This window comes from Hypanus sabinus, chromosome 17 (assembly GCF_030144855.1).
Source record: "Hypanus sabinus isolate sHypSab1 chromosome 17, sHypSab1.hap1, whole genome shotgun sequence".
In the NCBI taxonomy this organism is placed as follows: domain Eukaryota; kingdom Metazoa; phylum Chordata; class Chondrichthyes; order Myliobatiformes; family Dasyatidae; genus Hypanus; species Hypanus sabinus.
Genome location: NC_082722.1, coordinates 52081670 through 52212569, shown reverse-complemented (window position 1 = coordinate 52212569; position 130900 = coordinate 52081670). Strand labels below are relative to the sequence as shown.

The window sequence follows — 130900 nt, the reverse complement described above, 5'->3', positions numbered from 1 at the left end:
ACCATACTTGCCAAGTCTTCTCAGAGAAAATAATAAGTCAAGCAAAACTGATAAATTTGCTCATGAGGAATTGCATTCAAAGAATGGATATTTGGGTAAGGTGCTTATCCATTTAGTCAAAGGAGCAATGCTGGGCGAATCTGTGGAATTCATTGCCAAAGATGACTGTGGCAGCCAAGGTATTGTCTTCCACATGTTTTATAAATTTCGCTGACACCAAACTAGTGTCTGAGGAATTAAATCGTATATTTTGTTAAATGAATATGATTTTATCCTTCTAGCGCTCTCAAATTAAAGTACATTTTAATTACTTTATGTTTGGAGCCATCTTTCACATAGATTATTCCTTAGGTATATCAGGGAGAATGAGAATAAAGTATGAGGCTGTTGATGTCTAGATTATATAGACATGACATGAGCGCCCTCTACTGGGGCTGATGAGTGATTCATGTTTCTGATCACATCATCCGTCTTTTACATATCCATTATGACATAGAAAATGCCTTTTGTCATATCAAGACTGTGATGGGCCTCAATTGTTTCCAAGCCTGTTTTCACCATTCAGTGAGGTTATGACTGACCATCGTGTAATTCTGAGTGGAATTTAAGCACATTGATTGTACAGTTCGGCATTAATTTTGCACTTTTATCAAGAATGTAGAAAGTACCAATTGCCATGGCAATATCTTTTAGTACCCCGAGTCTCTACAGATTCATTGAGTAGAACAATAGTGAGCAAACATCTTGCAAGGAAACCCCACTGAGCTATTTCACACAAACATATTAAAAGAGCCAGCTGTCAAAGAGTTTTGATGTATGAATGTGGTCATGTGAGACTGTTTTATTAACGGATTAGTGGCCACGTGTGCTGGTATAAAGTGCACTTACAAGTGTTTGGAAACAGGTGATTTGAGCAAATACTTTAGATGCCAGAAATCTGAAACGGAAGTTGGAAACACTCAGCGGGTGAGGCAGCAGCTGTGGAAAGGAATAGGGTCAATGCTTTTTGAAGTCAATGAGCCTTCATTGGGAAAAGTCTGAAAATGTGTGTGTACCAATATGCTGGTTCTTAAGGTTGTCATAGCTGGACATAAGCTCCCACTACCTATAAAGTGCTCCAAATGGCATGCGTCACGAACAACCTTTAACAACCAAGTCCAACTCTGGCCTTCATGTGTGGAACTGTTTCTACTGACAAGAGAAGGGGCAAAGGCAGACCACTGGCGCCTCAAAACCAGTTGCTTTGGCCAAGTGGGGCCCGTTAGCCTGCCTAGGAGAAGGAAAACTCATTTTAAACCTCTGCTGCCTTGTGGCCATACCCACCCATGGGAGAAGCTTCAGGAGTAAACCCTGAGGAAAAAATCCGGAGCCGGGGTTCCTAGGCAGTTTGAAGTTATTTACAACTTCACTCCGGCAACCTCTGTGACGACACTGGTGCCAGGCTGTATCGGTGCTTACCCTTCCCTTGGACTACATCAGTGACGTGGAGATGGGAACCCGCTGCATGGGTAACAGCTAGTTCTTCAAATCTTCCCACCCAGGCTTGCACCCTGGAGGGGACACAGACCACCAGGGACACAAACCCATGATCCCCTGGGATCGACTGCTGCCTACTAATCTAACACTGGTATTTTATTGGTCCACAAATCAAGCAGGTCATCAATGACAGCCAATTCAAAGAAATTCTAGAGGGTTCAAAGAAAATTGCATGGAAGGCATTTAAGGATGTTGTTGAAAATTTTCTTGGCTACTACAGAATACCAAACTACGTGCAGCCAGTTTCAAGCATACAAAACCATGAAGTACAAGATATGACTAAAGATTCATATTCTGCATTCCCAGCTAGACTTCCTCCCTGCAAATCTTGGAGAAATAGTATCAGGGCAATTGGAATCCATCAGTGCTGGCTGGTTATTGTTGGACACTTAAGCGAGAAGCTTCAGACACTGAGTACAAATGAAAATCATCAACAAAACATTTTTAGCTTACACCCTATCCTCGTTATATGCGGGGGATACATTTCTTGCAGTCGACGCATAATGTGAAATCGCATTATGTGAGTAATTGTTTAAATGGAGAAAATAGGGATGCGTTCCAGAGGGCTTCCTATATGTTTTGTCTGTAATTTATTCATATTTTCATACCAATACGACACAAAAGTAGTACCTCAAGGCAACATTTGTATTATATTTCATCAATTTAAAGTAATATTCAATGTAATAAATCATAGAAAGTTCACATACTAGGGTGTACAGTGCTCACCAACAGTGGCAGGTGTGTTCACTCCAGGAGATGAGTGGTTGTTGTGGTGTCGGGCAGCTTTACATTGACAAGGTGGACATCAAACACAGGAAGGGGTGAAGGAAGACTCACAGAACAGCAGCAGGAGATGACACCAGTTTGAAGAAAGTAGTGAGGGCTGTTTGCTTGGCAGCATTTTGCTTTTCAGCATAAGTTTGCTCGTAGGGAAGAAGGGTTGACGGCAGGGGATGACTGAAATGCTGACTCCGTTCTAAACTTGGGTCCGTGTCCATCGCCATTTGTGCCGAGTGTTCCGACTTCCACCATTCCCTCACCGTCGGTAAACTCCCGGGATTTTCAAAATCGCCTGTTGCTTGCAGCATCTGAGAGATAGTTCGCCGTAAAAAAAAAGCACCTTGAATGTGGATGACACCTCGGTCGAGTGGCTGAATCAGTGATGTTGTGTCAGGCAGCAGGAAGCGCACTGTTATGTCAGGATGAATGCTGTCCAAATGTTTAGGATGGGCTGGCACACTGTCAAGCAACAAAAGAACTTTAAAGGCATGACTCTGTTCCTGGCTGTAGCGTCCCAGAGCTCATAGGCGGCCTTAAGCATCTGGTGACCCGTTTCAAGAGTTAATGTGGGGCCCTACCCCGCTTCCCAAAAAAAAAGAAAGAAAAAAAGCGAATATTCAAGTTGGTTTGCACCAATAATGGTATAATTTCGGACTTAAAAGTTGATGCATTATATGCACTTTCAGCATAATGGACAGACAGCTCAACATAATCCAAACAACTTTCTTAATTAAAAACTGAAACAATGACATTTTTTGCTTTGGAGTGAGAAGCCTCGTCCTTTTCAGCAGCGAGTCTGCATTGAATGGCATTATGTGTTAGCTATCAGCTGACTTAAGAACAGCTTAAACAATTTCCCCCTAACTAAATTAATACCAACAGCAATGTCATATTTAATGAAAATTCACACTTTATTTATTCAATGAACAGTGTCTGAAAGTTAACTACTGGAAGTTTACAACAAACTGCGTCTCGCGCTTGAGTGCTGAGAATGCTTTAATGAGCTCATCTTTGCCCAGCGATCTTCTTATTTCATGCTCAATTGATATCTGAGCGAGGGCTGACAGACGCTCCTGGAGCATGGTTGTCCTCAGATGTATTTTGATGAACTTTAGCCTCGAAAAACTTCTCTCTCCACTCGCTACAGTCACAGGCACTGTCAGCATGAATGGTGAGGTTAGGATACAGTTCAACCAGATTGTTGCTGTAAATGTAGCTCAGAATCTGCAGGCCAGTGGTTTCTTTTGCAGGCACGGCACTGACAGCAGCCGACACCTCAGCATCCACATCACCAGGTGTGCTCTCCATGTTTAAGCAGCTGTCTTTCAGTGAGCGACTTTGGCTGGCTTTTTTCATTTCCTCTCTTCCATAAGTAAAGCCAAACAGACTGTAAAATGACTCCATCAGCTTGAAGCGCTCAGTAATGCCCGTGATGGCAGGGTCCGCTAGTGGAAGGAAAACTTCTCTCTTGTACCGTTCCTCGGGTGCCACTGTCAGGGAAGGATCTGCACTTTGGGACTCGGACTGGAACTGGCGTTTTGGTTTTCTGATTTGTGCTGTAGGAAAGACCGTTGGCATCCCTACCTCTTCAGCTATGTCTCTGGCCTCTGTTTGGGTGGATGAAAGGCCATTCTCTCTGTATTCCTTGAGAAATTTTGGAACACATTCCACCTCACGCTGTAGCACGTCGATTCCCACTTGTGGGCTCTGAAGCTGCTCGCTGACACGATTCACCTCATGGAAAACGTTGTACCAGTCAGCAGGAATTTCCATGACATGATCTCCTGTTCTAGGCCTCTGGCTGCAGACATGGTTTCACTGTCACCTTTCTGTGTGGCATGTTCAATCAGTGACAGGAGCGCATTGCCAACATCGGGAAGCTGGTAGCGCAGGGCTTTCACACTTCCCACTCCCATCGCGTGTTGGATACGGCCTTGAGGGTCATCTGTGGCACGTTCTCCTTTTAAAGCTCTCATCTCTGTGTCGATGAGCTGAATAGTGTGTATAGATGTTGCAGCATCCCAAAGAAGCTCACAGACTCCACTGTTGGCCGGCGCATGACATGAACAGTGCTTTTTTGTTAATATCTAGCACCCTCTTCTGCACCCTGCTATTTTTTCCCCGCATATTGCTCCTGTTATCATATGCCTGCCCCCTGCAGTTTGATATATCTAATCCTAACTTCTCCATCTGCGTTAAGAAAACGTCGGTTAGGCCTGCACCTGTTGTGTCAAGCGCTGGTGGGAAAAATGCTCACTAACAGTAGCTCCGACGTTTACCTGGCATGTGACAATACACAGTGTCACAGAGAGCTGCTCCATGTGTGCAGCGTCAGTGGCGCAGTCCCTTATCACCGAGTAGTAATGTGATTGTTTTACTCTCTCTGTTATCGCTTCCAGTGTCTTGTCTCCAATAAGTGTGATTAACTCATTTTGTATGGGTTTCCCCATGTAGTGGTCAGCAATCTCTTTTTTCTCTGCTTGTCTGACATGTTCGCTCATCACTGGGTCAAACTCGGCCAGCAGCTCCACCAGACCTAGAAAGTTCCCATTACTTGGTTCGTGAAGGGTGGAATTGTGGCCACGGAAAGCAAGGCTTCATTCTGCAACCTCTTCGTGACATCTTTCCAGTGTTTTTTTTCCAGCATTTGCATTTCTTGGTACGTGCTGTCAATGGCACTGTTTACAGCTCGCGCCAGCTATCCACGTTGGCATTTGACTTCTCACCATCCTGGACTATGACAGTGAGTCGCTCCCACACTCTGAAACCTCTGCAACTGAGACTGTGATCTCGCTTGCCAAATAGGATACAGCAGAAACAGAAGATTGAATCAGATGATTGTGAGTACACTAACCATGACCTACGAATGGTTTCTCTAATTTTCAACTTCATAAGATATCTGTCCTTGGCAAAACGACGGCGCGATTGGCTCTGTGGAATGTTAATGACCTCTAACGGAACGAGACCTCCCCTAACAACGTCGATCCGTTGGTCACTGGTAATATGCGTTGGCCAACGTGCCGGATCGGTCTCTGTGAACGTTAGTGGGGCTTGCTCTCTGTCTGGTGTGCTGGTGGCGGCATCTCCCTCACCTGCAGGACTGTCATTGTACTGTGGTGCTTGTTCATCAAACAAAGTTTGGCCATCATTGTCACCATCTGTTCGAGTAGAATTGTTCCTCTCATTTTCATTGCTCTGATTATCAACATCTCCTGTACCACTTACACTGTCACTTGGCACTGCAGCCCCATGTTGTGCCGATGGTGCAGCAGCAACTGCAGTCGGCGGGCCTTTTACAGATGCTGGACCAAAGAAAGATGTAACTTTTGGGAGACTATTTAGACGATTTGTTTTGTTGTCTGATATTTTCCGTTTTTCAGCACCACTAGGATAGGAGCGTTTCATTTTCCTCTCATTGAAAAGTAGCCTTCTCAGCTAGGAGCAATGTTTACAGTATTTTCTCAGATGCCAGTCAGCGAGCGCCCACTGGTGGTTCGGCTGACCTCCAGGAGAATATTCTGGCGTCTGGGTGCTGTGCGTTAAATTTTTGCCTGTCAGTTGGGGTCCCCTGGGAGGGCGGGGCCCGTTTCAGTTGAAATGGGTGAAACAAAGCTATGGTCACCTATGCCCTCGGTTATCCAGTCATCAACTCAAGCAGCCACATTAATCAGGTCATCCAGACAATCCCGGTCTTCACGAACAGCAATCTTGTTTCAGTAAACTTCACCCAGAACAGATTTATTTGCCTGAAGCTTGTCCCCTACCTGACCAATGAATCTCAGGGCCAAGGTCAGTTGTTCTCTCTCTGCTGGCTCCATCTTTGTGTGGCTGAGACTTGCTGTCACTATGTTCGGATATGGCCCAAGTATCAAGAGGTAGAGACACTGAAGTGGGTCGATAGTTCACAGATTTTAATGCAAACAGGATTTTAAGCGAAAGGAAAACAATAAACGCTAGGCCAAACAGGGTTGTTAACTAAACTCTCAAATGGAAAACTCGATGGCATCACCGCGGCTGAAAGGGGTATCGCTAGTGTCTAGCGTCAATCGATTCGATAGTCCACTTTCTCAGGCAAGGCCAAATACAAGCAGGCAGCATAACGTTGCTGTGCTTTGCTCAAATCTTAACAAGCACTACAATGAAAAGAAGGGAGTTAAGTACCGCCATTACAAAACAGTAACTCGGTGACACATCAATATGAGTGCAATTCCTGAATCTGTTGTACAGACCGCCTGCAGGAGGCGCATAGAGTCCATGGTTGTGACACATCTAGCATTTAATTTACAGCACTGTCTTTGTTTCAGTCTCGTGCTGTGTCTTGATTCTCATTTTGGATAATCCAGCACTGAGCCCTAACCATACTTGCCTTGGTCTCTTGTCACAGTACAATTAAGCCTAACATGGGGGCCTCTGGTCAGCTGCGGCCTGCCACAGTGAGAAAATTTCTAGACTCGTGACCTCCAGGTCTCCGTGCGCCAACCATTGCAAGACCTGGGCTGCTGCCGCAGATTCCTCGCTCGATGTTCTTTGGTGTTTGAACTCCAGCCGTCCTAGTTCCCTCAGGGAGCGCAAAAAGGTGGCCTTCATGATTTCTCTCGCCAGACTGGGAGAGCCTTGGCCTGGGCCATGGCGGTCAGAGCCGCAGGGGAGGGGTTCCTGGTCGATCGAGCCAGCCTCCGGGGTATAGATGCTCTAGCTCTCCAGAGTGTGGAGAGCTGGCGTGGCCCCTTTAAAAGTTCAGGCCTTCCCCGCTAACTGGCCACCATGTTTTGGCACCAAGATTTTAATATTTAAAGAGCGTCTGAACTGAGGTTTGCTGCTCAATCGACACCTCAACTTTGGATTCTCGTCCACAGTCTAGTTTAGAACCCTGTTCTCATCCCAGTCTGGTATCGTGCCTCGATTCCAATCCAGCACTTGGGTCCTAACTGTCCTTAAACCATCGTTTAAGATGGTGCTGGTGAACCGCAGCAGCTTCTGGCTGGCTAGTGGCTAACAAGACAAGGGAAACAACTAAATACTTTGTTAAGCTACTTTTCCTGGCAAGCAATCTTCGGAAGTAATAGTCTGCAAGTTCCCTGTGGAACTGAAGGCAATTTGATGTGGCAGAACTGATGCGAGGCGAGGCAGTGAGGAAGACCTGAGGTTCAAGCAACACAAACAAAATGCTGGTGGAAAGCAGCAGGCCAGGCAGCATCTGTAGGATGGGGGATACGAATGGACAAGGGATCCCTGCAGAAAGCAGAAGGGGGTGGGGAAGATGTGCTTGGTAGTGAAGTCCCATTGGAGGTGGCGGAAGTTACAGAGAATAATATGTTGGAGGCTGGTGGGGTGGTAGGTGAGGACAAGGGGAACCCTATCCCGACTGGGGTGGCGAGAGGATGGGGTGAGGGCAGATGTGTGGGAAATGGGAGAGATGCGTTTGAGAGCAGAGTTGATGGTGGAGGAAGGGAAGCCCCTTTGTTTAAAGAAGGAAGACACCTCCTTCGTTCCGGAATGAAAAGCCTCATCCTGAGAGCAGATGCGGCGGAGACAGAGGAATTGCGAGAAGGGGGCGATCATAAGCCTGAGGTTCCATTGCTTTAAGCGCCCTGTCGAAGGCCAAATCAAAGCAGGGGTGTCCAGGCCCCAAAGCATACCGATTATAGGCTGAATTGAGGCAACTGTGCTCATGCCTCTCAGTGGGTCGTGGCACCTGAACTTGATGTTTGGAAGGTGATTTAAGTGCCATGCTGAATCAGAGAGGTCAATTACAGGCCAAATCGAGGCGGTGCATGTTATTATGTGGATACATAATGAAGTGCTTCATTTCCCATTGTGCAATGCAGGCGGTTCACCTTAAACGATTCACACTGTCTCAACGTTCACCAAGAATTTGAGGTGAGAGCCCAGAAGTCCCCTCAGTCGATAAGCTAAATCCTCCTGTTGCTTTGCAGTTTACCAGCAATCTAACTGATAATTGGAAATGCTTCAAACAGCAATTCAATATATTGTGGCAAGCATTTGGTCCATAATGGCAGACAAGGAAGCTCGTTAAACTCGACAACTGTTTCATTGTAATGTGCACAGAACAGACCGGGCACCATGAGTGGGAGAGTGAACCCAACCAGTCACATAGAGACAGGGGAGGTGACCATTACAACCTAGTTACAATTAGGGTGACCTACAAGCAAATAACTGTACAACCCAAGCTAAAATTTAACAATAAGTGAACTGGAACTTCCCACCATAATCCCACAAAAGCATTTTAACACAAGAACAAACTGAGCTGGTCATTAGAAATGCAGCGGTGGACTGTCAACAAGCCCCCCCCACCAGCCCCTAGATTATCACACTGCCCCCACCCAAGCGGTTAGCTGTCCTCGGCAACCCCAGAATTCATAATCACGTCAAAGAGGCCTGGCGGGGGTAGACACTGCCGCCTAGGGCACTGGGGGGATCTGGAGTCCCCTCCCGGAGAGGCCCTTTTGTGTGAGGGAAGAGGCAGAGTGACACTTCTTCCCTCAGCTTTGCTGGGTTAGTGGTGGCCAAGACCGACATGATGCCAACCGGTCTCAGTGAAGCACGACTGCCGTCGGCTACTATGGCAACTGCAACCGATATACCACATTGGAGATGCGGTCAAGCACCTCATCCAGCCCCTCCCAGCCTGGGGGACAGTTCCTTCTTCCGGGAGGGGCGGTAGACCCCAGACTGGGATCTGCACTGGTGGCCCGGCCCCTTCTGGGATGCAGCAGTGCACGAACAGCTCCAGGTCCTGCCTGTACCCAGCTCAATATAAGTCTTCGGGCAGCCTGCCCAATGCTTTTGCAACTCGGAAAAGGCCCTCACCATAGTGCTGAGCCCGTGGGGGGCCACCAGGCGCAGGAGATGTCCGTCGCTGTTAGAAAGATGGAACAGCAACCCGTCGTGCACCTCCAGCGCTCCCCACTGCGAGTATAGGGCTTTGGTCTCTGGACCTAGGGTGGAGACCTCTGCCCCCTCCGGCCATCTCCTTACCTGGGGGCATCGCTCACCTGCCTGCTGTGCAGCTGCTGGTCCACAGTGGGGAGGTGGTCCCGGCTCTCACCTGAAGCGCTGTCGCCGTGGCTCGTCCCTGGTTCGGCCGTGCTGCGCGGCGGTGGGCCACTGTGAAACCCGTGGTGGTTGCTGCCCCCCGCTGCGTCCTCTTCACGGAGCTGCCCTGCCCGAGAGCAGCGAGGTAGAGTGTCGCCCCCGGCACATCCACGCGGGCCCCCCAGCAGTTCAGCAGGTCCAGGCCAATGATGTCGGCGTGCTCCACTGCGATGCGCAGCCTCGTCTTCCCTCACATCGCCGGTGACCGTCGCCAACTGGACCGCCGTTGCGATCCACCCAGGCGGGGATGGCTGCTCCGTGCTGGGGAGAACACCGGGACGGATGATAGCGATGGTTGGACCCCGTGTCTGCCAATGCACGGCAAATGATGCCCTCCTGCACGCAGTCCATGTCAACAGCCCACCCGGATTGGCGACAACGGAGGGATTCTGCTGGAGGACTGGGGCAGCCCCGGGCCAAATGACCTGCCTGACAGCACCGGTAGCAGAGATCATTTCGCGGCCCGCGGTCTTACAGGCTCCTCCTCCGGCCTGGTGTCACAACGAGTCCTCCATTACTACCCCTCCAGCATTGTTTTCCAATGGTCCGATATCCACTCTCTTCTCTTTTACACTTTTGTATCCAAAGAAACTTCTAGTATTTTCTTTAATATTATTGGCTACTTACTTTTGTATTCCATCTTTACCATCTTAATATATTTTTTAGTTGCCTTTTGTTGGTTTTTAAAAGTTCAGAATCAGAATCAGGTTTATTATCACCAGCACATGTTGCGAAATTTAATAACTTAGCAGCAACAGTTCAATACAATACATAAAATAGAAAAATCAATCAATTACAGTGTAAGTAAACTGAATAGATTAAAAATCGTGCAAAAACAGAAATAACATATTTAAAAAGTGAGGTTGTGTTCATGGTTTCAATGTCCATTTAGGAATCGGATGGCAGTGGGGAAGAAATTGTTCCTGAATCGCTGAGTGTGTGCCTTCAGGCTTCTGTACCTCCTACCTGATGGTAACAGTAAGAAAAGTGCATTCCCTGGGTGCTGGAGGTCCTTAATAATGGAAGCTGCCTTTCTGAGACACTGCTCCTTGAAGATGTCCTGGGTACTTTGTAGGCTGGTACCCAAGATGGAGCCAACTAAATTTACGACCCTCGGCAAGTTGTTTTGGTCCTGTGCAGTAGTCCCCACCCCTCTATACCGGACAGTGATGCAGCCTGTCAGAATGCTCTCATGATACATCTACAGAAGTTTTTGAGTGTTTTTGTTGACATACCAAATCTCTTCAAACTGCTAATGAAGTATAGTTGTTGTCTTGCCTTCTTTATAGCTGCATCAATATGTTGGGACCAGGTTAGATCCTCAGAGATTTTGTCACCCAGGAACTTGAAGCTGGTCACTCCCTCCACTTCTGATCCCTCTATGAGGATTGGGATGTGTTTGTTCATCTTACCCTTCCTGAAGTCCACAATCGGCACTTTTGGCTTACTAATGTTGAGTGCAAGGTTGTTGCTGCAACGCCATTCCACCAGTTGGTATATCTCGCTCCTGTATGCCTGCTCTTCTCCATCTGAGATTCTACCAACAATGCTTGTATCATCAGCAAATTTATAGATGGTATTTGAACTATGCCTAGCCACACAGTCATGTGTATATTGAGAGCACAGCAGTGGGCAAAGCACATGCTACTGAGGTTCACCAGTGTTGATTGTCAGCGAGGAGGAGATATTATCACCAATCCACACAGATTGTGGTCTTCCAGTTAGGAAGTCAAGGATCCAATTGCAGACAGAGGTACAGAGGCCCAGGTTCTGCAACTTCTCAATCAGGATTGTGGGAATGATAGTGTTAAATACTAAGTTATAGTCGATGAACAGCATCCTGACACAGGTGTTTGCATTGTCCCAGTAGTCTAAGGCTGTGTGGAAAGCCATTGAGATTGTGTCTGCCATTGACCTATTGTGGCGATAGGCAAATTGCTGTGGGTCCAGGTCCTTGCTGAGGCAGGAGTTCATTCTAGTCATGACCAACCTCTCAAAGCATTTCATCATTGTTGATGTGAATGCTACTGGGCAATAGTCATTACAGCAGCCCATATTATTCTTTTTAGGCACATGGTATAATTGTTGCCAATCCTCTAATTTTTGCTCTATTATATACCCTCTCTTTGGATTTTATGTTGGCTTTGACTTCTCTTGTCAGCCATGGTTGTGGCATCTTTCCTTTCGCAAACTTCTTCCTCTTTGGAATGTATATATTCTGTGCCTTCCAAATTGCTTCCAGAAATTCCAGCCATTCCTGCTCTGCCGTCATCCCTGCCAGTGTTCTTTTCCAATCAATTCTGGTCAACTCCTCTTTCATGCCTCTAAATCCCTTCACTCCACTGTAATACTGAAACATCTGACTTTAGCTTCTCCTTCTCAAATTTCAGGGTGAATTTGATCAATTTATGATCATTTTCCCCTAAGGGTTCTTTTACCTTAAGCTCTCTAATCAATTCTGGTTCATTGCACAGCACTCAATCCTCTAGTGGGCTTAACCATGAGCTGTTCTAAAAAGTCAACTTGTAGGCACTCTAGAAATTCCTTCTCCTGTAATCCAGTACCAATCTGATTTTCCCAATCTAGTCTTTTTACCCTTGCAGTTCCTTAGCTCTATCCCCAAAGCTTATAGAGGCGATTGAATCTGATATTTGGATGTTGCTGGGCCAGATTGAAAAGGTGTGTGGGCCCAAGGTGAAAGATGGGCCAGTTCAAGTTGCTAATCTATGACTTGGCTCAATGTTGAACATGGGACTATGGTATTCTCTTTGCGGACTTTAGTTTAGAATGCTATTTGCTTGCATGATGTATTTTTGTCTCTGTGCAATGGGTGTTCGATGGTCTTTTTTTATATACGGGTTCTTTTGAGTTTCTTTGATTCTTGGCTGCCTGTTAGGAAATGAATCTCAAGGTTGTATAATGTGTATAGACTTTGGTAATATATCTATTTTCCACTTTGATCCTTGCCTGGGTTTCTTGTCACACTCTCTAAGTAAATGCTAAGTAAATGCTAACTTCCCATTTGCCTTCCTCACCACCAACTCAACCTGCAAATTAACCTGGAGGGAAGCCTGCACGAGGTTTCTCAAGTCCCTTTGCACCTCAGATTTTTGGATTTTCTCCCTATTTAGGAAATAGTCTACCCTTTTATTTCTTCTTCAAAAGTGCATGACCAAGCACTTCCCGACATTGCCATTTCTTTGCCCAATCTCCTAATCGAAGTCTGATAGCCTCTCTACTTCCTCAAAACTACCTGCTCCTCCACCTATCTTTATATAGTCCACAAACTTGACCACAAAGCCATTAATCCTAAATTGTTGACATACAACATATAAAGAAGTAGTCCCAATGCAGACCCCTGTGCAACACCACTAGTCACCAGCAACCAATCTGAAAAGGATCCCTTTATTCATACGCTTTGCCTCCTGCCAATCAGCCATATTCTAACCATGCCGAGTTTTTCCCTGTAATACCTTGAGCTCGTAGTTTATTAAACAACCTCATGTATGGTACCTTGTCCAAGGCCTTCTGAAAATTTAACAACACAACATCCACCAATTCTCTTTTGTCTCTGTTTTTTACTTCTTTAAAGAATTCCAACAGATTTTCCAGGTAAGATTTATCCTTAAGGAAACCATGGTGACTACAGCATTTCCTTCCTTCTGTTTCCTTCCCTTCTTGAAGAGTGGAGTGACATTTGCAATTTTCCAGCCCTCTGGAACCATGCCAGAATCTATTGATTCTTTAAAGATCATTAATAATGTAATTTGGAGACACAAAAGACTGCAGAATCTGGAGCAAAACCTTCCTACCTCCCACACCTGATACCCTTCCGTCACCTCCCCTGTTCCACCTTGCAATCAGATTCCATCAGCTTCATCTCAATGTTAGATACAGCTATTCCCTCTCAGCTTCTGTTCCACTCTCCCCTCCTTCATCTGCCCATCGCCCTTCCTCACCTGAATCCACCTGTGACTTGCTACCTCTTGCTGCACTCTCACCTTTTTACCCTGGCCATTCATGTCTACTTCTCCACCTTAGTCCAGATGATGGTCTTGTCTCAAAATGTCAGCTGCCATATTTCTCCATGGATGCCACCTGACTCTCTGAGTTCATCTAGATTCTTGATTTTTGAGACATGTGCATTTAGTCCCTTTCTTAAAACAATAAGGCAGATTTGACAGCATTCTTTTAGCTTTTAATTGGATTGTGGGCTGCGCTGACAGCATTTAAACATGGGAAACCAGGTAAGGACAGCAGATTTCCTTCCCTGAAATACCATCGGTAATCTGGATTATTGCGATTAGTTTTAATTCCAGATTGATTTAATCAATTAAAGATTGATTACATCCAGCTGTAATGGTAGGATTCAAATACGCATATCTGGATCAATAGTCTCAAACTCTGGCAGGACGGTGGAAAACAGTTTGCATCAATTTCACTCCCAAGTCCACCTCACTTCTAATGGGTGGACAAGCACATCCATTCGGGGGACCTGGGAGGGAAGGGAGGCTCACACGTTATGGTATTGACTGAGTGCTGAGTGAAAGGCTGGACACTAAACTGTGACGTGTGCAGATCTGTGGAGGCAAAGCAGCAGAACGAGTCCATGTCGGCTCAGCTCTCAGGTGTAGGTCGTAGCACACTGCATTGCCCTTGAGTCCACAATCCACCTGATGACAGTGGATTATTTTAAACACTTCTGAGAGGTTGTCAGTTTGATTCAGCTGTGTCTTCGCCATCATTCACAAGCTGAAGATTCAGTTTACCAGTGTATATTCCAGATTAGTATCAGAGGAAGGAGCACCAATTGCTGCAGATGACGGAGGGTTTGCAGCTGTGTGAATACACACCCTGGATCGTCATCACCACACTGTCCACAGTAGAACAGGCCCTTCGGCCCACAATGTTGTACTGAACATTCTTTCCCTCCCCCATAGCCCTTCACTTTCCCTTCATTCATGTGCCAAATGTGAAAAGTCAAAAAATGATGTCAGAACTGCCCTGTTCCATGAAAGGCAGACAAAATGCACACTGATGTGGCTCACTGACCCTTGGCATATAGCAAAATATCGATAATTTTAACCCAACCTACAGATTGGATGAGCCGCTGAACCAGAACGTCACTGGCCACAGCTGCAAAGTTGCTGCAGCTTGAAGTTCCAGCCAGAGTAAGCAAACAGTAGCAGAGAAAAAAGAGAAAGCAACCTTCCTCCTACAACAGGACAGCCCGCGAGACGTCTTCAACCACAATTCACACAGCATCAATGACAAAGGAAGCGGAAAGTCACAGGCTGCAGAGTCTTGTTGCTGGTTACATTGAATGAGATGGAGACTGGGGAAGGTGCTGCACACCATTATACCGGGTGTCAGCTACGGAAAACTGCCTAAAAGCTTTCGGAGACACAAACCAGAGGTGAACCAACTGAACATGTGTCAAAATGCTTGCTGCAGAACAAGAAACTGATTGTAGACCTCAGGAGAGGGAAATCAGAGGTCCATGAGCCACTCCTCATCAGAAGATCAGAGGTGGAGAGGGCCTGCAACTTTAAATTTCAGGGTTTTACTATTGCAAAGGTCCTGTCCTGGATCCAGCACATAAATGCAATTGAGAAGAAAGCACAACAGCACCACTTCTTTCTTAGCAGTTTGCAGAGATTCAGCAGGTCATCAAAAACTTCTCTTGACGTGTAGTGGAGAGTGTATTGACTGACTGCATTGTGGACTGGTACAGAAACTCCAGTACCTTTGAACGGAAAATCTTACAAAATATAGTGGATTTGGCCCAGTACATCACAGTAAAGATTTCCCAACCATTGAGCATATCTACGTGAAATGTTGTCAGGGGAAAGCAGCATCCATCATCAGAGATCCTCACCTCCGAGGTCATGCTCTCTTCTTGCTGCTGCCATCGGACAAAGGTACAGATGCCTCAGGACATGCACCACCAGTTTCAGGAACAGTTACTACCCCTCAACCATCAGGATCTTGAACAAAAGGGAGATAACTTCACTCACTTGCCCAACCATTGAAATGTTCCCACAACCACTTTAAGGACTCTTTATTCAGTTATTTCATGTTTTCATTATTTATTGCTATTTATTTATATTTGCATTTGTGCAGTTTGTTGTCTTCTGCACTCTAGTTGATCTTTCTTTGATCGTTAAGGTTACTATTCTATAGGTTTGCTGAGTATGCCAGCAGGAAAATGAATCTCAGGTTTGTATGTGGTACTCTGATAATAAAATTTACTTTGAACTTTGAAGAACACCACAATCCATAATGAACAGCAGCCAGAGCCAACCAGACCTGTTCATCAACTAAAAGTTTTGGGCATTTTGTGCTAGAAATGATGGATTCATGTTGTTGGGTTGGAAGCTGGTTTTGAAATTGAATGCTTAAAGTGCAAGGACTTATGTTACAAGTTAATTTAAATTATATGTAAATTTATCTGATTTAATGTAATGCCAGCAATTCAGATTCTGCTGCATTGAACATCGACATCTGAGCAGTAACAAGTGGGGCTACAATGCAACCTGGTGTCATCTCCTGGTACTGCAGCAGGTTGAAGCATTGGCAGTGAGGTCAAAGTTCAGATGACATCTTCAGGATGGAGGAGACTTTTATAGAAATTGTCTCATTAAACATATAGAATGAAATAAATATTGTGTACTTAATATTTCAGTATTATTTGAGTAACATTGTAAATATACTGCATTGTTTGATTCAGAGTTCTTGTTTGTTTAAATAATTATTACAGGTTATATGTAAATGTATGTGAATGGCATACGTTATCATGCCACCACGTCATAAATGCATGCCTCTCTAAAAATCAAAACGAAACTCGGACTCACATTGTGGCCTCTCTGTGTTTACATTTCAATTACGTTTACGTTTTAGAGTTAAAACATGAAACAAAAAGGATTATTTTTTGTATAACAGAATAAATAATTGGGAGTAGTATAACACCACAGTACTTTCAGCTGTTCACTGTAATGTAAGCAAATGTACGACAAAAGTGCTGGAAAAATGCAGAACAGGCAGATTTAATGTTTCAGAGTGAAAATGCATTTTCAGAAATAATTACTGATTTTAGTAAAGGGTCTTCTGATGTGCAATATGCCTTGTTTCCTTTGAGATATTTCCACAACTGCATTAAGAAAGCAGAAAGCATTAAAATCAGGATGGCTTTCTAAACCAAGTAAAACCTACTTCTAGGAAGCTTTCCTAAACACCTAAAACACTCTAATTTCTATAGATGTACCGTGGAGAGCATTCTGACAGGCTGCATCACTGTCTGGTGTGGGGGTGGAGGCCACTGCAAGGGAATGAAAAAAGCTACAGGAAATTGTAAATTAGTCAGCTCTGTGTCAGGTACTAGCCTTCGTGCCAAGAAGGCTAGCCAAGACATCTTCAAGGAGCAGTGCCTCAGAAAGGAGGTGTCCATTATTAAGGACCTCCAATACTCAGGGCATGCCCTCTTCTTATTGTTGCCATCAGAGAGGAGGTACAGAAGCCTGAAGGCGATTCAGGAACAGCTTCTACCCCTCTGCTATCCAATTCCCAAATGGACATTGAACCCATGAACAGTACTACACACTTATTATTTCTGTTTTTCAACTATTTTTAATTTGACTATTCAATATACATATATACTTACTGTAATTAATTTACTTATTTTTTTCTTTCTATATTATCATGTATGGCAGCTGAGTTAACAAGTTTCACAACACATGCTGCAGATAATAAACCTGATTCTGATTCAAACATGAACTGGACACAAACTAATCAATCCTTGAAGTTAATCAAGCTCTGTGGCTGAGGAGGATTTTCTGAAATCTTTCCACCTTGCTGGTACTGTCAGTCACCATCAGGTTATAAGTGGAACAGGATCGTGGCTTTCAGTCCGTTTGAGGGCTCATTTATTTCCCATTTAAGAGAGAAAGAGACTGCGGATGTTCGAAACTGGGCAATAAACAATATGCCGGGGGAGCTCAATGGGTCAAATGGTATCTCTGAGAGACAAGAGATTGTCAATGTTACAGCTGGAAACCCTGCATCAGGATTAAAAGTGGAGAGGTGTGGTCGTCGGCGTAGGGAGTGGCAAGAAAGGAATCCGAGGCATTTGGTGATCTGACGAGGGGTGTAGGATGACAGGCAGGTGAAAGGGATGAGCAGAGGTCAAGCTGCGTCTAGTGGGTGAGTGATACACGGAGGCGGGAAAATAAAGATGGAGCAAGATGGGGAGGGGAGTGTGAGGTTGGGAGACAACTACTGGAGAGAGATAAACAGGGGCACTAAACGCTGACAGAGCAAGATTCGGATCTTCCTCCACAACCTCCATCCCGTCCCCCTCCTGGCTTCAGCCATCCATTTCTCATGTAGGTTCCCCCGTCCCCATTTTGTTCTAACCATCGTTCACCTCTCCCCAAATGGGTCCCATCCTCCCCTCCTTAACTTACCTAAATCCAGCACTGGTAGCATGTTGTGTTCCTGTTTAAATCCCTTAAGCAGCTGCCTCCCATCTTCACACTCCTCCCCCATTCCCATTTGTTTTTCTCTCCCTTTCTGTCTGCCTCTGAGTAGCTACTATAGTCGACCAACACCACCCCTTACTCTCCTCCCCTATCTGACATCATCTACCTACCATCTTACAGCATCACCTGACCCCCAGACCACCAGCTGTTTTGCAACCCTGTCTCACCACTCCCCCTCTCCTCTCTATTCCAGTTGTCTCGCCTCTCCACACACAGTCCTGTTGCAGCCATTCAACCCAAAACATTGACAAGTTCTTTCCTCTCACACACTGCCTGGCCACTGAGATCCTCTAGCACATTGCTTATTTCTCTTATTTCCTACGTAATGCTGGTATTCAGACCACATCTCTAAATCAGTTCTGTATGTTAGCACAATGTTGGTACAGAATAGGGTTAGCCATATGTCAATTAATAACCCCCCTGAACCATATCAGAAAGAAAAGGCTTGAAACGTTTTATCATGCTTGGTTCCGTTCCAGTTTCAGAAATTAAATAACTAGCCACTAAATAATGGTACTTATTGTATCAACAGAAATTAATGTACTTTTCCATTGTTCAGAGGGTAGGCAAGGGAATAGAAAATAACAGGCCTCAGGGTTCAATGAAACAGCAATGTGATTTATGACTTTACTGTTTGAAATGTTAATCACTGTGATATTTAACATGTGGTGCAGTTGCTCTTATTCCTAGCATTAATTGTTTATTGTCTTGAATAAACATTCTTTATTGGAGCCATGTTCTCTGATGGTTCAGCTAAATGCAGAGAGTGTCCCGCCAGAAGGACTTGGATTTGATCTTTCAGAGCTGCTCTGTTGATCTCTGCTGGTTATGAGCTACAGAAAACCAAATACCCAAGACCAGCCGTCTGAGGAGATTAAATCAGGCCTACAGCTTCTGATCCTCATCCAAGAGCCTCTGCTAGAAAGTATGCATGCTGTTGAGGTGTAACTCCTAATAAATATACTGATCTCTTGCTTGGCCAAACAAATATTTTGGCCAGACTATCTGCTCACTTTCTACACTCACACTTACATCAAAAGGAATGCTGTGTTTTATCAGGAGTTCATGGTGGTTAATGAGTGAATAGTGAACAACTTCATTTGTGAACCAAATTGCTGTGACTTAAAGGTTTTGTATTAGTGTAAGTTTACTGAAGGTGGAAGAGCAAAGTATTAAAGAAGGACAGTTGAGATTTGTAGCAATATTAGTTTTTAAACAAACTTTTGGAGGTTGATGAGCAAACAGAAGAAATTTCAGCCTTCAAATTCAACATGGAAGGTAGCAATGTGGTAGCCTTTATTGAGAAAGAATAGCAATGAATTTAACTGGTAGGCAGCCAAGATAGACAGACGATCTCTGAAGAGTATTGATAGTGGCTGTGGTCACCCATCTTGTAAAGATACAGTCCAGAAGAAGACAATGGCAAACCACTCCTGTAGAACAATTTGCCAAGATAATCATGGTCATGAAAAGACCATGATCGTGCATGTCATAAGACATGGCATGTGACGAACAAAGAAGAAAAATAAGGAAAGTGATAGATAAGAGGGAATCTCCTTGAGGATTACGTAGATTAAAGTCACATCAACAATTGGAGCCAACCAAGCAGTGAACAACTGATGGAAGGCATAGGTTTAAAGGTTGGCTCAACCTAGTGGGCCAATATAATACTCTATGTTCTGGGTCCCCATTTTACTCTTCCCTCACCACCTCTTTCCAACCCCGTGTGTCTCAGGCTCCACCGTCACTTCTTGGGTCCTCGCAGCCTCCACCTTCCTCTCATCCCACCTTCCCGGAACACCCAAGCCCTTCCCTGTCCTCTGACACCACCAACTCCGTTCCCCCCTCTGATCCCAGCTCTAATCCTTGCCGCATCTTCCCAATTCCCATTGACCTTCCCGTCTCTGAGGCAAAATGTTCTGTCCTCAGCAAGGGCCTCACCTTTGTCCTCCTTCACAGTGAGTTTCATGCCCGCCAAGACATCGAGCTCTTCTTCTGTCGCCTCCGTCTCTGAGCCCACTTCTTATACAAGAATTTCTCAGCCCATGCAGATGACCCCTTCTCCCACCTTCATCCCTCCTCCCCTTCTTGGACACCTCACTCAGTCTGTTCAGGATCTTTTCATCTCAAATTGCCGACGAGACAACAACCACCCTTCCTTCAGAGCTCCTCTCTCCTCTTTGAACCTTATCCCTTCTGAACGCACTACCCTCCACTCTCTCCACACCAATCCCAAACTTGCCATCAAACCCACGGACAAAGGGGGTGCTGTTGTAGAGAGGCAGACTGACCCCTACCTTACTGAGGTCAGACAGCAACTCTCAGACACCTGCTCATACCCACCCATTGAAGAGGATCCCAGTCTGAACCATCTGAAAATTATCTCCGACACCATCACTGTCATCATCAATTCTGAAGAAGTCCCATCCACTGCCACCAAATGCATAGTTCCCTTACCCCACACTGCTCACTTCTACCTCCTACTCAAGATCCACAAACCACCTTGTTTGGTAGGCCTCTTGTCTTTGCCTGCTCTTGCCCCACTGAACTCTGGTCCTCATATCTCAACTCCATTCTATCCCCTTGGTCCAATCCCTTCCCACGTACATCTATGACACTTCTGATGCCCTCGATCTCCTCAGTAACTTTCAATTCCCTGGCTCTGACCACTTCATTTTCACCATGGATGCCCAGTGCCTGTACACTTCTAGCACCATCAAGAAGGCCTCAAAACTCTCCTCTTCTTTCTTGGCAAAAGAACCAACCAATATCCCTCCACCACCACCCTTCTCCGTCAGGCAGAACTGGTCATCACCCTCAACAATTTTTCCCTCAGTGGTAGCCATGGGCACCCACATGGGCCAGGTTGGCTACATAGAACAGTGCATGTTCAAGGCTTTTCCCAGTAATACTTCCCAACTCTTCCTCCTCTGCATTAACAACTGCATTGGTGCTGCTTCGTGCACCCATGCTGAGCTTGTCAATTTCATAAACTTTGCCTCTAACTTCCACTTGCGCCATCTCTGACACCTCCCTCCTCTTTCTCCATCTCTGGAGACAAACTGTTAACTGACATCTTTTATAAACTACCGATTCACATGGTGACCTTGACTCTCCCTCTTCCCACCATCTCCTGTAGAAATGTTATTCCTTTTTCTCAGTTCCTTCCCCTCTGCCGCATCAATTCCCAGGTTGTGGCTATCCACTCCAGCACATTAGAGATGTCCTCCTTCTTCAAAGAATGGGGTTTCCCTCCCTCCACCATTGAAGCTGCACTCACCCACATCTCCTCCATTTCCCAGACATCTGTGTTCACCCCATTTTCCTGCCTCCTTAACAGCGATAGAGTTCCTCGTCCTTAACTACCACCCCACCAGCCTCTGCATCCAACACATCATCCTCCACAACTTCTGCCATCCCCAAAGGGATCCTACAACACCAAACATATCTCTACATTCCCCCCCTTTCCACAGTGATCACTCTGTCCATGATTCCCTTGTCCATTCATCCCTCCCCATTAATCTCCCTCCCAGCATTTACCCCTGCAAATGGCCCAAGTGCTACACTTGCCCATTCACTTCCTCCCTCACCTCCATTCAGGCCCCTAAACAGTCCTTCCAGGTGAGGCAACACTTCACCAGTGAATCTGCTGGGGTCGACTGTTGTGTCCAGTGCACCCGATACAGCCTCCGCTACATGGGTGAGACTCATCATAAGTTGGGGGACCGTTTTGTTGAGCACCTCCCCTCCACCCACCAAAAGTGGAACTTTCTGGTGGCCAAACATTTTATTTCTGATTCCCATTCCCGTTCCGGTACGTCAGTCCATGGCCTCCTCTTGTGCCAAGATGCAATCACCCTCAGGATGGAATATTCCATCTGGGGTAGCCTCCCAACCCCGGGTCCCCTCCTCCTCCAATTTCTCCCATGGTCCACTCTCCTCTCCTATCAGATACCTTCCTCTCCAGCCCTTTACCTTCCCACCCACCTGGTTTTGTCCATCACCTTCCAGCTAGCTCATTCCCCCCCCACCATCTTTTTATCCTGGTGTCTCTCCCCTTCCTATCCAGTCCTGAAGAAGGGTCTCAGCTTGAAACGTCGACTGTTTATTTATTTCCATAGATGCTGCCTGACCTGTTGAGTTTCTCTGCCATTTTGTGTGTGTTTCTATGTTCTATGTTCAGTTCAGAAGTAAGATGGGGGCACATTGTTGCAGAGCTAGAGCAGCAGAAATTCACAAATGGAAAGGTTAGATGAGCATTTTCAAAGCCAGAGTGGCTTTAATAAGGAATTGGAACTTTCCTATGTTGGATGAACAAAGTAGTTCGCACATAGCAAAGTCCATTCCTTGAGGATAATTATGTCCAAAAAAATGCAGTGGATAATTGATGTAATAACGATCAAGTTCAGTTAACAGCTTAAAGATGTGTTCATTTTATCTAATAACAATAATATCATCAAGTTCTGAACAATTTTTGGTACAGTCACAAAGATTGTAAATAAGATTCCGCATGACAATTTAATGGTTTATTCCTCTAAGGGCTAAAGCTTCACATTATCACAAACAAATCTAAAGAGCTAAAGAGAATACAAATCAAAAATGGAAAACTAAAGAGAAGTTACTAGCTCTCCCACAGCCTCACAAATAGAAGAGACGCAAAGGTTTTAACAGCCACAGACAGATTGCGTAAAAAAAACTAGAAAGGGTACCAAAATAAACACTGAAATAGTTTTATATTTATGTGAAAGGAAATAGGAACAATGTCAGATCCTTGAAAGCTGACAACTGCAAATGACCAGATATTGTCAATGCGGAAAAGGAGGGAGTGGACATTTGGAATGATGACCATGTGTGCTAGTTTTAAGTGGAGGAACAGGATGATGTGCTGGACATCTTAAGGAAACATCTTGAATCAAGGACAGGAGTTCATTAAAATTAACATCAGCAGAATTATAGGTCTGAAGGAAAATATGGCAGAATATCGCCAGGATCAGAACTTTCCCATTCACTGATTTTAAAAGATGGAATTGACAATGTTGCAAATGCTCAGATCCCAATCTACCCAAATTCCTTCATCTGGATATGGCCTGTACAGAATTAAATGCACACTAAACTCTAAGAGACACTCGGAAGTTCCGAATAGGTACTAATTCTATTAGTAGAACAAGTAACTACCCAGTTTGTTTTATAAAATATACAATTCCTTCACATACACTCAAGATTCATTCACATATTTAGATACTGCACAATAACTTCCCTCATTAAGAAAGTATTTCACATAGGTGATACAATTACCATTTCTGGGTTCATCACTGGCTTTCTCGCATTGCATTTGTGTATTTGGCTTCTTGTGACATTTTATTCTGAAGAATGTGTGTTTCAACTCAGTGGAGTGCCTCCTGGGTCCTGGACAGATTGTTGAGTTTCCTTCTGTAGGTGTGTCTACCCATGATAGAGCAATATGTGTTTCTGGTGTGTTTTGCCCTCTCAGTGCATGGTTTGAGAATTCATTGAAGTAACAAGGCCTTGATAAATTCTGTGGTGCCAGTGTATACCTGTGTGGTGAACTATGTGCCTGTCTGGACACGCCCCCTGCTGACTGCTCCTGTGGCTCCTCCCACAGGCCCCTGTATAAAGGCGATCGAGGTCTGATCCTCTGCCTCATTCTCCAGGATGTAGTATGATGGTCACTCACTGCTGGTTCCTTCTTCAGTCAATAAAAGCCGATATCTCGCCTTACGTCTCAGGGTGAGTTATTGATGGTGCATCAATTTTATTGACTGGAAGTTTTAAAACATGGAAACCGTTTTGCGTCCGGAAAGGTTGGATTTGGACCCTCAAGACCCTGAAGCAACTCTCGCTTTTGAACACTGGCTTGCATGCTTCCAATCATACTTGGCGGAGCTTCGTGCGACTGACCCTGCCGTTATGCACTGAATTCTCCTCTCGGGGGTCACCCCAAAAGTTTATTCCATTATCCGGGACCTGCCGATCTATGAAGGGGCACTGGACGCCCTCAAAAGACAGTACCTGCGGCCGGTGAACACCGTCTACGCAAGACATCGTTTAGCTACCCGGTGACAGCGGCCTGGAGAATCGAGCGCCGAGTTTCTCCGAGCACTACAGACACTCATCCGAGCTTGTGACTGCAAGACGCTCAGGGCAGAACAACATGCGGAGCTGCTAGTGCGAGACGCCTTTGTGACGGGACTGGGGTCAGTGTACATGCGCCAGCGACTGCTGGAACACTCAGATCTTACCTTACGCTCGGCGATCGAGACGGCCAATGCTCTGGAAGCTGCGCTGCACTACACCGACGCCGTCCAGTCGCGCGATTCCCCGCCGGTTCCGTGGACGCCTCAGACCCCGCCACCGCCGGCTCCCGCAAGCGAAATTGCCGCTGCCAGTCAAGATTCCACAAGCTCCCCGAACCCGACCACGGCGGTGGCCCGTCAGAAGCATGTGCTTTGTTATTTCTGTGGCCACAAAACGCACTCTCGAAAACGCTGCCCAGCGCGAGAAACGACCTGCTCCAGCTGTGGAAAGCGGGGCCATTTCGCCAAGGTCTGTAAGTCTAAACTGCGAGCGGAGTGCAGCGCTGCGGGTGAAACGTGGGGGCCGCCATCTTGCATGCCCGGATGTGGACGGCCACCTTTGTCGGCGTCAGCACGCCCCGCCCCCGACCCTCCGATGCTTACCAGGTACCCCGACGGCTCAACTCTGGCCACTGTAACCCTCGACCAAAGTGCCCCACACCAGCTTGCAAGGTCCATGATGGACATCCCAGTGGAGGGGCACAGGACTAGATGCCTATTTGACACGGGCAGCACTAAGAGTTTTATTCACCCAGACACAGTGCAACACTGCGGACTCGCAACACGGCCAGTAAGTCAGAAGATCCATTTGGTTTCTGGGTCACATTCCACAGACATCCGGGTGGGTTGTGTAGCGACATTGGTGGTGCAAGGCACAGAATATCGGAACTTTGCGCTACTGGTCATGCCTCAACTGTGCGCACCTGTGCTATTGGGGCTGGACTTCCAGAGCCACCTCGAAAGTGTGACTATGGCATATGACGGGCCCCTCCCACCACTCACTGTCAGGAATCCTCAGTTCTGTGGGACTTCATCACTATTGACCACACACACACACACACAGCGACACACACATCCCATCCAACACGACAGCTGCACTACCGACACCACTTGCAGTCTCTCCACTCTCAAGGTCCCTCCCCGCCGCTGTTCGCCAACCTGACCCCGACTGTAAACTGGTGGCGACTAAAAGCAGGAGGTACAGCGCGGGGGACAGGGCCTTCATTCAGTCAGAGGTGCAGCGGCTGCTCAGGGAGGGGATCATTGAGCCAAGCACAAGCCCTTGGAGGGCCCAGGTGGTCGGATGGTGGCCCCACCCCCCCCCCTCACGAACTCCTATTCTCTTTTCCCAGGAAGTCTGTCACTCTACCAGCTTGGCTAACGTCCCCGGGGCCAGTGCTGCTCCGGAAACATGTGAGGAGCAATAAATACTCCCCGCTGGTCGAGAGGGTTCACCTTCTACATGCGAACCCCCAGTATGCTTACGTGGTCTTACCTGATGGGCGGGAGGACACGGTCTCCATCCGTGACCTGGCACCCGCAGGTGCAGCAGACCACTACCCTGAAGGCTCTCCGGTAACTATGAACCCTGCACCAGAGGTGACACCGTGCTCACCAGGCCCTACATGGACTCCTCATGACACTTATATACCAGGTGCCTCGCACATGCATGAGCTGGAACCAGCACAACCTCCATCTCCTTTGCAATCACCAATGTTGCCGGCATCTATGCGGTCACAGCCGGTGCTACGTAGATCGCAGCGACAGATTCGACCACCTGATAGACTTGACCTGTAAGAAACTTCGCCACATGGGGACTCTTTCAAACAAAGGGGGGGTGAATGTGGTGAACTATGTGCCTGTCTGGACACGCCCCCTTCTGACTGCTCCTGTGGCTCCTCCCACAGGCCCCTGTATAAAGGCGAACGAGGTCTGATCCTCTGCCTCAGTCTCCAGGATGTGGTATGATGGTCACTCACTGCTGGTTCCTTCTTCAGTCAATAAAAGCCGATATCTCGCCTTACGTCTCAGTGTGAGTTATTGATGGTGCATCAACCTGCTGATATTTTTCTCTGCTCCCTGATCTGTTGTGTCAAGCTTGAAACTTTCTGCAACTTCAAATGGTTGTGTGTTGAACTATTTTTTCAATACCACTTTGTGAAGAAAACAGCTTTGGCTTTCTGTGGGCACGACTGGCTTAATACTCGTGATAGATCTCAGATCTAATTGCTGTCAAAAGAGTAACTTCATTGCTTGCCAGAACAGTGCTCTGTATTATAGAATTTTGAATAATATTCTTCTAACAAATTTTTTGTAGCAATGAATATTCCTGTTCTGTCCACATGCTGTGCTCAATTGTACAACGCTGCCTTATGCAATGTTTGAGCCACCATTTTGTCCTATAATCCCAATAAACAGAGGCACTGTTGTATTGCTGGACTGTTTAATTTTGTCTGTGCTATCTCTAATGTTGCTACTTTTCTCCCTCTCCCAGTGCTTTGATTTAAGGGCACAGTGGTAGAGTGGTTCAGTTACTGGACTAACACACAGAGTTCTAGTCCACTGACCTTGAAATCTAGCTGGGAAATGTTAATATCAAGCACTAGTGCACCATCTGGTTCATTAATGCCTTCAGAGAAGGAAGTTTACCATCCCATTGGACTCATTTATCTGTGTGTGACTATTTATGGTTGGCTCTTAACCGGCTTCTCTCTTCTCTGGCTGCAGGGATGCCTAGTATCTGGGAGGCTTTTAAATGTGTGATGTGGAGACTTTATGGACAGCATGTTCCTGTTAGAGTGCAGGGCAAGGCTGGCAGGAACCCAGGTTAACGAGTGATACTAGTCAGGCACCAGGTTTAGGCAGCTGGGATCATGAGTATCAGAGATGTAGGAGTACACCTACGAGGGGAACCAGAAGGACAAAAAGAGGACAATGAGATAGATTTAGCAGATAGATAAAAGAGAATCCTTGGAGTTCTACAAGGGTATTGACAACGTTGTGAGTTGAAGGGCCTGAACTGTTCTGTAGTGTTCTAAAAGGGTAACTAGGGAGAGGATCGCTTCCCTTAGGGACCAAAGTGGTCGCCTCTGTGTGGACACACAGAAGATGGATGAGTTAAATGAATATATCGCATCTGTATTTGCAACAGAGATTATCATGGAAGCTAAGGGACTAAGGGAAATGAATAGAGAGATATTGGATCATATTGACATTCCCAAAGAAAAGATGTTGGTGTTGTTAAGGCATATTAAAATGAATAAATACCTGTGGTCCGATCAGGTATATAAAGTTTGTAAATATAACGTTTGTAAACCCTATAGGATTTTCTCTATTTTGGTGAAATATGACCTAAAATGTGATCAGATCTTCACATAAGTCCTAAACTATATAAAGAGAACCCAAGTAAATAAATAACACGAAACATTACGCTTGTTCATTTATTTATTGAGAAAAATGATCCAATATTACATGTTTTTGTTGGAAAATGTATCTGGAAAATGCCTTCTACAAAAGCTGCTTGGAGTCAGGTGTTCCAATCAATGAGATGAGATTGGAGTGGTGGGTTGTAGAGGTGCCCTGCCCGTTTAAAAAGACAGCAAAGTCAGGTTACTGACAGAACCTGCTCTTCACAAAAAAAAAAGATTTGTTTATGTGCACTATGCCTCCATCAAAACAACTTTCAGAGGAACTTAGAAGAAGAATTGCAGTGATGCATGAAGCTGGAAAAGGCTACCAAAGCATTTCTAAAGATGTGTACGTTCATCAGTCCACAGTAAGAGAAATTGTCCACAAATGGAGGAAACTCAGTACTGTTGCTACACTCCCTAGGAGTGGGCGTCCTGCAAAAATCACACCAACAGCACAACATGCAATGCTGAAGGAGGTGAAAAAGAACCCAAGGGTAACAGCAAAGGACTTGCAGAAATTTCTAGAACTTGCTGAAGTCTCTGTTCACATGGTGTTCATGGAAGGACACCACAGAGGAAGCCAATGCTCTCCAAGTAAAACATTACTGCACGTTCCAAGTTAGCAAGAGATCGCCTGGATGTTCTACATCACTTTTGGGACAATGTTCTGTGGACAAATGAGACAAAAGTTTAACTTTTTGTAGAAATGTACTTTGCTATGTTTGGAGGAAAATGGGCACTGTACACCAACACCAAAACCCCATCCCAACTGTGAAGCCTGGTGGAAGGAGCATCACAGACTGGGGCTGCTTTGCTGCCCCAGGGTCTGGAAAGTTTGCAAGTGCTGGGGGAACAATGAGTTCTAATTTCTATCAAAACATTTACAGGAGAATGTCAGGGTAGCAGTCCTTCACCCGAAGCTTAATAGTAGTTGGGTAATGCAACAAGGCAAGAGTACATCAACAATAGAATGGTTTAAAAAGAAGAAAAATCATGTTTTTCTGGCTGAGTCAAAGTCCTGACCTTAACCCTATAGAAACGTTGTGGAAGGACCTGAAGCAAGCAGTTCATGCAAGGGAGTCCACCAAAATTCCAGTGTTGAAGCAATTTGTAAGGAGAAATGGTCTAAAATTCCCCCAAGCCGATGTACAGGATTGATCAACAGTTACCAGAAACGTTTGCTGTACAGGGGGTCACATCAATTACTGAAAGCAAAGGTTCACATACTTTTTCAAAAGTACAGGTAATATTGGACCATATTTCTCAATAAATAAATGAACAAGTATAACATTTTTGTGATATTTATTTAAGTGAGTTCTCTTTTTCTAGTTTTAGGACTTACATGAAAATCTGACCACATTTTAGGCCATATTTATGCAGAAATAGAGAAAATTCTACAGGGTTCACAAACTTTCTAGGACCACTGCATGAGAACTGTGGGACGCTGGGGAAGAAAATGCGGGGTCTAACAATATCTTCCTTCACTACAGGAAGACAGGGGCCTGGGTAATGTTAATTGGTCAATGTAAACAGTCTTACAATTAGATTAGGGTTAAATAGGGATTGTCAGGCTTGGTGTTCAGTGCAACTCAAAGGGCCCAGGTGTGTAGTGTATGTATGTGGGTGGTGTAGGTAGTGTGTGTAGTGTGGGTAGTATGTGTAGGTGGGAATGTGGGTAGTGTGGATACGTGGGTAGGTGGGTAGGTGGATAGTATGGTAATCTGTGTAGTGTCTGTAGTGTGGGTAGCGAGTGCAGTGTGGATAGGTGGGTAGTGTGTGTGGGTGGGTAATGTGTGCAGAGGGTCTAGTGTGTCTAACATGGGTGGTGTGGGTGGCGTTTGTAGCATGGGTAGCTTGTGTAGCATGAGCAGTGTGAGTAGTGTGGGTACTGTGAGTAGTGTGAGTAGTGTGGGCAGTGTGAGTAGTGTGGTTACTGTGGGTAGTGTGGGCAGTGTGAGTAGTGTGGTTACTGTGGGTAGTGTGGGCAGTGTGAGTAGTGTGGGTAGTGTGAGCAGTGTGGGTAGTGTGAGTAGTGTGAGCAGTGTGGGTAGTGTGAGTAGTGTGGGTAGCGTGTGTAGTGTGGGAAGTGTGGTTAATGTGGTTAGTGTGTGTAGTGTGGGTAGTGTGTGTAGTGTGGTTAATGTGAGCAGTGTGGGTAGTGTGGGTAGCGTGTGTAGTGTGGGAAGTGTGGTTAATGTGGTTAATGTGGGTAGTGTGAGTAGTGTGGTTTATGTGAGTAGTATGGGTAGTATTGGTAGTGTGGGTAGTGTGGTTAGTGTGGGTAGTGTGAGTAGTGTGGGTACTGTGGGTAGAGTGGGTAGTGTGGTTAATGTGGTTAATGTGGGTAGTGTGAGTAGTGTGGGTAGTGTGGTTAGTGTGCTTGATGTGGGTAGTATGGGTAGTGAGAGTAATGTGGGTAGTGTGAGTAGTGTGAGTAGTGTGGGTAGTGTGAGCAGTGTGGGTAGTGTGAGTAGTGTAGATAATGTGGGTAGTGTGGGTAGTGTGGGTAGTGTGAGCAGTGTGGGTAGTGTGAGTAGTGTAGATAATGTGGGTAGTGAGGGTAGTGTGGGTAGTGTGGTTAATGTGGTTAGTGTGTGTAGTGTGAGTAGTGTGAGTAGTGTGTGTAGTGTGGGAAGTGTGGTTAATGTGGGTAGTGTGGGTAGTGTGTGTAGTGTGGGTAGTGTGGGAAGTGTGGTTAATGTGTGTAGTGTGGGTAGTGTGAGTAGTGTGGGAAGTGTGGTTAATGTGGGTAGTGTGGGTAGCGTGTGTAGTATGGGAAGTGTGGTTAATGTGGATAGTGTGAGTAGTGTGGTTAATGTGGGTAGTGTGAGTAGTGTGTGTAGTGTGGGAAGTGTGGTTAATGTGGGTAGTGTGTGTAATGTGGGAAGTGTGGTTAATGTGGGTGGTGTGAGTAGTGTGGGTAGTGTGAGTAGTGTGAGCAGTGTGGGTAGTGTGAGTAGCGTGTGTAGTGTGGGAAGTGTGGTTAATGTGGGTGGTGTGAGTAGTGTGGGTAGTGTGAGTAGCGTGGTTAGTGTGAGTAGTGTGGTTGATGTGCGTAGTGTGTGTAGTGTGAGTAATGTGTGTAGTGTGGGAAGTGTGGTTAATGTGGTTAATGTGAGTAGTGTGAGTAGTGTAGTTAATGTGGGTAGTATGGGTAGTATGGGTAGTGTGGGTAGTGTGGTTAGTGTGGGTAGTGTGAGTAGTGTGGGTAGAGTGGGTAGTGTGGTTAATGTGGTTAATGTGGGTAGTGTGGTTAATGTGGGTAGTGTGGGTAGAGTGGGTAGTGTGGTTAATGTGGTTAATGTGGGTAGTGTGGTTAATGTGGGTAGTGTGGGCAGTGTGGGTAGTGTGGGTAGTGTGAGTAGTGTGGGTAGAGTGGGTAGTGTGGTTAATGTGGTTAATGTGGGTAGTGTGGTTAATGTGGGTAGTGTGGGCAGTGTGGGTAGTGTGGGTAGTGTGAGCAGTGTGGTTAATGTGAGCAGTGTGAGCAGTGTGGGTAGCGTGAGTAGTGTGGTTAATGTGAGTAGTATGGGTAGTATGGGTAGTGTGGTTAGTGTGGGTAGTGTGGTTAATGTGGTTAATGTGGGTAGTGTGAGTAGTGTGGTTAATGTGAGCAGTGTGGGTAGTGTGAGTAGTGTGTGTAGTGTGGGAAGTGTTGTTAATGTGGGTAGTGTGGGTAGTGTGGGTAGCGTGTGTAGTGTGGGAAGTGTGGTTAATGTGGTTAATGTGGGTAGTGTGGTTAATGTGGGTAGTGTGGGTAGTGTGAGTAGTGTGGTTAATGTGAGCAGTGTGAGCAGTGTGGGTAGTGTGAGTAGTGTGGTTAATGTGAGTAGTATGGGTAGTATGGGTAGTGTGGTTAGTGTGGGTAGTGTGGTTAATGTGGTTAATGTGGGTAGTGTGAGTAGTGTGGTTAGTGTGCTTGATGTGGGTAGTATGGGTAGTGTGAATAATGTGGGTAGTGTGAGCAGTGTGAGCTGTGTGGGTAGTGTGAGTAGTGTGGTTAATGTGAGTAGTATGGGTAGTATGGGTAGTGTGGGTAGTGTGGTTAGTGTGGGTAGTGTGGTTAATGTGGTTAATGTGGGTAGTGTGGTTAATGTGGGTAGTGTGGGCAGTGTGAGCAGTGTGGGTAGTGTGAGTAGTGTGAGCAGTGTGGGTAGTGTGAGTAGTGTGGGTAGTGTGAGTAGTGTGAGCAGTGTGGGTAGTGTGAGTAGTGTGGGTAGTGTGGTTACTGTGGTTAATGTGGGCAGTGTGAGCAGTGTGGGTAGTGTGGGTAGTGTGAGTAGTGTGGTTAATGTGAGTAGTATGGGTAGTATTGGTAGTGTGGGTAGTGTGGTTAGTGTGGGTAGTGTGAGTAGTGTGGGTACTGTGGGTAGAGTGGGTAGTGTGGTTAATGTGGTTAATGTGGGTAGTGTGGTTAATGTGGGTAGTGTGGGCAGTGTGGGTAGTGTGGGTAGTGTGAGCAGTGTGGTTAATGTGGTTAATGTGGGTAGTGTGGTTAATGTGGGTAGTGTGGGTAGTGTGGGTAGCGTGTGTAGTGTGGGAAGTGTGGTTAATGTGGTTAATGTGAGCAGTGTGAGCAGTGTGGGTAGCGTGAGTAGTGTGGTTAATGTGAGTAGTGTGTGTAGTGTGGTTAGTGTGCTTGATGTGGGTAGTATGGGTAGTGAGAGTAATGTGGGTAGTGTGAGTAGTGTGAGTAGTGTGGGTAGTGTGAGCAGTGTGGGTAGTGTGAGCAGTGTGGGTAGTGTGAGTAGTGTAGATAATGTGGGTAGTGAGGGTAGTGTGGGTAGTGTGGTTAATGTGGTTAGTGTGTGTAGTGTGAGTAGTGTGAGTAGTGTGTGTAGTGTGGGAAGTGTGGTTAATGTGGGTAGTGTGGGTAGTGTGTGTAGTGTGGGTAGTGTGGGAAGTGTGGTTAATGTGTGTAGTGTGGGTAGTGTGAGTAGTGTGGGAAGTGTGGTTAATGTGGGTAGTGTGGGTAGCGTGTGTAGTATGGGAAGTGTGGTTAATGTGGATAGTGTGAGTAGTGTGGTTAATGTGGGTAGTGTGAGTAGTGTGTGTAGTGTGGGAAGTGTGGTTAATGTGGGTAGTGTGTGTAATGTGGGAAGTGTGGTTAATGTGGGTGGTGTGAGTAGTGTGGGTAGTGTGAGTAGTGTGAGCAGTGTGGGTAGTGTGAGTAGCGTGTGTAGTGTGGGAAGTGTGGTTAATGTGGGTGGTGTGAGTAGTGTGGGTAGTGTGAGTAGCGTGGTTAGTGTGAGTAGTGTGGTTGATGTGCGTAGTGTGTGTAGTGTGAGTAATGTGTGTAGTGTGGGAAGTGTGGTTAATGTGGTTAATGTGAGTAGTGTGAGTAGTGTAGTTAATGTGGGTAGTGTGAGTAGTGTGGTTAATGTGAGTAGTATGGGTAGTGTGGGTAGTGTGGTTAGTGTGGGTAGTGTGAGTAGTGTGGGTACTGTGGGTAGAGTGGGTAGTGTGGTTAATGTGGTTAATGTGGGTAGTGTGGTTAATGTGGGTAGTGTGGGCAGTGTGGGTAGTGTGGGTAGTGTGAGCAGTGTGGTTAATGTGAGCAGTGTGAGCAGTGTGGGTAGCGTGAGTAGTGTGGTTAATGTGAGTAGTATGGGTAGTATGGGTAGTGTGGTTAGTGTGGGTAGTGTGGTTAATGTGGTTAATGTGGGTAGTGTGAGTAGTGTGGTTAATGTGAGCAGTGTGGGTAGTGTGAGTAGTGTGTGTAGTGTGGGAAGTGTTGTTAATGTGGGTAGTGTGGGTAGTGTGGGTAGCGTGTGTAGTGTGGGAAGTGTGGTTAATGTGGTTAATGTGGGTAGTGTGGTTAATGTGGGTAGTGTGGGTAGTGTGAGTAGTGTGGTTATTGTGAGCAGTGTGAGCAGTGTGGGTAGTGTGAGTAGTGTGGTTAATGTGAGTAGTATGGGTAGTATGGGTAGTGTGGTTAGTGTGGGTAGTGTGGTTAATGTGGTTAATGTGGGTAGTGTGAGTAGTGTGGTTAGTGTGCTTGATGTGGGTAGTATGGGTAGTGTGAATAATGTGGGTAGTGTGAGCAGTGTGAGCAGTGTGGGTAGTGTGAGTAGTGTGGTTAGTGTGGGTAGTATGGGTAGTGTGGGTAGTGTGGTTAGTGTGGGTAGTGTGGTTAATGTGGTTAATGTGGGTAGTGTGGTTAATGTGGGTAGTGTGGGCAGTGTGAGCAGTGTGGGTAGTGTGAGTAGAGTGAGCAGTGTGGGTAGTGTGAGTAGTGTGGGTAGTGTGAGTAGTGTGAGCAGTGTGGGTAGTGTGAGTAGTGTGGGTAGTGTGGTTACTGTGGTTAATGTGGGCAGTGTGAGCAGTGTGGGTAGTCTGGGTAGTGTGTGTAGTGTGAGCAGTGTGGGTAGTGTGAGTAGTGTGGGTAGTGTGGTTACTGTGGTTAATGTGGGCAGTGTGAGCAGTGTGGGTAGTGTGAGTAGTGTGGTTAGTGTGAGTAGTGTGGTTAATGTGAGCAGTGTGGGTAGTGTGAGTAGTGTGTGTAGTGTGGGAAGTGTGGTTAATGTGGGTAGTGTGGGTAGTATGGGTAGTGTGGGTAGTGTGAGTAGTGTGTGTAGTGTGGGTAGTGTGGTTAATGTGGGTAGTGTAGGTAGTGTGAGTAGTGTGGTTAATGTGGGTAGTGTGGGTAGTGTGAGTAGTGTGGTTAATGTGGGTAGTGTGAGCAGTGTGGGTAGTGTGAGCAGTGTGGGTAGTGTGAATAGTGTAGATAATGTGGGTACTGTGGGTAGTGTGGGAAGTGTGGTTAATGTGGGTAGTGTGTGTAGTGTGGGAAGTGTGGTTAATGTGGGTAGTGTGGGTAGTGTGTGTAGTCTGTGTAGTGTGGGAAGTGTGGTTAATGTGGGTAGTGTGGGTAGTATGGGAAGTGTGGGTAGTGTGGGTAGTGTGGGTAGTGTGTGTAGTGTGGGTAGTGTGGGAAGTGTGGTTAATGTGGGTAGTGTGGGTAGTGTGTGTAGTGTGGGTAGTGTGAGTAGTGTGTGTAGTGTGGGAAGTGTGGTTAATGTGGGTAGTGTGGTTAATGTGGGTAGTGTGGGCAGTGTGGGTAGTGTGAGTAGTGTGGGTAGTGTGAGTAGTGTGTGTAGTGTGGGAAGTGTGGTTAATGTGGGCAGTGTGAGTAGTGTGTGTAGTGTGGGAAGTGTGGTTAATGTGGGTAGTGTGGGTAGTGTGAGTAGTGTGTGTAGTGTGGGAAGTGTGGTTAATGTGGGCAGTGTGAGTAGTGTGTGTAGTGTGGGAAGTGTGGTTAATGTGGGTAGTGTGGGTAGTGTGAGTAGTGTGTGTAGTGTGGGAAGTGTGGTTAATGTGGGCAGTGTGAGCAGTGTGGGTAGTGTGAGCAGTGTGGGTAGTATGAGTAGTGTGAGCAGTGTGGGTAGTGTGAGTAGTGTGGGTAGCGTGTGTAGTGTGGGAAGTGTGGTTAATGTGTGTAGTGTGGGTAGTGTGAGCAGTGTGGGTAGTGTGGGTAGTGTGTGTAGTGTGGGAAGTGTGCTTAATGTGGTTAATGTGGGTAGTGTGAGTAGTGTGGTTAATGTGGGTAGTGTGAGTAGTGTGGTTAATGTGGGTAGTGTGGTTACTGTGGTTAATGTGGGCAGTGTGAGCAGTGTGGGTAGTGTGTGTAGTGTGGTTAGTGTGAGTAGTGTGGTTAGTGTGAGCAGTGTGGGTAGTGTGGTTAATGTGGGTAGTATGGGTAGTATGGGTAGTGTGGGTAGTGTGAGTAGTGTGGTTAATGTGGGTAGTGTGGTTAATGTGGGTAGTGTGGGTAGTGTGGGTAGCGTGTGTAGTGTGGGAAGTGTGGTTAATGTGGGTAGTGTGAGTAGTGTGGTTAATGTGAGTAGTATGGGTAGTGTGGGTAGTGTGGGTAGTGTGGTTACTGTGGTTAATGTGGGTAGTGTGGTTACTGTGGTTAATGTGGGCAGTGTGAGCAGTGTGGGTAGAGTGAGTAGTGTGGTTAATGTGAGTAGTATGGGTAGTATGGGTAGTGTGAGTAGTGTGAGTAGTGTGGGTAGTGTGGTTAATGTGGTTAATGTGGGTAGTGTGAGTAGTGTGGTTAGTGTGCTTGATGTGGGTAGTATGGGTAGTGTGAGTAATGTGGGTAGTGTGAGTAGTGTGAGCAGTGTGGGTAGTGTGGTTACTGTGGTTAATGTGGGTAGTGTGAGTAGTGTGGTTAATGTGAGCAGTGTGGGTAGTGTGAGTAGTGTGTGTAGTGTGGGAAGTGTGGTTAATGTGGGTAGTGTGAGTAGTGTGAGCAGTGTGGGTAGTGTGAGTAGTGTGGGTAGTGTGGTTACTGTGGTTAATGTGGGTAGTGTGGTTACTGTGGTTAATGTGGGCAGTGTGAGCAGTGTGGGTAGTGTGAGTAGTGTGGTTAATGTGAGTAGTATGGGTAGTATGGGTAGTGTGGGTAGTGTGGTTAGTGTGGTTAATGTGAGTAGTGTGGGTACTGTGGGTAGAGTGGGTAGTGTGGTTAATGTGGTTAATGTGGGTAGTGTGGTTAATGTGGGTAGTTTGGGCAGTGTGGGTAGTGTGAGCAGTGTGGGTAGTGTGAGTAGTGTGAGCAGTGTGGGTAGTGTGAGTAGTGTGGGTAGTGTGGTTACTGTGGTTAATGTGGGAAGTATGGTTAATGTGGTTAATGTGGGTAGTGTGAGTAGTGTGAGCAGTGTGGGTAGTGTGGTTACTGTGGTTAATGTGGGTAGTGTGAGTAGTGTGGTTAATGTGAGCAGTGTGGGTAGTGTGAGTAGTGTGGGAAGTGTGGTTAATGTGGGTAGTGTGGTTACTGTGGGTAGTGTGGGTAGTGTGGTTAATGTGGTTAATGTGGGTAGTGTGAGTAGTGTGAGCAGTGTGGGTAGTGTGAGTAGTGTGGTTAATGTGAGCAGTGTGAGCAGTGTGGGTAGTGTGAGTAGTGTGGTTAATGTGAGTAGTATGGGTAGTATGGGTAGTGTGGGTAGTGTGGTTAATGTGGTTAATGTGGGTAGTGTGAGTAGTGTGGTTAATGTGCTTGATGTGGGTAGTATGGGTAGTGTGAGTAATGTGGGTAGTGTGAGTAGTGTGGGTAGTGTGAGCAGTGTGGGTAGTGTGTGTAGTGTGGGAAGTGTGGTTAATGTGGTTAATGTGAGCAGTGTGAGCAGTGTGGGTAGTATGGTTAGTGTGGGTAGTGTGGTTAATGTGGGTAGTGTGGGTAGTGTGAGCAGTGTGGGTAGTGTGAGTAGTGTAGATAATGTGGGTAGTGAGGGTAGTGTGGGTAGTGTGGTTAATGTGGTTAGTGTGTGTAGTGTGGGTAGTGTGTGTAGTGTGGTTAATGTGAGCAGTGTGGGTAGTGTGGGTAGCGTGTGTAGTGTGGGAAGTGTGGTTAATGTGGTTAATGTGGGTAGTGTGGGTAGTGTGAGTAGTGTGGTTAATGTGAGTAGTATGGGTAGTGTGGGTAGTGTGGTTAGTGAGGGTAGTGTGGGTAGTGTGGTTAATGTGGTTAGTGTGTGTAGTGTGGGTAGTGTGAGTAGTGTGGTTAATGTGAGTAGTATGGGTAGTATGGGTAGTGTGGGTAGTGTGGTTAGTGTGGGTAGTGTGAGTAGTGTGGGTACTGTGGGTAGAGTGGGTAGTGTGGTTAATGTGGTTAATGTGGGTAGTGTGAGTAGTGTGGGTAGTGTGGTTAGTGTGCTTGATGTGGGTAGTATGGGTAGTGTGAGTAATGTGGGTAGTGTGAGCAGTGTGAGTAGTGTGAGTAGTGTAGTTAATGTGGGTAGTGTGAGTAGTGTGGGTAGTGTGAGCAGTGTGGGTAGTGTGAGTAGTGTAGATAATGTGGGTAGTGAGGGTAGTGTGGGTAGTGTGGTTAATGTGGTTAGTGTGTGTAGTGTGAGTAGTGTGAGTAGTGTGTGTAGTGTGGGAAGTGTGGTTAATGTGGGTAGTGTGTGTAGTGTGGGTAGTGTGGGAAGTGTGGTTAATGTGTGTAGTGTGGGTAGTGTGTGTAGTGTGGGTAGTGTGAGTAGTGTGGGAAGTGTGGTTAATGTGGGTAGTGTGGGTAGCGTGTGTAGTATGGGAAGTGTGGTTAATGTGGATAGTGTGAGTAGTGTGGTTAATGTGGGTAGTGTGAGTAGTGTGTGTAGTGTGGGAAGTGTGGTTAATGTGGGTAGTGTGTGTAATGTGGGAAGTGTGGTTAATGTGGGTGGTGTGAGTAGTGTGGGTAGTGTGAGTAGTGTGAGCAGTGTGGGTAGTGTGAGTAGCGTGTGTAGTGTGGGAAGTGTGGTTAATGTGGGTGGTGTGAGTAGTGTGGGTAGTGTGAGTAGCGTGGTTAGTGTGAGTAGTGTGGTTGATGTGCGTAGTGTGTGTAGTGTGAGTAATGTGTGTAGTGTGGGAAGTGTGGTTAATGTGGGTAGTGTGTGTAGTGTGGTTAATGTGAGCAGTGTGGGTAGTGTGGGTAGCGTGTGTAGTGTGGGAAGTGTGGTTAATGTGGTTAATGTGGGTAGTGTGAGTAGTGTGGTTAATGTGAGTAGTATGGGTAGTATTGGTAGTGTGGGTAGTGTGGTTAGTGTGCTTGATGTGGGTAGTATGGGTAGTGTGAGTAATGTGGGTAGTGTGGGTAGTGTGAGTAGTGTGTGTAGTGAGGGAAGTGTGGTTAATGTGGGTAGTGTGGGTAGTGTGTGTAGTGTGTGTAGTGTGGGAAGTGTGGTTAATGTGGGTAGTATGGGAAGTGTGGTTAATGTGGATAGTGTGGGTAGTGTGGTTAATGTGGGTAGTGTGAGTAGTGTGTGTAGTGTGGGAAGTGTGGTTAATGTGGGTAGTGTGTGTAGTGTGGGAAGTGTGGTTAATGTGGGTAGTGTGGGTAGTGTGTGTAGTGTGGGAAGTGTGCTTAATGTGGATAGTGTGAGTAGTGTGGTTAATGTGGGTAGTGTGAGTAGTGTGTGTAGTGTGGGAAGTGTGGTTAATGTGGGTAGTGTGGGTAGTGTGTGTAGTGTAGGTAGTGTGGGAAGTGTGGTTAATGTGGGTAGTGTGTATAGTGTGGGAAGTGTGGTTAATGTGGATAGTGTGAGTAGTGTGGTTAATGTGGGTAGTGTGAGTAGTGTGTGTAGTGTGGGAAGTGTGGTTAATGTGGGTAGTGTGTGTAGTGTGGGAAGTGTGGTTAATGTGGGTAGTGTGGGTAGCGTGTGTAGTGTGGGTAGTGTGGGAAGTGTGGTTAATGTGGGTAGTGTGTGTAGTGTGGGTAGTGTGGTTAATGTGGGTAGTGTGGGTAGAGTGGGTAGTGTGGTTAATGTGGTTAATGTGGGTAGTGTGAGTAGTGTGAGCAGTGTGGGTAGTGTGAGTAGTGTGGGTAGTGTGGTTACTGTGGTTAATGTGGGCAGTGTGAGCAGTGTGGGTAGTGTGAGTAGTGTGGTTAATGTGAGCAGTGTGAGCAGTGTGGGTAGTGTGAGTAGTGTGGTTAATGTGAGTAGTATGGGTAGTATGGGTAGTGTGGGTAGTGTGGTTAATGTGGTTAATGTGGGTAGTGTGAGTAGTGTGGTTAGTGTGCTTGATGTGGGTAGTATGGGTAGTGTGAGTAATGTGGGTAGTGTGGGTAGTGTGAGCAGTGTGGTTAATGTGAGCAGTGTGAGCAGTGTGGGTAGTGTGAGTAGTGTGGTTAATGTGAGCAGTGTGGGTAGTGTGAGTAGTGTGTGTAGTGTGGGAAGTGTGGTTAATGTGGGTAGTGTGAGTAGTGTGAGCAGTGTGGGTAGTGTGAGTAGTGTGGGTAGTGTGGTTACTGTGGTTAATGTGGGCAGTGTGAGCAGTGTGGGTAGTGTGAGTAGTGTGGTTAATGTGAGTAGTATGGGTAGTATGGGTAGTGTGGGTAGTGTGGTTAGTGTGGTTAATGTGAGTAGTGTGGGTACTGTGGGTAGAGTGGGTAGTGTGGTTAATGTGGTTAATGTGGGTAGTGTGGTTAATGTGGGTAGTTTGGGCAGTGTGGGTAGTGTGAGCAGTGTGGGTAGTGTGAGTAGTGTGGGTAGTGTGGTTACTGTGGTTAATGTGGGAAGTGTGGTTAATGTGGTTAATGTGGGTAGTGTGAGTAGTGTGAGCAGTGTGGGTAGTGTGGTTACTGTGGTTAATGTGGGTAGTGCGAGTAGTGTGGTTAATGTGAGCAGTGTGGGTAGTGTGAGTAGTGTGGGAAGTGTGAGTAGTGTGGGTAGTGTGGTTACTGTGGTTAATGTGGGAAGTGTGGTTAATGTGGTTAATGTGGGTAGTGTGAGTAGTGTGAGCAGTGTGGGTAGTGTGGTTACTGTGGTTAATGTGGGTAGTGCGAGTAGTGTGGTTAATGTGAGCAGTGTGGGTAGTGTGAGTAGTGTGGGAAGTGTGGGTAGTGTGAGTAGTGTGTGTAGTGTGGGAAGTGTGGTTAATGTGGGTAGTGTGGGTAGTGTGGGTAGCGTGTGTAGTGTGGGAAGTGTGGTTAATGTGGTTAATGTGGGTAGTGTGAGAAGTGTGGTTAATGTGAGTAGTATGGGTAGTGTGGGTTGTGTGGTTAGTGTGGGTAGTGTGGTTAATGTGGTTAATGTGGGTAGTGTGAGTAGTGTGGTTAATGTGAGTAGTATGGGTAGTATGGGTAGTGTGGGTAGTGTGGGTAGTGTGGTTAATGTGGGTAGTGTGAGTAGTGTGGGTAGTGTGGTTAGTGTGCTTGATGTGGGTAGTATGGGTAGTGTGAGTAATGTGGGTAGTGTGAGCAGTGTGAGTAGTGTGAGTAGTGTAGTTAATGTGGGTAGTGTGAGTAGTGTGGGTAGTGTGAGCAGTGTGGGTAGTGTGAGTAGTGTAGATAATGTGGGTAGTGAGGGTAGTGTGGGTAGTGTGGTTAATGTGGTTAGTGTGTGTAGTGTGAGTAGTGTGAGTAGTGTGTGTAGTGTGGGAAGTGTGGTTAATGTGGGTAGTGTGGGTAGTGTGGGTAGTGTGAGTAGTGTGTGTAGTGTGGGAAGTGTGGTTAATGTGGGTAGTGTGTGTAGTGTGTGTAGTGTGGGAAGTGTGGTTAATGTGGGTAGTGTGGGTAGCGTGTGTAGTATGGGAAGTGTGGTTAATGTGGATAGTGTGAGTAGTGTGGTTAATGTGAGTAGTGTGTGTAGTGTGGGAAGTGTGGTTAATGTGGGTGGTGTGAGTAGTGTGGGTAGTGTGAGTAGCGTGGTTAGTGTGAGTAGTGTGGTTGATGTGCGTAGTGTGTGTAGTGTGAGTAATGTGTGTAGTGTGGGAAGTGTGGTTAATGTGGGTAGTGTGGGTAGTGTGGTTAATGTGGGTAGTATGGGTAGTATGGTTAGTGTGGGTAGTGTGGTTAATGTGGTTAATGTGGGTAGTGTGAGCAGTGTGAGTAGTGTGAGTAGTGTAGTTAATGTGGGTAGTGTGAGTAGTGTGGGTAGTGTGAGCAGTGTGGGTAGTGTGAGTAGTGTAGATAATGTGGGTAGTGAGGGTAGTGTGGGTAGTGTGGTTAATGTGGTTAGTGTGTGTAGTGTGGGTAGTGTGGGTAGCGTGTGTAGTGTGGGAAGTGTGGTTAATGTGGTTAATGTGGGTAGTGTGAGTAGTGTGGTTAATGTGAGTAGTATGGGTAGTATTGGTAGTGTGGGTAGTGTGGTTAGTGTGGGTAGTGTGAGTAGTGTGGGTACTGTGGGTAGAGTGGGTAGTGTGGTTAATGTGGTTAATGTGGGTAGTGTGGTTAATGTGGGTAGTGTGGGCAGTGTGGGTAGTGTGAGCAGTGTGGGTAGTGTGAGTAGTGTGAGCAGTGTGGGTAGTGTGAGTAGTGTGGGTAGTGTGGTTACTGTGGTTAATGTGGGTAGTGTGAGCAGTGTGGGTAGTGTGAGTAGTGTGGTTAGTGTGTGTAGTGTGAGTAGTGTGGGTAGTGTGGTTACAGTGGTTAATGTGGGCAGTGTGAGCAGTGTGGGTAGTGTGAGTAGTGTGGTTAGTGTGTGTAGTGTGAGTAGTGTGGGTAGTGTGGTTACAGTGGTTAATGTGGGCAGTGTGAGCAGTGTGGGTAGTGTGAGTAGTGTGGTTAGTGTGTGTAGTGTGAGTAGTGTGGGTAGTGTGGGTAGTGTGAGCAGTGTGGGTAGTGTGAGTAGTGTGGTTAGTGTGCTTGATGTGGGTAGTATGGGTAGTGTGAGTAATGTGGGTAGTGTGGGTAGTGTGTGTAGTGTGTGTAGTGTGGGAAGTGTGGTTAATGTGGGTAGTATGGGAAGTGTGGTTAATGTGGATAGTGTGGGTAGTGTGGTTAATGTGGGTAGTGTGAGTAGTGTGTGTAGTGTGGGAAGTGTGGTTAATGTGGGTAGTGTGTGTAGTGTGGGAAGTGTGGTTAATGTGGGTAGTGTGGGTAGTGTGTGTAGTGTGGGAAGTGTGGTTAATGTGGATAGTGTGAGTAGTGTGGTTAATGTGGGTAGTGTGTGTAGTGTGGGTAGTGTGGGAAGTGTGGTTAATGTGGGTAGTGTGGGTAGTGTGTGTAGTGTGGGTAGTGTGAGTAGTGTGTGTAGTGTGGGAAGTGTGGTTAATGTGGGTAGTGTGTGTAGTGTGGGTAGTGTGAGTAGTGTGTGTAGTGTGGGAAGTGTGGTTAATGTGGTTAATGTGGGTAGTGTGGTTAATGTGGGTAGTGTGGGCAGTGTGGGTAGTGTGAGCAGTGTGGGTAGTGTGAGTAGTGTGAGCAGTGTGGGTAGTGTGAGTAGCGTGGTTAGTGTGAGTAGTGTGGTTGATGTGCGTAGTGTGTGTAGTGTGAGTAATGTGTGTAGTGTGGGAAGTGTGAGTAGTGTGGTTGATGTGCGTAGTGTGTGTAGTGTGAGTAATGTGTGTAGTGTGGGAAGTGTGAGTAGTGTGCGTAGTGTGTGTAGTGTGGGTAATGTGTGTAGTGTGGGTAGTGTGTGTAGTGTGAGTAATGTGTGTAGTGTGGGAAGTGTGAGTAGTGTGCGTAGTGAGGGTAGTGTGTGTAGTGTGGTTAGTGTGAGTAGTGTGGTTAATGTGGGTAGTGTGTGTAGTGTGAGTAGTGTGGGAAGTGTGGGAAGTGTGAGTAGTGTGGGAAGTGTGGGAAGTGTGGTTAGTGTGGGTAGTGTGAGTACGTAATGTGGGTAGTGTGAGTAGTGTGTGTAGTGTGTGTAGCAGGGGTAGTTTGCCAGTTGTGTATTTGGGTAGGTAGGTACCTTTAAGTATGACTGCAAGGATGAGCCAAGGAATGAGATGCTGGTGAGGTTAACATCAGTGGTGAGAACGTTACTGGGGGGCATTCTGAGAGATTGGTTGTAATTGCATTTTGAAAGGTAAGGACAGAATATGGATAATTGTGTCTTGAGTTTTTTTAAAAGAGGTGAGAAGAAAGACAGAGGGTAAGGCAGGATACATTGTCTACATGGTCATTGTCAAGTTCCTGCATTGAAGATTAATTTGGGAAGTTAAATCACAAGGGATGCAGGATGAGTTGGCCAATCAGATACAAGATTGTCCTGGTAGAAGGAGTGTGAGGGTGGTCATGAAGGGTTGTCTTTCAGATTGGAGGACTGGGACTAAAGGGTGCTACAGGGATCTGGGTTCACAGTTGTTTGTCATTTATATTTACAACTTGGATCACAATATAGGTGGTGTAGTTATTAAGTATGCAGACGGCACCAAGGTTGGTGGTCTGGTCTTAAGCTGGCAGTGAAGCAAGCATTCTAAGTTTGTAATAAAATCCTGATCAACTGTGGAAATGGGTCAGGGAATGAACTTGCACAGCAAATAGTACGACCCTGGACAGAGAGCTAGGGGTACTTGTAGATACATTTCTGAAAGTAGCAGCACAGATAGACAGGTTTACTTAGAGGCAACACAAACAAAATGCTGGAGGAACTCAGCAGGCCAGGCAGCATCTATGGAAAAGAGTAAACAGTCAATGTTTCGGGCCAGGACTGGAAAAAAAGGTGGGAAATCAGAGTAAGAAGGCGGGGAGAGGGGAGGAAAACGCACAAGGTGGTAGGTGATGTGTGAAACCGGGGGGGTGGGGGTAGTGAAGTAAAGAACTTGGAATAGATTGGTGAAAGAGATAGAGCTGGAGAAGGGGAATTCTGATAGGAGAGGGTAGAAGACCATGGAAGAAATAGAAGGAGCAGCACCACCGGAGGGAGGAGATGGAGGTGGGGTGAGAGAGGGTATTGTGAACAGGGAATGGTGATGGAGGGAGGGCATTAATAGAAATTTGAGAAATCAATATTCATGCCATCAGGTTGGAGGCTACCTTCAGAGCCTCCTCTACTACCACAATGAAGCCACACTCCGGTTGGAGGAGCAACACCTTATATTCCATCTGGGTAGCCTCCAACCTGATGAGAGGAGGGAGAAGGGAAAATGTCTGGGATGGGTGAGATTTTCGAGTATGCTGACTGTTTTACTGAGGCAGGGAAAAGTGTCAACAGACTCCATAGAGGGGAGGCTGGTTCCTGTGCTGTGCTGAGCTGTGTCCAAACTCTCTGCAGTTTCTTGCAGACACGTGCAGAGCAGTTGTCATACCAAGCCATTATGCATCCAGGCAGAACGCTTTCCATGATGCATTGTAAGAGTCAATGGGGACATGCTGAACTTCTTCAGCCTCATGAGGAAGTAGAGGCATTAGTGAGCTTTCTTGACCGTGACATCAATATCACTGGACCAGGACAGGCGATTGATCATATTCGCACCTAATAGGAACCTGAAGCCCCGAACCACAACACTGTTGATGTAGAGAGGAGGATGTGTACAGCCCCTTTCATGAGGTCAATGGCCAGCTCTTGTTTTGCTGTCTTTCTGATAAAGGTTGTCATAATACAATGTCATTAAACATTCTATCTCTTTTCTGCACTCTGACAATTTGTTATTTGAGATGCAGCCCATTTCTATGGTTTAATTTGCAAATTTGTAGATGGAGTTAGAGTTGTTGTTGTGTGATCACTTGAGTGGAGTTTGATGTTCTCCTGAGGGGTTGTCTACTGGTGGGTCCTCAAGCGGCTGTAGACGCTGATCTGGGATCCACACCTTCTGGGACAGTGCGGACATGAGTAAATGGTGGCTCTGGTTAGAGGTTGGGTCATTCGGATTTTCAATCCCTCTTCTCACTGTGGAGGTTGTTCTAATGTAGCCCAGCTCCCTCTTGAACAGATTTCCTCCCGATGTATCTATAGAGTGCAGAGTCTTCCCAATTTTTAAGATGTAATATTGAATTTCTTCAGGCTGATTTTGATGTTATATTCCTTTGCCCACCAGGGGCTCACGACAGCAGGGAGTAAAGGATCTGTTTGAGGAAATGTGAGTTAGACATCCGGATGGCATGAGCTATCCATGGGAGTTGGTGTTGCTTTATCGTGGTGGAGATGCTGTTCATGTCGGCCTCCTCCAGTGAGCTGGTGTTACTGCGTCTGTCCTTCCAGCTGATCCCGAACATCCGTCACAAGGATCCTTGGTGGGATTGTTCCAGGGCATCCAGGTACCTACTGTAGGTAGTCCATGATTCAGCTCCACACAGTCACGTAGGAAAGACAACTGCTCCTTAGACCAAGCACCACACACAAAATGTTGGAGGAATTCAGCAGGGCAGGCAGCATCTTTGGAAAAGAGTAAATAGTCGACATTTCAGGCAGATATTGTCCATTTTTATGGAAAGCCTGTTGTCCATTCGATGCACGATTGGGATTTCATGTGGCAGGTCTTGTCAGGTGAAGGGTGGCAGCAATAAAGATAGTAAATAGAGAGGGTGCAGTGATAGTCTGTGACCCCTGCCTCCACAGTGAAGGGTTCTGATTCAGTGCCGCTGTCACTGAGTATTGTGGCTGACATACCGTCATGCAGTAGCTTCAGTGTTCCCAAGTACTAAGGGCAGCCATGCCTTTATAGTACAGTATACGCCAGGGAGCTCGGCAGTCTACTGTATCAAATGTCTCTGTTAATTCTATGAAAGCCAAGTACAAGAATTGCCTTTGTCTGCAACATTTCTTCCTGTAATTGCTGTGCTCTGAAGATAATATCCTTTGCCAAGTTTAGAGTAGTATCTGGCCTTGCAGTCATGAGTGTACAGGAAGTAGAGTAGGGGCTGAGAATGCAGCCTTGTGGAGCATCAGTATTTAGAATAATGGTGGAGAATGTGTTGCTGATTGCAAACTGTTGGTCAGAAAGTCCAGGGTCCGGTTGCAGAGAGAGGTATTAACTCCCAGGGTTCAGTGTTTGGTGATGAGTTTGCTAATAGTACTGAATAGAACTCAGTTCTGATATAGTCCATTGTACAGGGGTGTCAAACTCATTTTAGGTCACGGGCCGGATTGGGCAACCGGATCAGTTGTGCACGCGCGCGCGCTCCCACGGCTTTCGTTGCCTGTTGTCATGTGTGTCAGTCTCCACTGTAACTACAAAGTGTTGCTCCTTCCCAATTTCGTTTCTTATGAAGAAGGTTGCCTAGTAAGCATTATTTTTATGATGGGTATTAACTTACAGTCGTAGGCCACAAGAAAGTTGTGATGAGAGAGAGAAAAAGACGATGATGCTATTTTGGCTTAAGCTTGTTTTGGGAGCCACGCCCTTTCCATTAATAAACCATTTGAAATCGAACATTAGCACACACAGATGTAGACCTAACGAAACAAATTGTAAATGTAGGCTACACAACTGCACCTAATTTTTATTAGCCTGCTTCCAGCAATCAAACTCAGACAATGAACACAGTCAGCCTCTAATTTTTATTGGAGATCACATTCACAATAATAGAATAGACAGAAAATGAATGAATCACAATATTATGACACCCAATATTTCATTTTGCCTGCATGTCGCAGTGCATCGAACTGCGTCACTCATTTTACACCTGCTGCTTCCAGACACCTGACATCTCTTGGCTTTAACCAGCCTGTCAACATCGGGGACCAGTTTCCGGGCAGTTGTGATTTTCACAATGTCACTTAGATGTCTGTGTGTCAGCTGCGAGCGCAGTTTGGATTTGTTAACGTTCATTATGGAGAACGCATACTCACAGAGGTATGTTGTCCCGAACATGCAAGGAGTCTTTGAGGCAAAGTCTGTCATCTTGGGGTACATCGGTCCCAGGCATTGATAGAATGAGTCCAGACCCACGGTCTCAAATCCGAGTTACACTGAATTTCAATTGGTTCCATTTGGAGTTCCTCCGGCACATCTGATGCTGCGTTGACGGCAAACGGCGAGCAAAATAGTGAGAATTCCTTCTCGAGCCGAGTGAAGGCTTGGAAACGATTCTGAAACTCACTTTTCAGCCGTGATATGTTATCCTTGTACCTGTCCATGTTGTCACTATTCCCACGAGCGACACCCACGGATAGCACAGAGGGGAAATGAGCTGAGTTGCTCCGGGATAGTTGCGTCTCCCACCGGCCTAATTTAACTTGAAAGACACGAACGCTGTCGTAGGATTCCGTAACAAGTTTGTTGCGGCCTTGCATGTCAACATTAAGCACATTTAAGTGCTCTGTTATATCCACCAAAAATGCAAGATCATGAAGCCAGTCTGGGCCATCCAACCCTGTCACTCGCTTGTCTTTCTCCTTCATGAATGGCCCAATTTCTGCACGTAATTGTGAAAAAAAGCGTTTGAGCACAACCCCTCTGCTCAAGCAGCGCACTCAGTGTGGTAGGGTAGGCCGTGCCCAATGTTACCTTTGGCAAAAGAGTGTCAAGTTGCCGATGGTTGAGTCTCTTGGCTCTAATAAAATTAACCGTTTTGATTACTACATCCACGACGTTGTCCATTTTCAGGCTCCTGCTACATAACGCCTCTTGATGTATAATACAATGAAACTTGCAGATTTCCTGCTCTGGATTCTCGGTCTGAACTTTCTCTCTGAGTTTCACCCCACCACCAGACATTTCTGTTGCCATGCTGACTCCGGTCAACCCCCAGTCTGTCCAAGGCCTCAACGAGGCTGGAGAAAACGCCGTTCGCCGGTGTGGTGTTTGTCTTGGGCACCATCTCCACAAACTCCTCGGTGACGGTCAAAGATGCATCAACACCACGAATAAATATTCCCAATCGAGCTACATCAGTCACGTCGGTGCTCTCATCAATTGCAACAGAGAAGGCAGTAAATGACTTCACTTTGTCTTTTAGCTGACTGTTCAAATCTCCTGCAAGGTCCCCGATTCTCTCTGCCATAGAATTTCTTGTCAAGCTGCTATTGCCAAAAGCCTGTCTCTTCTCAGGGCACAGCAGCTCAGCCGCCGTCCCATGCACGCTTTGATGAATTCCCCTTCTGACGCAGCCGGCCTTGGCGGCTCCATCAAGAGTCTCTCGACTTTTGGTGAACACTTCTGTTTTTTCACAGCTGCTTCAAGCTCGTTTACTTTTTGCGTTCTGAGTCGTCCTGCGTACTTGTCATATTTTATTCTGTGTGACGTCTCGGTGTCGTTTGATATTGTACCCTTTTGCCACAGCCACTTGTTGCGAGCATATCAGACACACAGGTTTGCCGTTGACCTCACAGAAGGAAAAACGATCTTTCCAATTATTGTTGAATATCCAGCCTTCGATGTCAACTTTTCTTCTCTTGGAAAGCATTTTGAACCACAACAGCAAACAGTCTCAGCCGTGCTACAGGTGTTACTGATCCGTGTACTCTGTATTTACACTGTGTCTGCCGACGTGAGTGGAGCAGTAGTGGTCTTCAGTGCCGGGTGGTCGTGCTTATGCACGGGTGGTTAACTGCCGCCTATTGTACGACTGTCGTACAGATACATAATAAATGCTCGTAAACATACTTTTTCCCCCCAGATTATCCCGCGGGCCGGTAGTTTGACTCCCGTGCTTTAATAGGTTTCCCCTCTATCCATTAAAGTGACTATCATGAATATTAAGTTAACTGTTCCATTCTCATACTAATCAATATGTACTCTTTGGAAAGTTCTGAGCCATTTTCTAATCAGTAAAGTTTGCAGCTGCAAACTTGATACAGTAAATATGTATATTAGCTCTTCAAGATCTTTATCTGACTGAGGCCAATCAACAAAATGTCTGACTTTTGGCAAAGTACTCACAATATCAGAATATTAAGTGTGAAACTCTTCTGAAAGTTAACTGCTCTGTAACTTCATGTCATATCAGTGATGTTGTTGAATGTCAATTCATTGCAAGTTACTGTAGAGCCTTATGTCCTCATCTAGGTAGTTTAATAATCTAGCCCATCCATCTTTTTAAATGATTCTAATGTTATTTTATAACAATTTTCCTTTTTTTCTATGTGCTTGTTTGTCTCCAGTCCTGTTAGCCTAATTGCTGGCAAGAATCTTGTGACCTACACAAGGAACAGCCCATTGTTAACTTCTTTGTTCAATAACACCTTGTAATCATCACATAACTGTACTGTCTTATCTGCTTTACACAAAATTGTTGTCATTCACTCCAATGTCTTTCCTAGAGAGCACTTCTTCTAATTTATCAAATGTTTCCTTCACCTGTTTCTTCAATGTGAAGGGAGCAATTCCAAGGTGAACATCTCTTTCCAGTCTTGCTTAAATTATATTGGTTGGTTAGTGTATTAAACCAGAACCATGGTAGATTTATTACTGGAGCATTGTGATCACTAAATATTATCTATTCTGGATCTGGATTTTACCTAGATATGCTTTAACGTTTACCATACTCAGTGTTGGTGATATTTGGATAAGCTTGCTTAGAGATGAATCCGTGTTGTAATTGAACAAATTCTTGCTATATTAGTCTTTGTTAGGAAATATCTGTCTTGATGTTGTTCTGTTTTCCACAACTACTGCTGGTAGAAATGCTGTAGATGCCCAGTTCTCCATTAGACCCATGGGAGCGAATGAAGGAACTGATGTCCCACCCTAGCAAAGGCTTTCCTAAAGTCCGTCTAGATATTATCAATCAACCTGCTATCACGAGAAGAATTATCCATTCCTTAAGACACTATTTTCCTACTTGCTAAGCCATGTTGACCATCCTTAATTGTTCCTTGCAGCTCTCAATAACACTTGCAACTAAAGAGAATGTACATATTTGCCTGAGATTCTACACATTCTTCCATTGCTTCTCACAATGACCTTGGTCAGGTCAACTCGATGCTGACATAAACACAGAAGAGGAAAATATCCATGACAATTAAGACGAGGAGGATATTCAAAAGGCAATTCATTTTCTTCATATCTTATATCAAAACACACAGTTTTAAAAGCACATTATTAAATACCACAATCAGACTGTCCAGGATCAGGGACAAACATTATTGCTAAAAACATTTATTAAAGCACATACATTTAAACAGTGAAAGCTCAATTAAATTTCAACAGCCAAATATGAAACTAATATAAAAAAATCAGAATTAGATAATTTACAGGCAACTTGAAATGCATAAAAATAGGCACTGCATTGGTTATCAAATTTTAAAAATGGAAACATAGACTGCCATTACTGACACAACCCCATCACCAGGAAAGTGCAACTAGCCTTCATTCAATATAATTTAAATGTCTGCATTTCAAATGAAATCAAACATTTTCTGTTCAACTAAAGACAAGTTAGCAATTATAAAATGTTGCAGTAGGGAAAAGCCTTTTGTAACTTAAGACAGTGCTAAACTATGATATTAAGCTCTTTCATGAATGTTGTCAACCAGACACCACATTTCACACACAGTGACAACTACAGGTACATGAGCCCAAATCCAGATTACCCAGACATGTGAGTGGAAGAGAAATGGAGAAATGAAAGGAGCACAGAAAGTGTCAAATGTTTGTATTTCTGTTATGATGCAAGTCTATTTATTTTCCTTACCAACTCTTTGCATGTATTGAACAATTCAGGTGTGAATTCCTGGCATTTTGGGATGTGTGGGATGGAATGAGAAGGGTCGTGAAAGATGATATACGTATTGTGATTGACAACATCATGAATTAATTTCTAGTTTTAGAAAACTTTGTCCACAGACCGTTATCCAATTCTACTGATTTTCTTTTTACCTCCACCATTATATTACAGTGGAACAAAGATGTAAGTGGATTCAGAAATCCCCACTTTAGGTTCTCTGACAAAGTCATTTTCAGTGACAAATTCAGAACATGCTACAAAAAAACCATAACCACTGCAATGATTTACAATCAATATAAATTTATATAACAGTTAATTTCATGAGATGCAAGGATCCTGTTATGTATTTAAAATATATCTGCCAATCATAAAACCAAGTTTCAAGCATATAGCAAATAACAAAAATATTTTATTTGCTCAGTCAGTAGTACATAGACAGGGAGATAATCCTATTTTTTAAATTGGATTTTCCATAAGAGCTCCCAAATAAGTATTTCCTGAGAATTGGTACATTGTCAATGTAAAGCAATTTTTGGCTAGTAGCTGTGAGAATTTTGATTACTTTAATGCCTTTAAAAGCATTACATATTAAACTCTGAAATTTTCAATTATTCAAAAGCAATACTACCTTATAAAACATTGCATACTTAAACCTTAACTTCACTAACATTCCCAATTTTACTCAAGGGCTACAGGCAACGGTTACTTGAGTAGTAGAATATTGCAACAAGAGCCTAGTAAGAAAAAATATAAAACTAAATAAACTTTGGCTCAATTAAACTTTGGAAAATTGAAAAGGCAAGTCATGGATAAATGAAAATAAAGCTCTGAGCAATGATTTATTGCAATTAGCTCAGGAAAACCTTGTTTTTCATCCAAACGATTTAGTAACTTCAAGTTCAAATGCCGGATCAACTGGAATGTAATTTCAATTCAACTTGTCACCTAATACTGCCATACACTCAGTTTGTCACTCACATTTTCAATCATTAGGTGGTTAAAAACACAAGTCTCTAAAATCTGTTTATTGTCAACTCCTCAGTCCTCGCCATCGCCGTACATTTCAGCAAGTTTCCGGAAGCGTGGGCCCCAATCGTTCAAGTGGTTGTAGTCCTGGTCTGCATCAGAGTTGTTGGATGAATTCACTGAACTTAAAGATTCTGCCTCTGAACCACCACCTTCATAATCAAACACCAAGAGGGAGTCATAGGGGGGAGCAGTGGGATCATTGTCAGCAGTCTTCAGGTTCTGTGGTGATAAAACAAAGGAAAAGTAAGTATAACTCTGCTAACTTGTGATGCTGATCATGACAGCAACAGCGCCAGTAGCAGGGCTGTTAATGATTCTGTAATAAGATGATAGCTGCTAATTAATTTAATTCAATTAGAGTTCCAGGGAGTTGGGACCCAGAGCACCAGGACAGAGTGGAGTGGTTGTGGGAAAAGATGTTAAGCCTGCATACAAAGACGAGGATCAAAATAGTTGGGTATGGTGGGAATAATGTTCAGAGTTGTGTCTATTTCTATGTAGGTTTAGCCAGAAAGATGGATGAGCTTAGAGCATGGATCAACATGTGGAATAATGACATTGCAGCTATAAGTGATTCTTGGTTGTAGGAGGGGCAGGACTGCCGGTTCAGTGTTCTGGGGTTCTGTTGTTTTAGACGTGATAGAGCAGGAGAGATGGCATTACTTGCCAGGGAAAATGTTGTGGCAGTACTGAGATAGAACAGACTGGAGAACTCATCTACTCAGGATACCCGAGTGGAACTGAGGGACAACAAAAGGATGATCAGATTAATGGGATTATATTACTGACCATCCAACAGTCAGCAGGAGTTAGAGAGGCAAATTTGAAGAAAAGTCACAGACAGTTGCAAGAAATATAAGTTTGTGACGGTAGGTAATTTTAACTACCCACATATTGTCTGGGGCTCCTATATTGTAAAAGGGCTGGATAGGGTAGAGTTTGTTAAATCTGTTGGGGAAAATTTCCTTAATTAATGTTCAGAGATCCCAAGTAGATAGCTCGTTGTTCTGTTGCTTAACAAGGGCTCTATGAATAAGTCAGAAAATTCTGGGCTGGTGAGACAGACTTATACATCAGGTCCCTTAGAATATCTTTTAGTAATTTACAAATCCAATGACCGGGTACGATATTGGAAAATACTCTAAGGGATTGGACTTGGATAGAGAAGAACTGATTAGGGATAATCAACATGGCTTTGTGCATGATACTGTCGGTCATATCTAACCAATATTGTAGTTTTTAAAGGAAGTATCCAGGAAAGTTGAAGAAGGAAAGACACTAATGTTGACCACATGAACCTTAGCAAGCCTGCTGATAAGGTCTCCATGGGGGGTTTGTTCATTTAGCATTCAGGATGAGGTAGTAAGTTGGATTAGACTCCGGCTTTGTGGGAGAAGCCAGAGAATAGTAGTAGATGGTTGCTTCTCTGGAGACTAGTGGTGTACTGCAGGGGTCAGCGCAGTGATGTTATTGTTTGTCTCTATATCAATGGTTTGAATGGTAATATGGTAAACTGGATCAGCAAATTTTTAGATGACACAAAGATTGGGGCATGACGGACAATGAAGAAGTCTATTAAAGTTTGCAGTGGGATCTGGACAAATTGGAAAATTGGGTTGAGAAATGGCAGAAGGGATTTTGTGCCGACAAGTGAGATGTTGTATTTTGGGAGGACAGACCGGGTAGGACATACACAGTGAATGCTAGGGATCCGAGGTGTGCGGTAGAACAGAAGGATTTGAGAAAACAGTCCATGAAAATGGCATCACAGGTAGACCAGATCATATATAGCTTTTTGCACGTTGTCCTTCATAAATCAAAGTATTGAGCACAGTAGTTGGGATGTTATGTTGATGTTGTATGAGATGCTGGTGAGGCATAATTCAAGTATTGTGGAATATGCACTCTCTCCATCTTACTGATATCTTTCCTATAGTTCTGGTCATCTGTGTACCCAGAAGAAAGATATCAATAAGATTGAAAGAGTGCAGAGCAAATTTACAAAGATTTTACTGGGACTTTAGGATCTGAATTATAGGGAAAAGTTGAATGACTCAGGGGTTTATTCCCGAGATAGTAGGGGAATGAGTCGAGATTTGATAGAGTTTTACTAAATTATAAGGGATACAGCTAGGGTAAATGTAAGCAGGGTTTTTTTACTGAGTTGGGTGAGGCTAGAACAAGAAGTCATGGTGGAACGAGATGCCAGTGGAAATGATATATGTGGGCCTGATTTCAACATTTAAGAGAAATCAGGATAGTTTCGCTGATGAGACAGGTATGGAGGGCTATGGATGCAGATCAGAAGAATAATTCACAGAATAATAGTTTAGCACCTACTAGATGGGCTGAAGGGCCTGTTTCTGTGAAGTAGTGTTCTATGATCCTATAACAATTTCAATAATCTGAACTTTTCAGTTTCCTGAATATATTGGGATATATCAATAATACAAACCAAACTTTGAATTTGGCTAATCGCTGACTTTTGCTGCTTAATATTCCCAAAGACCTCCGGAGTGACGAGTTCAGGTCACTTGTCTGAGCGCTGGTGGTACCATGTGACCCAGTACTACCTGCTGCATGATCGGGTGGTCAGCGACTAAACCAGCTCCCCCACAGGCTTGCCTGGTGAGGAGGGTGGCTAGACACCCTGCAGGTCAAAAAAGAAGACCTGTCAAAGGGCGGGTGAACTCTCTCGTAGGGTCAACAGCCATCTAGCAAACATGAGCCGTGAAGCATGGAAAGGGCATCCCTCACATCAAAGCTTGATCTGGCCATTCGCTGCAACAGAACATCCCCCAGCTGTTTTGGACCCCACCATGCCACTGGATCCGGGAGGGGATGTCGAGAGGGTAGGTCTGGACCTATTCAACCCCCTACTCACCTAAAATCCACTCACGCACACACTGTTCCTTTCTGAGGAGTGGGGTATCCTCAAACCCCACTAACTGACTGAGAGGAACCATCATCACCTTATGGGATGGATAGCCAGAGAGACAGAGAGAGAGAGACTCCCCAAGACCAAGGCTATTTCAGTAATGGTTGCTATCCTACCTCATCGATAAAGTTGCCGATCTCATCTGGGTTTGCAGGGCGTGGTCGATATTGTGGTGCTAAGAGTACAGGAGCCACATCATTACGTACAACTTCAGGTCTGGCATCCAGGCCCCGGTGCAGTTGACTGAGATCATAATCCTGTAAAATAAGAGTTACATCACAATATTGAGTGGAGGTGTTTCGGTACACTGATTTAATACGGGTTTCACTTCTCAATCTGCCAACTGCCCAGATGAATCAGTGAGACTCAAGCAATTGCTAGCAGACATCTTAGCAGAATGAAATATGCCTCCTGTTTCGTTACAGATGAACATACAGTATATACTGATTGCTCAGGGAGAACTGATGTGGGCCACAATTGGCTGGCCAGGTTGGGACTGAGAAGCGCCATCATGGCATCACGTCCAGCACTTGCAAAAATGGCTTAAAGCAGAATGTTGTTTGGTACCAGCAATAGCAGCTGGAAGCAAACACTTGTCACATGTATAGATACCATGCAGCTTTCAAATCCTCAGTAAGACTTGGATCCCACTGCAGCTGTGTGGGGAGGCCAAGAGATGGCAATGGAATCTAATCATGAGTAGTTATTCAGAATGGGATCTGGCTGGTTTTCAGATTGCTTCGAAGTCCATGGCAGTCATTAACTAGTTGTGAAACAAAATAACCCGCTGTCTTTCCACGCCTTGGTCACATTTCTGATGTACTCATAACAAGTTTGGATTTAAGATTCTATATCGTACAGATTTTACTCATTCTATGTACCATTGATATCAAATCTGTGGACAAATTTTCTTCACACTTCAAAATACATTCCCATGCACTAATGTTAATTTCAAAAATATGTATCTACATGTGGTATGTAATGCAAGGAATGTTTTCCAATTCATTTCACAGGAGCCCAAATTTTTGCAGCAAAAATGGATGTGAAAGTCGATAACGCAACAGATCCGAGTAAATGGATAGTAATTGGAGGAGAAAAATAGAGTTAAGGGAAACTTAAAACAACAAATTGACAATACTAGGAGCACTCAATGTATCAAGCAGAATCAGTAGGGAGAGAAAGTCAATGTTTGGTTCAGGGACTCTACATCAGAAATGGCAAAGTGAGGAAATGAGTATGCTTCTCAACCTATGAAGTGTTTTGGTAATTTAAACATTTTCTTAATCTTCCATCAATTCTTTCATGACTCATGATTAATGGTCTTCCACTGAATTAACATATGGATGATTAATTTAGATAATAAGGCATTTAGTAATTCCCCATATTACCATCTCCCATAGCAGAGCTCAAGCTGAACATTTCTACTTGGAGGACTGGTCAAGCTGGTAATGGCAGACTAGGTTTGGCTCTAACTGGCATAATGGCAGTAGGCTCAAACACCACTTTAGAACTCATGCTTAGCACGCTTTCCTGTGTAAAATACGGATCCCACGTAAGTAACAAGCAGCTTCTTGTGAATTCTACCGAAATGATCCTCAAAAAATCAAGTTTTAAACTGTGGCACCAGCACTGACCTGGTCTTCTTCACCACCACCCTCTTCATCATAATGGTAAACATTATCCCGAATGTCCTCTTCAGGCAATAATGGCTCCTTTTTGACACTTCGCTTCTTTCTTATGAAAAGTAGGAGCAGGAGGACCAAAACTGGAAGAAAATACAATTATTAAAAAAAGATACAGTACAACATTTTCCAAATCTGCAATTAGAAATGCAACTACTTTTTACAGACTTTTGTAGATATCAATGTACAACATTATACAAAGTACATGGATGCATCTCACAGCAAAATGGCCAGGCAGGAATGGAAAACTTAAGAAGGAGATCTGCAAACGAACCAAGAAGCTTACTATGGTGGAGGGTGCAGTGTTCGGTGGCTGTCACCAGATAAATGCCATGGAAATTTTAAGCAACTCATGTTGATCACAAGAGAAATAGGATGGAGGTATGAATGGAATAAAACTTGTGTGCAATCCTGGATTGCTTTCCTTCGAAGAATTAGAATTCAAAATCATGAAAGTATTAATAAAGTAAATAAGGGGCAACTGGACAATATTATGGAATTGACAGAAGAACCAGAGGAAATGAGATTTCAAAAAATAAATTTTCAATAAGTGATTGAAGTGTAGTCGATAATATCTTTTGAAAATGGCTTTGACTATATATTGTACAAAAACAAACGGGGCAAAGTTAAACAAACACACAAAAGAGAGACTAATTGTATAATTCTTAAAAAAAGTCAAAGCAAACACTGGGCACGTAACTTTCCATTCATTTTCATTCCCAAATCAAGTGGCATTTCCTCTATATTCAGTCTCATGTTCTTGAGGGAAAAATTCTTACATTGTGTGAGAATTGAATAGTAGGAGTATTCCTTAAACTTAGTTTACAACCTTATTTTCAGCAAAACTAAAGGGGATTAAGATTGATTGTTTTAAATTGTAAGCAAATGATACTCACTCAGCAAAGCCAAGATAGCACCCAGAATAGCCAAAATGCCAGGGAAGCCAAAGGCGGCACCAGCAATCCTCTGGCTACAAGCACCATTATCACAGTCGCACACTTCCACTTGCAATCCTGTAACCTGACTGAGTTGTGGTGTCCCACTATCTGTTATTCTGAGAGGGACCTCATACGTATTAGGTTCAATTTTATTCCTCAGCTTCAACAGCTTCACGTGAGCTAAATAAAAGAAAACACGTTGTTTTGTAAGTTCTACACAGGAAAGTATTGCTTAACTTGAAACATGTTTGGGCATCAGTTTGCAGACAGCAGGACAATCGCCCCTTGTGTTAGTTCTCATCAGCCGAGATTATTAGCCTCACTGCAATCTTCACTTTGATCTGGATCACCTTCTTAGTCCAATTTCCTTAATCCAATACCATTTGCCATTCTGCACCCAGTATACACTGGGCATACAGATCATAGTCCCATCAGCACTGACACACCAGCTGCAGCCCATTTTACCCATGCTATTAAAGAACTTCATATTGCACTTGATGGTGGGGGGGGGGGGGGGGAGGAGGTTACAGCAACAGAAACACATTCTCTAGGAATCTGGCTCCACAGGATTTCAAATCTTCACTTCCACCATCACCATGTCTTCCTCCCCAACCCCAAACACCATGACCATCTGTTCATGTTGCTGATCTATAGGTCTATCTGTTACACGAGACCATCTCTTCTCCAAGTTTCTTGCCTTGATGTTGGTTTCCTTGAATCCCTTTGACTAACACCTTGCAACGACATTGGAGGCATGTTGGGATGACAAGCAATGGCAGAATGTAAGTGCATCAAGGGAAAGTGGTATGAGGACAAAGTGAGAGTAAAGGAATATTCATTTACGATTCTCACGGCTGACTACTTCCAGTGTGCTATGTCCAGGAAGCAGGCATTAAATTCTAGGGAGAGAAAAATATTTACTAGGGAAGAATGGAGGTAGAAGAAAAAATAAATATATTTTTCAGGTTTGTAACCCTATTTAAAATGTAATAAGCTTACGATTCTCTGTTGATTCAATTGTCCAGTTTCTATTCGCTCCATGAACCAGTGTAACCACAAAAGGAGAAGTGTTGGGTGGGATGTCTTTGTCTACAATGGTCACATTCACAGGGACAGGATCTTCATTGCACACACGTTTCAAAAGTGAAGTAGCAATGGGCGGATTATCATTGATATCTTCAAGCTGCAGAAGAATGGTCCCAGTACCAGTGGCAGGTGGACTCCCTGCAGACACAAGAATGAAACTCTGAATCCAACAGCAAAACTTAGGGAGGAACAGTACATAAATGAATGGCTTTTTTTATATGAACACTTGGAAAAAAGTTCACAATGACCATTTTAATCCATTCATCCAGAGTTACATTAGAGTCCTATCGTCTTAACACTTCTTTCAAGGCATATTCATTCCAATTATAAAGCAGGTTTTCTTCAATCTTAAACTTTCATTGATTTTAAACCTCTATTCCTTTGACACCGTCTCATAACGAAAACATTCCAGTTTTATCTATTAAATTTGACGTACACACAGTGGCCACTTTATTAGGTACAGCTGCACACCTTTAATTGATGCATTTATCTAATCAGCCAATCATGTGGCAGCAAGCCAATGCATAAAAGCATGCAGACATGGTCAGGAGGTTCAGTTATTGTTCAAATTAAATTTCCAAATGAGGAAGAAATGTGATCTAAATGACTTTGCTCTGGAATGATTATTCGTGCCAGACAGGATGTTTGGATCATCCCAGAAACTACTGATGTCTTCATGTACAGCAGTCTCTAGAATGGGGTGATCCAGTGAGTGGCACTAGTGGTCAAAAGGGGGGTCAGGGGAGAATGACCAGACTGGGTCCAGTAATTCAAATAACCATGCGTTACAATAGTGGTGCGCAGAAGAACATCACTAAATGCACAACACGTTGAAAATTTAGGTGGATGGGCTACAGAAGCAGAAGATCATGGACATAAACACAGTGGCCACTTTATTAAGCAAAGGAGGTACAGTCAGATGGCCACTGAATTTATTTCCACATTTATAAGATTGCTCCTTTCCAAGTTGAAAACCTTTTCATTGAAAAATACAATTATCACCATGGAATTAACAAACTTAAACTTGTCCAATATACCATTTGCCATATGTTCTATGGTGCCCAATACAGACAAGGAACACTCTGATGTGGACCAGTAAGGTCCTCTCTATTTTAGTACTGGTGATATCATGGTAATAACAGATTCCACCCGGTTACCAACCAAATCAGTTAACCTGGATTGTAAATGTTGGGTACAAGTACACAACTGTCAGAGATAAACAATTTTTCTGAAGCACAAAGGTGCTTTTCTGATTGGTTCAGCTGACTAATTTAAACGATACGGATGAACTACATCATGGATTAAAGGAAACACAAACTATTTACAACAATACAGAACCAATCCTATTGCAACTCATTTTGAAATTGGTTTTAGTTACTTTTTATCATTTACAACTCAACTCACCAATACATTTTAAAACAACATGCACCAGGTTTTCTTGAACATCTGTCTTCACTAGTGGACTTGGGGTGGACAAGCGTAGCAATCAAAGGAGGCTCACTACATCCCTACCCATTAGAAGGTGGATCTGATGCCCAAGTCCCACCCATGTTACACCAATTTATAACAGGTTCCATGATCAATTCTGCCCTCAGGTGCCATCAATGTGGAGTGTATTTGTCCTCTCTTTGACCATGTGAGCTTCTGTTTGCTACTCCAGATATAGTAAGTCAGCACTGTGAATTACCCCTTAATGTAGCTGGCTGAAGTCATACCAGAGGGAAGTTGATGGGCTTCTGAGAGAGTCAATGGTAGGGTTATAGGGATATTGGAAAAGGGAATAGAACTGTTAAGATTGCCCCTTAGTGAGCTGGCATGGACTGAGGGGCTGAAAAGCCTCCTTCAGCACTGTAAACAAGGAAATAGGAAATACTGGTCCAAAATTACATCGCCTTCCCCACCACAAGACACTTTTAACAATGAAAGTTTTAATAAAATGTCTAATCTGAAGGTGTTTTCTTAGATTTGTCCCATTGCTAATGTGTATTGGCACTGAAGGAACATTTGAGATACACAAAGGGGATTTGAAGATTATGCTTGAAGGGCCACATCCAGTGGGTTCTGATAAAACCTATCAAAATGTATTCCCACTTTCATATTAAGAGACAAATTCACCAAAATTAATCACATTTATCTATCTATTGAGATCGAGTGCACAATAGGCCCTCCAGGACCTTTAAGCTGCCCAGCCATCCCCCAATTTAACCATAGCCTAATCATGAGACAAGTTACAATGACCAATTAACCTACTACCTGGAGCATCTGGAGGAAACACAGTCACGGGGAGAACGTACAAACCTACAGACAGCAGCGGGAATTGAACCCTGCTTGCTGGTACTGTAAAGATTTCTGCTAACCACTACGCTACTGTACCTTTTCCTGTTACCACTGGACTAAATAATTTTGAAACATATATCACTGATGAAGAAGGCCAAAATATTACCGCACGTGTCTTGTAGACCTATAGAGTCTCACCATTATCAGAAGCAAGGACCATTGCAGTATAAATGCTGTCTTTAACAAATTCTGACTCTCTATCCATAGGGTTGATGAGTTTAACGATGCCAGTCTCCGGCTCAATTTCAAACCAGTGTGCTGGGTCACTTCCCATCCGGTAGCTAGAATACATGAAGCAACACAAATATATTATTAGCCACAAATTCCAAAATCAAAGAAAATGAACTAAACTAGTTTCCATTTAAAATATAATGTATCTCTAAGTGCTGCCTTGATGGATTATCAAATGTTCCATCACTGGGTTAGTAACTTTATTAAGCTCCTTACCCAATGAAATTGTTGCATGGAGTTCTTTCAGGAAGTAAAGCAGAGACATCAGCTAATTTTAAAGCATTTTACATAGACCAAACATTTTGGTGATCTAGTCGTCCTTTAACGCACTAGTTTTATGTTCAAACGAATTGCTACAATGGGTAATATAAACTGTTCTAATGTCTCATTGCTACTCATTATTTGGCAGATGATGAATGGACAGAAACACTGTCACAACCACAATTAGTTGGTGTGGCTGTACAGCTATGCAAACTATTATTTTTAAGAAGGAAAAAGAGATAATAGCAAATGAGATCAAAGCCTTTTGTCCAGCACATAAATATGTTGAAGGCATGAATAAATGATGTCATTAGTGAGAGCAAGTCATACAAGGAAAGGAGCTGTGTGATATAGAAATGATTAAAAAAGAAAAATTATGGCAGCAGGAGATAATGAAACAGGTCATCTTCAAGCTAAGAAGTACAGGGGAAGAGAGTGAACGATAAATATATTTACAGCTTAATAAATACTATCAATATCAGCTTCCTTATAAAGAGAAGAGACAATGGAACGCGTTGCAAATAAGTCAAAAGCAATAGCTTAAAGTTTGCATTTGGTAAAGGAGAAGGATCACAACTGACCAAGAAAAAAGTGAAACAGAAAGATTTCCCCTTTCTTCCTCCTCCTTCAGGAATCATTGCTTCTCCCTGCTGATGGAGCCCTCCCATGCAATCCTTTCCTACCCTTCTCACTTGATCTCACCATCCAGGAGGGCAAGGGGGAGTTAATTTCCCTGGTCCTCACATTGCACCTCAGTAGCCTCAATAACAACCAAGTCATTCGCCATTTCTGAGAGCTCCAATGAGATTGCAATCCAACCACATCTTCTACTCTCCTCCTTCCACTTTCTGCAGAGGCCACTCTTGGTGACTGCCTGGTTTGCTCCTCCCTTCCCACCAAATCTTTGTTCTCCGTGCACCTTCCTTTGCAGCTGTAAGAGGTACAACACTTCTTCCTGCACGTCCTCCCAAACAGCCCTTCCACATGAGGCACCTTCTCCAAACTTGGTGCTCCCAATTTTTTTCCAGGATCTACTCAAGGCTCCAGCATTCCCAATCACATTCACTATTCCCAAATATGCCTCTTGCAGTTCTCAATTTATAGTTCTTCTTTGTAGGCAAAAATATCTTCTCTGTACACTTGAGGAGAGGAACATACTGCTAACTTAAAAGTGTTCCCACAAATCCATCTCATACCTGACAGTTTGCTCCTGAGCAGTGTCAGGGTCCTTTGCCTTACATGTAGTTACTGTACTCCCAACTGGTAGATTCTCAGGCTGCTTCTCTTTCTTGGTTTCTGGATGAAATATTGGAGCTTCGTTGACATCAAGCACGTTGATGGTTACTGTAGCTGAAGACAGTGGCATGGTATCGACAAATGGTATCTCATTCTTTACTTCAATTATCACCACATGTTGTTTGTTCTTCTCAAAATCCAAAGGCTGCAGTAAGAAGTTCAACATAATATCAATGAAGCATTTTCTTCATGAAAACACTAAGTATTAACCTGAGTGTACATGACACGTAGTATCACATTGGTAGTTTATTTAGAATAAAGAGAAGACAGCGTTTCCCTATTTTTAAGGGAAAAACTTAGCAAGATGTTCCTTTATTTCGCTAAATGAACCATTTCACCACACAATCAAATCCAAGTCAGTATCTTCACAATGACAAACATAGCCTCAATTATAGCAGTGTTCCACAGTTAAGTGCAAAGAAGTACCAACTCTTCCGTCTGTTGAGCTATGGCTAATTTTGTCTTAACTCTGAAAACATAGATTCTGTTTGCATCCCATGTCTTTGGCTTTTCCTTTCATATTGCATATCTAAAAGCAAGCTAAACATTTGTTAAAAATTCAAACTTGTGAGTTTTCAAGTTATCTTACATTTGAGTGCATTATCTTACAAACTATCTTTTTTCATTTCATAATGATACGCAATATTGATCCATGTGCACTACACAGCCAGGTACACTCCCATCAATAGATATCTGGCCTCATGAGAGGAATCAAATTCTCAGAGTAAATATCTGGTCCTTGTAACAACTGTTGTGGATCAAAGAGCCTGTTCTTGTTCTGTGCTGCTCTACGTTTGCATGACCAACAGAGAAATGAGAACCACGTTCACACATCTCTCCAGATTTTTCTTTATTTGAAGGATATGGGTATCATTGACAAAGTCAATGTTTATTGCCATCCCTGAAAGCCCGAGGAAAACATTGGTGAGCTCCTGCAGCCTTTCTAGTGAAGATATTCTCAGTGTTGTTTCAGGATTCTTAGATCCAGTGGGAATGGAGGAATGTTAATACACTTTTTCTAATCAGGATCCATGTAACTTGGAGGGGAACCTGCAGGTGGAAGGAGCTCTCAAGTGTTCGTTGTCCTTGTCTTCCCTGGTGGTAGAAGTTGTGGGTTTGGGAGGTAATTTTAGAGATGCTTTCGTGAGTAACAACACTGCATTTTGCAGGAAAAAAACTCAGCTAGTGGTGGAGGAAGTACATGTTTGGAGTGGCAGGCAGGGCACTAATCCAGTGAAATCGTTCTGTATCAGATCGTGTTTGACTGTTGTTTAAATTGTATGCGTGCAGGCAAGTGGGGGATCAAACTCTCAGCTGGAAATGAGATGATACAACCCTGAACTCAAATCATGATTGGTCCATTTAAGTTTCTGATAAGGGTGGTCCTGGGAGCTTTGCTGTCAAATCTGCAGAAATATCATGAGGTGCTAAGAGTTTCTTTTTAGTCACTGCTTTGCATGTATGCAAAGTTTCCAAATTTGCAGTCCATGTCCGAGTATTATCCAATTCCTGCAGCATGCAAGTTCAAACTGATCCATTTTATCTTGAGATGCTACAAAAAGAACTGAACATTCCTTGACAGGGAACCATAAATGATCCTTCCCATGTAAGCTTTTATTTGCAGCTCATAATGTCTGATCCCAGGGTACTACGCAATTTCTGCAGCACCCCAGGAGTGGTAAATGGGCATGGAAGGTGGGATTTCACCCATCAGCCATAACCATCTTCCTCAATGTGAATGAAGTACAACTTGTGCCAATGAAGAGGCTTCCCGTCAATTCTTATCAACTCTCTGATACCATTCTCCATCAAATTTCATGTGTAGTGATTCACACTTTGTCTGTCTGTCAAGTGATCTACTGATAAGTGCATTTACCTTCAGTAAGCAGCTTCTTGGCAAGTTATCAACACTGGATAATATTCATCCTTTACTCATTACTGAGGGCGGACCAACTGAGTAGTACATCTAGCCTCTTGTGGACAGCACATCTCTAGAAAATGTTCCATTATCATGTAGATGCCAAAGTTGTGGAAAAAGCCCAAATCATTTACTAGTAAATATTAAAATGACTACAAAAAGCTACTAGTGGATGCCATACCTTCACAATTCTAAGGACTCCATTATTCTGTGGGTCAGTAAAAATTGTAAACTGTTTTCTCTCATTTCCAAAGGTTATACTGAAATTCGCTTTCCAGGCCGGTGTGTAAATCAGGTCAGCATCAGTTACACTGTGTCTCGACACATCATAATCCACTTCATTTTCAGGAGCTTCGACAGTAACCTGCAATTAGAAATGCATACTAATTTACCTTTACAGAGTTGCAGACTTTCCTGATCAACACCCAAGCTCAAATGCAACTAGAGTTGATGCAGTATGAGTATTTGTATAGACAGGAACTGATCAGGGATAGTCAACATGACTTTGTGCATTGTAGGGCATGTCTAACAAATTTTACAGAGTTTTTCAAGGAAGTAACCAGGAATGTTGATGAAGCCAAGGCAGTGAATGTTGTCTTCGTGGACTTCTGCAAGGCATTTGACAAGGTCCTGCATGGGAGGTTAGTCCGGAAGGTTCAGTCACTTGGCTTTCAAGATGAGGTAGTAATTTGGATTAGACTTTGGCTGTGTGGGAGAAGCCAGGGAGTGGTAGTAGTTGGTTGCCCCTGACCGGAGACCTGTGGCTACTGGGGTGCTGCAGGGATCGGTTGTTCTTGTTCATCTATATCAATGACCTGGATGATAATGTGGTAAATTGGATCGGCAAATTTGCAATGATACCAAGACTGGCTTTGCAGTGGACAGCGAGAAAGACTATCAGTGTTTGCAGTGGCATCTGGATCAGCTGGAAAAACGGCTGAGGAGTGGCAGGTGGTATTTAATGTAGACAAGTGTGAGGTCGGACCAACCAGGGTAAGGCCTAACACAGTGAGCGGTCAGGAACAGAGGAGTGCAGTAGAACAAAGGGACCTGGGAAATGCTTTGGAAGTGGTGTCTCATGTGGATAGGTTCATTACAAAAGCTTTTGGCATGCTGGCATTCATAAATCAAAGTATTGAGCAAAGGAGGAGGGGTATTATGTTGAAGTTGTATAAGATATTGCTGAGGACTAATTTGGAGTATTGTGTGTAGTTTTGGTCACTGACATACAGAAAAAGCGTAAATAAAGTTGGAAGAGTACAGAGAAAATTTACAAGGATGTTGCTGGGATGGAGAACCTGAAGTATCAGGAAATATGAATAGGTTTGGATTTTATTCCCTAGAACATACCAGATTGAGAGAAGATTTCATAGAAGCATACAAAAATAAGAGGGGTATAGATAGGGTAACTGCAAGCAGGCGTTCTCCACTGAGGTTGGTGGGACTACAATGAGAGGTCATGGTTTAAGAGTGAAAGGTGAAACATTTAAGAGGAACATGAAGGGAAACTTCTTCACTCAGAGGGTGGTGAGAGTGCGGAATGAGCTGCCAGTGCAAGTGGTGAATACGAGCTTGATTCCAAAGTTTAAGTGAAGTCTGGGTAGGTACATGGGATGAGAGGGGTATGGAGGGCTATGGTCTGAGTGCAGCTCAATGGAACTAGGCATTTTAAATGGTTTGCATGGACTAGATGGGCTGGAGGCCCGTTTCCGTGTTGTACTTTTCTGTGACTAAATTCTTTCCCTTCTTCCAGCTACTGAATCCTAAACAAATCTATCCTCCTGAAGCTACTAACAAATTACTGTAGAATAGTTGCCAAAGCCCTCTGAAACTTTGTTTAGTGACCTTTCATCAAATAGAGGCAGTGGGAGCTTTTGTCTGAATCACAGCTGAATAATGCTGACCAGGGACCAAGCAATGGTGACCTGAGACTGCTGATTTTCTTAAGCATGCAAGATGTAGGCTCTTTATTCCCCAACAAATTCAAAAGACAACTTCTTCATCATGATGAAGATGAAAGTGAGCATGGTATACTTTTGATTACACAGTCCCTCAAATTCTTTTTCAAAACAATTAAAAGAAATAATTGCATTTTAAATTTAAGGATCAGTTTATTATATTCAGAAGGAAATGTTTAAATATGTTTAATGAAATCTTTACCGATGGAGTCTCAAATTGTGGGGCATTATCATTTGCGTCGACGACTGTGATTATTACTGTGGCACTGGTCAACATTCCTTCACCTTCCATATCTGCTGCCCGAACAATAAGTGTGTATTTATCCACTGTCTGAAACAAGATTAAAAGAATAAAATAACTTGTATGACATGTAGTTTTCACACAGTCAGAAACAGCACATTCTGTCTACCACGTTCATGTATACTGGTCAGAAAAGATCACAGTCACTTCTCATTTCTCAGTCCATGGTCTGTACGACCATCATCAAAGGTTTCTGAATATCTTGGGTAATAAGAGTTGTCGCTTTCTCTGTGTATCCAGGCCAGCCACTGCAGATTCCCACTTCTTAAAGTGCAACACTTTTTCCTCAACTTCCCTCTAATACTGGCCAACTTCAAACTACCGATAAAGTACCTTTTGTAAAAATGGCAATGAATGCCATCTCATAGGGCACTAACAGATAAGAGATTGTGTCTTCTACAACATGTATAGAAATTTGAGCAGGATTTTTCTTGGAATGATGAGTATAATTCAAATAAGATTTTTTTTTTGCAATGGAATAAATCATTTTTTAAAATAACTTCAATACCACCAGACATACTATTTATGTTCAATATGTATTTTATGGTACAATCTTTCCCAGTATCTGTAGTTGCAATTTGACAATGTTTCTGTCAATTTGTGTGTGTTTTCCATTTTTCTTTCTTTCCATCAAAAGTGCTTCTACGAATTAGTGAGTAACAAAGCATAGAGCAAATGTCGAGAATATTTACTTTATTGAACTGTAAGCAGGCGAGCACAGAAAATTCATCATGGGCACCCTCGAGCATGCTTCAATTGGAATGGAATTACATTTTAAAAGATATTTAACATTACATACTGTTATGAATGTACCACAGCTCTGAGGGGCTGAAGGAGCGGGAGCAGCCCCCTCCTTCCAGAGAATCGCGAGATCACTATTAATTCGGGGCTCGGAAGTGAGAGACAATGCAACGGTTTTGACCATTTGTTCTTAGAGGCACCTGTGTCACGTGCAAGTCCCGGCTACGTGACAACTACCATGGACATGAACACCCTCGGGCCATGTGGGGGTGGAGATTGCATCCCCCTACTTTGATGGACAGCTACAACTCTGCAAGTAAAGATAAAAGCGGACTGCAGGAGGCAGTACCCTAGCGATGCACCAGAGGAACTTGCTCGCTCAACGCTCCCGGGAGAGCTGGAAGCCACTCAACGCCACGTGCACTCCTAACTCCTTTGCCTGGGGAGCGGGTGGCTGATAATACCGAGAAGGACTTCGAACTAACAATGGGGAAAACAACGCTCCCCTGATTTTAACGGAGTGGTCAAAAAGATACGGGCAAGTCTTCTTTTCGTTCTCACCGATCCCTCTAAGACATGTGAAACCCAACAATTCCTCGAAAGACTTCTGAATGACTCTTTAGATTTCCAATGGACAAAAATATTTATCCCCTAGACAACAGCCGAGATTAATGATAATTATGACTATACCCGGGCTTTAGATTGCGTATTGGTGATGTGCATTATCTGAATGTTTGCATTAACCTTACTTTTGTGCCCCTTTATAAATAAAAACGTTTGACAATAGTGACATCAGACTTCAACAGACCTCTCTATCTTTGCTGGTAAGTTATCCAGTTATGGGATACGTAACAATACGAAAATAATTACTTAATCACTAAAGCAGGGGAAAGCAACATAGAAGATGCTACAAATAGGAATAAACATTTTAGCAACAAGCTTTTCAACTTTGTGCACTGACTGCCCACTTACCTCCCGGTCCAGACCTGGACGCAGCACACTGATCAGTCCACTTGTTGAACTGATTGTAAACATCTGTGAATCAGGAGTGACTGGATTTTGACTCTCAATGGAGTATTTGATTATAGAATTAGCATTATCTTCCTCATCTGCATCTGTGGCTGTCACATTCATGAATGCCGTACCTATCGACAAATGTACATTAAAATTACACCGACAGCTTCGTAAACATTCTCTTCTCCCAAATCCATGGAAAGTAATAGGTTTAATTGGATCAATTTCATCATATAACTTTGCATCTTCTGAGATGCAGCCAAGCCATTGTTTCTCATAAATCAGCACTACTGCAATATCAGTTTCAATATCAATATCGAAATACAAGTCTAACAGTATTTATTTTAGTGAGGTGCACACATATCACATGGTATGCAATTCACGTACATATACATTTAACTCATAATGATTATTTAAATGAACAAGAATGCTTAATCATAGATACAAGATTTCTCAAATATTAAATACACAACATCAACCTCCCCACTCTCATTAACTACACATTTTACCATTGAACAAACAATAGGCAATTTTAGCCATTTTACATGAAATAATACTCTATTAAAAGAGATTGCTTGTATTTTGAATGCATAAATATATAACACTGAATGAAACACTCAGATAGAACTGGATGGAGAAAGTAAAGAGCAGGACTTCATAAACCTCACTGCAGCCTCAGAAACTGCACGAGGAGGTCACATGACCTCGAGTCTGCTCCAGCATAAAATGTCATTTGATCATCAGCAATTCACTCGCCCACCAATACCCTCACTCCAGCTATCCTAAGAAAATTACCCAAGCTATGAGTGTGACTTAGTAACTCCCAGGAGTAAAGACTTGCAAAGATTCCCTCTCATCAGATCATAAGTGGCTGATTTCATATCCAGCACAGTTTGAGCACCCCTTATCCAAAATGCTTGGGGCTGGAAGTGTTTCACATTTTGGACCTTTTGGACTTTGGGATTTAATCTGAGACAGCTTGTGATCACCATCATTTCCAACTCTGAATTTACTGTATGTGCGAAAGGTAAGCAATCTTTGTCATACCCTTGTTCATCACACAAATGTGTGTAACAGTGAAAATTATTACATAACATCACTATAATGAAAATTTAATGTGTGCAAGGCAACAGAAGCAGTACGGACATATCGGGAGAGAAAACCAAATCAGCTGTTGAACAACAGCAACAGCAAGCTTTCAGACTCCACCTACGATGCTGACTTTTGATTAAAAGAACACTGTATTTGTATTTGATTATTTATTAGATTTTATGTAAGGTATAAAAACAATCAGCAGTGTTGACTTGTTCGGGTATTAGATTTTCAGCAGTGACGACCTTGGCAAACTCATCAGTAAATTTCTCTCCTGTTTTGTGTTCAGCAGACACTTAAACAATCTAATGCTGTGCCTTTTCTTGAATTTCTCTAACCAGCTTGCTGAATATTCACGACTACCTTCAATTTTCAGTTTGTCATGATAGATCTTTGCTTGTTTCATGATCAGCATAGTGTTAAGCGGCATACATTCACAAGATGCTGACTCTCTTTCAAATCATGATCAAGATCTTCATTTTTCACTTTATGCAGTGTTTTTCTATTTTTAACTAACTTCTGTTCATTACATTTCTCAGAGCTGTCTATGGTACAGAGAACAACTTGTTGCCTGGGATTTTCCTTGTGTCTTGAATAATTTTTTGATTTGAGACATCATGTCAGCACTCAAAAAATGTTTGGATTTTGGAGTTTTTGGATTTTGGATTTTTAGATAAGAGGTACTCAACCTGTAGTTCTTGAATGCCCACTAGTAGCAAAAGCATCTTTGCAAAAGTCCCTCATTCGTTTCCTGTGCAAATATGTTCTCACTCTGAATGAACACCGTAAAGCAAACTCTAGGCTGGGGAGTTCAAGACAAAGTACATTCTCCATATAGGACAAGAAAATAGGCTGTTTCTTTGTCAGAATTAGTAATGAAAGCCATCAGATGCAAGTATGGCATCTTTGGAAGAACCAGTCATGTGCCCTTTCCTTTGTAGCGTTCTGCACACAGTAGCACAAGTTAATTACAGTTTTAAGTTTTGTTAATTTATTTAGTCACCTTCCCGGCCAAAAGAACATTACCGGTAAGTGCATTTATTCCTGTGAATAGATGATATTGTGTAACTGATGAAAACGCAGTGGGAACTGTATTATTGGATGTAGAAACTTCTTCATTAGCCTGCTTGTCCAAATAAACCATTACAAAAATTAAACAATGTGGCTGCCTATTGAAATGGTTCTTGGGAGACAAGACCCTTCAGTGATCTTACAGAAAACACACAAATGCAAAAGATTCAGAGAAAACAAGTGAAACTTTTTAGCAGCAAGGCGCAATAGAATTGTAACATTTGATCCATCCAGACGCACTGGATCAACAAACATACATTAAGATTAGGAGTAATCTATTGAGGAAAAAAGTCAAGATTCACTGTCATTTAATTGTTGGCTCAATCTCAACTCAGAAGTAAGACCAAACAAAATGTTCCTCTTACCTGGTCTAGCTCCTTCTACCACCTTGCCATAGAAAGTTGGAAGAATAAATTGTGGCCTATTATCATTCATATCAATGACTTCGATGACAACTTCCACTGCTTCTTCAACCTCAACCCCATTTTCATCAAGTGCATGAGCTGTCAGCTATTTCAGTGAGATAAGAACATTTTTTTTTAGGGTACAATAGCTCCAAAAGTGCCGCAATAAGAAACATTCATTCAATATTGAACCAGAAACCCAGTGTTGGTTAATTGGTTCAAAGTGGATTGAAAGATCCATTTCACCTTGACTATTAACAAGTCAGTTACTATCACAAAGACATAGGTCAGGATTTTGCATTGTGTAGCACTTCCCTCTGATCGGTGAAAGATGATTACAAAAATACTTAATTCAGAAGCATGAATTTAGATCTTTTCTGATTGTGACTATGGGAAATCAGTTCTCCAACAACCAGCAATCATTAAAGTGTCCTCCCCGTGAGAAAATCAGAAAGAAAAACACACAAATTAATCTATAGTGGTGCAAAACTGAAATCATTATATGCTTCAGTTGAAATATAAACAGAAATATGCCATGAACAAATGTTTCTGTCTTAAAACCGATTACACTTTGGCATTTATGTGGAGGGAATCACCGGGAGTCAGGATTTACCAAATGCAGGAATGGTTAGTAAACTAATTCAAACTCACTTGTCTTTCACTCAACAACAGAATTTTGATGAAATTGTATAATGGACATATATCTCCAGTTTTTCCCTTGATTCTACTGGAGAAATCTGTCAACAGTTGGTTGTGGAGAATCTCACTGATTACCAACAGCAACTTGAGATAAACTGTGTATCCACTGAATTGCAAATACTGTGAGCTTTTCTGCAGTTATTACATCCATAAAATGCAGGCCAGTGATTTAACATGAAACCACTGAACCCAAAAGACTTTTGTAATCATTCAGTGCTACTCTAATGAATTATACGTTTCAAAAACAAAGTTAGGAGAGTTAAAGAAAATGGTATATGAACTACACATTATTGTATGTTGTTTTGCAAATATATTAATGCATTCATGTTTCTAAAGCTACCATTTTTACCCAATGCAACACACACAAAATTCTGGAGGAACTTGGCCGGTCAGGCAGCATCTACAGAGTTGAATTAACAGTCGATGTTTCAAGTCAAGACCCTTCTTCAGGACTGGATAGTGTGGGGGAAGTTGACAAAATAAAAAGTTAGGGGAAGGAGGGCAAGCTAGAAGGGAGTAGGTGAAGCCAGCTGGGTGGGAAAGGTACAGGGCTGGAGAAGGAATCTGACAGGAGAGGAGTGGACCATGGTAGAAAGGGAAGGAGAGCCATCGGAGGAGATGATAGGCAGGTAAGGAGAAGAGGTAAAAAGCCCGAGTGGGAAAAGGAGAGGGCAAAAGAAAAATTACCAGAAGGAGATATCGATGTTCATGCCATCAGGTTGGAGGCTACCTAGATGGAATATGAGGTGTTGCCTCTCCACCCTGAGAGTTGCCTCATTGTGGTAGAAGAGGGGGCCATGGACTGAAATATCAGAACGGGAATAGGATAGGAGTAAAAGCATTTCGAACAAAGTTGCTTTCCAAAGTGGAACCCCTACTTATATCAGTTCTCACCATTGTACAGGAGACCGCATTGGGAACCCCAGATGCAATAGATGACTCCAACAGATTTACAGGTGATGTGTGCCATCACCTGAAAGGACTGTTTGGGGTCCTGAACGGAGGTGAGGGAGGAGGTGAATGGGTAGGTGTAACATTATTATCCAATATGCAATGATAGAGCTGATGAATTAGCATGGGAAAGGGCAAGGAGGTTGTGATAACAAATTACAGCAATGATCATTTGATACTGTGGACTGTCCAAACAAGTGTCGTTCCTCAAATTCTAAGGTCAGTTATTTGAGTAATATTATACTAACAGTGTGTGAACCAAGAATCTGTCTTGTCCAGAGAAATAATTGAGAACAAAGTTAACTTTCTACTATAAATCACTGTGGGAATTTTATAATTAATGAAACTCACCCTGTATTTGTCTCTTTCTTCTCTGTCTAAAGGTTTATGCACAACAATTTTACCGTCGTTTTTGTTTATAGTAAAAACACCGATAGGTGGCTGATCAGCTCCTGGGCCTTTTATAGAGTAATATACTTTCGTTTCTCTTTGCCGATCGGACTTGATCTGTTCAGAGGAAAAAGAAATGTCAGCATAATGTTCACAAGCACATTGTGACAAGTCAGAATAAAATACCCACTAATGTATCGACAAACAAGAGAAAATCTGCAGATGTTAGAAATCCAAACAACACACATAAAATGCTGAGGATCTCAGCAGGCCAGGCAGCATCTATGGAAAAGAGTACAGTTGTCCTTTCGGTAGGACCAATTAATGTAATGTGAATTGCCTCGAGGCATCACAGTAAAGGCTAAGAAGCAAAAGTCCCATATTTAATTCACAGTCTTTTCTAAATTGCCTGAATTAGGTTGAGAAAGTCAGGTGAAGGAAGTATGCACAGTATCATCTCCTCATAAATATTCCAACAACCCTGGCTGAAAATCAGGGGATCCAAGTCGAGAGGATGCAAACTGGGGAGAACAAAGAGGTGATGGGTTTCCTGGTGAGAAGAAGAAATAGAAAAAGTTCAGGATTTGGGGGCAGGGGTAAAGCTGACAGTTGTGACAGCATGTGAGGGCAGGATTAAATGGAGAGATTAGAACATCTGCTAATTTTAGCTCCAGGAGAATAACTTCTGTTCTTTATTGCTGGACACCCCCAAGCACCAGCTGGCTAATAACAAACTCATTTTGGAACCAGGATTTCAAACATTACATCACTCATTTGTAGATCCAACATGTGTTCTGTACAAGTGTTGTTTTAAAAGGTAGGTGGAAGAGACAGAAAGAAAGACGAAGGGATAAAGTAAGTTTAACAAGAGTGAAACCTGGTCAATTAAAACACTTCACAAAGAGCTTTTCTTAATATTTACAAAAAAACAGCTTATTTTATAAATATACAGGATGAGCTAAAACAGAACTTTCAAGATTCTCCCAAATGTAATTTTAAGAAAGAAGAATTGTTAGTAATGCAAAATATATGAATACATAAAACTAACAAATGTGACTTTCGAAGGATGATCACCTGCACCTCAGTTTTCTAACCAATACTTCCCTGAAGTTTTTAAACAGAATTTTAAAAATGACACTTGAATCAAAAAGGCTTGATTAACATACATTAAGATGTTTCCCAATTATTTGTAAGACACCCAGTAAATCTATGTCATTGATAATTTCATTTCAAATATAACGAACTGATTTTTGTGTGAAGAATTTACTCTGAACACAATGATCGGGTTCACTACACTTGTGAGGAAATTTACTATCGCCCTTATGGCACTTCACACTGCACCACCCAGCTACCCAATTTTAACTCTAGCCTAATCTCGGGACAATTTACAATGACCAATTAACCTACCAAACCAGTATGACTTTTGACTGAGGGAGAAAACCGGAGTACCCGGAGGAAACCCATGCTGTCACAGGAAGAACATACAAACTCCTTACAGACAACAGCAGGAATCGAACCCAGGTCACTGGTAAAGCATTGTGCTAACCTCTACACTACCCTGCTGCCCCAAATGCAGCTTTACGATGAGTAGTAACAGACAGGTGTGCTGTAATTTCTTTCCACTCATTTGCAGAATATCTGAGGACTGGTTTAAATAATGTTGGGGCCTCACAAGTGAAAATAAATTGAAATACATGGCTTCAGCAAAATATGAAATTAAATAGCATGGAATTTGTGGTCAGCAGAGTGATGATCTTCATTGATATCCTTAAGGAAAGCAGTTTGTAAGGGATTAATGTGGGGCTCAGCAGGTCGGGCAGCATCCGTGGAAACGAGCAGTCAAAGTTTTGGGCCGAGACCCTTCATCAGGACTCCTGACACAGTCCTAACGAAGGGTCTCGGCCGGAAACTTTGACTGCTCGTTTCCATGGTTGCTGCCCGACCTGCTGAGTTCCACGAGCGTGTTGTACGTGTTGTTTTGACCACAGTGTCCGCAGTGTACTTTGTGTAAAGAATGAATGCCATCTCTGATATTGCTGTCCCTTTAACTAATGTCAATTGCTGTCAGATGTCACTTCTAGGAGATCTGACATCCAAAAACCATGTTAATTAACAGACTAAATCTTGTAGATAACAAGCCAGGAAATCAAAACAATTAAAACATATCATACACTTTTTATACACTTTACAGAGAAAAGAAGAATGGTCCTTGCAACATGAAGCCAAGGTTACAGAAAGGCCATACACTTTATTAAAAAGCACGAGAATTTGAGTGACAGCTAACACATCTGAATGACATTGACTGAGAACTGACATGTGCCACTCAGCACATCTCAGACTTGTGTGTTTGCTTAGTGAAAGGTAAAGCCTGAGGTAAGTCCAGGGCAGGATATGAGATATAGATATATATATCCCAAAACAGAATTCCACTACAATTTGAACCATAAAGACAAACCTGTACAAGATCCTTTGGGAAAGGGCCTCTCTGATTTTCTGGATGCTTGGTAACTGGAATCACCCAATCTCGCTTCCTTCGTCTCAACGCAGAATGAGAAAACCGTGAAGGGAACATGAACACTGGCACATCTGACTTGTCCCCTGCAGAACCTTGCACCTGTAACTCAAAATACAGAAGGTAGTTTACAATTAGTTTATTATTTGTCTACTCTAACAGGTCAGCAGTAAATGCCATTTCATTGGCTCTTCACTCAGTCCCGGAACATCTGCACAGCAAAGCTGCATACTACATCAGGATGCTCTTCATTGGCTACAGCTCGGCATTCAGTACTATCATCCCCTCAAAACTCATCAATAAGCTTCAGTTCCTAGGCCTCAATGCCTCCTTGTGCAATTGGATCCTCCATTTCCTCACTTGCAGACCCCAGTCAGTTTGGATTAGCAACAACATCTCCTCCACAATCTCCCTCAGGGCAAGTACTAATTGGCTGTGTGCTTACTCCACTGCTCTACTCACTTTACACTTAAGACTGTGAGGCTAAGCACAGCTCCAATGCCATACTTAAGTTTGCTGATAACACCACCGTCATAGACCAAATCAATGGTGGTGACAAATCAGCACATCAGAGGGAGATTGAAAATCTGGATGAGTGGCACCACAACCCCACAATCTCTCACTCAATGTCAACAAGACCAAGGAGATAATTATTGACTACAGGATGAGGAATTCACAGGTCCATGAGCCAGTCCTCATTAAAGGATCAGAAGTGGAAAGGGTAAGTAACTTTAAATCCTCGTTATCATTTCAGAAGATCTGTCCTGGGTCTAACATGCAAGTGCTATTATGAAGAAAGCATGACAGAGATTTTGCTTTCTTAGAAGTTTGTAAAGATCTGGCATGTCATCTAAAACTTTGACAAAGCTTCAACTGATGAGTGATGGAGAATATATTGACTGTTTGCATCACAACCAATGCCCTTGTACAGAAATGCCTACAAAAATTAGTGGATATGGCCCATTTCATCATGGGTAAAGCCCTCTCCACCACTAAGTACATCTACATGGAGCACTGTTGTTGGAAAGCAGCACCCATCATCAGGGACCCCCATCATCCAGGACATGTTCTCTTCTCACAGCTGCCATCAGGAAGGTGGTACAGAAACCTCAGGACCCACACCACCAGTTCTGGAGCAGTTATTGCCCTTCAACCATTAAGCTCTTGAACTGGGGGTAATTCCACTCACCCCATCAATGAGCTGTTCCCACTGAACTGAACCCACTTTCAAGTAGTCAGCATCTTATTTTCTCAATATTTATTGTATATTTATTATTTTTTTCCCCTCTGTCTTGGTATTTGCACAGTTTTTGCACATTAGTGATTGTCTGCTCTGTTGGGTGTGGTTTTTCAATAAGACTATTGTGTCTCTTCTATTTACTGTGATTGCCTACAAGAAGATGAATGTCAGGGTGGTATATGGCGATATTTTTGTACCCTGATAATAAATTTACTTTGAACTTTGAAATCATTCTACATTAAAAACCACGAATGCTGCATTTCACGATTTCACAACAACAATCATTCAAGCTGGAATGTTCCCATTCATCAATCATTTCATTAATTTATCGAACCCCATTAAAATAATTGTTTAACATTGCAATGCTTTGGCATTTACTTTGGTCATAACTATTCAACCATTCACTCCAAAATCTCTGATAAATTACCTTTACACCATTTATTAGGACAGTAACAGCTGTTTTCCATGTATCTTCTGCCTTGTTAAATGCAACGATGGTAAAGCTGGTTTGGTTTGTTGGTGGAATGTCACTAACAAGAACCCTTCCATCAGATTCCACGTCGAAAGAGGGATTATCTGTTTGGAATTCCAGGCCATTCTGTTCACTGCAATTGAAGTGAACTTCAAAAAGAAAAAGGAAAATAACACTTAAACAGATTATCATCTGAACACCATTCCTGACTGAATGTTTCTACAGAAGAAACACCTTCATGCAAACTACAGATGTTGAATTATAACAATGTACTTTGTGCTTGGATGTGACAGTCTTTTCACATCCTAACCACATGTCACAAGGGACAACGATTTACCTTCTGATCCCCCATATTTCACTGCGTGGCTCAATTCTCCCACAGCTTTCACTAGAAATAGTTCCACGTAGAAGTGATAGAAGTGACACTTTGCAACGTATTTCAGGATAATAGGAAACAGTGTCAGGAGGAGCAGTGCCTGGGCTGCAGGCCCGAGGTGTGGGAAGCAGTCAGCTGCAACAAGGGAGCACATACTCAATACAGGAGAAGATGGGCCTGGCCCGGCCTGCAACTCTGCATTAGTGCAGAATACCATGGGATAGTAAACATTTGTAACTCAAGTTTCAGGGACCAGTGACACAAATCACAGGCAACCCCTGTGAACCTTCACCTTTGCTTCCAGGCTGGTCTGAATTCATTCTCCTCAGCAACTGATAGGAAGGGAAGGAGAGGCTAATATTAGCAGCATGCTGGAACAGTGCATGGTGAACAAAATGGTGTAACTGGGTATTGGATTTGGCTCAGAACTCATTCGTTTAATAATACAACCACAGGATAAGTAACAGCAAAATAAGGCTATTTAATTCCTTGTGCCTGCTCCACCATTCAATACGATAATGGTTGTTCCTATCACCCCCATTCCCATCGACATCCAAAAAGTATCCATCTTTGTCATTGATACTGACTTTATTATTGTACTGAGATACAGTCAAAGTAGATACAGAAGATCTATTCTGTCCTTCCTGGTTCAGTCCTTTGCCACCTATGTCCATGCAACTTCTCATGTCCTTGATCTTCTCAGTAGCTTTCAACTCCCTGGCCCTGACTGCTTCATCTTCCCCATGGACGTTCAGTCCCTATATACATTTAACCCCAATCAGGAAGGCCTCAAAGCTCTGTGCTTCTTTCTGGACAAAAGAACCAACCACCACCACATTCCCTGTCTGAGAGAACTGGTCCTCACCCTGAACACTTTTTCCTTTGGCTCCTTCCACTTTCTTCAAACCTGAGGGCTATCCTTGGGCACACTCATGGGTCCCAGCTATGCCTGCCTCTTCATTGGTTACATAGAACACTCTATTTTGAAGCCTTGACCAGTATATTCCAACTCTTCCTCCACTATATTGACGACTGCATTGGTGCTGCTTCATGCACCCATACTGAGCTCATCAATTTCATCAACGTTTCCTCCAACTTCCATCCTGCCTTTAAATTCACTCGGTCTATTTCTGACACCTCCCTCCCTTTTCCCGCTCCCTCTGTCTCCATTTCTGGAAACAAACTGTCAACAGACCTCTTTTAAAAACCCGCGATTATCTCCACTATACCTCTTCCCACCCTATCTCCTGCAAACAATGCTATTCCCTTTTCTCAATTTCTTCTCCACTACCACATCAATTCCCGGCTCAAGGTTTTCCATTCCAGGACAGTAGGGGTGTCCTCCTCCTTTAAAGAATGGGGTTTCTCTCCCTCCACTATTAATTTTGCCCTCGCCCACATCTCCTCCATTTCCCAAACATCTGTGTTCACCCCATCTTCCCGTTGCCTGTGGTGGGGTTCCACTTGTCCATATCTACCACCCCATCAGCCTCCACATCCAACATATTATCCTCCGCAACTTACACCATTTCCAAATGAATCCCACCACTAAACATCTTTACCTCCCCTCCCCCCCAACAGGAATCAGCCCGTCTGTGATTCCTTTGTCCACTCATCCCTCCCCACTAATCTCCCTCATGGCACGTACCCCTGCAAGTGGCCTAATACCTACTCCTGCCCATTCACATCCTTCCTCACCTCAATTCAAGGTCCTAGGCTGTCCGTCCAGTTGAAACAATACTTCACCTGCAAATCTGCTGGGGTCATCCATCTCCCGATGTGGCCTATTAGTGAGACCCATCATAAACTGGGGGAACGAGCACCTCTGCCCTGTCCACCGTAAGTGGGACTTGTTGGTGGCCAAATATTTCAATTCTGATTCCCACTCCCTTTCCAACATGTTGGTCCACGGCCTCCTCTTGTACCAAGATGAGGCCAACCTCAGGGAGGGGCAACATGTTGTATTTTGTCTGGGTAGCCTCCAACTTGATGGCATGAATATCGATTTCTCCTTCCATTAAACAAATCTCTGCTCCCCTTCCTCTATTCCCCACTCTGACCTTATATCTCTTCTCCAAAGTTCTCTCCAAGGAGGGTGTGTTCTCACATACTTTGCTATTAGTACACAAAGGAATTCAAACTGTGCACAAATGGTTGTCACCCTCTACCTCGTTGGTATGTTAAGTATATTTCATGATCATACACCATCACATTTCCTTTTCCAGTTTCTCATATGAACGGTGTTGACAATGTGGAGTTTGTGATGATTTGTCTGCAGATTTTACAGCTGGCTTATTTATCCTGTTTTGATTCACTGTGTTAGATTCCAAAGAAGCAAAGAGCGTGGAATGCAAAAGAACTGCTTGTTCATTTAAAGCAAAATGGATTATTTTCCTTGGAATAGCTTCAGGCTTACTTTCACTTAAAAGTTCACTGCGCAAATGTTGTTGTCACTGGTTTTTCCATTGACCTTTTCCACCCACCTGGCTCTACCTATCAGCATCCAATTATCCTCTTTCCCCTACCCTCACTTTTTTTATTCTGGCAACTTCCACTTCCCTTCTCAGTCCTGAAAAAGGATCTTGGCCTGAAACGCCGACAGTTCATTCGTTTCCATGGATTCTGCCTGACCTGCTGCATACCTCCAGTGCTCTGTGTGTGTGTTGCTTTGGATTTCCAGCATCTGTGGGATCTTGTGTCTATGAAGGACCACGATGAGGTGGATTGTGAGATCAAGAGTGCATCTCTATCATGCAAGAATGCCTTTCAAGAGTCTTTTAACGGTGTGATAGCAGCTGTTTTTGGGGGGGGGGGGTGGCAAGTTTTTAAGATTTTGTATCTTCTAGCCAATGGAAGAGGGGAGAAGGGAGAATGAGAAGGGTAGGAGTGGTCTTTGATTACGCTGCTGCTTTCCTGAGGCAGTGGGAAGTATCGACAGAGACAATGTGGCTGGTTTTCATGATGGGCTGAGCTGTGTCCACAACTGCAATGACTTGTAGTCTTGGGCAGAGTGGTTGTCATTCCAACCTGTGATGCATCCTGGTAGGATGCTTCCTATGGTATATCTCTAACAACTGGTAAATGTCACAAACAAGAGAAAATCTGCAGGTGCTGGAAATCCGAGCAACACACACAAAATGCTGGAGGAACTCAGCAGGCCGGGCAGCATCTATGGAAAAAAGTACAGTTGATGTTTTGAGCTGAAACCCTTCAGCAGGACCAACAGGGCCATGCCAAATTTATTTAGCCCAGGGAGATATGCTTTCTTGGCCAGAGTGTTAATGTGATGGGACCAGGACAAGCCATGACCAAGATATTCAATCTCAATATGTCACTATATTCCATTCTCATGATTCACCCTTCCCTGAACTCCAACACCTTTCAATCTCTCAAACCTTAAAATCCAGTTTTTCTGTTTATTTTTCTGCCAAATTGAATGACCTCATTTTACCCCTTTTTATTCCATGTCCCTTAGTATCACCATTCTATCCCAATCATTTTCAGGGAAAGAGAGTCTCCAATTACCATTGGCAAAGGTTGGGAAAATATAGCCAGTGGTGTGCCAGCGACCTTCATGTTTTTCAGTTTATATACTTTATTTGAGCAAATGATGCCAAAGGAATGGTTGATGTATCATCATAAACTTGCTGTCTCAACCATCGAGGGCAGCAAGTGTGTGGGAACACCAGCCCACTTTCTCCCCACTATCACCACCAATCCTTCTTCACTGCTAAGTCCTGGAACTCCAAGCCCAATAACATTAGATCAAGATCAAGTCACTTTTATTATCATTTCAACCATAACTGCTGGTACAGGTCACAGTAAAAACGAAACAACATTCCTCCAGGACCATGGTGCTACATGAAACAATACAAAACTACACTAGACTAAGTGAAAAAAACACAAAACTACACTAGACTATGTGAATCAACTCAAAACTACACTAGACTAAGGGAAACAACACATTACATTACAAACAACTACATTAGACTTCGGACCTACATGGGACTATATAAAGTGCACAAAACAGTGCAAGAGAGTACAATGATGAATAAACAAGGTGATAGGCACAGTAAAGGGCAAGTTACAATATAATAACAAATGATGTAAATGTAAACAATGTAAGCAGAGTTTTAGCAGGAATTGAAAAAGAAATGAGCAAAAATTGCAAAGGGAGTGGTGTGTGTGTGTGTGTGTGTGTGTGTGTGTGTGTGTGTGTGTGTGTGGTTGGTGTCAGACTAGACTCTGGGAATTGAAGAGTCTGATGGCTTGGGGGAAGAAACTGTTACATAGTCTGGTTGTGAGAGCCCGAATGTTTCACTGTCTTTTGCCAGATGGCAGGAGGGAGAAGAGTTTGTGTGAGGGGTGCACGGGGTGCTTCATAATGCTGTTTGCTTTGCGGGTGCAGCGTGTGGTGTAAATCTCTGTAATGGCGGGAAGAGAGACCCCGATAATCCTTTCAGCTGACCTCACTATCCGTTGCAGGGTCTTGCAATCCGAACCAGGCATGATGCAGCTGCTCAGAATACAAACTTTGCTGGACCTTGCGGTGATGGCGCATCAGGGATCCCACTTTTTGAGGAGGGTGAGGCGTGCGAGGCTCCCCTACCCATTCTAACAACCTTCTACAGGCTGTCCTGACTGGCTGCATCACCGTGTGGTACAGAGACTGCAAGGCATCAGACCGCGATGCGACAGAGAGTAAAAGCTGCCAAGAGGATCACTGGGTTTTCCTAGGCCAAGGGCTCGAGGCATTGATGAGGTTCCCTACCACCATCCCACTACCATCAGGAAGAGGGTACAGAACCATCTTGAGTAGGATTGCCAGACTGAACACAACTCAAAGTGCACAGCACAGGTAAGCAGTAAACGGCACAGAAATCTGCTCATTGTCCTATTTGGTAACAGCTGCTTCCCTCAGGCCGCGAGGCTAACGAATACCATGCCACCACTGAGGTCTCGTCATTAGGACAGTGAGCTCTTTAATGCACAGCTCACATGTGCTGTGTACCACATATACTTTGAATTATTACAGTACTGTGCAACCATCTTACATACACAGTATATATATTGCTAGGGCTTTTGCACAACAGTGTATATTACGTCTTTCCAGTTACCAAATAACACTTAATACTGCTGAGCAAATACAAAGCTAAGTCCTTTTATTTCTGTTTTCCAGTCACCTCTATTTTAACCAATATACAGTATTGTCCACAGTCTTGGGCACCAGCTGTATACTTGCACCTAAGACTTTTGAACAGTACTGCATTTGAGGTAATATTTTGTTTTATGCGCTGTGTGTGATACACATTTTGTAGGTGTAGCATGGTCCAGTGGAATATTATTTCATTTGGTTGAAGACAGTCAGATGACAATAAACTTAAACTTGAACAAATGCTAACCTTGTCAGTGATGATCACCTCCAATAAGGAAACAATTTAGTTTGCTTTCAAGATAAACGCAAACCTGAAATAAAACCAAAGTGCTGGAAAAACTCAGCAAATTTGGGAGCACTGGTGCAGAAACAGCAAATATTTCAGCTTGCTGACTTTATCACCAGAACTGTTAGGGTAATTGTTAATTTTTTTTTTTGCCAGGCCTGCTGACCACTTTGAGCATTTTTGTTTTCATTTAAAAGTATATAAATAGAAAGAAGTTGGTGCTCTACCCCTTCACAAGCTCCACCACTCCAATACACAAATTATCCAGAGATGGCAGTGAAAAACATAAAGTTGCTTACCACATCCCTAGTCAGAAAGCACTACAACTGCTACATTCAAGTACAGTTTTGTTTCTGTTGTGAGCAGTCAGCTATTGTTCTGTCCCCAAACTGTGATTTAGTGTTTTTTTTCCCCACGAGTGTGGGAGCTAGCACGAACAGGAAGAGTGGCTAGCAGCTATCGTGTGAGCTCTGCGTTCCCAGCTTTGCATGAGTTTTTGGAGAGAAGGCATATGGAAATGCCTATTTCCACCTGGCAGAAGATGCCCTTAACCCTGTAGCAGCTGGTAAATCAGTTTCCATACATCCCACCGGTGTTCTAGGTATATGGGATGTCCACAAATTGAGTGCAACTCAGGGAGGACCTGTACTTACATTCTGAATGACCCACTGAAGTTTGTCTTTAATGTAAGTGGCAGATCGGCTTAAGAAACAGAGCATAAAGGAAGACAAAAACAGGATTTGTTTTCTAAACAAACAGGTTACAACATTAAGAACCACTTCAAAATGAGAAAATGTGATACACCTAGTCTTTGCAAACCAAACTAGGTTTTGGTATACTTATCTTTTTTTGCAGCGAATGGGAGGAGAGATTGAATAAACAAGGTTAAATTACTTAAAAGGTGGTTTTCAAGAGGTAGAGTGAAGAGGAAATGTTACAGGTGGACTGAGAAATAGCGAAGTATCTTTTTTATCAATATAAATATTGTACATGAATAAATTTAAAAGATGGCAATGCATGATTTTAAAAAGATAAAACAATAACTTCCACAAAATTATTACCCTGGAACCTATATTTATTATTACTAAGATAAATCAAAGAAACTATGGAAAGACCATAACTCCTAACTTTATGAACACTGATTTTTGAAATCTTACTTCATTCATTTTGAGGAGGTGACTCTTAAAGACAGGAGTGCAAAATGATGCACAAACTGTAATTCTCCCAGGGTGGGCTCTGGATTCTTCAGGAGTTCACTACATACACTGACGGGGTCTATCAAGGGGTGATAATTCTAACTCTAATAGTATGAAGCTCATAATTTCACACACTGATGTCAAAATTCCCCAATGTGTTTTATTTACTCAACAATACTCAAATACATCACAATGCACTTTCTCCTCAAAGGCAAGTTCTTGAACTCCAGGAACAAGTAGAATCTCAGTTCCATTTGGTGACTCAACAATAATTGAACAGAAACACCAGGATGAGATTGATCATATATTGCTGCAGCTCTGTCTCTTGCTATGATCATTTGATCTCCATGAACCGTCCAATAAAACAAAGTTGTTGGAAAACCTACCATTATTAATTGTAGATTGAAAACCGAACTTTCACTATCAATACCAGGCAGTTTATGGGGAAATCCAGAAAGAACACCACACTCACCACACTGACAACAAACACCTGTCAAATCAATTTTTCCATGTTGGAAACCAATTTTATTTGTCATTATTTCCATTATTTTCTTGCTAAAACAGAGTAAATGTTTTATTCTCCTGCACTTTTGCACTATAAGCTTTCTTTGCTACATGCAAACTTCTATTGCTTCACTCACTTTAACTGTACTCAGAGGAAGTGGTGGTGTGCCTTAAAGAATGACCTTTGCTGCTCCGCTGACAGAAGCAGTTGCCCAGATTTCTCTGTCCCTCTTTGATGCAAACCATAGGACCCTATAGCTCCAAGGGTAGTCATAGCCGGAGGGTGGTAGTGGGGATGACCGAGGGAGGCCACGTAGGACCCTAGTAAAATGGGCACTGATCCTTCATGTGGAAGAGTCAACCTTCGGGGCCCCTCAGCTATGTTCTGTACTTCGTCCCTCAACAGTTTGTGTAGCCCACAAGAACAATTCACTTAAAGGAGCAGAGCTGAATTTATATTACAACTTCCTGAAGTAATCTTTTTGATCTCAGTCACCATCTGGAAGGGCATAAGTTGGGATTCATATATGTTCAAATTGTGCTAACAGTTACAACCCTCTCCAATCAACATTAACCAGCTCCTCCCTCATGCCTCTGTAAATCCCTTTACCCAACTGTAATACTGATGCACTTGACTTTCTCGTCTCCCTCTCAAACTGCAGGGTGAATTCTATCATTATGATCACTGTCTCCCCAGTGTTCCATTATCTTAAGCTCCCTGATCATATCTAGTTTATTATACCACACCCTATCCAAAATTGCCTTTCAACTTGTGGGTTAAACCGCAAAATGATGCAAAAAAATCTTGAAGACATTCTACTGGTGTTCTCTGTTCTACGTTCTCTGTTGAGATCCAGCTTCAACCTGATTTTCCCAATCTACCCGTATACTGAAATATCCCATCACGATTGCAACATTGCCTTCTTTCACATGCTTTTTCTATCGCCCATTGGAACTTGTATCCCACATCCTGGCTTTCGTTCAGATGCCTGTAACTGCCATCAGGGTCTTTTTACCCCTTCAGTTCCTTAGCTCTACCAACAATGATCTTGTGATCCTATGTCACCTCTTTGTGGATTTGATTTCATTTTTTTACCAACGGAGTCACCTCACCTCTCCCCCGCCTGCCTACCTGCCCTTTGGACACAAGGTGTATCCTTGGATGCTAAGCTCCCAGTTATGGTCTTCTTTCAGCCACGACTCATTGATGCCCACAACATCATACCTGCCAATCTCTAACTGTGCTACAAGATCATCTATGTTATTCCATATATTGCGTGCATTCTGTCCTGTATTTGTCACCCTTTTCAATTTTACCTCCATGCTACACTTTAGCTCATTCCACTGACTGCAAATTTACTCTGTCATCTGCCTGTCCTTCCACAGAGGCTCACTACACAATGCATCAACGTGTCTGTCAACTGCCTGTCCTTCCACAGAGGCTCACTACACAATGCATCAATGTGTCTGTCAACTGCCTGTCCTTCCACAGAGGCTCACTACACAATGCATCAACGTGTCTGTCAACTGCCTGTCCTTCCACAGAGGCTCACTACACAATGCATCAACGTGTCTGTCAACTGCCTGTCCTTCCACAGAGGCTCACTACACAATGCATCAACGTGTCTGTCAACTGCCTGTCCTTCCACAGAGGCTCACTACACAATGCATCAACGTGTCTGTCAACTGCCCCATCCTCAGCCCTGTCACTCCACTTCCAATAACCATATAACCATCACAGCATGGAAACAGGCCATCTCGGCCCTCCTAGTCCGGGCCGAACTCTTAATCTCACCTAGTCCCACCTACCCACACTCAGCCCATAACCCTCCATTCCTTTCCTGTCCATATACCTATCCAATTTTACCCTAAATGACACAACTGAACTGGCCTCTACAACTTCTACCAATACTGTGAGCTTTTGGAAAAGCATAAGACCATTGGACAGAATTAGGCCATTAATCCTGCTCTACCATTCCATCATGGCTGATTTATTATCCCTCTCAAATCCATTCTCCCGTCTTCTCCCTTATCTTTGACACCCCTTTTAATCATGAATTTATCAAACCTCTGCTTTAAATATACCCAGTATCTTGGCCTCCACAGCCATCGATGGGAATGAATTCCACAGATTCACCACCATACAGTCTGATTTGTGATAGTCAGCATGACTTGTGAGGGGCAGGTAGTGCCTCACGAGCCTGATCAAACTTTTTTTTGGAAGAGACAAAACAAGTTGATGAAGGTAGAGCAGTGGATGTGGTGGCATTCATTTTAGTAAGGTGTTTGGCAGGTTCCCCGTGTCAGAAAGTTAAAGAGGCATGGGATCCAGGGAAACTTGGCTGTGTGCATTCTGAATTAGCTTTCCTACAGAGGCAGAGGGTGGTCCTGTATTCTCCCTAAATGTCCATGACTTATGGCATTCTGCAGTGAATTCTTCTGGGAGCCCCGCTCTTCTGATGTATTTTATAAATGACTTAAATGAGAAAGTGGAATGGTGAGTCAGCAAGTTTGCAGATGACACAAAGTATAAAAGGTTGTCATAGGTTACAACAGGACATTGATAGGATGCAGAGCTGGGCTGAGAAATGTCAGATGGAATTCAATCAGGAAGAGTGTAAAATTATCCACTTTGGAAGCGCGAACTGGAAGGCCGAGTCCCAGGTTAAAGCAGGATTCTTAGCAATATTGATGAATAGATGGATTTTGGTGTCCGGATAAGATTTCCCAGGAGGCTGTCTGGATTACAGAGCATGCCTTATGAGGAAAAGTTGAGTAAGTCAGGGCTTTTCTCTTTGGAATGAAGGATAACACCAGGTGAATCGATAGAGTGGTACAAGATGATAAGGGGTGCAGATAGAGTGGATAGCCAGTGCCTATCTTTCACAGGGTGGCAATGGTTAATATGAGAGGGCAAAATTTTAAGGTAATTGGAGGAAAGTACTGTGGAGAAGTGAGAGTGGTCTGTGTGAAAGCTTTTCTATTACCTTTGAAGGCCATACTACACCTGCCTTGGCCATTATTGCCGCAGATTCACCATCCTATGGCTACAGAAATTCCTCCTCATCTCTGTTCTAAAGGGACAACCCTCTATGTGAGGCTGTGTGCTCTAGTTCTAGAACTCCCCCGCTGCAAGAAACACCCTCTCCAAATCCACTCTATCCAGGCCTTTCAATATTCGGTAGGTTTCAATGAGATCCCCCTCTCTTTCTTCTAAACTCCAATGAATACAGATCCAGAGCCAGCAAACGCTCCTCGTGCATTAACCCTTTCATTCCCAGAATTATTTTTGTGAACCTCCTCAGGGTCCTCTCCAATGCCAGCACATCATTTCCTAGATAAGGAGCCCAAAACTGCTCACAACATCCCTTGCAGTCTGACCAAAGCCTCAGCATCACATCCCTGCTCTTATATTCTAGTCCACTTGAAATGAATGCTAACATTGCATTTGCCTTCCTCACCATCAACTCCTCCTGAAAGTTAACCTTTAGGGAATCAAAGTATGCATGCAGAATGCAACCCTGAGATTCGCCTTCTCAAAGACAGCCATGAAACAAAAAAAAGCACCATGGAGCCCATTCAAAGAAAGTATTAAATACACAACATGCTTTTTAAAAAAATAACAAAACTTGCAAAAGGCAAAAAAGTGAGCAAAAGACACACAGAATATTAAACATCAAACCACAGAGTCCCTGAAACTGTGGAGGAATGTTCAGTTTAGTTTAGTGCCATGTCGTTCATTGACAATCAAAATTGCACAAAGTAGCAATTTTAAAAGGAATAACCAGAAACATTGACCGCAGGCTGCAGACCCACAGTAAAAAACACACACAATAGCGATTTAAAAAAGGAATAACCAGAAACACATAACATGAACTGCAGAGTCCTCTAAAATGAGCCCAATCCACAAACCACGCCGACTAGACCCAGACTAGTGAGACCAGTCAAACACGGAGAGAGAGACTGACCAAATGCAGGCAGATGGCGCTAAACACCCACTCGCCTTCTGCTCTCATCAGCGTTGATTTTAATCTTGCTCACCACTCTAGTCAGCGAGAAATGGAGTCAATCATAGGTTGTGCTCTGTCTCCACTCCAAACCTCAACAAACTCCCTCGGAGACAGCAAAGCGCCAGAACCCTCATTAGGCTCAAAAAATTAATCACAGATTTCAGTCGCACACAGCTGAGTAGAAGGATCATATTTGAAGAAGTAAGAGAAATTGTTTTGTGAACTGTCTGAAGAATGTTGCTGTGGATGCGTTGTTCTCTGGCACCATTTTCAGTAGATTGTCAACATCCTGCACAAGGACTCCCACATTCCTTTGCACCTCTGATTTCTGAATTTTCTCCCTGTTTAGAAAACAGTCTATGCCTTTATTCCTTCCACCGAAGTGCATGACCCTACACTTCCCTACACTATATTCAATCTGCCACTTCTTTTCCCATTCTCATTATCTGTCTAAGTTCTTCTGCAAACTCTCTGCTTCCTCAGCACTATGTGCCACACCACTGATCCTTGTATTCTCTACAAATTTGGCCACAAAGCCATCAATTCCGTCATCCAAATCATTGACATAAGCAGTCACTGACATCTACAGAATACCACTAGACATTGGCAGCCATACAGAAAAGGCTGCCTTTTTTCCCACACTTTGGCTCCTGCCAGTCAACCAATCTTCTACCTATGCCCATATCTTTACTATCATACCATGGGCTCTTATTTAGCAGCTGTGTGCAGCACCTTATCAAGGGCCTTTGTAAAATCCAAGAAGACAACATCCATCAAAGAATTTTAGCAGATTTGTCAGGCAAGGTTTCTCCTGAAGGAAGCCATAGTAATTTAGGCCTAATTTATCATGCACCTGAAATCTCATCCTTAATTATGGACTCCAACAACTTCCTGACATTGAAGTCAGGCTAACTGGCCTATAATTTCCTTTCTTTAGCCTCCCTTCCTTCTTAAAGAGTGAACTGAATTTATTTTAAAGGGATTGGAGCAATGATTCATGTAACTGGTTCCTACAATGCAGGCTTGTGATACAGGTTGTAACTGAATGTAAAAGAATAGAGTTTAAAACAATGAATAAGGGATGACCCATTAATACCTAAATATCTAAATAATACCTAAATAATTCTTAGTGGACTTGACTGGGGTGGGGGGGGGGGGGGGAGAAATAATTCTCCTGTAAGAAGAGTCCAAAACTAGACTCAGAGAAATCTGGCACTAGAGGAATCATGTGGAGTAGAAGAGAAATGTACTCACTGAAAGAGAAAGTGTTTGGAATTTTCTACCCAGGGGACTGCATTCATTGATTGACTGTATTTGAGGAACTGAAGCACTAAAGTTAGTGCTAGAAGACAATGTTGAAGTAAGAGATCACCCAGTAACTTTTTCAAAACTGGAATCTGAATGGCCTCCACCTCTCTTGTACATGCACCATTCTATTCAATGCCCAAAGGGTTGCAGTCCCACACAATGTGTGGAACAAAGAGCACCAAGGAGATAGTTGTGAAAATCATTTGCTCAAGGATTTTCACTTCCTGATGTCAGGTGCAGCAATATTTGATTATCATAGCTCAATACCATATGCTTGCTTCAACTCTTTCTTAAACTGTTCCAGCACCACCTACTATTCCAGACAATGTTATACCATTAATGTATCAAGGTCAGAACGCTGGCATTTCTGTGTGAACTGTTCTGAATTATAACTATTCTAATAAGATGCTTGACACTATCTCAATGATCAAGTGCAGAGGCAAAGGTGAGGCCCTTCAACGTTTGAGTTTATACAAGGAGAGTAGCTGAGCCTCACTTCCAGGTTCATTGCTGCTTTGAACATGGTGCTACCGAACATGGTGTTACCAAACAAGTGCAACAGCTCAAAAGGCTCGAAATTTGACTAAAGCATTACTAATAACACCTCTTCTGAAATAAACTGTCTGCTAAAGTTCTGACGGTACAAGTACCCGCCGGTCTCCAAAATTAGCTAAGTAAGTATACAATGTGGTTAAGAGCACAATTTACTCCTAGGCAGGAATGTAGAAACGTCAGCAGTCAGCAACAACTATCAGAATGGACACTGCTCATGTTATGGCCACTGGAGGAAGCCACCAAAAGATAGATCCCTGGCACGGGATCAATGAATCAGAGGTACTCTGTATGACTTGGGAGGCCCAAGGATTCTTCTTAAGGTTCAGAAAGCACTCTGGCTTTCCCAGTATGCTGGACAACTTAATTTTAAAAACCTTCTATTCATTGGAGTTGAAGTGAAAAGGAATTGGGTGCTCAAAAGATTCAACACATACCCTTTGATATACCACCACTTACCCTTCAAAATCACTTCCTTCCTCAAATTGTCAGAAGCTACTCATCAAACTACTGGGTTCTCCCGATAGCAGCTGGATGTCATCATTAATGGTCAGTGACTCTCTTGGCTTCAAAATAATAATTTCGAGATCAGGTCGCATTGACATGATTAGCGTCCCCATCCTATTTCAGCTCTGTGGCGACCCCTCACCAAAAACTTCTCTGTCAGGTGTGGGTGAGACAAAGGGAAAGTAATGCTGCTTTGCTACTGACCAGATGGAAAGAGATGCGGAGCAAGTGAATTCTCCACTATAGGGCATCCATGCTAGGTATCTCTGCCACCACAGGGTGGGGGGAAAGAAGGTGAGAAACAGGTGTACATGCACATGTACGTACATAGCAAGTTGTGTATCAGAATCAGGCTTAATGTTTCCAGTATACGCCATGGAATTGTTAACTTAGTGGCAGCAGTAGTGATAACAGAGGAAAAGATGCTAAATTACAATAAATATATATATATACAGTATAGCAAAAAATATGCTAAAAGAGAACAATAAAAATGTGACACCCACAAAATGCTGGTGGAACACAACAGGTCAGGCAGCATCTATAGGAAGAAGCACTGTCGAGGTTTCAGGCCGAGACCCTTCGTCAGGGCTAACTGAAAGGAAAGATAGTAAGAGATTTGAAAGTAGGAGGGGAAGCGGAAAATATGAAATGATAGGAGAAGACCGGAGGGGGTGGGGTGAAGCTAAGAGCTGGAAAGGTGATTGGCAAAAGCGATACAGAACTGGAGAAGGGAAAGGATCATGGGACAGGAGGCCTCGGGAGAAAGAAAGTGGGAGGAGAGCACCAGAGGGAGATGGAGAACAGGCAGGGTGATGGGCAGAGAGAGAGAAAAAAAAGAGCAGGGGAAAAAAAAAACTAAATATGTCAGGGATGTGGCAAGAAGAGGAAGGGGGGCATTAACAGATGTTAGAGAAGTCAATGTTCGTGCCAACAGGTTGGAGACTACGCAGACAGTATATTAAGGTGTTGTTCCTCCAACCTGAGTGTGGCTTCATCTTGACAGTAGAGGAGGCCATGGATAGACATGTTCATGGGTTCAATATCTATTTAGAAATTGGATGGCAGAGGGGGAGAAACTGTTCCTGAGTCACTGAGTGTGTGTCTTCAGGCTTCTGTACCTCCTTTCTGATGGTAGCAATGAGAAGAGGGCATGTCCTGGTATTGGGGGTCCTTAATAATGGCCACTGCCTTTCTGAGGCACCACTCCTTGAAGATGTCTTGGATACTATGGAGGCTAGTACCCAAGATGAAGCTGACTGATTTTATAACTTTCTGTAGCTTCTTTCAATCCTGTGCAATGGACCCCCATACCAGACGGTGATGGAGCCAGTCAAAATGCTCTCCACGGTACTTCTGTAGAAGTTTGAGTGTTTTAGGTGAGAAACCAAATCTCTCGAAACTCCTGATGAAATATAGCCACTGTCTTGGCTTATTTATAGCTGCATTGATATAGAAACATAGAAAACCTACAGCAAACTACAGGCCCTTCAGCCCACAAAGCTGTGCCGAACATGTCCATACCTGAGAAATTACCTAGGGTTACCCATTGCCCTCTAATTTTCTGAGCTCCATATACCTGTCCAGGAGTCTCTTAAAAGACCCTATTGTATCCACCTCCACCACCGTTGCTAACAGCCTATTCCACACATTCACCACTCTCTGCATTAAAAAAAACTTACCCCTGATATCTCCTCTGTACCTACTTCCAAGCACCTTAAAACTGTGCCCTCTCATGCTAGCCATTTCAGCCCTGAGAAAAAGCCTCTGACTACCCACATGATCAATGCCTCTCATCATCTTATATACCTCTATCAGGTCACTATATGTTGGGACCAGGTTAGTTACTCAAAGATCCTGACACCCAGGAACTTGAAATTGCTCACTCTCTCCACTTCTGATTCCTCTATGAAGATTGGTTCGTGTTCCCTTGTCTGACTAAAGTCCACAATCAGCTCTTTGGACTTACTGATGTTGAGTGAAAGGTTGTTGCTGTGACACCACAAAACTAGCTGGTATATCTTTCTGCTGTATGCCCTCTTGTCTCCGTCGGAGATTCTGCTAACAATGGATGTATCATCAGTAAATTTATAGATGACATTTGAGCTATGCCTAGCCACAGTGTCATGGGTAGAGCAATGGGCTAAGCACACGTCCCTGTAAGCGAGGAGGAGATACTATTACCAATCCACACAGATCGTGATCTTCCAGTTAGGAAGTTGAGGATCCAGTTGTGGAGGGAGATACAGAGGCCCAGGTTCTGTAGCCTATCAATCAGGACTGTGGGAATGATGGTGCTAAACGCTGAGCTATAGTCAACAAACAGCATACTGCCATACTTGTGTTGTCCAGGTGATCTAAGACCGTGTGAAGAGCCGTTGAAATTGCATCTGCTGTAGACAAGTCGTAGTGAGTCTAGGTTCTTGGTGAGGCCATGACCAATCTATCAAAGCACTTCAGTACTGTAGATGTGAGTGCTACTGGATGATAGTCCTTAAGGCAGCTCACACTACTCTTCTTGGGCACTAGTTTGAATACTGCCCTTTTGAAGCAGGTGGGAACTCCTGACTGTAGCAGTGAGAGGTTGAAATGTCCCTGAATACACCCACCAGTTAGTTGGCACAGGTTTTCAAAGTCTTACCATGTACTTTGCAAGGGTTCACCCTCCTGCAAGAGAGCCTGACACTGGCCTCCGAGACAGAGATCACAGGGTCACCAGGTACAGCAAGGATCTTCACATCTGCAGTTACATTCTCCCTTTCAAAGCGGGCATAAATGGCGTTGAGTTCATCTCTAGAGAAGCATTGCTGCCATTCATGGTGTTGGGTTTCACTTTGTAGCAAGTAATGTCCTGCAAACCCTACCAGAGTTGGCATGCATCCAACCTCGCTCAGAATAGTTTTTTTGCTCTTGAAATAGCCCTCAGCAAATCCAACCTGGTTTTCTTAGTAAAGACCTGGGTCGCCAGACTTAAATGCCACAGATCTAACCCTCAGCAAGTGATGAACCTCCTGGTTCATCTACTGCTTTTAGCTTGGGAATGTACAGCAAGTTTTCGTAGGCACACACTCATCCACACAGGTTTCAGTGAAGTCAGTAACAACTGCGGAATACTCATCAGGATTTGATGATGAATCCCTGAATGCAGAAAAGTAGGGTGCAGTGGCTATTTTTCCACTGGTAAATTGAACTATTTTCAACTCTTAAAATGTGGTGAGAGATGTCAGCTGGAAAAGCTATCACGGTGAATTCAAAGGAATCAACATTCACCATACATACACAATTACAAACATTTTCTTTAATTTAAAACTTTCCCCTTTCTTGGCACAGCCATAAAAGTTATTAAACTTCAGAGAAACAGAAAGACAAAGCACTGAAGTTATCTTGCCTCGCCCTCTTTACAACTCCCGAAACTGGTTTCTCAGCCTGGGGCTTTTCTGTTTACACAGCATCACATTCCAGCCCAGGCACGCCCAGGTTTAGAAGAACATGTTGCAAAGGCGTCAAATTTATGAGCTCATCCACAATCCTCAAAACCAACCAAAGGTCATTCAACTGATAAGACACAAAATGCTGGAGGAACTCAACAGGTCAGGCAGCATCTATGGAGGTGAATGAACAGTGGCATTTCAAGCCGAGACCTTTTGTCAGGTCTGCAAACCAAGGCACAAGACACCAGAGTAGAAAGTGGGAGGAGGGGAAAGAGGACGGCTAGAAGGTGATAGATGAACCCAGGCAGTGAGGAAAGATAGAGGGCTGGAGAGGAAGGAATCTGATAGGAGAGGAGGGTGGGCCATAGGAGGAAGGGGAGGAGAGGACCCAGGGGGAGGTGATAGGCAGGTGAGAAGAAGAGGACAAAGTGGAGAATAGAAGAAGAGAGCAGGGGGAGAGGAGTTTTTAACCAAAAGGAAAAATTGATATTCATGCCCTCAGGTTGGAGGCTACCTACATGGAATGCAAGGCCTTGTTCCTCCACCCTGAGGGTGGCCTCATCTTGGCACAAGAGGAGACTATGGACTGACATGTCAGAATGGGAATGGGAATTGGAATCAGAATTAAAATGTTTGGCCACTGGGAAGCTCTGCTTTTGGTGGATAGAGTGTGGGGGCTCAACAAGGCAGTCTCCCAATTTACAACGGGTCTCACCAGTGTAGAAGAGGCTGCACTGAGAGCACCGAACACAACAGACGACCCAGCAGATTTGCAGGTGAAGAGTTGCCTCTCCTGGAAAGATTGTTTGGGAGCCCCAAATGGAGGTGTAGGGGAAAGTGTGGCACTCAGGTCACTAACAGGGATAAGTGCCAGGAGGGAGATTAGTGGGGAGGGATGGGTGGACAAAGGAATCTCGTGGAAAGCGGAGGGAGGGGTAGAAGTAAAGATACATTTAGTGGTAGGATCCCTTTGGGGGTGGCAGAAGTTGTGTTAGATGTGGAAGCTCGTGGGGTTGTAAGTAAAGGCAAGTGGAACTCTATCACTGTTATGGCAGTGTGTGTAGTTATCCAGTCAGCAACTGCTCTGACCTAAATTGTCTAGTAGGGAGTGAGTGATTTCAGTCTATTCCAGTCATTATCCATATGGGGGTTAGGGGAACGACAACTGGACAGGAGTTCATGATTTCTGCAATACTTGAGTTGTCAGTGTTTTATCCAGAGGGACATAGGAACATTAGTAGCCAAGCAATGTAGACATTGAAAATGCTGTTAGTCAACCTTTACTTCCTAGTCTGTTAGTTCACGTTTCCTCATAGTGAAGGCATAGAATTTGACATGAAGTGACTCTAAACACAGAACAATGCAATTTTCTGGGGATTTTGGTTTGATTGGTTTGACACAAGCAGTTACTATTGCTCTCCCCCCCACCCCCGTTTCAATCTTTTTTCCCTGTCAAGAGAAATCAACTGTCTGGGACTGTAATGCGATAACCTTTATGTCAGAGCAGTCTCTTTGCCTTCAAATTGACATATTTGCATGAATGATGAGTAATCCACATTGATCTAGAGTCCTGTTGAGACAGGCTCTAAAAAATGAATAAAATGGAACTTTCCAAGATGTGAAGCCAAATTTGCCTTTTCACACGGAACTTTCTTTCTGCTTTCCCCCACACATTTTCACATAGATAAGCAGATGCACTAATCTAGCATTTTATGCATTTAAGGGTATTAACATTTCTGGAAAAGAGGAGACTATTTAATTTTTTTTAATAAACAAGATTAAGCGATATCCAAACTATTAAAATAAAACCTCTTCTTCAATTTTTGTCTTTTTCATGACTTGTTAACTCTGGATTTCTTTAGTTCTACAAAATGGTCAATGGGTTCCATTTAGAAGTGTGAGCAGAGCTAGCACTAGACACATTTACTGAAAAAAAATAACTCAGTCTTTTATTGGGTAGCAGTATTGAATGATGCAATGGTAAACTTGGATCCTTTGTACTAATGCATTCAGTGGATCCGGGCAACCAATTTCAAAACCAAATGGGTTGAGAGTGGGAATATAGTCATAGAAAAGTGCGGCAAAGAAACAGGCCTTTGGCCCATCCAGTCCATGCTGAACCATTTAAACTGTTCAGTCCCATCAACCTCCACCAGGACAATAGCCCTCGATGCCCTTCCCATCCCTGTACCTATCCAAGCTTCTCTTGAATGCTGAAATTGAAATCAAATCCACTACTTGTGCTGGCAGCTTGTCTCATAGTCTCACTCCTCTCTGAGTGAAGAAGTTTCCTTTCATGTTCTCCTTAAGCCTTTCACCATTAGTCAATAACCTCCAGCTGTAGTTTCAACCAACTTCAGTGGAAAAACGCAAACACGAGGAAATCTACAGATGCTGGAAATTCAAGCAACACACACAAAATGCTGGTAGAATGCAGCAGGCCAGGCAGCATCTATAGGAAGAAGAGCAGTCGACGTTTTGGGTCGAGACCCTTTGACAGGACTGACGGAAAAAAGAGATAGTAAGAGATTTGAAAGTGGGAGGGGGAGGGGAAGACTCAAAAAGAAAGGAGAAGACCGTAGGGGGAGGGGTGAAGCTAAGAGCTGGAAAGTTGATTGGCAAAAGGGACACACAAAATGTCTATCCATGGCCTCCTCTACTGTCAAGATGAAGCCACACTCAGGTTGGAGGAACGACACCTTATATTCTGTCTGGGTAGCTTCCAACCTGATAGCATGAACATTGATTTCTCTAACTTCCGTTAATGCCCCTCCTCTCCTTCTTAACCCACCCCTATTTATTTATTTGTTTGTTTGTTTGTTTTATATATTTTTTCCCTCTCTTTCCCTCTCACGATAACTCCTTGCCTGTTCTCCATCTTCCTCTGGTGCTCCCCTCTCCTTTTCTTCCAAGACCTTCCGTCCTATGATCCTCCCCCTTTTGCCAAACAACTTCCCAGCTCTAGGCTTCATCCCTCCCCCTCCTGTCTTCTCCTATCATTTTGGGTCTCCCCCTCTCAAATCTCTTACTATCTCTTTTTTCCATTAGTCCTGACAAAGGGTCTCAACCCGAAACGTCAACTGTACTTCTCCCTATAGATGCTGCCTGGCTGCATTTTGTGTGTGCTGCTTCAGTGGAAAAAGCCTGCTTGCATTTATCCTATATATACTCCTCATAATTTTGCATACCTCTATGAAATCTCCCCTCAGTCTTCTATATTCTATGGAATAAAGTTCTAGCCTATTCAGTCTTTCCTTATTACTCAGGTCCTCCAATCCCAGCAACTTTGTTGTCAGTTTCCTCTGTACTCTTTCAACTTTATTTATAACTTTCCCGTAGGTAGGCAACCAAAAATGCAACTCAATGTTGTGGGAAACTGGATCCAAGGAGGAAGATTTTAATTATAATATTTATTATAGAATATACAATAAGTCCATTAAGACAATTCTTCATATTACTGAAATATATTAATAAATATGAAAAGCACTGACTTTTAGCTGCATTTAAATGTAACCAAAATTCCTTGCTTTAGTGACCAATTATTCAGCAACAAATATTTAATTTAACTTTGCTTGTCTGATGAATAAAGATGTAACTTCTGGGTGTAATCTTCTGGTTTAACCAAAATGGCAAAACAATCGCAGCAGCCAAATGTTTTTGCTTCTACTTAGACATAAGGAGCGGTAGAGCAATGTAATTAAAACGGATGTACTCCCTTTCTTTTAATTTATTCAAAATACTTACATCAAAATAACAATTATAATGGTGGTATGGTACTGAGAGTGCAGCTGCCTTAGGGCTCAGAGATTATTGGATTTTGACCTGTAGTACTATCTTAAAACTGTTTCTATAATCTAAAGTGGGTGTAAGTTCATGACATGCAATTAAGTAGGCTGGAGAAATAGAAGCTCATCCATAGCCACAAAGTGATATTTGATTGCAGGATACATTGTCTACTTGCTTTAACAATTATCCAATGCATTAGTGGAAGCATTGTGCTGCCCTTGACAATGAAAAGTGTGTAAACTCATTTGGGGGAAAATAAACCAACCCATTTCTCCTAAATGAAATAATTCACAATCGTCAGACATGGAAACTGGGGGTCGGTGCAATTAAGCCCTTCAGTTATATGGTTCAAATATTCTTCAAAGGGAATTTTTCTGAAGAGGTCTATCTTTTCAAGTCATATAGAATGAGTGTGTTCAAACAGCATCTTGGGATTATTCTGGTTTAGTGGGGTTCAGCCTGGGATACTACAACTGGCTTCATGCCCCAGATATAGGGGTGGAAACCAGCTGGGCTCCCCACTTCTGATCTCTACAGAGTAACTAACATCTATTGGAAAAGAATGACTGAATTTTGTCATAGGAAAATACTTGATTTCCTACAATGGGTAACCAGCCAATAATGAGGCTGCCATCCAAATTCCTAAATGGACGTTGAAGCTTTGGACACTACCTCACTTTTTTAAATTTACAGTATTTTTGTTTTTGCACAGTTTTATACCTATTCAATATACATTTTATTTTCTCTCTCTTTGCTAGATTATATATTGCATTGAACTGCTGCTGCTAAACTAACACATTTCACGTCACGTGCCGGTGATAATAAACCTGATTCTGATTCTGAGGTGTGAAGAACTTCTACTTGGGCAGCAAAGTAAACAAAGCACAATTCCAATCAGAAAGCGAGGAAAACGGACAGGTGAGTACAAAGAAGTAATGTGAAAGAATTATCTCAAAAGAGAACTTTCTAATTTGGGGTTAACAATATTACTGAGTGTCAACAATATACAACTTTCTCTCTTCTGGTGGTACTAACCACAATCCAGGAATAAGGAGAGGTCAGTCCAGCTGTTTTTTTTCTTTAATTGTGATTCAGACACCAGCAGTTTAGGTATGGCCAGTCACTGGCAGTATTCTATGCAAAATGACACAATGCTTCGAACAGACACAGGGTTAAGGCAACTACCATAATACTATCACAAAGGTTATCTAAAATTTATTGCAAATACATGTTTTTTTTTAAATCATGGCCACTTGGTAAATCAAGGCCACCTTCTCATCTGTTTTCAAAATGTGTTGCTCGCTAACTAGTAAATAAAACACTTCATGTGGTTTCCTGGAATTACTGATTTTTAAATTACTCCACCCAATTCACCAGCATCCCAAATCTAATCTCAGTCCAGTAAGTGTGACCATTGTAGACAAGAGTATAATTACAATTTAACCATTCTTTAGTGAATTGTAAGATAATTTAAACAAAAAACAGGGTGCCCTATTCCCCTGAAGTAGAGAGGGTCCTTACATTTGGGTTAAAACGTGATAGTCTACTCCATTGCATTGAAAAGTCAATTACCAAAAGAAACAAGCCATAAACAAAAAAAAACTCTAATTTCCATGGTCTGAAAAAAAACAGCTTACTTTAGAAGGCATTTGCTTCAACAGATAAGCATTTATTTTTCATTCTGAGGAGGAAGCACAGTGCAGTAAAACTTGGCTCAGGTAACGAATGGAGTGAGTGCAGTTTGGTGCTTAAAATTAAAGGTTTACTGAAATATTATTTTCCTGGAGTAGAGACCTTTAAATAGACAATCCAATCACAATCCAAAATAAAATGGAGACACAGTCCAAATAAAAACAAAACACTCAGCACATTGATTCAACTTGACATTTCAGCAACGAGGGCCTGAAGAATGACAATAAACTATCTTGAATCTTGAACTGGTTTACTTTGGGTTGGAAAACTGCGGGATGCAATTAAACCAAAAAAACAGTAGGAATATTTTTGACAAATAAACAATGGGAATTATTCTTTTTTCCCCATAAGTTTAGAGTACTCCTGGTGGGAACAGCCTATAGATTGTCAAGTGAATTTAAACAGATTTTTTTGAAGTTATGGTTGATCGTTATTTAATTAGAACTGGGTCAGTTAAATAAATTGTAAATAATTATTCAAAAAATCTACAAGCAGATTTGGCAATCAATGCTGAAAGTAAAATAATACTCATATTTGCTAAGAATTGACTTGTTAAACCAAAGTCACCACTGCTCATTAAAAGATTGAGTGCTGTAAAACACATTTCACTTCACTCCATATACAGCTTTAACTGTTTGTGTAGAGCATTTGAAATGCAAATTGCAGGCAGTGCATCATGTTACATCCTAGAATAAATTATGCTTAAAAGTGAACGTTGTTTTTAAACACCCCTCCCTGATGAATAAACAAATTCTCAAACTAAAATATGCTGATAACATATAGTGAGTCAGGCAGCATCTATGGAAAGTGAATAAGTTAATATTTCAGATCAAACTGCAAACTGCACTTTTTAAACTGCAAACCTTACTTCTGATGAAGTGTTTATAACCTGCTTCCCTTTCCACAGATGTAACAAATAATTTCCAGTATTTTCTATTTTTATTTCAGATTTCTATCATCTTCAGATTTTTTAAAATATTTAATATCTCAAATCAGCTCGTTAAAAAAGTTCAGCCAATATGTACAAATATGATAAGAAAACAAATTTTTCAACAAAACCTGTCCACCGTTCCATGTAAGTCAAGGTTTTTTTATTTACATTTCCCATTCTGTTCCTTATTTCCTTATCTCTTGGTTCTCCATTCAAAATTAACTTTAAGTATTGGCAGCAGCCCAGGAAGAAACCATCCCTGGAATTAATTTTCAGTCACATCTTTCCCTTTTTCACTGTTCTAAAGCTTTTCTTCATTCTTCAAACAAAAACAACTTTGTTCTACCAACCTTCCAATAGTTCCCTACAACATCGATCAAAATCAAAGTTTATATTATACCAAGTTAACTGCACTTACACCTACAGTACAATGTGACAATTCAGTCAGTCTACTTTGCACCTACTTCTCCGAAAGTGTTTTAAGGTTTTATTTAGGCTAAATTAATGCTTTTGTATTTTACAGTTTCTAGTTTGAGCAAGTCCTTTTCTCAGGTCTTCAAAGTGAGGTGTGGTTTTACAAAAAGCCCAGTACTCAAACGCACTGTGATTTTGTTTAAATAGATGCGAATGAGTTCACAACAGGAATAATGGGGGGGGGGGGCTCTTTTATTCTCTTAATCAAGGGAATTACAAAATGTATTGGGCTGAGAATAAAGACAAAAAGTAAAACAAGCCCCAATCCAAATATCTATGGTTGTAGATTATATTACGTAACTGTGGCTGAACTGCTGGAAGGTGTCAGAGAAAGGAACACGGTATCAATGCCCTCACTAATAGACAAGTATGTGTCATAACAATGACGCATCAGTTTTGTTCAGCCATTCACCGATATTGGGGTGATTGGAAGAAACAAGGATGCGAAGAAGTTTCAATATTCGGTGCTAAATTTCAATAAGTGAACACATGAATGAATCACGAGGAAATCTGCAGATGCTGGAAATTCAAACAACAACACACACAAAATGCTGGTGGAACACAGCAGGCCAGCCAGCATCTATAGGGAGGAGGGCTGTCGACGTTTCGGGCCGAGACCCTTCGTCAGGACATGAGTAAATCACCACTTGCCCCATTAAAATCAGTCCATTCTGAGAATCAAACAATTGTTACAGTACAGGACATGGCCATCCGGCCGGTCTCTGCAAGGTTAGTATCCATCAGCCTACTGCTACAAGGATTTTTCCTGTTGCTTTTTACGTTACTCTTACACATCCTACTCAAAGTGAAGTATTAATATAACGACAAATAGGTTGTGGAGGTGGAGCTGGGGTGGTGGAGGAAAGTGATCAGCACTAGTTTGTGGATATTATTGAATTTTCCGGCAATTAAACCTCATTGCTCACAAGAAATAAACCCTTGACAATGAAACACTTCATTCATCCCTTTGTAATACCATTCAGGACTACGTACAATGGGTCTTTCAAACAAATCCATGGAGTCTCAGTAAACTTCAGTGACACCCTGCTACAGAGGGAACTGCGCCTATAGGGAAAATCTTTGCATTTGTAATTACGTAAAGTGAAAGCACAAACTGAACTGTTGCTGCATAACATGTTTCGTGACTGATGTGGCATCGTTTTTAACCAATACAAAGTTGCTGGCAATCCCAACAATACAAACTATACAATCTCCTCTCTGAAGGTTTCAGGCACTTTGACAAACCAAATCACAACAATGGGATTATTTCCACAAGGATTGCTCAAGCGACAGAAGTCCAACTCATGGAAAGCTATGCATTTCAGTAGGAAACATCCCTTATATGAAATAACTTTACAATAAAATGTAAGACTTTTCCAAGAGTAGGTGGAGTCTGTTTTTGAGATTGGAATGGCATCCATTTTGTATCAGCTTGTATATTATAGAATGACATACCTGTTCCGGAATCAAGACAAAAAATCGACTGAAAACAGGCCACCAAACTATTCACAGTTCTTAACTAATCTGGAACAGATGTTTTGAATTTGGTCACAAGATACACAGCGATAATTCGCAGATATCCTGAATTTCCTGTAGAACGTAACCGAGAAAGACATATACACCTGCAGAACCGAAAGTGTTGTATCCGTCCACCGCGTAGAGAGGAACGGTGATCGCCAAACTTTCACTATGCAATTCTGTGACTTCCGCATTGAAAAGGTAACGTCTTTGTACCCCTCCGATATCAGAGCCCCTCTTTTGCAGTTCGCATCACTCCCCGGATAATTTACATCCTTTCCCGCCAGATCTCCCGTCCCTGCGAGTTGCAGTCTGAGCCCTTTCCTGCGTAAAACTCGCTCTGCCTTTCCCGCTCACCCGGCGTTATTCCCTGAAGAGACCCGGGTGCTTTCCTCGTTCTCACCTCTGCCAAGTACTTGACCCACCGCCAGAGACGCCACCTCGAACACGTAGGAGTCTTTACCGAACCCCTCGCATCGTTGTGAACCTTCGCCACCGCAAACCTGTCGGACAGAGTCGTTCCATGTTAGATCACGAGAAGCGAGGCTTTCCGCGTACAGTTTATCCCCAAGCCCGTCTAATCCATCTGGATCAATCCCCCTCTCGAGAATCTCGGTTTGACATTGCATTGAAAAGGTGGGTGACGGGAAACCAGAAGCCGGTGTTGGGGTAGGAGTGACCCACCCACACCTGGCGATCCGAGCGGATAAAAGCAAGAGCTCGCCGCGGCATCTCGGAGGAGTTGCAGACGATCAGTGTCGGGGACCGCGGCTCACCTGCAGCAGGAAGGCGAAGATTCCCAGGCAGGAGAAGATGAAATTACTCATCGGAGCCCAGAGATTGTCCACGGATCCGTGTTGTGCCCGATCTCTGTTTTATTTGCGTGTCTCTCTCCGCTTTCGCTGCTCTGTTCCTCGCCCCGCTGCTGCTTAACCCAGACTTCCTCTTCTGATAAACATTCGGTAATTCTTCAACTTTAGGAGGCGTTTCTCTCTGTCCAGGTGCTTTTCCGCCCGCCGATTATTGGCTGCTGTCCGGATGTTCGCTTCCAATTTTGGGCAGACGATTACCTGGCGACAGGTGAGAGGGCTGCCAGTGCCGCCCTGTCAGGTAAAGCCCCCACCTCCGGCTTCCCGAACGCAGGCGCGAACCGTGCGCTCCACTGGAAGGACTCTGGATAACGGGATCTCTGTCCGAGGAAATCTCACCGGAACTCCCGGAATCGATAAAAGAGATCGAAACACTGGATCGTGTCGGGGCGGGGCCCATTTAAAGTCGCTCTGAAAATCATTGCTGTTAACGTGAACAGATCAAATTTCCACCAATAACGACACAACGACTGTAAGATCATAAATGATCATAATCAGTTTACAGCTTCAACCTGCCGAATCCATACGGACTGCATTGGCGTAAGGCGATTTTTGTTTACAGTACCGAGACCAACACACCCCCACCTTTACCGAAGCGGCAGCGTTCAGCATTCAGACTGTGAGTTGTGTCTTCACTCAGCTGAAGTGCCTTTGCGGTCAGATGCCTTGTTCTTTCTGTTTGAATCCAAATGGCTAACAAACTGGTGATTGCTTCCCATATTTCACCAGGCCGACTGTAGAATTTAATCTTCTCTACCCAAATGTATCCATCCCATGCTTATCACTGGTAGGCGTGTATGTATAGAAATCCCCGCTTTTGCCACAATCTGTCACGCATCAACTTTTCAAAAGTCTAAAGTGTCAGAAAGTTCCTGCTGGCATTTCTGGCTTCCAATTCTACCTTCCCCTGAAGGTCAGAAACCATGGATTTGTGATCTATAGACAATTCATTGAACAAACAGTTTGTTGCTTTCAGATACTTATTCAGATCCTTCCTTCATGGTTTTAAGGTGACTGGCCATGTTAATCATTCTTCTTCAGCAATCCTGGATATTCCAGGATGACTCATTCCTGCGGCAGTTCGTGAAGATTGGAGTGTGACTGATGAGGCCATTTTGGGGCAGGTGGATAGATTGAGATTTGGGTGACTTCCCACTTTTTGTGCTTGTTCTCCTGGTGCTTCTGCCAGAGAGACATGAGACATTTGATTCCTCTGGTTAGTTTTGCATTAGGGATCTTCAGAGGCAGTAAGGATGATGTGTTTGCCCCCAAGAACATGACTAATGCATTCTGTTCATCTTCCTTGAAATGTCTTTGAAATATCCTTGAAAGCTAATGGCATGTTGGCCTTCATAACAAGGGGAGTTGAGTATAGGAGCAAAGAGGTCCTTCTGCAGTTGTACAGGGCCTTGTGAGACCACACCTGGAGTATTGTGTTCAGTTTTGGTCTCCAAATTTGAGGAAGGACATTCTTGCTATTAAGGGAGTGCAGCGTAGGTTCACGAGGTTGATTCCCAGGATGATGGGACTGCCATAGGCTGAAAGATTGGAGCGACTGGGCTTGTATACACTGGAATTTAGAAGGGTGAGAGGAGATCTGATTGAAACATATAAGATTATTAAGGGATTGGACACGCTAGAGGCAGGAAATATGTTTCTGATGTTGTGGGAGTCCAGAACCAGAGGCCACAGTTTAAGAATAAGGGGTAGGCCATTTAGAATGGAGTTGAGGAAAAACTTTTTCACCAGAGAGTTGTGGATCTATGGAATGCTCTGCCCCAGAAGGCAGTGGAGGCCAATTCTCTGGATGCTTTCAAGAAAGAGTTAGATGGAGCTCTTAAAGATAATGGAGTCAAGGGATATGGGGAGAGGGCAGGAACGGGGTACTGATTGTGGATGAGCAGCTTGATCACATTGAATGGCGGTGCTGGCTCAAAGGGCCAAATGGCCTACTCCTGCACCTACTGTCTATTGCTTATTGTCTATCTTGCCAAGATGGAGGTCAGAATAATGCCATTTTTGGGGGGGGGGGGTCTGTGGGGAGCTACATAGAAGCTGCAGCCCACTCAGTTAAGCAAGTTGCATGTGATCTCCACCTTGAAATTGACATTGGTTGGTTGGTGGACTTAAAGCATTTTGGAGAAGGGGCCTTAACAGTACATCTCTGAGGCTTGAGATGCCTATTGTAAATTATTCATGTCTCTGTGGCAGGGGAATAGAGATTATAACTCAGGCTTGAAAAAGGGTCTCAGCCCAAAATGTTGACTCCTTGTTTATTTCCATAGATGCTGCATGACCTGCTGAGTTCCTCCAGCATTTTGTGTGTTGCTTTGGGTTTCCAGCATCTGCAGACTTTCTCATGTTTAGAGATGAGAACTCTTTAGTTGACCACAAACTTGGTACTGCATTTGAGGACTTTTTATTCTCAGACACCCAAAGGCTGTGCTGGTACACTGACTACAATAAGACCATAAGACATAGGAGCAGAATTAAGCCATTTGACCCATCAAGTCTGCTCCACAATTCCATCATGGCTGATCCCGGATCTCATTCGACCCCATACACCTGCCTTCTCATCATATCCTTTGATGCCCTGACTGATCAAGAAACTAGCAACTTCCTATAATATTATATGGTCAGGTATTTTTTTCTCTTTTCTTTTTCACCAACCAGCTCATTTTGGTAGTGGGGATAGATTTTTTTTAATAAAGTACAATCATTCTACTTTATTTCATTTCATAATTCAATCTTTCTTTCTACGTGATTGATTTGGAATATGGGATTCTGTGATCATATTACTGTGATTTAAATGTGATGTAATTTGTATTACTTGTATCCTTATGAACTTTGTATTTATATCCATGCAATTTATACAATATTAATAAAAAATATTGAAAGAGGAAACTATCAACTTCTGCCTGAAAATGGAGGGCTTATCCTCCACCGTAGTCTGTGGCAGAGCATTCCACAGATTCACTACTCTTTAGCTAAAAAAAACCCTCCTTACATTATCTCTGTTCTAAAGGGTTGCCTCTCAATTTTGAGGCTGTGCCCTCTAGTTCTGGATACCCCCACCACAAGAAACCACCTCTCCACATCCACCCTATCAATTCCTTTCAACATTCAGTTGGTTTCAATGAGATCTCCCCGCATCCTTCTAAATTCCAGTGAGTACAGGCTGCCAAATGCTCCTCATATGTTAACCCCTATATTCCCGGAATCATTTGCTTTATTCCATTGGGATACTGATACATGTGAGTTATGCTTCTCCCTCTCAAGTTGCAGTATGAGTACAATCATATTATTTTATTTATTAAGTACCTCATTACAATTGTGTTATTACCTTATTTCATGCCTTTTCCAGCTCCCTTTGCAATCTCAGCCTCACATCTTGGCTACTATTTGAAGGCTATATATGATTCCCGTAATGATTTTTTTCACCCTTGCAATTTCTTAATTCCACCCACAAAGATTCAACATTCTTTGGCCCTGTGTCACCTCTTTCTAAAGATGTAATTCTATCTCTTACTAACAGAGCCACACCACCACCTATGCCATCCTGCCTGTCCTTTTGATACAAAGTATATCCTTTGATGTTAAACTCACAACTATGATCTTCTTTCAGCCACGACTCAGTGACGCCCACAATGTCACACCGACTAATCTCTAATTGTGCCACAAGTTTATCCACCATATTCCGAATGCTATATGCATTTAAGTATGCACTGTCAGCCCTGAATTTTGCTCTTCTGAATTTTGCCTCTGTGATATAATAGCAAATTATCATCATGAATGTTCAGCTTTGTTGAAAATTAGCTCCCAAGATATGAGAAATAGCCTATACATTGACAGATCTCATCTTGCACCTTTCTCAACAAGATTCAGTGCTTTGCCAATTTTTAATGAAAGGTCAGTTCCCTCATTCTGCAGTGCCCAAGTCAATGGCGACTTGGAACCTAACCCCTGAACTTTAAAATAATCAAGTATAGCAGCTCAGTAATGAGCGTGGGATCAAGATTGTCTTGGTTCTGGTGTGGCTGAATAGTTTCCCCATTCTTCTGTAGAGTAGTTTTAGTCCAAATAGAAGTTTGTTAGAGATGAGGTGCAGCATTGTGGTGAGCAAGATGGAGGGAAACATTGCATAAGATGGAAACAATTTTCGACTTGCAGACAGATATGAGGCGATGCTGCACAATCCCTCTCAGCTGACTGAGCCAAAAGTGATAGTGAGATCATAAAATGCTTATGTCTGATGTTACTCTGAATTTTCTTTACAGTCGATCCACAGCGAGGACCACATCTGCTATGCTCCTTAACAAATGAAATCCACATTACAATTTGGGAACAGCTCTTTGGCCACTGAGAGTTGGTGGTTGAAGAGGAGACGGATGCTGTAATATTTGTATGTCAAGGAGGATTGGGGAGTTAAGCAGGACAATACTCTCAACTGATTCCATGCTTTGCATAGCAGCTTCTATTTGCTTTTGACAAGATACCGTTTTCACCTTTGTGATTCACTTACCCTTCTTCCAATCAAGGGTATTGCATCTGGAGTTTGCAATGTGGTCTCCTCTACACTGGAGAAATCTATTACAAAATACTTTATGGAACACTTGCGTTCCCTGATATTCCTATTGCTTCTCACTTTAACCCTTGATCCCGCACCATCCTGGCCTATCAACCTGTACCTTCATGCTCTGTTACAATTAAATGCAAGGTTGAGCAACAGTGACTCATCTTTCATCTGGCCACACTACAGCTTTCCAGACTCAATGGTGTATTTTGCAACTTAAAATATTTTGATTTCTTTGTGTATTTGTCATCTATTTGTGACATTGACTTTGTTGTTTTTGTTCCCTTTTTTTCCCTTTTCTCCAGCCCAGTCTGCTGGGTGTGTCTTACTTAGCTGCATTCCTATATTGTTTTGTCTATGTTCTTACTTTCTAATTGTTTCCGTTCACTCATTGACCGGATAACCTTGTTCATATTAACTCATGATTACCGTGGTTTTACCTCATCAGACATATTCCCCCTACCCCCACACCATTCCTGTGACTTAACAAGCTTCATTTCTCTCCTACACGAGGAAATCTGCAGATGCTGGAAATTCAAGCAACACACACAAGATGCTGGTGGAGCGCAGCATTTTCTCTCTCTCTGCCCATCACTCTGCCTGTTCTCCATCTATCTCTGGTGCTTCCCTCCCCCTTTCTTTCTCCCTAGGCCTCCTGTCCCATGATCCTTTCCCTTCTCTAGCTCTGTATCCCTTTTGCCAACCACCTTTCCAGCTCTTAGCTTCATCCCACCCCCTTTGGTCTTCTATCATTTCACATTTCCCCCTCCCCCTCCTACTTTCAAATCTCTTACTATCTTTCCTTTCAGTTAGTCCTGACGAAGTGTCTCGGCCCAAAACGTCAACATTGCTTCTTCCTATAGATGCTGCCTGGCCTGCTGCATTCCACCAGCATTTTGTGTCATTTCTCTCCGACCCACTTCTGACAAAAACTCATCAACAAGAAACAGATGTAAACTGACCTGCTGGGTATTTCTGCATTTTTAGACATTCAGTCCAAGCTGATTCAGCAATCAAGTGGCAGCCAATGAGGGGAGTTACACATAGGAGTGAAAATCCTACATTGTTGTGAGTTTACTGAAACCCATCTGCTGACCTCTAGGAAATTATTTGGGGGAATTTCTTTGGCATGTTTTTGCATCACATTAGTAACAGAGTTAATATTTCATTAATAGTTCAGCACTTTGAGACATCCACTCAACAACTGTGTCTCTCTTTTACAGCCTAGCAGGAAAGGCCTGGAGTGGGAACTAAATGATGAGGGAGGTTAGTCATTATGATTCATATCTATGTGTTTTACCATTTGGTCCTTGTTAGAGCCACTAAAGCATTGAAAGAAGCCAAGTTATGGCAGATGTTTACAGTGTTAATATCTGATTGTAGCAAGCAACAGTTACAGTCAATCGAACAAAACCCAGCAATCTTTCTATTTAACACTGTCATTTGCTGCGGGACTTTTTGTTTAATGAAGTATTAGCTTTAGCCTCAGTACTTTACTAAGTAATGACGAGGACTCCATTGAACATAAGAATCTGCTCTACCAGTTAAGAAATTCCCACCTCATCTTTCACAGACACCATTTTCCTCCATTCATGTTCATATTCATCAATCTATTGATTACCATTTTAAATGCAATGACTGACCATCTATGATGCTCTAGAGTAGAGAATTCCATATATCTAACCCTCTTTAGAGAATCCTCCTCATTCCAGTCCTTTTAACTTAGAACTGTGAGTCCCTAACTGGCAAATAGCCATCCTGCATTTTCCAGGCCAAGCATTTAAGAATGTCCTATTTTCTTAGAGTCAAACAGCTCAGAAATAGCCCTTGCTGAAAGTACCATTTACCCTCATCATATTTTATTCTCCTTATCAACTCTTGCCAGGTTCTATCACTGACCTATATACAAGGAGCCATTTACCATATCAGTTCACCTCCCAACCCATGTTTCCGTGGGATGAGGGAGGAAACAGGAACATGCAGAGGAAACCCAAGTGGATGCAGCGAGAACGTGCAAACCCTACATAGACAGTTCACAATTGAACTGGTTCAATGTGAGGTGCAGGACACCAGTTCTACTAATTCACCTTGAGAATAGTAGCCTATTCTGTCCATTATCTCCTCGCATGAAATAACTGCTATCCCAGCAACCCATCTGGTCCCTCCATTGCAACTATATCAATTTTTTAAGAAATGATGCCATACCTGACGAATAATCCAGGTCTATCCTAGAGACAGCATCTTTTGTCTCTAAATCCTCTTACAGAGCACATAATTTTTGTTTTCATACCTGCCAGCTACATCATAATTGGCCTTCAGAGCCTCGTATACAAGGCTACCCTGATCCCTTTCAATATCAAATTTTCCTGATCTCTTATTTATTTAAAAATTACTCAGCATTGTTCATTAAACTGAAGTGGAAAACTTCATGATCTTTCCACAATATACTTCTATTTTCTCTGTCTGTTTAATTCCCCTTGGCGTCCCCTTGCTCATCATCACCATTCACAGTCCTGCTTAATTTTGTGATATCAGCAATTTTGGAAATAATACATTTGTAATATCCTCCATTCCATGAACCAGAATCAAGTTTAATATCATTGGTGTATCTTGTGTAATATGTAAATAAGCTGTGCAAAAAAAGCGCAAAAATAAAGGTGGTGTACATGGTTTCTGTGGTGAACTACATATACCTGTCTGGACATGCCTCCTGCTGACTGCTCCTGTGACTCCTCCCACAGACCCCGGTATAAAGGCGATTGAGGTCTGAGCCCGGCCTCTCAGTCTCCAGGATGTAGTATGGTGGTCACTCACTGCTGGTTCCTTCTTCCAGTCAATAAAAGCCGATATCTCGCCTTACGTCTCAGAGTGAGTTATTGATGGTGCATCAGTTTCATCATCCATTCAGAAATCTGATGGTGGTGGGAAAGAAGCTCCTCCTAAAACCTTGAGTGTGTGTCAGGCTCTTTTACCTCCTCCTGGATGGTAGCAATGAGATGACGGCACGGCCTGGGAGAATCGGTCCTTAATGATGGATGCCGCCTTTTTGAGGCACCACCTTTCGAAGATGTCCTCAGTGCTGGGAAGGCTAGTGCCCATGATGGAGCTGGCTGAGTTTAGAACTTCCTGCAGCCTTTTTTTTTAATCCCTGGGCTGTGGCCCCTCCATACCAGATAGTGATGCATGCAGCCAGTTAGAATTATCTCCGTGGTAAATCTGTCGAAATTTGCTAGAATCTTTGGGTGAAGTATAGTGGCTGTTACGCCTTCCTTATAACTGCATTAATATTTTTGGTCCTTGATAGATAGTCAGAGATGTTGACACTCAGGAACTTGTATTCTAACCTCCTGAAAACTCAAATGCACCACATGCATTGTTGGTGCCATTTATTCTTCAAGGTAACTCAAACTCCAGTGGCTATTCGAAAATGATTTCCCTTTCATCTGTAGATGCACAATGATTCATCATATTTTTGTCCCTAAGTATCATGGTATGACACCCTTCATTATCAACTCCAGCATTATATTTTCCAAATTGCAGTATCAGGCTGATGGATCAGTAGGGTCTCTTTTATCTTCCTCTATCCTTCCTCAAGAGTAGGATCCAATCTACGGAAACCATTCTGGAATCTGTAGAAGATAAGCAGAGTATCGATTATCTTTACAGGCACAGTTTTCAAAACTAAGACATAGATCAGAAACACAAGGGATTCTGCAGATACTAGAAGTCTGGAGTAACACACACAAAATGCTGGAGGAACTCAGCAGGTCAGGCAGCATCTATGGAAAAGAATGAACAGTTGATGTTTTGGGCCGAGACCCTTCATCAGGACTGGTAATAAACATTGACGAAGCCAGAATAAGAAGGTGAGGAGAGGGGAAGGAGTACAAGCTAGAAGATGATAGGTGAAGACAGGCGGGTGGCGGAAGGGATGATGAAGTAAGAAGATGGGAGGTGATAGGTGGAAAATGTAAAGGGCTGGAGAGAAAGGAATCTGACGGAGAGGAGACTGGACCATAGGAGAATGGAATCAGAAAGTCTATGAGATTTTTCAGTTATAGGACTCATTACATCCATACCACCTTTTCTTAAACTCATACTAGATTCTATTATTTCCTTAAATGCACAAAATGACTTGCTTCCTAATATTATTAAGTCATTACACACCAGTGCAACTTCAGATCTGTTCGATGTCCAAGTCTTCAATCTTTATTTTATTGTCACCAAACAATTGAAACTAGAGCGTACAATCATCACAGTGATATTTGTTTCTGTGCTTCGCGCTCCCTGAAGTACAAATCACAGTAAATATAATAAAATTTTAAATTATAAATCATAATTAAAAAATGGAAAAGGGAAAGTATGGTAGGTCCAGATATTTGGAAGATACATCCCAGATCCGGGTCAGGATCTGTTCAGCAGACTTATCACAGTTGGAAAGAAGCTGTTCCCAAATCTGGCCGTGCGAATCTCCAAGCTCCTGAACCTTCTCCCGGAGGGAAGAGGGTCAAAAAGTGTGTTGGCTGGGTGGGTCGTGACCTTGATTATCCTGGCAGCACTGCTCCGACAGCGTGCGGTGTAAAGTGAGTCCAAGGATGGAAGATTGGTTTGTGCGATGTGCTGGGCTACGTTCATGATCTTCTGCAGCTTCTTCCAGTCTTGGACAGGACAACTTCCATACCAGGTTGTAATGCACCCTAGAAGAATGATTTCTACGGTGTACCTATAAAAATTAGTGAGGGCTTTAGGGGACAGGCCAAATTTCTTCAGCTTTCTCAGGAAGTAAAGGCGCTGGTGGGTCTTCTTGGCAGTGGACTCTGCCAGGAGACATGAAACCAACCGGGACATCAGCTGCATGTACCTCGGACTGGGTATTTTACAAAAGGTTCCTTATGATTACATGGGGAATTCAATGCCTTTGATTGGAAAATCCTACAAAAGTTAGTGGATTCGCCCCAGTATATCACGGGTAAAACCCTCCCAACCACTGAGCACATCGACATGAAACAATGTTGTAGAAAAGCAGTATCCATCATCAAAGATCCTCACCACTGAGGCTAGGCCCGTTTCTCGCCGCAGCCATCAGGTAGAAGGTAACGGAGCCTCAGGACTTGCATGACCAGGTTCAAGAACAGTTACTGCCCCTCAACCATTAGGCTCTTGAACAAAATGGGATAACTATATTCATTCTACTTCTGCTGTTCCCTCAACCGATGGTCTCACTTTAAGGACTTGTTATTTATCTTGCCATTTATTTATATTTGCATTTGCACAATTTGTTGTCCATTGATCCTGTTTACAGTTACTGTTCTATAGATTTGTTAAGTATGCCCATAGAAAAAGAATCTTGGGGTTATATATGGTGATGTGTATGTTCTCTGATAATAAATGTTACTTTGAACTTTGAGTAAGTGGGCAGAAAAATTGAACTCAGCTAATCAGGGTTAAAATGTCAAAGCAGTTTTTTTCACATCAATATACAAATTTCTTCCCCAGTATGATAAAGCTTTTTAATAAACAAAATATTCCAAATGTGATAAATAGATTATTTTGTCATGCAAGCTAATCAATGAGTGGTGATTGAGTTAAGGAACAGACCGATCACAATCCAACAAAAACAGAGCCGGATTGAAAGATCATTCTTGTTTCTTATGAGAATGTCAGCACCATTTTAACAATGTAAATAACATTCCATACTGATTTTCAAGCATTTATGCGCAGATATTTTTATTTCAATGGAACTGTATCCCTTGGAACTGATCCTGGTGTTAGGTGCATGCTCTGTAGTAGACTGACATTAAGTTGTTCTAGTTGTACAGAGTCTATCTTGCTTCTGCTGATGAACACTGAATGAAAGCTGTGTCTTCTTCTAATGCTTGAACTAGATTTTATGTTCAATTATTTTGTCAGACCAGCTTTCAAGCTTAGCAAAGGGAACTGATTTTGCATGTGACTGAATTCTTATTGAGGTCAATCTGTCTGTACACAATGACCTCTAGCAAGATATCTAAGGTTTCCAAACAGGTTTGTTGATCACCTAAACAAAAGTAGTTAGGGGAGAGCTTAATGTCTACTTTCATTTGGTAATATTTAAAAAGCGACAATATTTGGCTCTGTTAACTTGCTGAGGTTTACTAAGGAGTAAAACTGCCATACAATAAAATTATCAGTGCAACTATAACTTATGAACCTATAGACAGAACTTATGGAGAAATTAGTTCCCCTCACTCTTTATTTTGCAAAGCGCTTAGTTCGTCTTGCAACGTGTTCGGAGACCTTCTGTTCTCCAAGGCAAAATGAGCAGACTGGGGTCAGATTACAGAGTGGGATAAGAGAATCAGGCAAGTTCCTCAGCTGGAGTACAAGAAATAATCTTGGGTGTTTTCTTTGGCATATTTTTACACCACATTGGCAAGAGATATTATTTAATTCGAAGTTCAGCACTCAACAAATGCTTTTTTTTTCAATTTTTTTTATTGATTTTCATATATACATATAAAAAAAACATAACATAATAATGAGTAAATTATGAATACAATAGACTTGAAATCACGTTGATAATAAGATAACAATGTCCTATTAAACATCAGCAGAAAAAGAAATACCTTAATCAATCAAGCCCATATGATTATATATGAAAAAAAAACAAAAATAACCATTAAAAGAGAAAAAAAATTTGAAAATATGTGAAAAAAAGTATATATTAAGAAAAATAAAACTCTAAACTAAACTAACATGGGCAATAATAACAGTTTACAAGTATATGATAGTGTCAAAAAACTCCAGAACTCCATACCTGAACATGAATAAGCAGAAAGAAGGTCTGGAAAAGGCCAAATTAATTCATATGAAAATGTCGAATAAACGGTCTCCAAGTTTCTTCAAATTTAATTGATGAGTCAAAAATAGTGCTTCTAATTTTTTCCAGGCTCAGATAAGAAATAGTTTGAGAAAGCCATTGAAACGTGGTAGGAGGATTTACTTCTTTCCAATTTTGTAATATAGACCTTCTGGCCATTAATGTTACAAAAGCAATCATTCGTCTGATTGAAGGGGAAAACTGATTACCATCTTCATTTGGTATGCCAAAATTTGCAGTAATAAAATGAGGTTGTAAATCTATATTCCAAATTGAGGAAATAGTAGTAAATATGTCCTTCCAGTAATTATGTAAAATGGGACATGACCAAAACATATGGGTCAATGAGGCCACTTCTGAATGACATCTGTCACATTGAGGGTTAATATGAGAATAGAATCGAGCAAGTTTATCTTTAGACATATGAGCTCTATGTACAATTTTAAATTGTATTAAAGCATGTTTAGCACATATAGAAGAAGAATTAACCATTTGCAAAATTTTTTCCCATTTATCTGTTGATATATTATATCAAAGTTCTTTTTCCCATTCTTGTTTAATTCTAACTGATATTTCTGGTTGTATCTTCATAATCATATTATAAATAAAAGCTACTAATCCCTTCTGACAAGGATTTAAGGTAAAAATCAAATCTGTAAAGTCCACCAAAGTTGAATTAGGAAAAGATGGTAAAACTTTATGTAAGAAATTTCTAATTTGTAAATATCTGAAAAAATTAGATTTAGGTAATTCAAATTTGTTGGAAAGTTGGTCAAATGACATCAAAGTATCTTCAAAAAAGAGATCACGAAAACATTTTATACCTTTCCTTTTCCATATGTTAAAAGCTTGATCTGTCCAAGAGGGTTTGAAAAAGAAATTAAGTAAGATAGGGCTATCAAGAACAAAGTTTTTCAAAGTAAAAAACTTACGAAATTGAAACCAAATTCGTAATGTATGTTTAATAACAGGATTAGATATTTGTTTATTAAATTTAACTAAATCAGCAGGAAGACAAGAACCAAGAACAGAGAATAGAGAATATCCCTTTACCTCATTACATTCCAAATTTACCCACTGTGGGCACAGTGGTGAATCCAAATCTAGTTTCCAATACATTAAATTATGAATATTATTTGCCCAATAATAAAATCTAAAGTTAGGTAAAGCTAAACCACCATCTTTTTTAGATTTTTGTAATTGCTTTTTACTTAACCTAGGGTTTTTATTTTGCCACACAAATGAGGAAATTTTTGAATCAATGTTATCAAAAAAAGATTTAGAAATAAAAACTGGTAAGGCTTGAAATAAGTATAAAAATTTCGGTAAAAAGCACTCAACAAATGCTAGTCTTTCTGACGCAGGAAAGACCTGGAGTGGGAGATTAGCCATTATGATTCATATTTATGAGTTTTTGATCTAAGTTAGCAAGTCTTGGTAAACTCAACAAGTTAAATTGGAATAAAAATACTTTAATTTGTTGAACTTCAGGTCAATGATGAATTTGAAGGCTTAACCAAGCGTGAGTATCAAGGATTGGTTGAATTGAGTGGTAGACATGCAGAGTTCAAAACTAGTTGATATTCAAAATGATATACAACTTCAGTCCCAATTTCAATGCAAAGAAAATGGAACCATCGTTCTTCAAACAAGTGTGCTCAGCTGTGTCATTTCAACCATGTCTAAATATGCTATTCACCATGTCCTTACACACTTTGACCACAGAACATGAACATCCTTGTCTGTAGTAAAATACTTAAAGTTGCAGGAACAGATAACAATAACAATTATTTTGGAAGCTCTGTGTAAGATTAACTAAATTATGGAATTATTTTTTTCTCCAGTGCTGGGTTTCAGCAGAGGCTCCAAAGACTTTATTTATAATAGATGAAGCCTTCAAGACGAATAGCACATCGGTAGTGTCGATGAGGAGTCGCAATGAGTCTACACGGAGAGCAAAGCTATGTAACTTTAAGAGCCAGTTTTCAGTTGTGCAATCTTTTTAGATGAATTCTATATAATTGACGGTACATTCTGACAAGTTCAAAAAGCTGAAAGATTGCTTATAATGGTCGTAGCATGGCTTAAGAACCCATGTAAAAAGTAACGCAAAACGATTGTCTTGATATTTTTCCAAACCTTTTTATTCTATACACACCTGTTTTTTTTCTCTCTATTGGCACTTGTAGGCCACAGATGTGCTGTTGAGGAGGTGAGGGGCACTTACTCGAACCAGGCATTTTCAAACAAGAAAAAATGCTCTGAGGAAGGCTCTTCTCCACTATAAACCATGTTTCAGAAACACGTTGCAGATCAGAAGCTTGTTGCTCAGGGAAGTGAATCTGTGGGTTTCAGAGAATTGACTCTTAAAGTAGTTAGAGCCACAATTTCAACATCTTGTACACTGTGCACCTTAAATAGGATTGAGTATGTTTGATCTCACCTTCAAAATTAACATTGAATCATGTTTCATCTGCTCTATAACCATCCCATGGCAGATTTCTCAACATTGCTATCCTACTTCCATATCCCACTACTGATTCTCTAATCATTGTCACACTCTGCTATTTGTGGGAGCTTGCTGTGCACACATTAACTTCTACTTTTCTTAAATTACAACAATGTATAATTTATAAGTAGTCCCTTGGTGGTGAAACACTAAACATCTGTTGTCACCACTTAAATGTACAAGTGCATGTCTATTATTTTGAAAAACTACTTACTTTTAATTTCCTGAGATCTTAACAGTAAACAAATCTGACCCCTCGAAACTGGAACAGGAATGTAAATACCAGCTCACCTTGACAGCTTTATTTTTCAATGGCTGACAGGCCTTTTGGCCCATCAGGTGTATTGGTGAACTGTTACTTTCAGTTATTTAATAAATCCCCACCTTAGAGAGAGGACATCGAGGAAAATGCCGGAGATGCTAAAAGATGAAACTGAAACCTGAAAACACTAGAAATACTCAACAGTTCGTGCAACACCTCAGAAGAGAGAAGGAAAACTAACATTTCACATCCATGAGGTTTAGTTGTTCACGAGTCTGTGACATAAATGCAGTTTGTTTCTTCACCGTTAGTGAGTAATCTTCTGAGAATTTCAAGCATTTTCTGTTTTTAGTCTCAGGTCCTAAACCCCCTCATGTCTCCAACCTCAGATTAAGAATGTTCGTCCTATTGCCTTGTCAAGGTAACAATGTGCAGAAGCAAAGAGCTGAATCAGATAAACCACCAGCCTTTGCTGATATTGGAGAGTTGTATCAGCTTATACCCATTAGGTGTTTAACATCACACCTAATAGAAGAACATTTCTGCCAAGGTATTCATGTCAAAGCATGACAGCCCAAATAGTTAGACATTTAAATCTGTGGTTTACTCCAAGTAATGACTAAATATATGCTTGAGTGATTGGATAATATGGTTTATGGTTATATGGTTTATATTGGGCTGAGTGTGGGTCAGTGGGACTAGGTGAGAGTAAGCGTTTGGCACGGACTAGAAGGGCCAAGATGGCCTGTTTCCGTGCTGTAATTGTTATATGGTTATATGGTTTATATAATGCTCTAACTTCCATGTACTAAAATTGGCTTCATTTAAGATGAAGCATTTTTACATGGTTCTGCACAGAAGAAGATGTAATAGAATATAGTAGATAACTGGAAATGTCAATATTATGAACAACTGGAAGTTGTTTAATTTAAAATGGAAAAGTACCAACTAACACGAACCAATAATACTGAGTAGATTGCTAAAAACAAACACTGGATGGAAGAGTAAGTGTAAAATTGTTTCAGCAGAGTGTACTATGGAGGGAATTGGCTTGCAAAATGATCCCAAGACATGGGAACACACAAAAACTTAGAAGAAACAATGGATAATAAAGCTTAGTGGAGGAATAGCTACATAGAAAGATGGAAAATTAAATATAGGGAGCTCAACGAATAAAGAGGAAGATAACATCAAAACAAAGGCAGATTTCTTGACAGTGCAGTGTGAGGTCGGTGCAAACATGCACCCGAGATAATGCTGAAGAGCTCAGTGAGAGGCCAATGCATGCACAGACAAGTCAAGGCAGCACACATCAGACAGAGAGCTTTCAGAGACTCGATAAACACAAGAGATTCTGCAGATGCTGGAAATCTTAAGCAACATACATAAAATGCTGGAGAAATTCCGCCAGTGAGGCTGCATCTATGGAGGGGAATAAATAGTCAACATTTTAGGTGAGACCCTTCATCAGGACTGTCTGAGTTCCAGCAGAACTTTGTGTGTGTTTCCAAAGACTTTATATCACTGCTGATGATATTTGAAGAACCTTTGTGTGTGTGTTTATGTGTGTGTAAGACAGGAATATTTACTCAAAGTAAATATCCAGAGAGATCTTGGCTCCATGAAAGTGGCCTTGCAAATTGATAGATTGGTAAAAAAAGTATTTGACATAGTTTACTTGATTAGTTCAGGCACTGAGTTCAAGAGTCAGGAAGTTGCATTGTAGCTTTAGGAAACTTTGATTAGGCCACATCTGGAGTATTGCATTCAGTTTTAATGCCTCAATATTGAATGGATTGTGGAGGCTTTTGCAAGGGTGCACAATGGGTTTACCAGGATGCTACCTGGATTAGAGATCAGCTGCTGAAACGGAAGGTTGGTCAGACTAGGGTCGTTCTCTCTCGAGTGGCTGTAGCTAAGGGGAGATCTGATAGAAGGTTATAAAATTATGAGAGGCATAGATATAGTTAACAGCTCGTATCTTTTTCCCAGGATTGCAATGTCTAATACTAGAGCATTTGCATTTATGGTGAGGGATGAGAATCCAGAAGAGTTGTAAGAACTGTGTTTTATTTTTCCACAGTGTGGTGGGTACCGGGAAAGTGCTGCCAGGGTGGTGATGGGGGCAGATATGATGGAGGTTTGATCTTCTGTTAGATAGGCATGTCAAAATGCAGAGAGTGGAAGGATATGGATCATATGTAGGCGAAAGGGATTAAGTTATTTAGGCATCATTAACAATAAACTCCGCCATCGTCCATCATTCCTGATTGGTTAGTCCTCAAGCTGACCCATCTTGCTTACAATCGACTTCCAGTTCATACTTAGAGCGAGACCTTTGCCTTTGTACAAATTATTTTTCTCAAGTTTTATTTCAATGGCCCTTCCCAAAAACCATTGTTGTGGCACAGTAGCTTTGTGCCGTCAAAGTCAATTCTAGATATCATTAGCTTAATTAGTTCACAATAACATTGTGGAACATTCTGTTCCTGTGCTGTACTGTTCTTTAACCCATGGTCTACGAATAGAGGATGTATGCCAAGGCTAACAATTTCCATCCTCTCAATAACTCCAGGCAAAGTCAACAAGGGAAAGAGGAGTCCAGTGGGAAACAAAAGAAAAACACAGCATTGTCTGCACTTGGATCTTTTCAATGTTCTCCACACAAAGGTTGTTCCTGATCTCCTTCCTCCGTGTCAGCTTCTGGAAACAGTCCTATATCCCTTTACTCCAACGTACACAAATCCATCCGTCTCGGTTTTGAACTAACTCAGTGACTGTACCTCCACAGCTCGAGAATTCCAAAGATTCACTGTCCTATGTGTAGAAATTTCTGCTCATTTCAGTCCTTAATGGTACAACTCTTATTGTAACTCTGTGAATCCTGGTTCGAGATTCATCAGCCAGGGGAAGTATCCTCACTGCAATCAACCTGCCAGGCTCTGTAAGTTTCAATGAGATTGCCTCTCATTCTTCTGGACTCACATGTCCAGGGTACTCAGTCTCACCTTATACTGGAAACCCACCATCCACTGCACTCCCTCCATAGCAAGTATCAGGTAAGGAGATCAAACAGATAACAATCCTCCAGATGAGATCTCACCAAGACCCATCATAATTATAGTAAGGTATCTTCACTCCTTTTCTCAATGCCTCTAACAATAAACACACAGTGTAGATCACTACATCTCCATAGCACGTTGTGAGGTTTAAGAAATGCTAAAAAAAAATACAAGTATAAATACCAGCTCCTTGGCTGATCCTGTCCCAGTGATGATTTGCTTGCCTCATTGATTGAAACGTCACTCCAGGGCCTTGACCTGGAAATCTACACCCGGTGGCCACTTTATTCAGTACAGAAGATAATTAATAAAGGAGTCACTGAGTGTAAACTGACACTTCTGGGTGAGACCTCGAAACTGTACAGGGAATTTCAGAGACTAGTAAGGGTTCTGCTTGATCTGGGTGGCTGTCTCACCTGGGCAGCAGAAGTTTCAGGTCAAATTGACAAGGCAGAGGGAACTGACTCTTAGTTCACCATTTCAACTTCAACTTTTGGCTTCCAGAAACTGGTACCAGCAATCAAATTCTCTTATAAAGGGAAATGGTGTGAGTTACAGAGGAAATACAGCACTTCCATGTGGTAACCACGCTAAAGGGTTTGAGGAACACAAGAGATTCTGCAGATGCTGCAAATCCAGAGTAATGTACACAAAATGCTGGAAGAATTCAGCAGGTCAGGCAGCATTTATGGAAAGAATGAAGAATAAAGAGTTGATGTATTGTGCTGAGACCCTTCATTGGGATACAATAATTACGTTCTCATCTGCGATCGCTCTTCAAATTCAAGTTCTTGATCAGAATGCAGTTGCTGAATTTAATCCTATTGATTCAATGTATTTATAAATGAATCATATTGACTTACTCAGCTTGAATACATTTTTCCACTTACACACAGTTTTCAATGAAATATCATGGCATTTAATGTGTAATAGAAGTGCAAAATGAACTAAGCACACAGAGTGGTGGTTACACACAGGCCAACAACAGGTAAGTGATAAGGATGACTGGGAGATCAAGGAACTAATTAAGCATAAATGTAATGTCATTCTGGATTGAAAGCTCCACTGTTCCTCAAGTTAAAAGAAACAGCTCTACTAGCATCTGAAGGCTGAGCTTCAATAGAAGAGTTGTGACGTAAACAGTGCAGGGGGAGTGAGTGAAAGAATGAGAGAGAAAGAGAGAGGGAGAGAAAGCAAGGCTCATCAAGTTGGTGATAATCACAACTTGCTAATTCTTCAGAGCTGTCAAGGTCAGCTATGGCCCAAATTCTTCAGCAGGCATCTTCAGAAACTGGAAAGAGACCATTATTGTGATCTCCATAAAATCCTCCAAATTTAATGGATGAAAAACTAATCAAGGTTTTGTGTTCCTTCCTGGCCATTATCTTCAGCATCCTGTGGTGAGGAAGGCAAATACAATGTTAGCATTCATTTCAAGAGGACCGGAATATCAAAGCAAGGATGTAATGTTGATACTTTATAAAGCACTGGTGAGGCCTCACTTGGAATATGTATTGTGAGCAGTTTTGTGCCCCTTATCTTTGAAAGGTTGTGCAGAACCTGGAGAGGGTTCAAAGGAGGTTCACAAAAATGATTCCAGGATTAAATGGCTTGTCATATGAAGAACATTTAATGGCTCTGGACCTGAATTCACTGTAATTTAGAAGAGTGATGGGTGACCTCATTGAAACCTATGAATGGTGAAAGGCCTTGATAGAGTAGATGTGGAGAGGATGTTTCCTATGGTGGGAGTGTCTAAGACCAGAGAGTACAAGCCAAAAAATAGAGGGGTGTCCTTTTAAAAGAATGAGGAGGAACTTATTTAGATAGAGAGGGTGGAATTCATTACCACAGGCAGCTGTGGAGGCCAAGTCTTTATGTATATTTAAGGCAGAGGTTGATAAATTCTGGATTGGTCAGGGCATGAAGGAATATGTGGGGGCGGGGAGATTGGTTCTGAGAGGAAAAATGGATCAGCCATGATGAAATGCCAGAGCAGACTCGATGGGCCAAATGACCTAATTCTGCTCCTATATCCATGGTCTTATCATGGCTCTACTTGCCCTCAGTTTGATTCTTCAATGTCTGACTGCTAAAACGGGTATTCTACACTCTGAGTTCTGTCACAGGAGGAGATTGCCAGGCGAATAGAGGAAAAATAAATCATGGATGTACTTCAACCTTGCATGAAAAGTTCCCTAATGACTCCTGGGAATCTCAAGCCCATGCCCTCTTGAAGAGGAGTGGATGATATTGAGAACCTTGAGAAGCTCATAATTATCCTCGTAAGGGTTGAAGAAGAAGCAAACCATTGCACAAACTCTCCGACTTGCTGGTCTAGTAGGCACTTCCTGTACCAAATGTGAAAATGTCTACCCTTTCCACCTTGGCTTTATCAGCCACTTTCAAACTGAGAGTGGAAGCTGATCATCATTGACCTGTAGGGACTGTAAAGGAAGAACTTGCCAACAACTTGGTTACCACTGCCCAGTTTGGGTTTTAGCAGGACCACTCAAGTGTAGAGCTCATCAGAGCTTTGGAGTAAATACAGACCAAAGAACTAGATTGTAGATGTGTGACATCGAGGCAGAATTAATTACATTCAGCATAAGGCAGCCTTGGTAAAACAAAAGGCTGATGGATGTCAAGAGGAAAACACTCCAGGAGTTGGATTCCCATCAACCATCATACCTTGTATAAAGGAGGGCGGTGGCAATGCTTTGAGGCTAATCATCTCAGTCCCAGCACATCATTGCAACAGTTCCCGAGGACAATGTGCCAGATCCAGGGTATCCTCAGCAGCTTCATCAATGAACCCCCTTCCATCACACAGTGAGAAGATTTCACAATGTTCAGTTCCATTTCCATACCCACAGCGGGGAAGAGCTATTCTACAAACAGGGACAGACACTTGGCTGGTGACTATCTACAGAAAATGAGAGGTTAATCCCTTGTCTTTGACAGTCAATAACATTAATGTTGCTGTCATTATCAACATCATGGGGCTCACCATTGACCAGAAACTCGACTGGAATCGCCACATAAACACCACAGCTATAAAAGGTCAGGGGCTGAGTATTCTGCAGTGAGTAATTATTCATTGTGGCCCCAAGACTTTGCACCATCTACAAGGCACAAATCAGGAGTGGGATGGAACGTTCCCACTTGCCTGGATGAGTGCAGTTCCAACAACACCCGGGAGCATCCAAAGCAAAGCGCCCCATATTGCTGATATTCCACTCTCTGGACTAAGCAGTCCCTCCCTCCACCAGTGTGTGCCATGTACAGAATGGGACTGGTACTCCTCTGAACAGCATTTGCAAAACCCACAACCTCTGCCACCAATAAAGTTAATGGCAGCAGTCATTTCCTTCTATCCTAACTGACAATGCCTTGCCTTCCCCTCACCTCGCCATTGCTGAATTAAGTTCTGAAGGTTGTTTCGCAGCATCACTCTGGAAATATCTTCATCAGGACTACTGTGATTCACTATTACCGTCTCAAGGGAAACTCACTACTGATAAAAGCTGGATTTTTTGGTGACATCTGTATCCTGGAAAATGAATAAACAAGAAGAATTCCAAGAAATCTAATGCAATCTAAACTGGAAAGTCGAACAAAATGCATGTTTCTGATGGTTGCGGGCAAGCCTTAGTGATTGCAGCTGCCAGCCTGCAAGTCTGGACTGAACTAATACCACACACTTACAAGAGTTCTGCATAGATCAAGTAGATTCAGAACACCTGCCCCAGCCACACAGAGCTGTTGGGAAACTGCCACAGACAGACTGAGTGAAATTAGTGCGAGTTTCCCATGCAGATTTAGACCAAGTAATGGTAGTTTTAAATTAATCTTAGAATTAGCAAAAGGGAAAGTTGAGGGCCTGCACTATGGCAAATATAAAGAGCACTTGTACCTCATATTATACTAGGTAATAAATGTAATCTTTGTTTTCTGTAACTCCAAAGAAACTGGCATAATTTTTAAACTCCTGGCCAGTAATTATGTATACTTTATCCTCGTTATATGTGTCTTCAGGCAATGTGGATTCCCAGTTATGCGGGTAACCTATTTCTACCAATGTCTCCTTATGTGCATCCAAAACTCACAGTTACATGAGGAGCACTGCTTTCCCGCCAATACAAGTCGTGTACGCATGCCTCACAGTCTCACTCCCGCCAGTCTCATATTTGTTTTGGCAAGGTGTGGATGTGTGAACTTGTGTTCTTAAACTTCTGTTGTTTTTACCTACGGTGCAGTGATTTTGTGCTTGAATTATTTAACTATGCCTCCTAAGTGTCCGGCGTCAAGTTCTGGGCCAACAGCCAAGTGGCAGAAAACTGCTTTAACACTTGATAAAAAGTTGGAATTTATCAACAGGGCCATGTCAGGTGAAGGTAACACAGCTCTGGGATGCTACTTCGACCTGGGTGAGTCCACGATCAGAAACATAACGACAAATGCTAAAAAGCAACTTGCAGAAATTTTTAAGGCTGCAGAACACTCGGCACAAATGGCGACGGACATGGACCCACGTTTAGAACATTTCAGTCCTTCCCTGAGGTCAAGCCTTCTTCCCTACAAGCAAATTGAAAAAGAAAAACAAAGCAAAGAAAAACAAAATGCTGCCAAGCAAAACAACCATCACCACTTCCTTCAAACTGGTGTCATCTGCTGCTGCCAGCAGTTCTGAGAGTTCTGTGAGTCTTCCTTCACCCCTTGCTGTCCTTGATGATCCTGACAACCCACAACCCTCCACCTCATTCACGTAAAGCTGCCCGTTACCACAACAACCACTCATCTCCCAGAGCCAACACACCTGCCACTGCTGGTGAGTACTGTACACCCTAGTATGTGAACTTTCTATGACTTATTATGTTGAATATTACCTTAAATTGATTAAATATAATACTGTTACGTACCCCGTAACTGGGTCACTTACCAGCAAAGATAGAGAGGTCAATTGAAGTCTGATGATACTATTTTTAACAGTATTTATTGATAAAAATACACAAAAATAATATCAGTGCAAACATACTGATAATATACGTCATCAATACTAAATCTAAAAGAGCGGGTATAATAATAATCAATAAGAAATAGCTCTATCGTTGTCTAGGGGATAATGTATTGTCCGATGGAAATATAAAAGTCACTTTAGTTCATTCAGGCTGCAGCCTTTGGTTGGAGAAAGACAGATTTTTAGAACTTGCCAGCTTTTCCTTTTTATGATGTCGATCCTTCGAGAGTTCCGTTCTTGTGGCCGGACACTTTTGGCCTCTCCTTTAGCTAAGCCTTCTTCCGTGTTGGGGCCCCAATTCCTAGGCAAGGGAAAGGACGCACGTGAGCCCCCCCACTGGCTGTCACTATTAAACGTTGTCACGGGATTTCTAGCGTTTCTCCTGGTGCGTCTGAAGGGGTTGTTCCCCAGACCCTCTTTTATCCTGACTCACGGGGTCTCAGATGTCAATCAGGTTGGGATGATGCAATCCCTCATCCAACCCCCCTCTGATCATTCCCTGAGGGCTTCCATGAAGTGCAGTACTCAATACACAATTCCGTCTCCAAGAGACAATGGCCGTTTCCCGTGGCTTTGTATCACTGAGGGGCCAGGACATTCCAAACCCCTTTGTGGATTCTGCGTGTCTCTCTCTCATTTCTTGGATCTCCTGACCTGAATTAATAGCAATCTTGCGATTCTCAAAAAGGAGGGGGTTACTTTGTACCCTTCGGCCCCTCAGAGTTGGGGCACAGGCGTAACAATACGAATCTTGCCTTGTGATACTGCTTTTGTGTCGTATTGGTATGAAAATGTGAATAAATTATGATTAAAGCATATTTAGGAAGACCTCCAGAACACATCCCTATTTTCTCAATTTACATAATTATTCACATTATGCGTCGACTGTGAGGAACGTACCTCCTGCATATAACGAGGATAGGGTGTAGGTGGGAGACATTGATTTTGTTGGTCAACAATAACAGCCACAACTTTACAATAGTAAAACTTCCCAAAACATTTCAGTGAAGCACCTACCAAACCAATATTGAATTGAATTAAGATTTGCATCCTATTTTATGATATTTCTGAACCGAATATCACCTAACCCCACTCCCTCATACCTACCTTCACCAATGGGCATCCATTCTCGCAACTCAAATTAATTGGATCACAAAACGATTTTCCTGATTCAGCAAGCTGACTGTCGGTCAGACAACTTTTTTCCCCTTCACTCCAATAGTCTCTTCAAAGAAAATGACAGAACACATAACTTTATTACTGTGCAAAGGTGTCCTTTTCCAAGCACCGCTCATGACATTGAGAATCCAGCTCACACTTTGAGAAGATAACATTGAAATATCAATGGATATTCAGAGAAAAACACGTTACCATTAGATTATTCCTTCAGCATGTGTCAAGGTGTATCAAGTAAAATTTGACATTTAGTTACATAATCAAGTGAAGCAAATAATTAAAGGCTTTGTCAAAGAGTCTGTTAAATATTTTAAGTATCAGCTTAAATGTGTAAAGTTCAGGGGAATGAATGCAGAACATAGGGCCCAGGTAGTGCAATTCCTGCATTTAGGGATTGCAGGAAGTCAGAAATGCCAGGATCCCAGAAGGTGCGATTGGAAGCAGGTGGGGTGAAGTGGAGATTCTGGATGAGGCTGGAATCAACAAGGGATGCTTGACAGCTGTGGCAGGGTTTGAATGCTATCACCTCCTACAAAGTTAAATCTAGTGACATAGGTGACAGAGAGCTTCGCTTCCGTCTGAACTTAATGCCTTCTCAGCTCGCTTTGACCAGCAGAACAGGAAGGAACCATCACACACCACTATGTCTCCTGATGATCCTTTGGGTTCTATATCCGAAGATAATGTGTGGGCTGCCTTTAAGAGCATGCATTCAAGGAAAGCATCCAATCAGGGCGGAGTACTGGCTGGTGCATTGACAGATATCTTCAACCTCTTGTGAAGGCAGGATGGGCTACCCACCTCCTTTAAATAGGCTTCAGTCGTACCGGTTTCCAGGAAGAGTGACATAACCTGCCTTAATGACTTACAGTGGTATTAGAAAGTCTGTTAACCCCATGGAATTTTCTCTATTTCTGCATAAATGTGACCTAAACCATGATTAGATCTTCACATGTCCTAAGACTAGATAAAGAGAACCCAACTAGTTAAATAAATAACACAAAAATGCATTATACTTGTTCATTACAACACACACAAAATGCTGGAGGATCTCAGCAGACCAGGCAGCATCTATGGAGAAGAGTAAACAGTCGACATTTCAGGCCAAAGGGTCTCTTTTCCTAGATGCTGCCTGGCCTGCTGAGTTCCTCCAGCATTTTGGTTATGTTGCTCAGACTTCCAGCCTCTGCAAATTTTCTCTTGTTTATACTTGTTCATTAATTTATTGTGAAAATTATCCAATATTACATATATTTGTTGGAAGAAGTATGTGAACCTTTGATTTCAGTAATTGGTATGATCCCCTTGTATAGCGTTAAACAACCAAACGTTTCTGGTAACTGTTGATCAGTCCTGCACATCGGCTTGGGGGAGTTTTAGGCCATTCCTCCTTACAAAACTATTTTAACTCTGGGATTTGGTGGACTTCCTTGCAAGAACAACTTGCTTCAGGTCCTTCCATAACATTTCCGTAGGATTAAGGTCAGGACTTAGACTCGGCCATTCCAAAACATGAATTTTTTTTCTTTTTAAACCATCCTGTCGTTGATTTACTCTTGTCTTTCAGATCGTTATCTTGTTGCATTATCCACCTTCTATTAAGCTGCTACCCTGACATTCTCCTATAAAATGTCTTGAAACAATTTTGAATTCATCGTTCTCTCAACAATTGCAAACTGTCCAGGCCCTGAGGTAGCAATGCAGCCCCAAACCATGATGCTCTTTCCAACATGCTTCACAATTGGGATGAGGTTTTGGTGTTAGTATGCAGTGCCCATTTTCCTCATAGCAAGGTACATTTCTGTCAAAAAAAATCAACTTTTATATTATCAGTCCACAGAACATTGTCTCAGAAGCATTGTAGAACATCCAGGTGGTCTTTTCCAAACTTGAGATGTGAAACAATGCTTTTTTTTGGAGAGCGGTGTTTTCCTCCATGGTGTCCTTTCATGAACACCGTTCTTGTTTAGTGTTTTTCTTATAGTGGACACATGAACAGAGACTTTAGCAAGTTCTAGGGATTTTTGCAGGTCTTTTGCTTTTACCTGTGGTTTCCTTTTCACCTCCTCTAGCTTTGCACATTGTGTTATCTTTGTAGGACGCCCATTCCAAGGGAGAGTAGCAACAGTACTGAATTTCCTCAATTTGTAGACTATCTCTCTTAGGCAGTCTGATGAACACTCAGGTCTTCAGAAATGCTTTTGTAGCTTCATGCATCTCTATAATTCTTCTTCTAAGATCCTCTGAAAGTTGTTTTGATCCAGGCCTAGTGCACAAAAACAGACCTTTCTTGTAAAGAGTAGGCTCTGTCAGTAACCTGACTTTGTGTCTTTTTTTTTACAGGGCAAGGCACCTCTACAACTCACACCTCCAATCTCATCTCATTGAGTAGAACACCCGGCTCCACATAGCTCTTGTAGAAGGTATCAGATCAGAGGTTCACATACTTTTTCCAGCAAATACATGTAATATTGGATATTTTTTCTCAATAAAGAAAGGAACAAGTATAATGTTTTTGTTCTATTTATTTAATTGAGTTCTCTTTATCTAATTTTAGGATTTACATTTGATCTGATCACATTTTAGTCATATTTATGCAGAAATAGAGAACATTCTGTAGGGATCACAAACTTTCTAGCACCATTGTACATCTACAATGATGAAGTGTTTTAAGAGGCTGGTGTTGAAACATATCAGCTCCTGTCTGAGTGGCGACTTGGATCTGCTTCAATTTGCCTCCCAAAGGAACAGGTCCACCGTGGATGCATCTCTTTGGCTCTTCATGCAACCCTGGATCATTTGGACAGCAAAGATTCATACATCAGGATGCTTTTTATCAATTGGGGCTCAGTATTTAATACCACCATCACCTCAAAACTAATCAGTAAACTCCGAGACCCGGGCCTCAATACACCCTTGTGCAATTGGATTGTGGATTTCCTTACTTACAGACCCCAGTCAGTTCAGATTGGCAAAAACATTTCCTCCGCAATCTCCATCAGCACAGGAGCACCACAGGGATGTGTGCTTAGCCCCCTGCTCTACTCACTTTACGCCTATGTTTGAGTGGCTGAGCACAGCTCCAGCACCATATTTAAGTTTGCTGATGACACCACTGTTGTGGGCTGTATCAGAGGTGGTGATTGATCGGCATACAGAAGAGAGACTGAAAATTTGGCTGAGTGGTGTAATAACAACAACCTCTCACTCAATATCAATAAGACCAAGGAACTGATAGCAGACTTCAGGAGAGGGAAACCAGAGGTCCGAGACCCAGTAATCATCAGAGGATCAGAGGTGGAGAGGTCAGTAACTTTAAATACCTACCTGTCATTCTCTCAAAGGAACTGTCCTGGACACATCCTGTAAATGTATTTACAAAGAAAGCGCAACAGCGCTTGTACTTCCTTGGGAGTCTGCAGAGGTTTGGGAAAGTTCTTTAGATGTGTGGTGGAAAGTGTGCTGACTGGCTGCTTTGCAGCCTGGTAAGAGAACATCAATGTCTTTGAGTGGAAAGTCCTACAGAAGGTAGTGGATTCGGCCCAGTACATCACGAGTAAACCTTCCCAACCATTGAGCACACCTACATGAAACATTACCATAGAAAAGCAGCATCCACCATCAAAGATCCTCCCAGGCCATGCTCTCTTCTTGCTGCTGCCATTAGGTAGAAAGTACAAGAGCCTCAGGTCTCGCACCACCAGGTTCAAGAACAGTTACTGCCCCTCAACCATCAGGTTCTTGGACAAAAGGGGATAACTACACTCATTCTATTTCTGATGTTCCCACAACCGATGGTCACAATTTAAGGACTCTTTATTTTGCTATTTCATGCTCTTATTATTTATTGCTACTTTTTTATATCTGCATTTGCGCAATTTGTTGTTCATCCATCTGGCCCCAAGTGAGGCCTCACCAGTACTTTACGAAGTTTCAATATTACATCCTTGCTTTTATATTCTAGTGCTTCTGAAATGAATGCTAACATTGCATTTGCCTCCCTCACCACAGACTCAACCTACAAATTAACCTTTTAAGGAATCCTGTACAGGG

The 130900-nt window shown here is 42.8% G+C and overlaps 1 protein-coding gene and 1 long non-coding RNA gene across 2 annotated transcripts; one reads left to right on the top strand and one right to left on the bottom strand.

The window, feature by feature from the left end:
- Positions 1-49636: 49636 nt before the first annotated feature.
- On the bottom strand, positions 49637-103480 carry LOC132406925 (B-cadherin-like). The gene is made up of 16 exons (XM_059993058.1): positions 103294-103480; positions 102921-103020; positions 76750-76943; positions 75026-75184; positions 72532-72687; positions 70492-70636; positions 67922-68094; positions 66110-66238; positions 64131-64313; positions 61932-62176; positions 60382-60524; positions 57820-58044; positions 56779-57000; positions 55835-55965; positions 54317-54457; positions 49637-51481 (listed from the first exon to the last, which is right to left on the bottom strand). The coding sequence occupies exons 1-16, from the start codon at positions 103342-103344 to the stop codon at positions 51272-51274; spliced, it is 2607 nt and encodes an 868-aa protein (XP_059849041.1). The 5' UTR covers positions 103345-103480; the 3' UTR covers positions 49637-51271.
- A 191-nt stretch (positions 103481-103671) lies between these two features.
- On the top strand, positions 103672-117006 carry LOC132406926 (uncharacterized). The gene is made up of 3 exons (XR_009516313.1): positions 103672-109225; positions 110701-110827; positions 116663-117006. It is a non-coding gene; the product is annotated as an uncharacterized LOC132406926 (long non-coding RNA).
- Positions 117007-130900: the final 13894 nt, after the last annotated feature.

Coding starts and splice junctions, on each gene's coding strand:
- LOC132406925 (XM_059993058.1), bottom strand. CDS start 103,344: ATGAGTAATTTCATCTTCTCCTGCCTGGGAATCTTCGCCTTCCTGCTG. Junction 76,944..102,920: donor GGGTCAAGTACTTGGCAGAG/GTGAGAACGAGG, acceptor TTCTTTTTGAAG/TTCACTTCAATTGCAGTGAA. Junction 75,185..76,749: donor TCCTAATAAATGGTGTAAAG/GTAATTTATCAG, acceptor TTTGAGTTACAG/GTGCAAGGTTCTGCAGGGGA.